Source organism: Phodopus roborovskii, unplaced genomic scaffold, assembly GCF_943737965.1.
Source record: "Phodopus roborovskii unplaced genomic scaffold, PHOROB, whole genome shotgun sequence".
Taxonomy (NCBI): domain Eukaryota; kingdom Metazoa; phylum Chordata; class Mammalia; order Rodentia; family Cricetidae; genus Phodopus; species Phodopus roborovskii.
Window position 1 is genome coordinate 9,870,440 of NW_026126563.1, and position 102,368 is coordinate 9,972,807.

General features: G+C 45.1%; 2 protein-coding genes and 1 non-coding gene across 4 annotated transcripts; 2 read left to right on the forward strand and 1 right to left on the reverse strand.

Moving 5' to 3' along the window:
• The first annotated feature begins 13,469 nt into the window (after nt 1-13,469).
• Nucleotides 13,470-64,997, forward strand: Katnal2 (katanin catalytic subunit A1 like 2). Its single transcript, XM_051202098.1, has 16 exons — nt 13,470-13,552; nt 25,196-25,266; nt 26,214-26,380; nt 27,744-27,786; nt 32,822-32,936; nt 34,103-34,201; nt 36,838-36,936; nt 37,080-37,157; nt 39,810-39,908; nt 41,534-41,597; nt 41,698-41,816; nt 46,360-46,451; nt 51,185-51,295; nt 62,686-62,848; nt 64,003-64,105; nt 64,825-64,997. The coding sequence occupies exons 1-16, from the start codon at nt 13,502-13,504 to the stop codon at nt 64,962-64,964; spliced, it is 1,614 nt and encodes a 537-aa protein (XP_051058055.1). The 5' UTR covers nt 13,470-13,501; the 3' UTR covers nt 64,965-64,997.
• A 5,698-nt stretch (nt 64,998-70,695) lies between these two features.
• On the reverse strand, nt 70,696-98,500 carry Hdhd2 (haloacid dehalogenase like hydrolase domain containing 2). 2 transcript variants are annotated; one of them, XM_051202219.1, is made up of 7 exons: nt 98,454-98,500; nt 92,891-93,001; nt 88,882-89,090; nt 85,091-85,175; nt 76,988-77,204; nt 74,661-74,724; nt 70,696-71,494 (listed from the first exon to the last, which is right to left on the reverse strand). In XM_051202219.1, the coding sequence occupies exons 2-7, from the start codon at nt 92,989-92,991 to the stop codon at nt 71,391-71,393; spliced, it is 780 nt and encodes a 259-aa protein (XP_051058176.1). In that variant the 5' UTR covers nt 92,992-93,001; nt 98,454-98,500; the 3' UTR covers nt 70,696-71,390. The 2 variants fall into 2 exon arrangements, with proteins under 2 accessions (XP_051058176.1, XP_051058177.1); XM_051202220.1 differs by lacking the exon at nt 98,454-98,500 and adding an exon at nt 95,399-95,432.
• LOC127235090 (small nucleolar RNA SNORA40) lies at nt 90,614-90,740 on the forward strand. The gene has a single exon (XR_007835678.1). It is a non-coding gene; the product is annotated as a small nucleolar RNA SNORA40 (small nucleolar RNA).
• Nucleotides 98,501-102,368: the final 3,868 nt, after the last annotated feature.

Genomic DNA, 102,368 nt, shown 5'->3' on the forward strand with positions numbered 1-102,368 from the left:
CGCTGTGCTCTTCCCAAGGTGGCCCAGAACGCAGGAAGCAGCCTCAACGCCAGCCATCCCCTGAGTAGCTGTAGTGGGATAATCCGAGTATGGGTCGTGGGAGGTGACGGGCATTGTTCCAAGCTACTGGTGCTCACAAACCCAAGGTGGGGGTGGGGGTGGGGGTGGGGGGTTGCTTGCTTGTTTGAGACTGGGTGTCACTCTGCAGCCCCAGGTTGGCGCTCCTGTTCACCACGCTGGTGTCTAGGGAGAAACACTTGCCTGAGCTTCTGGAGTGCTGGGGTTAAAGGTGTGTGCCGCCACACCCAGCTGGCCGCACAACAGCTTTTTGTTTATGACCTTAAAGTGTTCACCTTCACGGATTCTAACTGACCTTGAAGGGAATGCCAGTGCCCTGGACAAGAGAGTTGAACTGATTGTGGGGTGAGGTTAGGACAGAACGGGAGTAAGGGTGCCCCCAGAGAAGCCTGATGAAGTTGAAAGGTCCGGAAAAATCATGATAGCTGGGGGACAAATGAGGACGCGTGACATGGAAGGAAGATGGCTGGTGCTCCGGAACATGGTGGAAGGATGGGGGTGGGGGGCAGGAAGGAAGAAAAAAGACTGGGTATCTGTGCACTTGGGAGGCTGAAGCCGGAAGATCAGAAATTGTTATGTAGCCAGGTGGAGGCCAGCCCAGAGTAAATATAAGACTGAAAAAAAGAAAGAAACGATGAGTGACAACACAGAGTCAACTGGCTAAAGTGTTGGATCCATGGGCAAAGAATTCCTACTCTGTACATCTTGAGTCTCAGGTGTTAGCTCAGTGATAAGCTCCTGTCTCCAGCACAGGAAAACAAAACAAAAAAACTAAGCCCTAGGATGCCCCTTAAGTCCTTAGCCAGGAGCCAACTAAACTAAGTAAGGTGTTTGTGTGTAATAACTGAGCTTCAGTGAGTGGAATGGGTAGAGGCTCAAAAACAAAAGCTCCACCTTAGTCACTGCCCTGTTTCTAATTCACAGCACTTTTATTGCTGTGAGAAGACACCATGACCAAGGCAACACTTACAAAGGAAAGCGTGTAACTGGGAGCTTGCTTACAGCTTCAGAGGTTTAATCCATTATAGTTGCAGAGGTTTAGTCCATTATCATCATGGTGGGGAGCATGGACCATGTAGGCAGATGCTAGAGCAGTAGCCAAGAGCAATGTCCTGATCCACAGACACACACTCCAGGCTTACAATGGGCTTTTGAAAATCCAAAGCCCACTCCCATTGACACACTTCCTCCAATAAGGCCACATCTCTCAATCCTTCTAATCCTTTCAAATAGTGTCACTCCTAGTGACTAAACATTCAAATATATGAGCTGGGGTTTGAGGGGGGGTGTTATTCAAACCACCACATTGAACTCACTGGTCCCCATGGGCTTGTAGCCGTTTCATAATGAAAAATTCATTTAGTCCAACTTAAGAAGTGAGGAAATACTGGACCAAAGCAAACTCCAAATTCTGCATCTCCATGTCTGATGTCAAAGTCCTCTTCAGATCTCCAACTCCTTTCAGCCTTGTTGACTACAACGTACTTCCGCATCCTGTTAGCAGCTCTCCCATGACTGGTATCTCCAACCCCTTGGGGTTTGAAGACAATCCAGGCTTCATCTTCGCAGCTTCACACAATATCCTTTCTGGGCCTCCATGTAGGGACTCCCCAACATGTCTGTCTCAACAGCCTTCCTTGGCTCTCTCTAAAGCCAGAACCACATGCTAGAAGCTGCCCAGTCCTGCTGTTTGCTGGAACTGGAACTTGGCCCCCTACTACTTCAATTAAATTTTCACCAGCTTCCTGTTGCTGATGGTTTCCTTCGCTACTTAAGCTTTTCTTTCATTTCTTTCCATGAGTTGGAAGCTTATATGGGTGAGGTCACTACTTCCTTTATTTCATTTAGCACCAGGCTTTTCTTTAAACTTTGTCTCCTTGAGCACTGGACTTTGCTCCAGTATGCTTCCTGGTGCTTCTTTTCTCCCCAAACTATATTTGTATCTCTTTGTCCAGCTTCAGCAATTTCATCATTACAGACCTGCATAAGAATAATTAATAACCACAGGACAGAGTCAATATTAGGCTCTCTTGCAAGCTCCTCTGCCAAAGGCATTAATCCAAACTTTGATTTAGCTTCAGGCAGATTTTTAGGACAGGAAAAAAGAATTTAAATTCTTTGTTTAAAAGAAAAAGCCGATATTTTTTCCCTCTGAAACCTTTTGAGCTGGGCCATCAACCATAATCTATATTGTTCTCAGCGCCACTACCTTCCAGCCTCCTCCTAGGATGGCCTATAAGCCCCACCTAAAGCATTCAACTGCTTTCCTAATCCAAAGCCCGTTTTCTCACTATGAGCAGCATGGTGAGGACTAGCACAGCAATACCCCACTCCTGGTACAAATGTCTGTCTTTGTCAGGCACTTGCTGTGAAGAGACACTATGGTGAAGACAACTCTGATAATGGAAAGCGTTTGATTGGGAGCTTGCTTACATTTCCCGAAGGTTAGTCCATGATCATGTGGCATGGAGCATGGCAGCGTCCGGGCACTGCTGGAGCAGTAGCTGAGAGCGACATCCCGAGCCATAGGCCAGAGACAGACTTGAACCTGAAGCCCACCCCCAGTGACACACTTCTTCCAACAAGACCACACCTCCTAATCCTGGTCCTTTCAAATCGTGCGCTGCCTGGTGACTAAGCATTCAAATATGGGAGCCATTCAAACCACCAAGCTGTATCAGCTAAGATGCCTCCATAGTTCACTTCTGTTTGCTGCACCTGACTTCCAAATTCTGATAATTATGAAGCAAAGCCCTTACGATGTGGGCCTGGCCCATGTCTGTAATGCCACATGGCCTGGGAGGCAGAAAGACTCTCCAGCCTTCCTCATCTGTGCTTCCTAGCTAGCAAGGCCCTTGGCTCTATTTGGGTTTATTTTCTTTGGTTTGTTTGTTTGGGGCTGGGGAGTGTTGTTGACTTAAAGTTCTAGTCAATGATTAGACATGTGATCCCAGCTGCCTTTGGGCATTTCCAGGCTTGGCCTTTTAAATCAAGAATACCTTATGATTGGCAGGCCAGGGAAGTTGGGAGCATTCAGTGATTAGAAATGAGAGAACTCTTAGGCTAAGGTTAAGAAGTCAACCTTAATACTAGGCCTCATGATCAGAAATGACCAAAAAAAAAAAAAAAACCAGATTTGCCTTTGCCAGTACCTTCCTTCTGGTGTGTAAATGTTTTGAATTTCTTGTTAATTGCCACTAAAAATCCCAGAATGGGGAATTATCTCCCTGAAGCAGATTATTGGATGCCTTTCTGAAACCACACTTAATAGTCATGTGATAATCCACTTAAAGGGAAGGCTTCAGTGGTGAGCAATATAAAGGACACTTGTTACTTTTCTTCACGACTGTGAGTTGTTCAACTCTGAAACAGATGTGTACGTCGTACTTATCCAAAAGGGCCAGGGCAGGGCCATGATGGTGCAAGTCTTTAGTTCTAGCGCTTAAGAGGCAGAAGCAGGCAGCTCTCTGAGTTCCAGGACAGACAGGGCTACAGAGAAACCCTGTCTCAAAAAACAAACAAAACCACAAACCAAATTTAGTTTCCTCAAGTTGTAACATATCCTTGGAAGAGATTAGGCACTCAGGAATTTGTAAAAATCACTCTTCCCAAGGTAGGTCACATATCTCCAGTCATTTACAAGATGTCTCCACCAAAAGAATTCCATCGCACACTATCGTATCTTTCTGTTAGAACATGGGCATATACTTTTTAAACCCAGGTGCCATATCCTAAATCAGGCCATAACCCCTTACCATTCTTGCTAAAACAGGGTTTAAAAAACAATTTATGTTTTAGCACGGACACACACTCCTTTAACCCAGCACTCAGGAGGCAGAGGCAAATGGATCTCTCTAAGTACAAGGGCATCCTTGTCTACATAGTGAAGTTCAGGCTAACTAAGGCTACACGGTGAAACCCCAGCTCGGAAAGAAGGAAGACCCTGTGCTTGGCCGCTCTCCATTTGTGGTGCCTGGTTCATCCATGCTCTCTGCTATATTGCCGGAAACTTCTCGTCACCCATAAGAAGTTAATAAAATTCACATCTTTCCTTTGTTCAGTGCATTTCTCCAAGATTCCTCATGGGGGGGGGACTGCTTGGGAGATTGTGTTGGGAAAGAGTATTCTCAGAATCATACAAAGACACACACACAAAGCAAAGTAACCTGCCCAAGCAATTTCTTTTGGTAAAAAGCTATACCAAACTATGCAAGGAAGCATACTGGAACAGGAAGTTCCCTTAGTTTTCATTCTAGTACAAATCAGCAGAGGAGGAAAAGGCTTTACAGTCTAGAGGCTGGGAAAACAGGCATGCCACAAGGCGGGGGCTTCAAGACTGCTGACCATTGGTGAGCTTTTAACAATAGGGAAGAAAACACTTCCTGGAGCCGAAAAGATGGTTCTGGTGTTAAGAGCACCGTAGCTTTTGCAGAGGACCTGAATTTAGTTTCCAGCACCTAGGTCACAACAGCCTGTGGCTCCAGCTCCAGGAGATCCAGTACCCTCTTCTGGTGTCCATGGGCACCTCACACATATAGTATACACGCAGGCAGACTCATACACACAAAACTTTCAGAGTTAAAAAAAGGCTCCTCACCGGGTGTTGGTGGCACACGCCTTTAGTCCCAGCACTTGGGAGCAGGGGCAGGCAGATCTTTGTGAGTTCAAGGCCAACCTGCTCTACAGAGTTCCAGGACAGCCTCCAAAGCTACAGAGAAACCTTGTCTCAAAACACTACCACCAACAAAACAATGCTTTCTCACCGCCTCTCTGAAGGCTGTTCTCTAGAACTCCTCTAGCCCTCGCACGCCCTCCCTCTCATGTCTGTCCCTCTCTCTTCTCCCTGTGCCTCTTATTTTCATTAAAAAATAAATAAAATTATTTACTGTCTGTGGAGCGGTGGTGGAACACACCTTTAATCCCAGCACCCGGGAGGCAGAGGCAGGAGGACCTCTGTTTGAGGTAGCTTGGTCTACACAGTGAGTTCCAGGACAGCCTGTGATACACAGAGAAACCCTGCTTGAAAACAGCAGCAACAAAAGTTATTTACTTCCATACAGCACATGTGTGCACATCCCAGGGATGCCCAGGGACTGACGTTACGGCAGTCGTTAGCCGCTACGTGGGTATTGGAAGTCCTCTGAAAGAGCAGCCCTTTCTCTAATTTCCACTAATAAAGCTCCTGTCCTAGCTTTGAAGGAAAGTCTTTCTTTCTCTTTAAGGTCCTGTCATGTTTACATCTCCATATATTTCTACAGTCTGCCTGATGCTTTCCCTCACACCTCAAGCCTCTCATCCAGGGCCCTTTCGTTCTAATAAACTTCATTGAAGGGAATTTGTATGTGCTTTCTTTCTGTTCTTTATTTGGCACTTTATAATGGTAACTTTCCACATTATTTGTGAATAGAGTCTCTATTAGTGGTTCTCAACTTTCCTAATTATGGGACCTTTTAATGCAGTTCTTCATGCTGTGGTGACCCACAACCATAAAATTTTGTTACTACTTCATGACTGTAGTTTTGCTACTGTTGTGAATCATCACATAAATACCTCTTATGCATGATATCTGATGATGTAACCCCAAAGGGGGTCGTGACTCACAGGTTGAGAACCACTGGTCTAGAGGAATATCACAAGAGATCACTGCCTTAAAATTAGTCCACTTAGAAAACCCATTGCAAACTCTAAAATTAAAATCTGAAAGTATGAAGTTAAATAAGCACAGAAACTTTAATATTTACTGCATAGTTTGAACAAAGTTTTACCCTATATTCTTTAATCTGTAGGACATTATAACCTGCTTCTAGGGCATTAGAGGATTAAGGGAAATAAAGTACATGAGTAGAGGTTATGAACGTACAAACTGAAAAATAAATTCTTCCACTCTAAACAGTTGAAGTTTCATTCAACATTTCATACTGACATTAGCCTAGCTTATTCTTCATGTTGGTTTGTTGCTTTTTATTTGCTTAGTAGTGTTAAATGTATGATTAGACACCAGTCTATCCATCCCTGTGTTGATGGACATCTAAATTGTTTCCAGGTTTTGATGATTATAAAGTAGCTTTATAAACAATACATTTTAGACATGTGCTTTTATTCTCAAGTTATCTAAAGAACAGAGGAAATCAATGCTTAACTTTTTTTGTTGTTTTTTGTTGCTTGTGTTTTTTTTGTTTTTTTTTTTTTTTTTTTTTTTTTTTTTTTTTTTTTTTTTTTTTTTTTTTGAGACAGGGTTTCTCTATATTGCTTTGGAACTCTTCCCCTCAAAATTTACTTTGACTAGTATATAATATGGCAGAAATCATGCCATGTGAGTCCCAAGTGAAGATGACAGGAAGTAGTTATGCTGTTGAATGCCTTTAACAACAGCACTTGGGAGACAGAGGAGAGGGATCAGTAGTTATGGTCATTCTCCAATATGTGAGTCAGCTAGCTTTGGCTGCATAAGACTCTGCCTGGAAAAAAAATAGATATAAACAAAACAAATTTGTGTTTCTTGTTTCCTTAATACTTTTGTATTTTATGCTTCTTTTTATGATTTTAAGAAAATGTAATCATCTATTCCACCAAACCTCAGACTGATGTTCTCTCTAGTTTACAAATGGGTACAAAGATTTTGTCAATTCTATTTGGGCTCTGACCTGAATAAAGGAAGCATTAGCCTACAGAAACTCACCCATATACAAACACTCTAGGTAGCATACAGCATACACCACTATTGATAATAATGAAAACAAACTCATGTGTCAGGTGAATGGTTGTGTAATATTGCAATAGATTGCCGAAAGAGAACACTATTTGTAGAATAAGAAAAATAAGTCAGAAATACATATAAAAATGGGCAAATCTCAAAAACATTGCCAGATTAGGCTGGGTATAGTGAGTGATGGGTGCTTCTAATTCCAGGGCTTGGGAGGCTAAGGCAAGAGGATAACTGCAGATTCAAAGCCAGCTTGGTCTATATAGTGAGGCTGTTGGAACAGTTGCTGACTATTAGTGCAAAATTAAAAAAAAAATACTGCACATCTATGGCGATCACCTTTGTGATAGCAACTTAGATTGTGAAAGATAATTATCAAAACTAGGAGAGTGAGTAACTGAAGAGAAGGTCATAAGATTTGTAAGGCTTGTGTGGAGCTTATACAATATATAACATTGTGGAATAATATATAATTTGTGTTGTGGAGTGTGTGCACCGCCAAGTCTGCGGTGTTGATTTGTTTGTTTAGATTTATTTATATTTAGCGTGTGAGTTCCAGGTGCTTGTGAACCACCACATGGGAGCTGTCCCAGGATCCTCTGCAAGAGCAGTAAGCACTCTTAACTGCTGAGCCATCTCTCCAGCCTCTCCTACCACCCTCCCTCTTGTTCTTTGGAGTTTCATTGTGTAGCCTAAGCTGGCCAAAAGACTGACAGTTCCCCTACTTTTGTCTCTCAAATTCTGGATTTACAAACATAGGCCACCACGCCCACTCTCTCCTTGTTCTCTACGATGGTCCACGAAAATCATTCTCAATAGCCAGGATAATAACCTATCGATTAATCACTTCCAACATACCTTTACTACATCAGCTGCTGGGCGTCTGGAGGCAAAGGCAGGCAGTTATCTGTGAGGTCAAAGCCAGTCTGGTCTGCAGAGTGAGTTCCAGTTCAGTCAGGGATACACAAAGAAACCCTGTCTCAAAAAAAAATAATAATAATAATAAACAAAAATAAACAGTAAAAATAAAAGTATGCTAATCTAAAAGGGGGAATCTAATTACCTACCACAGTTCTTTATTTCAAAGTTTCATTGTCCTTTTCACTCCGTGATCATAATCTTCTCACACTACTTCATTTTCTTTATGAAATGAACCACTACCTTAAGTCATATTGATTCATGGATTATGGGTACAATAGTCCTAAAATCTGGTCCGTACTAAAAAAATGAGTTTCATGAAGCAGCCCTTAGTTTCTTTGCCAAGAACATTGACTCACGCATAACAAGTATGAAACAGATCTTTTATAAATGAGTGGATAAATGGACACTTTCATTTTCACCTAAAGAATGGACAGCACAAGCAAGGCATGGGTTCCATCTGGAGCTCAAAACAGATTTAAGGAGGGAGGTAGGGAGACGTTGGGAAAGCAAGGTTATTTCAGAGTAGACATGGTCTAATGAAACATGAAGGCTGAAAACAAGGGACTCTACAAACACTAGTGTTAATGCCTAAGATCCACTGAGAACTATGTACTGAACATTTCCAAATGTTAGTGCCAGATGCTTTCAGGTTTGGGGCTGGTTGAACACATCAGGGCTACTCTTCCTCCTATAGGCTCTTGCAGACCTATTTCTATTATGAGATAATACACTATAGGCAGGGCTGATCCATCTGTCAGCCAGGAGAGAAACATTCCATGTCTTCTAAGTTTGGGCTGAGTCTTACATGGCTCAAGAGACTTTAAAGTGAGTCATGCTAATGGCAGGACACTTCTGAGTGACAGGAACAGCTGTTGAAGCTGCTCTGGTCACAACCCTTTTTGAATTGTGTTGTTCAATACTTTCTGGCATAATGATCCAAATAACCACACAATCTTTCCTTCCAGTGACATAAACTCGCTTTTTCTCCCTCCCTCCCTTTCTTCCTTCTTTCTCTCTTTTTAAGCTTGAAGACACTTTCATTAGCGTTTAAATGAAAAGCTGGGAGGCAGAGGCAGACAGACTCTATGAGTTTGAGGCTAGCCAGATCTACAGAGTGAGTTTAAGGACAGCCAGAGCTGTTCTGAATAAATAAAATAGTAAACAGAAAGAGAATACAATACAGCAAGTGAATGTCACATCATGGGTCTGATTCAGACAGACACTGCATGCACTCTTGTGTATCAACTCCTACTAGCAGAGAAACATCGATGCAGGACGTCCAAAGGATTCAGATGTTCTTTCCTCCCAGTGACAAACAGTTGGCGGGTTTGAAAGTGGTTTAGCATAAAAAAGACACATTTTTCACATTTTGCTCAGAGATGGCTTGCAGTTGACTGTCACAAGGTTTCCGGATAGATGGGTCTATTTCCTATCCAGCCCTCTCCTTGATTTTGGGAGGCTCTGCTGAAGGCAGTTTGACCTAATCAAACACGGTCAGCACAAACTCCCAAGTGGCCCTGTAGGAAGGGAGTCAGAGCAAAGGATTTAGAAATGGGTAGATTGTAATGAATTTTTCTAGAGATGTATTTTATTTTATATATGTTAAGTGTTTTGGCTGACTGTGTGTTCATCATGAGCCTATTTTACCTGATGAGACCAGAAGAGGGGTCAGATCCCCCAGGAACTGAAGTTACAGACAGTTGTAAGCCACCCATGTGACTACATATATGCATTTGGTTCACATGCATAAAATAAAAATGAAATCCTTTCTTAAAATGACATTTCTATAATGAAAAGAACAAGCCTTTCTTTTTTTTTTCTCTATTTTTTCTTTTGAGATGGGGTCTCTCTGTAGCCCTGATGTTGCCAAGCTCACTGTGTAAATCAGTTTGTCTCTATCTCTACAGAATTCAAACAAAACTTCCGCCAGGAAAGGAAGCGGCTCACCCTTCTGCTTCTTTCTAGCATGGTCCCTGTATAAGTACACTTCTGTATAGAGTGAGCTGAGCCTGGGGTGCTGTCCCCTCCATGAGGGCCCTCGGCGCTCTGGGCACCACAGAAAGGTCATCCTCACGAGAGGCCAGGGCCTGCCTCATCCTCAGTCGCTTTCCTTCCTGTTCGGTTTTCTTTACTGCGTGTGTAGTCTGGAAAGGCCACAGAGGCTGGCCTCAATCTCAGTGTTCTTCCTCAAGTACTCAGCACTGCCGGGATTAGTACTGCAGCCACGTGCAAGGACGACCTGGGTCCCTGTACTGCAGCCATGTGCAGCCACGACCTGGGTCCGGACTCTTCTTTTGCTTCTCACCCCCCTCCCCCACCCCTGCCTGCCTCATCTTGCACCATAGTCTGGGCTGGATTCTAAGTCAAGGAAATCCTTGTGCTTCAGCCTCCTCAGTGATAGGACTGCAAGCGCGGACCACCACAGCCCAGATCATGGGAGCCATTGATGGTTTCCGGGATGGCGAATCCCAGGGTGTTTCATTTTACTTGGCCCAGATCCTTCGGAACAGGTACTTTGGAGTCGCTGTCTCTGCCACGAGAGTTTCCTGCACTTCCTGAATACAACTTGAAAGTTAAATTGCTGTTTAACCCATGGGCTGAAGAGGAGGTGTATTTCTCAAAGACATGAAAATAGCATCAGTCTTGTAGGTCTCCATTGGAGCGCTTGGGTAACCACAGCTATTGCCGGTGAGCAATATTATTTTGAGTTGGTTTTCTTCTGATCAGTTGTTCTGGAAAGTGTTTGAAATATGGAGTAGACCATGTTGTAACCAGAAGTACAGATATCCAAGCTTTGTTAATTCCGTTTATAGAACACGGAGATTTAAGAACATGATGAAGAGGCTTTGAATGGGAAGTGAACATTGCTTTCTTCATCAGTCACCAGTCCCATTGGATCCCAAGGGGAAAGGCAGCCTGTTCTTTGAAGCGTTAGTCTAGACATGGACTTCTTTCTACATGCTAACATCCTAGATAGTATCCTTTCCCGGCAAAAATCTGTTTTGTCTACACTGTCCATCGCTTTGCTGCTTAACACAGGGTCTACATAGCCTGCCTCTATGTAAGCAGAAGTGATCTATAACTTGTCTCAGCCTCCTGAGTGCCAGGAATATGAGCATTCACTACCACTCCTGCTTTATTTAGCTCTGAGTTTGTGCTTCCCTTTGCATAAAACGAAACAAAACAAAACAAAAAAAAAATGCATGCAGTGCCTGTGGAGACCACAAGAGGGCCTATAACCTCTAGAAATGGAGTTACAAGCAGTTGTGAGCCACTGTGTGTGCTGGGAACTGAATCCAGCTGGGTCCTCTGCAAGAACGAGTGCTCTCAATCCTTGAGCTCTCTTTGTATTTTATACTACAAAGCCAGCTGATTCCTTAATCCTCATGAACCAGCCTTTGAATGTGAAAGTTCTCCTCTGCTGCTTGCTTAGCTGTCATGGTTTTCACACACAGGAAGGGAGTGCCTTGCTCAGGATGAGATGTTGGCTTGCTGTTCTGTTCTGTGTCCTCAGCAGGAGAGCTGTCTTCCTTCCCTGTCATGTGTGCTCACTCAAGTAGCACTCTGTTTCCTACAGAACTTTCCCTTTGCATTTACGACTTAGCTAACTGGTGTAAGAGCTCTAGCTTCCCGCCTATCTTGTCCTCCTTGGCCAATTCATTCGTTTAGTAACACTGGGAATTGGATTCAGGGCTTTCATAGAAGCTGGGCGAGTGTTTTATTACTGAGCTACACACCCAGCCCATGTTGGCTTTTGACACATCTTCTTCACTTAATCTGAGAGACATAGGTCTGATTTAAACTGAGACAGAGGTCTCTTTTTTTCAGTTGGACACTTAGAGGCCATTGTAGATTGTTAATTGGTTTGATTTCAATATTGTTGTGTGTCTAGGAAGCCATAGACCAATTAGTAGAGGACAATATGAATGCATATACCATATACTACTTTAGTTCATTATCTTATAGGGGTACAGTCTGAGATACCCCTCCCCCCAAGAGTTGTAATAGCAACATCAGAGACCATTAGTCACAGGTCATCACAGCAGATGTAATAATAAAATTATAAGCACCATGGTAATTATGAGATGTGCGTAAGTGCAGCAATTAAACAGACTCTGAGAGAATGGGACCAATATTTCCTTCCTGTAGGGCTGTCCTGTACCTTCAATTTTTAAAAATGCAGGGCTAAAGAGATGGTTTAGTGGTTAAGAGCACATCCTGCTCTTGCTAGGGACCCGAGTTTAGTTCCAGCACCCATAGCACCAGCTCACAATCACCTATAACTCTGACTTCAGGGGATCTGACATCTCTGGCCTCTGCAGGTACCCACACTCACTCAGACAGACACACATACATTCTCATATTAAAAAATACAGTTGCTTCATAGGGCAACAAAGCATAGCACAACAGATTGAGGCAGGCCTCTAAACCACATAGTATTTGGGTGCTATAGGTGTTTAATAAAGATATTAGTACTAACATAGTTTTGAACAATGACACATTTGAATAAGAACCTTCGTATAGTTGCTCATGCCCGTAGTACCAGCACTCGGGAGGGCGACACAGAAGGACTGCCACACATGAAACCCCGTTTCCCGCTCCACCTCCCCTAAAAAGACAGAGTAAAATAATTTGTTATTGAATTTTGAAAATAGGAAAAAATTCAACAGCACTGGAGTAGAGTGGGTTGAGAAATGAATGGGAGGTGGAGAAATGAAGAAAAAGACTAATTAGTTCTTCCAGAATTTTCATAGTGACTAAGAGGCAACTCAATTCAACAGTTAAGAAGGCAAAACTTTTTTTTTTTTTTTTTTTTTTTTTTTTTTTTTAAAGATTGAGGACATTTGAGGAAAGGTTTGAACAAGAAAGAAGGGAAAAGATACAGCATAGTGGCTCAGGTCTGTAAATCCCATGGATGGCACCGCAGGAGGATCGCAGCAATAGAGGTCAGCCTAGTGACAATAGCAAGTGGCCGGCCAGCCAACGCTGCACGATGAGACCCTGTTGAAAGCAAGAAGCGGGGGGGGGGGGGGGGGGGGGAGCTGGAAAGATGACAGTTGTGAAGAGCACTTCTTGACAGTGAGACCAGGTGCCCTCTTCTGGCATGCATGGACATCCCCACACCCCATGAATAAAATAATCTTAAAATAAAATGTTCTACTTTAGCTTCTTAAAAAAAAAAAAAAGCGAGGAAGGGAAGGGGGGAAGAAAACAAAGGGAAGACAACGAAGTCATGAACGAGTCAATATATTAAGAAAATGGAGGGCAGAAATCCTAGAGCCCACGCGTGTCCACTCCTGACGGACACCGGGCTGTTGCAAAGGCAGAAGGGAAAGCCAGGTGTGCGGCTGTGCCCCTGCAATGCCCTGACAGCGTGTTGGTAGCGGTCCAGCCCGATTTCTAAGAAAAGCTGGGGGAACTCCCTAATCTTTGCCCTTTGATGCGTAGGCCGGGTGTCAAAGGCCGGCCATTGGGCCACAACCGCCCCCACAACTGCCCAGGCCAAGGGCAAGCACGAATCAGGAGGACCCTGACAACCGCGAAGCCCGCCCCCAACGGCTCTGCCAATCACACCCTCTCAACCTCTTGATTGACTGGGATCGCGCAACCGCTCAGGATCAAACGTTTAGCTAAACCTTGATTGACTCGTTGAAGAATCCGTCTGAGGCCGGTGATTGGCTGGCCAATCCCGAAGGGGGCGGGCTGGTTGAGCGTCGGATGTCCCGCAGCTGTCCTTAGACACCGGTCCGCGGGTGGCGGGCTCCTCTTCTCTCCTCGCGGGCCCTGGCTCAGTGTCTAATGGAGCTTTCTTACCAGACTCTCAAACTCACGCACCAGGCGCGGGAAGCGGTAAGGAAAGCCATCCCAAACAAGCGAGACCCAGCTTCGAGCCAGGAACCCTGGTTGCAACAGGCAGATTCGCGAGTCCCCGGTTGCTATGGCGACAGAGGCGGATGCTCAAGTGGCGCAAGCGCAGTGGCCCTAGGTTCCCCTGGTTGAAGGAGGCTGGTTTTGAAGTGGTGATCCTCGCAGGATAAATCTGGGTTCGAACCGCGGAGGGCTTGGGGATGACATTGAGCCTTTTGAAACAGAGCTGCACGTTCGGATTGTGGTTAAGGAAACTGGATTTTGAGGGTCAGGTTATGCTGCTTTTGGATATAAGTTTGGAAGTGCTCAAAATGAGACTGCTGGACTGGACGTGCTAAGGCGCGCCTTTAACGTCAACGTCCTGGAGGCAGTAACAGGCTGGTCTACGTAGCAAGTTCCAGTCCAGCCAGGGAGGAGACATAGTGAGACCCCGTCTCAAACACAAAACAAACAACAAACAAACAAAAATGAGATCATTGAAAGCAACCCCCCCCCTCCAAAGCAAACAAATAACCCCCTCCTACTAACCTGAAGGTAGAATTCTAGGTTTGTCATTATCAAGGCTAGAGCTCATAGGCATTAAATCACTCCTCCCAACCCCCTTCAGGGTCTCCTGTGACCCTTTCACACGAGGGGTTCGTGGATTTACAATACATCCCATGACATCCTGTGGTCTGGGTCATCTGCTGCTGCAAGCAGTATTTCCACAACAATGAACATGAATTGAAAGCTTACCCTATTGCAGACACCGGGCATGAGAACAATACTGTGGATATGGGGGTGGGGTAGGGGCAGTGCTTCGGGTGCTGGGGAAAGATGAGTAAAATTCAAGCTAGGAAAACACGGACATCTGGCGCCTATTCAGGGGATGGATATATATATATGTATGTATGTATGTATGTATGTATGTATGTATATATATATATATCCCATGCAAGTGACCCATGCATTGTGCAGCTAAGTTATGAATCATTGCTCTAATGTCTTCTACCTTAAACGGTATTTATTTTCTGTGTGAGTATTTTGACTGCGTTTGTCTGTGGGCCACCAGTGTTTCTGCCTGCAGAGGGCAGAAGAGGGCCTTGAGCCCCAGGCACTGCCGGTACAGACTCTTGTTAGCTGCCTGCCGTGTAAGTGATGGAAACTGAACCCAGATCCTCCGAAACAGCAGGGCCAGTGATGCTCTCCTCCTCCTCCTCTTCTTCTCCCTGTCTTTCCCTCCCACCTCCCCTCTGCTCCCTCCCCCATCCACTCCTCCTCCATTTCTATTGTGGAAAGGGCAGGCCTCCCATGGACATGGATATTAACCAAATACGGTATATCACGTTGCAGTAAGACTAGGCACCTCCCCTCGAATTAAGGCCGGGGAAGGCAACAGTATGAGGAGTAGGGTCCCAGGAGCCAGCAAAAGAGTCAGAGACAGCCCCTGTTCCCACTGTTAGGAGTCCCAGTAGAAGACCAAGCTACACAACTGTCACATATGTGCAGAGGGCCTACTTCAGTTCCATGCAGGCTCCCTGGTTGCCCGTTCCCTCTCTGTGAGCCCCTGCAAACCCAGGTTAGTTGGTTCTGTGGGTTTCCTTGTGTTGTCTTGACCCCTCGGGCAGCCAGTGTTCTTAACAAACACTGACCACCTCTCCAGCTCTTCTACTTTTTGAAGTGCCAAGAATACCACACACAAAAAGCTCACACCTTCTGTTAGGCAAGTCCTAGAGAGTCGGCTGCCCTTGGCTACTTGCTCACTCAGGCGTTGTGTTTGAGCCCGTTCTACTGTGCCTGCACTACCTGTCTCATAATTGGAGGCACTGCTTCTTAATAAAGCCGACTTGCTGAAACAAACTGGGACAGGTCTTGTGAAACTGGCATCATAAACACACCAATTCTTTTTTAAAGCAGAGCCCTAAATTGGTCTCATGAGCCCAAACGACTTCTAAACCACTCTGCTCAGTGGGCCCATGTCTTAGAAAGCTGCTGTGTGGAGGCTGCGATTGTCGACGGCTTGACGCAGTCAGTGGGATGTCTTAGGTATCGCTGTCTTCACTTGTTCATTACCTAAATTTTCATCCTTCCTTATCAACACCTATACCTTTTCCATCTTCTGACTCTGAGATCATTCAACAATATAAACCCAGTTTTTTCGAATCAGAGTTCCCAGTCACCCACAGTTTCACCCATAGAAGGCAACATCAACAGATCTTCATTCTGTAGCTTACCTTTTATCTTTAATAGTCCATGTTACCACCCGCATCCTGAAACCCAGTGAGCCCTCACCTTCCCTGTTTCGGTAGGGTTCAATCTATTCTCTGTTGGGTTTACGTCTCTCTAGTCTTCATGGAATGTTTCCCTTTGGCTGGGATGCTTTCAGTGGCTTTCCGTTACACTTGGAAAGGCGGAACTTTGATGGAAGCCGTGGAACTCTAGAGTGAGGCAGAGGCGGCTGTCACAGCGCTCTTGCCAGAGCTCCCTGCTTCGTCTTCCTCAGTAGCGGCAGATACACCCTTTCTGGTCAGACATACGTCCAGACTCCATAGAGCTTGCACTAAAAGCTAGTATCTAACGGTCATTAATTTATTTCCTGTTGTCTGTAGGTAACATACTCTCAAAAATGAATTTTCTGAAGCTTAAAGACAAAGATCCAAGTCTTTTTTGTTTGTTTGTTTGTTTATTTCCTTGTTTTGTTTTAGGCCCTAGATGGCGCCAAAGCAATGTTTAGATGTGCTCAGGATTAGGTGTACCAGGATTGTTTGGTGTCCTAAGGAGGGGTAAAGGTGGACATAGTGACAGGTGAATTCATTATAAAGAGAATTGGCTGTCCCAGGAATTTCCATCACTGAATTCAGAAACAGTATTTGGATTTCCAGAATGTTTCCTTTAAGAGCAGTGTCTTGTGTGGCCCAGGATGTTCTCAGATTTGCCATGTTGTTTACATCAAAAGAATTCATGCCCTCAGTTCTGAAAAATAATGTAGCATGTCTTAATATGCTTTCCCTCCTCTACTCACTCCTTTTCTGGCTCTCCCCTCTTTTAGGAATTTATAATGGATGTAATCTAGAGATGACTTTAGGTCTATGGGGGATGTGTATGGGTTATATGCAAATACAGTTACATTTTACATAAGACATTGGAGATGCTCAGGTTCTGCATCTGAAGTGAGTTGTAGAACCAGATCACCTTAGGACACCAAGATGCCTTACCCTTTACCCCAAAGTGTGTGTGTGTGTGTGTGTGTGTGTGTGTGTGTGTGTGTGTGTGTTGTATGCATTCAGGCATGTATGGTATATCTTGCAGGTTTTGTCTCTTTGGAGAACACTGATAAATTCAAGTTTGTATCACAAGATTATATGAAATACTGAGGCTGTTGGTGTCTTTGGGTGGCAGATTTATCTTACAGTATTTTAAATTTATTGTTTAATTAAAATTAGACTATAACCAGGGGCTAGGAATCTAGCTCAGTTGGTAGAGAAGCCCTAAGTTTCATGTCCAGTATCAAAGGTTTGTAATCTTAGGTAGGTTCAGGGTCATCTTTAGCTACAAGGTGAAGTTGATGCCAGCCTGAGACACCTGAATGGCACCTTGTCTCAAAAAAGAAAGAAAAAAACAAAATAAGATTGTATCCAATTTGTATACCTTTGCCAGTTGTGTTTTTAACCCCTAAAGTGCTCTGAGCCCAGGTAGGTTGTGAGGAGCAATAGGGTCAGTGTTTTAAGTGTACCCACACAATTAGAAACAAGTAATGACTGGGTTAGTGCCCAGGGATGGTCTTTGGAAAGCCTGGGCCACACTTTCCTGTGTACACTCCCAATGACTGGGACAGCAAACCAGCCTTCCCTTTTCTCACCCAATCTGCAGCTTGGAAGAGGCCCTCACCAAGGGCCATCCACTTCTTTGTCATGTACTTTTTAAGAGGTTTCAGCTTTGCCTAGAGTGAGCCTTTTGCATTAAAAATTATTTAGTATATGTTTAGCTAATTGATGAAGCAGTTGACTAACTCTTAAAATGAGTGTTAAATGCCTTAGCTTTTATTAATTGCATGGATCAAAAAAAAAAAAAACTCAAGTAATTGAAAATCTAATTACCTCTGTGTTTCCCTTCAAAGAACTGAGGCTTATTAAACTTTAAATGTTCAAAACATTTAAGCATCTATTGAAATACCAATAGCTATAAACAATGTTCAGTTCTAAATACTAATTAAACAAGTTCTAAATCACCATAAAGCTAGGCTGAATTGTAAGTAACTCATGCTTTATGTTCTGCTCTGTTCTTATACAATGAAGATTAACTACTGCGGTGGCTTTAAAAGCTGCACGTTTTGACACCCAGCTGTAATCCCAGCACACTAGAGGCAGAGACAGGAGGACTGCTAAGAGTTCAAGGGCAGCCTAGGCTACGTAGTGAGTTCCAGGCCAGCGTGGGCTGACTGGCTTGGCCATATTTTAAAACAAAACAAAACAGAAACTCAGAACATAAATAAATGAAATGCTATTGTCAAACTGCATTCTTCTTGCAAACCTGGACCAGGAGAGGGGTACTTATCAGAGAAGTGGTAACACTTTGCCAGCATCTTGCTGTACCCATGGAGACGTATTACCATCACCATGAATATCCGGGTTTTGTATTTAAAATATCCTTACAGGCTTTCTTTTGTACAAATAACTTATTTAGTGGGAGGTTTGAGATAGGATTTTTTGATAGGCAAACTCATTCTATAGATGACGGGTTCTGTAGATGATCCTCCTACCTCTGCCGGTGTACTGGAATTACTATCATGAGCCACCATACCTGGTTGGTTTTACCTTTAACCACCAAGAAATAGAAATATCATCACCCAGTATATCCTCTTTTTTTTTTGGATTTTATTTTATTATTATTATTATTATTATTATTTTGTTTTTTCCAGGCAGGGTTTCTCTGTATTGCTTTGGAGCCTGTCCTGGAGCTCACTCTGTAGACCAGGTTGGCCTTGAACTCACAGAGATCTGCTTGGCTCTGCCTGCTGAGTGCTGGGATCAAAGGCGTGCGCCACCAATGCCCGGCTTTAAAAGGACTTTTAAAACCTAGATTATGGCTGGGTATAGTGGCATACACCTGTAATTCTAGCATCTGGGAATGCAGGCAGATGTAGGCAGATATCTGTGAATTCAAGGCTAACCTGGTCTACATAGAAAGTTCCAGGTCAGCCAGGGCTACAAAGTAAAACCTTATTTCAAAAAGTTGGTGTAACCTTCTATTGTCAACTGTGATAGCTGGTTCCAGAATTAGCTGTAAGGACCCAAGTTTGATCCCCAGTACCCACATAAAGAGAAGGATATGGTGGTGGGCAGGCAGAGACAGGGGGTCCCCTAAACTTTGTTGGTTGGCTAGTCTAGGCAAAATGACAAGCTCCAGATTCAGTGAGAGACCCCGTCTTAAAAACAACAATGGAGCTGGGTGTTGGTGGTGCACGCCTTTAGTCCCAGCACTCTGGAGGCAGAGGCAGAAGGATCTCTGTGAGTTTGAGGCCAGCCTAGTCTACAGAGTGAGTTCCAGGACAGGCTCCAAAGCCACACAGAGAAACCCTGCCTCGAAAAAACAAAACAAGAACAAAACAAGAACAATGGTGCTGAGAGGCGGCTCAGCAGCTGAGAACGCTGATGGCTCTTCCACAAGACCCAGGTTCAATGCCCAGCACCCGCGTGGCAATTCACAATGCCTGTAACTCCAAGATCTGACACTCTCATACAGACATACAATAGGCAAACATCAATGCACATAAAATAAAAAATAAAAACCAAGACAACAACAAAAAAACTAAATTCAGAAATAATTGAGAAAGATACATGAATGGATCTCTAGCATGCACGTGAGTGTACGCGTGTGCACGCGCACACACACACACATACTCACACACACGCAAAGGAAACTGAACTAAATATGAACCACTGACTTTCAACAATGTGCTGAGAAATAATTTTCTATTTGGGAGCAGTGCCTGGCTAAAGGCACAGGACAGAGCCCCCGAGAGCATGGCAGCTTGACTGTCAGATTGGAGTCTGGGCCACTTACCATGGATTTGGGGATTGAAGAGTCTTGGAGAAGAGATCTGTGCTGATTAGCATCCCCATAATTCCTCAGTTTGGGCTGAATATTAAGTCACGTGGCAGACTCAGTGTGAGGCTGAGAAGACCAGTTACCCGGGAACTGTGGACGGGACACTCCTCAGTGCTCTGTCTTTGGGAGATGTCTGAGTTCTGACCAAATCCGTGTGAAGAAACCTTAATGTACGACAAGCAAAATCAGCCCAAGCAAAACCTACTTCTGGCACTCTCCCCTACAAACCTCAATAAGATAGCTACTCTGTCTGCCAAATAAAACTGTTTCAAACAGTGCCATGAAACGCTCACCTTCTGCTCTAATCGAAGCACATGGTAAACTGGCCAGCCTGGACTGCCTGGAAGATTTGGTTCAGTCTAGACCTTATGTTAAAAGACAGCAGAGGCTGGAGAGGTAGCTGGATGGGTAAAGGCACCTGCCACTGAGCTTGACAGCCTGAGTTCAGTCCCCAGGACCTTCATGGTTACGGAGGAATGGCCCAGCAATTAGAAGCACTTGCTCCTCTTACAGAGGCCTGCGTTCATTTCCCAGGATGCTCATGGTAACCATAGTTCTGGAGGATCTGATGCCCTCTTCTGGCTTCTGAAGGCACCAGAAACACACATAGTCACACAAGCAGGAAAGAACTCCACATAAATAGTATCCTGCCACAATATATTTAAGGATCAGAAGGGAAACATGACCACAAAAAAGGAGAAAAGCACAAGGTATAAGAAGAATAAAATGGAAAGTTGGTTGTAGTGGCGCATACCTTTTATTTTTTGACACACAGTTTCTCTGTGTAGCCCTAACTGTCCTGGAACACACTTTGTAGACCAGGCTGGTCTCAAACTCAGAGAAACACCTACCTCTGTCTCCTGAGTGCTGGGATCAAGACATGCACCACCACTGCCTGGCTAATCCCAACATTCAGATGACAGAGACAGGTGGATTTCTCTGAGTTCAAGGCCAGCCTTGTCTACATAGTGAGACCCTGTCTTTAAAAAAGCAAAACAAAGAATAAAATGGAACTTTAAGAGTTGAAACATACAGTACTGCACCTGAATGGCAAATTCACTAGATGATGTAAGTAGATTAGTGAACAGAAGAACTCACCCCAGAAATGTTCTAGACTGAATCACACAGAGAAAGGACTAGAGAAGAAAATGAAGGACATGGCCCATAGAAATGCAATTCATACCCAAGTGTGAACTTGGGGAGAAGAAAAGAATATGAAGATATTATGGCAGAACATATTCCTATAGATCACCCCCCCCCAAGCCAATGATGTGTGGTGCAGGCCTTTAATTCCGGAGCATTAAACTGCTCAGCCTGCTCTCCAGTCCTCTGTGTTCTTCACTGGGTACAACTTGTTGTGAATGAATGTTAAGATTATTGTAGAGTGCACTTAAGATTTATTTTTATTTGTGTGTGTGTGTGTGTGTGAGAGAGAGAGAGAGAGGGAGAGAGAGAGAGAGAGAGAGAGAGGGAGAGAGAGAGAGAGAGAGAGAGAGAGAGACTACCATGTGTATGCACCAGGCAGTTGAGACAGGACTACTGTGGATGCTGGGAACTGAACCCTGGTCCTTTGGAAGAGCAGCATGGATTCTTAATCCCTAAATTGTCTGTCCAGCTTCAATCCAGTTTGATTTTCAGAAAGGCTCAGTGCAATAGCACACTTTTTAAATCCCAGGGCTTGGTAGACCAAGGTAGAAGGATCTACCTTTGAGAGTTCAAAGCTAGCAGGGCTGCAAACAATAGCTTGTTTGTAGAATGGGTTGGCACACATCTACATGTGTGTAATACTGTCTGTCACTCGGGACAGAAGCAAGAGAGTCATTGCAAGTTTGAGGGCAGCCTGGTCTACATCGCAAGTTTCAAGTCACCCAGGGTTCCACAGTAAGAGACTTATCTCAAAAACGAACAGAAAAGTCTACAATAAAAAGTCAATGCCATATTCTCCTATAATTAACCCTTTCCCAGTTTATTTCTTATGTAGGTTGTATAACACTTTTCACAGAGAGACACAATGCCACCCCCACACACTCACATACACACTTCCTCCAGAAAGGGAACCCATGCAGAAAAACGTAATGAGTGCACCGCCGAAGTCCAGGTCGGTGAACCTAAGTTTTACTGGGTTACTGCAGGAGTATGGGTGAGGGGTAACGTAAAGGAGCAGAGATGAGCCAAAGCTCATCCGCAGAGCCCACCCCAACGTAGGACTCCGGCAAGTTGCAACCCGGAGCTCTCCGCACAGCTTGCAGGCAGTTCCGAGCGGATCAGAGAAAGAATACGGTACTGTTTTTGCGGTTCTGGCTTACCTTTGTTTAACGTGAAGATCTCCAGCTCCATCGGTCCCGCAGATGGCAGGTCCGAGGCTCACTGTCCTGACCCAGCAACTGTCACTCTGGAAAGGGGCCCTGGTGGCTCTTGCAAGTCTCAGCTTGTGAAGTTTGTTGACTTCCTGAGTCACAACCCTGCTCCTGGAGAGAATGTTCCCTCATGGAGGAACATTGCTGTAGAAGAAACAGTCGCCAGCAATGCCTTATCCCTTTGCACATCATAATCACATGTATTTTTATACTTCTTTATACAGAAGGGGAATTCTCCATTCTCTCTTATTTTGTTGCCTACCTTGAAAGTCTTTTTCTTTCACATACCTCATTATGGAAGACAGCGAGCTTCACTGTGACATTTCCACCCACGAATGGAATGAACTTTAAGTATATACCCACCCTTATAATGTTGTCAGGGGTTTTCGCCCTTTGGGCTTTTTTCAAGAGGCCAGCCACCCAGCTCCCAAATAAATACACACCAGACTTATTATTACTTATGAATGCCCGGCCTTAGCTTGGCTTGTTTCTATTCAGTTTTTCTTATTGTAAATTAATCCATCTGCCTCCCCTTCTATCTCTGTGCCCGCCCGCCCGCCCGCCCTTGGCCTCCTCCTCTCCTGATTTTCTCCTTCCTCTTCCTCTTTCTTCCTCCTTTCCCCTTCCATTTATTCTCCCTGCCTGCCAGCCCCACCTGTCCTTGCTCCTGCCTCGCTATGGGCCGTTCAGCTCTTTATTAGGACCATCAGGTGTTCTAGACAGAATGACAGCCTCACGGAGTTAAACAAATGCAGCATAGACAAATGGTACTCACCTGAAATATTGTTCCCCAGCATTATAACCCTCTGTCTCAGCAGCTGCCTCCCTCCTGCTAGGTCCCTTGCTCGCCCTACATTGTCTCTTATTTACTTATTGAGTCAGGGTCTTGCTGTATAGGCCGGGTCTTGCTAGGTAGCTCCGGATGGACTGACCTTTCCACAGCCCTCCCGCTTCAGTATTCTGAGTGCTGGAATTACAGGCATGCACTACCTTATCCTGCTTAAAAACAAAAAACAAAAACTAGATTCTTTGGAGAGAATATGTGACATTTGGCTTTCTGATTCCGACTTACTTTGTTTAGCATGATAATTTCCTGCAAACTATAATTTGTTCTTAAATTTATTCATAAAAATTAACATATAGAAAAATTTATTCTCCTTGGTATTTGGCTCCAAGAGTTCTGACAAATGCATACAGCCATATAACAACCCCAACAGACAGATATGCAATGGATCCGTCATCGCAAGAGGGTCCCTCAGGCCTTGCCTTATGCCTTAATTACAGTGTGCCGGATCCCACACCACACACTGTCCGCTACCCCACTGACTCCACGACTTGCCTGTGGTGAATAGTGTCTCAGTGGACATGGATGTGCAAGCATCTTATTGTATTCTGACTTTGATTCTTTCAAGTCTATACACAGCACTGGTGTAGCAGGTCATGTACAGCTTTATGTTTAGTTGGTTTTTGTTTCCGGTGCTTAACGAGTACAGAAAATTTCAGTTGAGGGAGATGAAGGCATTCTGAAGATGGCAGGTGGACGTGCAAATGTGTTCAGTGTCTCTTACCTAAACAGGTGCATATATTTTACTACATAGACAGTAACTCAAAGGGGGGAAAAGTGGATGAGTGTGGTGCCTGTTGCCTGTAATTCTAGCACTTGGGAATTGGAGGCAGGAGGATCAGAGTTCAAGGTCATTCTGAACTACATAGTGAGTTTGAAGCCAACCTGGGCTATATGCCCAAAAAAGAAAAAGGAAAAAGAACTACTGCCTTTTGAATCATTAATTATAGGCATGCTTTTATTTCATAACAACATTAGTTTTCAGAAAGCTATGAAGGTCATGTGTGTCATGAGAGTTTGTATGTAGATTTAATTTTCGAAACAGGGTTTCCTGCAGCCCAGACTAGTCTCAAACTCCCCATGTAGCTGAGGAGGACCTTGAGTTATGTTCTCCTGTGTCCATCTTTCAATCATAGGATTACAAGCATGTACTGGCTCATCCAGTTTTGGGTTTAAGGCAGTGCTGGGACCAGCTCTCTGTTTATGCTAAGCAAGGGCCCTACTAACTGATTGCATCGCCAGCCCACGTACATAGAATTTACGGCCTAAGTTGGTCTACACAGAGGCTATTTACACACACACACACACACACTCACACACACACTTCTTACCTGTGGTCTCTTTAGATAAGGATAGTTATTTCCTATTAGGAGAAGTGCTATTGGATATAGATATGTAGAGAATACATCAGGAGAATTTGAAATCCCAGAATATTAAATGTGCACATTAGCACTGCAAACAAAGGCAAATTCATCCAGTGGATGATGACCTTCTTATGCTGGAATTTCCCTTTAGTGGTCCTGCTTCTCTCTGTGGCCAGTCTGGGTGCTTGATGTATGGCCATGGCTTTCAGGAATCCATAACTGAGTTGGTTCAGGAACTGGGTTGGTCTCTGAATGAATTAAAGATATATTACCATGTGCATGCTGATTTCCTTTTTATTCATTTATTTTTTGTTTTTGTTTTTCGAGACAGCCTCGAACTCACAGAGATCCGCCTGCCTCTGCTGGGATTAAAGGAATGAGCCACCAACGCCCAACTGTCAAGCTTATTTCTAGAACACAAGCGTATTTTATTTTAAAGATTTATCTTACTGTTTTGTTTGTATGGGCATTTTGCCTGCTTGTCTGTGTACCATATGCATGCAGTACCCCTGCCTGCCAGAAGAGGGCATTGGCTCTCCTGGCATTAGACTTTGTGAGCCCACAGGTTGGGCTAGAGCTCAAACACCTGCCCCCTGGAAAGCCATTTCTCCAGCCCCCACAAGTTTATTTTGTAACCATGTTTTTTTTTAACCTGGTCTAAACAGCAGGAGAATGTGTATTTATTTCCTTCTGGTTTTAGGCAATAAAAGACTGGCTAGCTCAGCAGTTAAGTTCAACTAGTCACATGCCATCGTAATTCAAGTCAGTGTCTCTTAGATTTACTGATGAGACGCTGGACTGAAGAAAGCACAGGCAGTGGAGAAACAACTTTATGCAGCCTCTGAGACCGTAGAGGCTGGCCAGCCTTTAAGACAGGCTGCTCGGTTTTGACAGCTTGACTCTACCGCTAAGCCGTTCTACAAAGCGCTGCTGTGTTCTGTTGTCCCATCTAAATTTTCCTCTTTGTTCACAGTATGAGATGAGAACAGAAGCTCGGCGAAAAAATCTCCTCATCTTGATTTTGCATTATTTAACACAAGAAGGGTATGTTGGCACGTGTTCATGATGATGTCTCTCTTCTCTGACCCTGCAGAAGCTGAGACTAAACATTAGTTTTAGAACAGTTTCATGTTTACAGAAAATGAGCAGAAAGTATAGTGAATCCCTATATGCTCCCTCCGCACCTGTTTCCTAGCCTACTATTACTAACAATACTATTGTTGTAATAATAGTGTAATTTTCAATATTGGCAGCAGACCCCAGGAAAGCACTCTATAACTGAACTTTATCCCAGATCCTCATTGTTAACATCTCTAATTAATGTGGTTAATTTGTGATAATTGGCAAGCCTGTGCTAATACAATGACATTCTCCAAGTCCATACTTAACTGCATGTCATTTTACCACAGCAACAAAATGTAACCAAATGCAGCAGCTACACCCACATTTGGCTGAAAACTAGGGAAGGCAATCTAAAGATAGTTCCCTAATTGACTTACTTACTTGACTGTAAGCACTTTCAAACTTGTTTTGGACAACGGTAACATCACTAGATGTCTCTCGAAGCAGGTAACATCCAGACAGAACCATTGGGTGGGATAGTATTTGGATATATTTAACATGTGGCTCAGTTACACATCTGTAATCTCCTGACACAGGAGGATCATGAGTTTTAAGACACCTTGGGCTATGTAGTGAAACCTTGTCCTTGAAACAACCAACTAAAACCAAAACCACCGGCAATCAAAGAACCCCTATACAACAGCATTAAAAACCAAAAACCAAAACAAAACCAAGAAGACAGAACCCAAAATGAACAAACAAATGCTATGTAAGGTTCCTTCCTCTAGAAAAGTCTCCCTGCAGAAGCTCTTATGCCGATGCTGCTTCCTGTCTGCTTGCTCTTTGTATTGACTCTTTGCATCTGCAGCCCTGGTTCGCCTTTACTCCTTCCACCCAGACTTAATCTTCTCTCTCCTGTAAACTGCCAGCTACATCGATGCTGCGAATGCTTTGGAGGAAGAGACTAAGCTGGGATTACGGCGCTTTGAAGTCTGTGACAATGTTGACCTGGAAACAATTTTGATGGAATATGAGAGCTATTATTTTGTAAAGTTCCAGAAGTACCCCAAAATGGTTAAAAAGGCGCCAGACACAGGTACATAGCTTTGTGCTTCATCCCATTGTTAAGAATGGTGTTTCTGGTGGCCCATGTCTGTACCCCCAGTATCAGGGAGGTGGGGGGGGGTCTGAAGATTAAAAGTTAGTTACCAGCTTGGCCTATCCCTCTCCCAACAAAAGGTGTTCCCAGGAACATGGCTAGATGGTACCCTCCCGTGCCAGGTAGATCAGAAAGATGTGGAGCTGATCTCAGACCCAGAATTGGCCATTCAAACATGAGAGCCTGGGTTCTGATTTCCTTTAGTCTTGCTGGTGTTTGTCTGAGGACTATGTTTTAGGGTAATGAGAGCAAAGCCCCAGTGTATTGCAGGTGCTCTTTAGAAGAAAGACCAGCATTGACTTCTGGAGTGATGGAGAGAGCTGTTGGAAGACGTTAAATGACAGAAGACATCTTCTTGTTAGGAAGACCTATTATCTACCTTGAAAATAACATGGAAATGAGTATTGGTGAAGCTAATAGCTCATGTATAGATAATGAAATGCTTTTGAAAGCCATCAATCCAGATGCTGATCAATAGAATGCAGAGACGCAGGATAGGTCAGCAGTCAGAGTGAGGCTCCGAAGCTGAGGTCCTAGGTTTCTGGTGTCATTGACTTAGAAGTCTGTAAGCAGGGGAAGTAATTACAAACCAAGGGAGATCGTTGTCCTGTTTACAAGGCACTTGTTAAGCCACAGATGTTAACATTTCATGTAGGGACCAGGAAACCGAGAGGAACATCAATTAAAAATAGCCAGGGCAAATCTAGACTTGGAAGAGGTCGGCGATTTTAATTTTATCTTTTTATTTTCTCTGAGCTGTCTTCCAGTGAAGAGCTGGGAGCTCAGTGGCTTGGCTGGTTGTTTGAGCTGGGCACTGGCTCCTACCGAGAGACAAGCCCAGCCCGGTCTCAGGAAACTGGTCGCTGTCCTAGCTTAGCACTCACTTTCCCCAGTGACACTGAACACAGTGGCTTAACTCTAAAGGTCACTTGGCAGATGTGACTCAGTAAATGTTCCTGTCAGACTCATGCAGTTCTGGAGTGCTATGTGACCCAGAAAAACAGTGGCAAATTCAGGAAAACTCAGTGGAGTGGAAAGCCATAAAGCCAGCCTCCCACAACGTGGGGCCTGAGACACATTTACTTACTGAGGCCAGGGTGTCTACATCTTTGTGGCTCTAAGTGCCCGAGAAACTGTGACTCCCTCCTGTTGTCTGCTTGTCAAAACGGCTGTCTGTGGTCCAGAGAGCTGTAGCACACATCGTAAGGACATATAAGAACACTGTGAAAGAAAAATGTACTTGAAAGTTTGTTTGCTCTCTAAGACTATATTCACCCCTCCCCCGTTTGTTTTTCCACAGTAGAAAATAATTTACTGACAAGAAATGGAGGGAAGAGCAAAAGGTAAGGTGATTCATCTTGGTCAGCTTAACTTTCTCTCTCCTCTCTCTCTCTCTCTCTCTCTCTCTCTCTCTCTCTCTCTCTCTCTCTCTCTCATTTTGATACAGTGTCTCTCTATACAGCCCTGGATTTCCTGGCACTTCCTCTACAGACCAGGCTGGTCTTGAACTCACAGAGATCCACTTGCCTGAACCTCCTGAATGACAGGATTAAAGGTGTGCACCACCATGCCAAGCCTGATCAACTTCACTCTTAAGAGTCTGTTTCCTAAAGAGTCTCCAGTACAGCCCCATGACTGTCTGCCAGCAACACCAGACTGAGGCCATGTGACCTCAGAGTCCCCTCTTGAGTCCACTGCCTGGACTTAAGAGTCTCCCAGGTCACTGAAAATTATACTCAGTGATATCCAGTCTTTCTCAGCCATGTGGCTTGGAAAGTCTGGATCCCTAAGGTTAAAAGATTGACCCCCCAGTTCTCATCACTGCTTTTTATAAAGAAGGAGTAGCTTCTGGAATATTCCCCAGGGTTGGCTGGCTTGGGGCAGTAGGTTTTTGCTAATGTAAAAAAGCCAAAAGCTTAGGGTAAAATGTAAGTGGGATTCTGGAAAGAACTGCACTCCATGCTCATTTAGGCAATGAAAAGCATTATTTTCTAAATCTTAGAATGTGCTGGAGAAAGGAAACTTAGATTGAGATAGTAAGCGCTTAAGTCTTGAGAGGTGGCCATTCTGTAGGCCTCATCCAGTGTCTCAGTTTGTGAATTCAGTTCCTTGTATCCAGCCAGAGAAGGAAGAACCCAGAGACCTCACCAGGACTGCTAGGTGTCATCCCGATATCCCTGCTAGACATCATCTTCCTTAGACATCATCTTCCTTAGGCATCATCTCCAGTAGACATCATCCCCACTAGACATCATCTCCAGTAGACATCATCTCCAGTAGGCATCATCTCCAGTAGGCATCATCTCCAGTAGGCATCATCTCCAGTAGACATCATCTCCAGTAGACATCATCTCCAGTAGACATCATCTCCAGTAGACATCATCCCCACTAGGCATCATCCCCACTAGACATCATCTCCAGTAGGCATCATCTCCAGTAGGCATCATCTCCAGTAGGCATCATCTCTTCTGTACGTCATCTGTAACAGTGCTGGACAGAGCCATACATTCTTCAGGACAGTCCTGCCTGAGGCCACCACTGCTTTGCTGAAAGGACAGTGTCGCTGCACTGTCTTGATGGAGGTGCTATTGCCTTATTTGTAGTTCCCACAAAGCTGGTCAGTCTCTGGTGACAAACGATAATGACTTGTGAGTAGCAACAGTGAGCGCATTTTAAGAGGCCAGGCTTGGGATGTACTCGGGCTCTGATTGCTTTTCAGTAATGCATGCCTGCTGTGTGCTTAGGGCACTTCACCTGGTAGATACTTGGTGAGCGAAGGAAAGGGAGGGAGGGACTGACACCTGTGCCCCTTGGGGTTTCCTCGGCTCTTCTGGGTTGATGTCTGTATACAGCAAGCACAAAGCTTGAACACCAAATGGCTAGTCAGGGAGGAGAATCAGGAAAGCAGTGGACATTGTTTCTTGCCACTGTGGAATTTTCTTTTAAAAAAGACTTTTATTTATGTGTGAGAGTGTTTTAACCACATGTGAGTGTGCGTGTGTGCACCATGTATGTGCACCACATGTGTGCAGTGCCCACAGAGTCCAGAAGAGGGCACTCGATCCTCTGGAACTGGATTACAGGCAGTAGTGCTCTCCGCAGCACAAACCAGCAAGTGCTCCTGGCCACGGGGCCATCTCTGCAGCTGCTCTGGGCATAGTTTTATTTGAAATACTCGCTCAGTAACAGGGTGTGCCATCAGGTTGGCTATCAGTCATCCAAGTGTCCTTTCCTACTTTTGTGCCTCACACCAGAGATTTCTCCCAGTTACGGATCTGGTGATAAGCCAAGGGAGAGACGTTATCTAATGAGACAGGTGACAGGATTGGGGTCCCAGAAGGCTCGAGAATTTGTGGGATGGGCCTAAGATCATGGACTCTAACAAGTAGCTTCTCCACTGCCAAATCCAAGGCTAGAATTGAAGTTAACAGTAGGGCAGCTCCTCTTGAGTGAGGTGTGATGTGGTCTCAGGAGGCAGGTTTAGTCTGCTCTAAAGACAGTGAGCAGCGAGCAGCTAACCAAGGCAAGGAGGGATCTGGAGCCAGGCGGCTTTAGCAGCCCGCGACAGGAACATCTAGGAGTGTGTGGCCAGCACACTGGACATCCCCTCGGCCCTGCTAAGAGTTGTGTTAGCTGCTTTCTCACCACTGCAGAGGGCGGCTTGGCGGAGGAGGGATGTACTCTGTCATGCTGGAGAAAGCATGGTGGCCAGGGAGCAGAAAAAGGACAGTTGGCTTTCTCCTTTTTTTCTTTTTTTAATTCTAGAACCCCAACCCAACCCATGGGATGCTGTTTAATAAATATTTTTTTTTTGTCTCACTAGCGAGCTCCCAAATAATGACTCAGAGACTTATTATTAATTATGAAAGTTGGCCTTAGCTTAGACTTCTTCCTAACTAGCTCTTATAACTTAAATCATCCCATCCATATCCATCTAAACTCTGTTATGTGGCATCACCTGTCTTGCATTTTGCAACCGCCTGTTTTCCTCTCCATGTCTCCTGGCCAGAAGTCCCGCCTACACCTCCTGCCACGCTATTGGCCATTCAGCCCTTTATTAAACCAACCACAGCAGCATATCCCCACATAGTACAACACTGCTGCTGCCCACATTTAGGCTAGGTCTTCTCTTCCCAGTTTAACTTCTCTGAAAACAGCCTCACTGGCATCTGGCATGTCCCAGGTGTGGCCCATTAATGCCGTAGACGTTTTTATTTTTAAATGAGTGTTTTTGCCTGCATGCGTATCTGTAGAAAAGAGAAGAAGGCATGGAATCCTCTGGAAATGGAGTCACAGACAGCTGAGAGCTGCCACATGAGTACTGGTGAAAGTCCCTGAGCCACCTCTCCAGTCAGGTTGCCAACCCTAGCAAGAGGCTGGACCTTCTCCGTAGAATTCTCCTGAGCTAGGACTGATAGGTAAGGTTAGGGCAGGAGAAGTCGGGTTCTGTATTCAGAAACATTTTATAATCGTTGGGGCTTTTGTCTGGAGTCAGTAAAGCAAACTTTGTAGCTCATTTTGCTGTTAGTGGGAAGTCAGAATGGAAAGACAGGAGCTCTGGTTCTTGGAAAGACACAAATGGATGTTGAGATGTGTCTGTGTGTCTGTGTGTCTGTGTTATCTATAACTTCATTTAAACCAACCTGTTAGTAGAGTTTGCATGTATAAAACGCTTGATATTCATTTCATGATTATTTCATTTTGTGCCAGCAGAAGGCCTGACAGACAGATTATCTTATCTCTAAGTTAGAGATGAAAAAAGATGCCCTAGGAATGGTCTGTGTCCACTTCTCATGAGTTGAACATGAGAGTGTGGACACCGGTAGTATTGCTGACATGGTGGTTATACAAGAGATGATCAACTTTTCTCTTCCATAATGAACCGGAACTGAGACAGAGCTGTCTGAGATCCTGTACAACATGAGAGCCATCCCTGCAGTAAACACCCTGCAAAGAGCTGAGAGAAGAGAGCACTTATGCTGGCCTCCTAAGAAGGCCCTGCATGCCTCTGACCTTGTCTTCCATTACCAAATGCAAACATCTGATAACCTTTTTTATCCTCCTTCCTTCCTTCCTTCCTTCCTTCCTTCCATCCTTCCTTCCTTCCTTTTTCTCCTTCTCCTCCTCTTCTTCTTCCTTGTCTACTGATGAGGAGGTGCAGAACAAAGGGTTCTGCCCTTGTGGTGTGTGACACACATTCAGATGTGTGTGCTATGACTATAATGACACCCTTCGCCGTAGACTCCCTTTGTCCCTTCCCTTCTTTATCGGAGTTAGCCACTTTTCTGGTTCCCAGCCCTGTTAGTGTGCTTTTCTGGAAATGAATATACTGATGAGAAATAGTTTTGCAAAGATGAATGGCATGTGACAGTAGACATGGGCTAAGTTTTGCTGTCCTTTCATAGCCCTCTTTGCAAAACGTTTTATTACATATTTATGGGTATTTGTGTATATCTGGGTGTAGTCGCCTGTAAAGGCCAGAGGAGGGTGTCTGGTCCCCTGGAGATGGAGTCAGGCAGTTCTGAACTGCCTGTTTCAGGTTCTGAGAACCAAACTCAGGTCCTCTGGAAGAGCAGCCAGCGCTCTTAACCAGTGAGCCATCTCTCCAGCCTGTAGGCCCTTTGATGTTTCTGACGCTAAGAGATGTCTTACACAGAGGAAGTATATTCAGCATACAGGGTTACAACCCAGACAGAGCCCTGGGTCTTCTGACATTTCATAACTTGAATGGAAGGGCCGCTTCCTCTCTCCACCCACACATCTCCCTGGTCCAAATGAGGTGCTAACAATGGGAGTGTTCTTCTAAAGCAGGGCTCCTCAACTTTCGTAATGCTGCGACCCTTTAATACAGCTACTCATGTTGTGGTGACCCCCAACCACAAAATTATTTTCATTGCTGCTTCATAATTGTGATCTTGCTACTGTTAAGAACCCTAATGTAAATGTCTGGTAAGTTGGATAGCTGATATGTAACCCCTGTGAAAGGGTCCTTTGACTCCCAAAAGGGTTGAGACCCACAGACTGAGAACGGCTAGTCTAAAGCAATGTTTATCGTTGTTTTGTTTTTTTAAGATTAAAAAAAAATATTATTCATATGGTGGGTTTTTGAAAACTAAAGCAACCTGTGAAAGTAGGGAAACCCTGTGTTGTGAGAGAGAATGGAAGAGGGTTGGGTTGGGCCTCTGGGAGGGTCGGGTTGGGCCCTCTAGCTTAGTTGGGAGGATCCCAGTGAGTAGACAGGAGCGAGTTGGAGCCTGGTGAGATAAAACAAGTAAATGGTCAGATGGAACTTTCTTTAAATGTGTTAAACTAGTTATTTACTTACCTTGAATTAAATGGTAAGAATACTTCCCTGAAGGTTTTCGTTTCCTTCCTTAGGGTGATGAATGACAATTGTCAAAATCTTCCTAAGATATATCAGCAGAAGCCTCGACCCAAAACTTCAGCAGTGAAGACAGGGGACACCAGATCTGTCAAGGAACATTCTAAACAGGTCGAGGTGACTGCTTGATGTCGGTAATACCACACTTGGCTGACACGTGGCCTCAAGAAAAATAGCTTATTTACTTGTTTTTTGAAGTTCTCTTTTTAAAAATTGCTATATGAGTTAATTAAACTGTAGAGGTCCCTGAATACTAAAGATTTAGTTTTAGTATTCTGGAGCAAAAGAAAGAAAAGAAAAAAATGGATAAGTTCCTAGATTTTCTAGCTCCTTCCCTAGCTTCAGCTGGGGCGAGGGTATTGGATGGTGTTGGGCTGGCTGGTAAGATTCTTGTGGTTGAGGTAAGTGCAGAAAGCATGTCTCCCCATCCAGGCATGTCCTCCAACTCCCCAGTGTTGTCCAGGAACAGTCTGAGGCACAGCTGGGCCTCGGCATCTCCTGTTGGGTTTCTGCAGAGTGTGTAGGGTTAGTCCTCATCCCATACCCCAACACTAGACTTTGTAGCAAGAGAGGTGGGCCCAGCAGATGGGAGAAATCAGTGTTCCTGCCTCTGGAGCTCTACATCCAGATCTTCTTATCTAGGCAGAACATCCCAGAGAAGGACCAGTGGGAACAGACAAAGTTACTGCTGAGGGCTAGTGGGATGGGAAGAGCTGGTCATGGGATTCAGTTGGCTGGCAGAGGGTCTGTGGCTGTGCCCGAGGTAGAAGGGAGGTGATGTGGACAGGTGAGTTCCACAGGAAGCTGGGTGACTGTGCTGAATGGCCAGCCCTGGCCAGAGGAGAAAAGACAAGCCAGAAAAGATACTTGGGAGAGGCTGAGGACGGGCTTGGGAGAGGCTGAGGACGGGCTTGGGAGAGGCTGAGGACGGGCTTGGGAGAGGCTGAGGACGGGCTTGGGAGAGGCTGAGGACGGGCTTGGGAGAGGCTGAGGATGGGCTTGGGAGAGGCTGAGGACGGGCTTGGGAGAGGCTGAGGACGGGTGTCTCCCACAGGCACAGAGCCCATGGCCTGTAGTCTTCTCAGCCTCTGGGATTAGCCCCTTCCCCGTGGCTCAGGGACATGGTTAATTGGTCCTGGCAACCTGAGAAAAGCTGACCAGATCGCCATTTTACAGAAGCTGGTACCCAGCATTAGGTTTTGCGTGGGGGATGGACAGGCAGAGCCAGGGTCACAGCTGCTCTTGTCCAGCTTCTCACAGTCTTCCTATTTCTCCAGGAGGGTGTCAGTAACACTCAAATTGACAGTGCTAACTTTGGCCTGAACATATCAAAAATCCACAAAGACAGCACAGAGGAGAAGGCCCACCCACGAAGAGTAAGTGGGACTTGGGGTTCTAGGATGGAAAGGGCTGTTTGTTTCTCTCTGGGAAAAGGAAAAGAAAGCACATGATTCTTGCCAAACAACAGAAGTATTAAAGGTTTGCTGTGAGGGAAGGTGAGGTGAAGATCAGACCCCCCAATGCAGTTCTGATCTGCCCTCTCCTTCCTGGAAGGATGACCTAGTGTGGGCCTTCTCTAGGGACCACTGTCTCCTCATCTGCACATGGAGTTCAGGAGACAGAGGGTCCTATGTTCCTTTCTGCTTAAGTGAGTAGCTGGGGTGCAATCTGGTGGTAGAGTGTTTGTGTGCCGTCCACAAAACCTGGCATTTGCTCCCAGCATCAGAAATGGGTACAGAGAAGGCCTTGATGACCGTGACAAACATTGGTGTGCTACGTTACAGTGAGCCAGCGAAGGGCAGCCCCAAGGGTCCCATGAACATTTGTTTTGGGCCCTACCGAGGGTGGTTGTTTGATGCCCGCTTGGAAACACAGCTCCACAGCTCCAGACTTGTGTGATGATTTGTGAAGCATGAAGATGAGTTGGTTTAGAGCTGGTACTGTGCTCAACAGACATTTCTGCTCTCCTCCTTTCCTTCCTCCTCCTTCTTTGTGTTTTTTTTTTTTTTTTTTTTTTTTTTTTTTTTTTTTTTGAAACAAGGGTCTCACTAGCTGGCATAGAGCTCCCAATATAGGCTCCGGTGGCCTCAGACTCCCAGAGATCCCCCCACCTCTGGCTCCCGAGTGCTAGGATTAAAGGTGTGCACCATTAGCCCTTTCTCCATCTTTCTGGTGAAACCCAGGCCTGACTCTGTAAACAATAGTTTCTCCAAGAGGAAAGTCCCTGCATGGTGTGGATGTAACAGGTAGGGGTTGTGGACCTTTGACAAGGAGAAGCACCTCAAGGTCCCGAGGGATCCTCCAGGCTGTCCTTCTTTAACTCTTCTCCTCCAGTCAAGTTGTTGAACTTGACTGCTGGGTTGGCTGCGGCTTGCACTGTAGATGAACTAATCACTGTGGTGTGTGATGGAAGGGTTATCAGGCCCACTGACCGGCCAAGCTTGGGGCCTGCTTTATGGGCCTGCGTGGGCTCCCTGGCAGGCCTCAGGGAGCTGACTGCTGCAGGAGGTGATGCTGCCTCCCACCAGGAATTGGTCCTCCCCTCCTCTGTCAAATCCTTAGCCCCCAGCAGTTTTGTGGCTTTAGTCTCTTGTGAACACCTCACACTGAGTGAGTGGCAAGGAAGGGACTGTGTAAACCAGCACTAACCCTTTGAAATAGTCTGGCCATAAATCCTGTTTCTAGTAGAAATGGCTAGGGTAAAAGGTAGACACCCCCCCACCGCCTTTGGTTTTCAGATGTTCACGGGTTGAGTGATAGTGCCTGGGACCTCCCCCTAAGAGGGTTTCTCATCACTACATTAGGAGCTCTAGCTTCAGATCCCGGCGCCTTGCTGAAACTTTTTGAAGTGTGTTGTCCTTTGGAGCACAGGCTTGGGAGTCTGCTTGTCCAGCGCCACAGTGGTCAGGCTGTGGTCAAGCCTTATGGGGTTTGATTTTATTAATCTGTAAAATGGGAACAATACTACCTGCTTTAAATGTGAGGGTGAAGGGAGCTCCTCATGTCTCCGCGGCCACATAATAAGCATGCAGCTAACACTGGTGATTGTAAGCATTGCAGGTGTGTCTTACCTGCTCTGTTGATGCCCTGTCCTGACTCCGAGGGAAACAACACCAGGAGCATGGAAGATTATGGTAGTTACTCTTCGTATCATGGCCAAATGATGGACAGAAGCAACCTGAGGAGGGAGGCCATGGCTCCCTACTTCGGGGGCTGTCCATCACGGCCAGCATGGCATGGCGGGGCGGCTTCTGTCTGTAGCAGTGAGAGCTTGTGGTTGGATCCCTTCCATAGTGTCCAGCCAGGACGCAGAAGCTAGACTAGAATCAGAGTTAAGTGTGACTTTGAAAGGGCTGCTGGTAGTGGCCAACATCCGCTAGGCAGTCCCAAGGGTTCAACAACCTCTGTAAGAGCGCCAGCAGTTACTTAGGGCCAGAAATTCAAATTCATGACACTACAGAAGACATTTCCGAATCAAATATCTGGGTTTGAGTCCTGGCCTCAGCCCATTGTTAGTCTTATGGCCCTGGGCAAATTGCTTAACTTCCCCCGCTTGCCTCCACAGAAATTAAAATGTCACTCACCACTAGCAGGGGTAATAGTGGCCTGAGAACCTTGCATACCCTTTTGTTCCCAGGCTGTCCTCTGCGGGACCTATCTTTATCCCTGTCCCAGTGGGTTCTTCCTGTGTGTGCGATGTTTTAAAGGGATGTGGTCAGACAGGGCACGTAACCACACGAGGAAGCAGACGGTGGGTGTCAGGGATGCAAAAGTCCATGAATTTACTCATCTAACACCATCCTGAAGAATTATTTGGGTATTATTTTTGTTTGTTTGTCTTTTGGGTTTTTTTTTTAATACAGTCCTGACTTAACACATTTGGTTATTCAGCAATAGTTCAGCTTTCCCTTCAGACAAGCTTTGCCTCGCATACACGGATATAGATCCATGGCTACTAAGGCTATTGTGGTCCTCTGTTTTTATGGCTTAAGAAACCTTTGCTCCCTTTTAGGGCCAAATCATTGACTTCCGGGGGCTGCTCACAGATGCTATCAAAGGGGCCACCAGTGAACTTGCCTTGAACACTTTCGAAAGTAACCCAGACCCTTCCGTAAGTGACCAAGATCTATGTTCCTCCACCTTCAAACTGCCCAAACCTCGTGTAGTCCCTGTTTGTTTCTAAGACCCCGCACACTCTCCCTCCTGAATGATGAAGCAGTTTCATAGCGCCAGCCACTCTGTCCCTCTCACCAGGAACGCTTGCTGAAACCTCTGAGTGCATTTATTGGCATGAACAGTGAGATGCGAGAATTGGCAGCGGTGGTGAGCCGGGTAAGATCTGCTATTCAATTCACAAATTTATGGAGGCAGACCAGGGCTCCTGGAGCATTGTGGGCCGCTTCTTTTATTAATAACAATAAATATGATCATTTATTTATAAAGCGCCCCCACTTGCAGAGGCACAATAATGCATGATAAATAAATTATAGAATCATAAAATTACAATAGAAAAAGCCCACCATCCTACTATAGGGGCCAGGAAAACAGGCAGCCAAAAAGATGCAGAAAGGGAGGGACAGGTGAAAGGCTTTCCTGTGGGCCCCAGAGCTGGCGAAAGAAGGTTCTAGAAATGCAAGGGGCGCAGATGCGTTTTATTTAAAACACAGCGGCCTGGAAACACAGGACCTAGGGGTGTGAGGAGCTGATACCCCTTGTTGTGAACACAACAAGACTTGTAAGAAAGATTTTACCACAGGGTACCAATACTTCAAGCGTGTGCCCTGGAACCTAAAGGCAGTGAAAATTAGCGGTCATTGATGCAGCCCCGAAATCAACTGACCCGCATGTGATTTCTAGAGCCCTTGCTTTCTGGCTATATGGTTTTAGGCAAGCTCCTTGGGATAAGAATAGGTTATTGATTACAGAAGACTTTTCTGATTTCCACTGATCTCAATTTAATTGGAGCCTGAAACTGAGGTAGAGCCAGGAAGATGCTGAAAATCCTCTAAAAAGTGCCCAGTTGCTGAGCTGCAAGGTTGTCTATGCTGCTCTGTTCAGTCAGCAGAAGTCCCCTACACAGCCAGAGGGCCTGCAGACAGACAGAGGGTCTGCAGACAGAGAGGAGCCACCCCGCCCAGGCTTACCTCAGGAGACTCAGCTTACATGGATGAGTGCATCTGGAGAGCAAAAGGAAAAGGATGGAGGAGAGGGAGCTAGCTGGACGGCAGTCGGAGCAAAGTTGGGGTGGAGAGAGGGGCGGGTTCTAGAAGAAGGGTCTCCAGGTGGAGAATTGGGTAGAGAGAGGAGAACCTTGGCAACCCGGTCCTGGGCAGGGCAGCCTGTATGTTAAGAGGTAGTTTCAGTGAAGTGGATGGGTGATAAAGCAATGGAGAAGACCGGGCGGCCATAAGGTTTTCATCAGTGAAGCAGGATAAAGCGCAAGCCAGGTCAGGACGCACAAGGAAGCAGAGGCTAGCACTTCTCATACCCACAAAAACCTGCCATCTCCTTCCTGTTTTTGCAAAAGGCCAGCATGACTGAAGTTCAGCGTAGAGAGTGGGGATGACCTGAGAGGACCCCACACTATGGGAGGAAGTGGGCACGGCTCCTTCTTGTATGCTTCCGGTGACGGGAAGATCACTACCGCACTGGGCAAACTTGCTGAGTTGTGACAGATAACTCTGGATGTACATGAGGAAGGACTTTGGGTTGGGAAACTAAGCACCATCTTGTTAAACTCATGTCACCTCTGGACTGTGGAGAGGAATGCACTTATCCATGGATGGTTCTAATACTAAAGGAGATGGACCCTCCTTGTGACCCTCATTGCCAAGACTTCCTAAGAAAGGCCTTCGTCAGAAATGTGTGCTCTCCCCAAGTTTTGAAAGCCCGAGTCAGGTGTGATGCAGCCTCCGTCATCCCGCACTCAGCTGGCTACACAGTGAATTCCAGGCCAGGGGTATAGAGTGAGACCCTCTCTAAAAACACACAACATGGAGGACTGAGTCCTTTGTCACCACCCTGTCCAACAATGACCCGTCATTTCGGATAAATACTTTCTCTCAGTTAAGTGGAACTCTTGGTGGAGAATGCCGGGGAGAGGGGAGATGGACATAGGGGCCATAACATCATATGCCGTTTCCAAAACATACTTTTATGTTTTTGAAACATGTGCACATCTCGCTTATTTAAAAAAAAAAAAAAACACACCAAACAAACACATAGAGAAACAGTCTTCAGACTTGTTCTTTAGTCAGAATGACATATAGGAGAGGACCTTAAAAAAAAATAAGTAATACTCCAGACATTGTTTGCCTGAGTCGCTGTTCAGAGGCATCTTATGACATTGAAATTGGGAAACTGTAAATTAGTTATCAGTAAAAGCTACTTATTGATCGCCCTAGGGCGGTTGCTACAAGGCTGTCCGGCAGGAGGGGAAAGGGCAGTACTTGGTTGTTGGCCCCCTTGGGAGTTGCAGAAGCAATGGTCCCAGCTGGAAGCAGGAGATGCTCACTAGGGAAAAAGGGAATTGGTTCCAGGGGAGTGTGGGAGCAGTCTCTCTTTGCAATAGATCGAGAACGCGTTTGCCAGATCAAACAGCTAGACAGATGCCCGGCATTGGCAAGGATATATTTTCACTAAAAATTAGGGTAATTTGGGGGCAGTTCTCAACTATGGTCATAAGTCAGCACAGGTTGCTATTGACTGGTGGCTCACATTAGACAACCCCCCCCCAAAGTACAGTATTATGCTATCAATATCTTCTTCAGGGAAAATTGCCGAATACTTCACCTTCTCTTTGGTAAACTTACCCCACATTATAATGTATGTGTGAGTATGCATTACAATACTCATGAAACATTTTTTATCACCAACACCTTATTATAGCCTATTAAGTCATGTTCTGTGCTGCCATGTTTATTCCAGAAATGGTAGAAAACAGGGCAGCACAGATTAAAAACAAAAATCAAATGCACATTGCAGGACATTTATCTGCACAACCCCAACATAAAGTGGAATGACATCATTGGACTGGACGCGGCCAAGCAGTTAGTCAAAGAAGCCGTTGTGTACCCAATAAGGGTAAGTTTGGGGAACTGTGTTTCTGATCACTGTCAACTGGACAAGCTGTGTCAAGAAGGGAAGGCTTGTTGCCATCTGCCTGTAAGTTGGCCTTTTGTCTGGGCCACACTGTGTCGGTGCAGGAGCATGGAGCCCAGTGGGCACTACTCCAGTGCGGGTCCTAGCCCAGCTGCAGCTCTTGCAGAGGTCCTGAGCAGGTTTTATATATTTTAGCATCCCTTTGGGCAAGGTCAGGCAAGGTCAGAGGGCCAGGAACCAGATGCAGGTGGTGGAGAACTCTGCCTTCTTCTGTTGGAAGCCACTATCCAGAATTTGGGGCTAACAACTATAATTTCCTAAGGCCAGCCAGGATTACTCATTAAAACAACAACTGTATATTGCTACCTCTGATTCCATGAAGCTCTTGATTTGAGGGGGGTATTTTATTCTTTTTTAATGTTTATTTATTTACTATGTATATAATGTTCTGTCTCCATGTATGCCTGCATGCCAGAAGACAGCATCAGATCTCCTTACAGATGGTTGTGAGCCACTGTGTGGTTGCTGGGACTTGAACTCAGGACCTCTGGAAGAGCAGCCAGTGCTCTTTCTCTCTGAACCATCTCTCCAGCCCCAGGATACTTCTATTTTAAGGGAATAAAAAACATTAAATTCAGATTACCTTCCCCCCATCCCCTTCTTCTGCTGTTAATATGGGAGTAGGACTTATGTTTATTCAGAACTGAGAGAGAGACCATAGCACAGAAATTTTAGGGAGGACAGAGAATGTCACAGGCACCTTGGGTGTGTTATCTTCTCATTATTCTGGGGAACAAATCCACGGCCCTTACCATGGTAGGAAGGAGATCTACCTCAGAGCTGCAGCCCCTCCCCCTTTTCCGGATGTGTTAGTTCTGTGATAGTGAGTTTGTTGTCAGTGTGACTGAGACTCGAAGGATGCAGTAATTTTACCATTTCCTTTCCCCTGTCCTTGATACCAGTCCTGCCCAGCTCCTGGACGGTTTGAACTTGAACTAATGGAACAGACTCAGCTGAAATCTGCGAGCTTCCTCTGACTCTGTCTGTCCCGGCCCCTGCTGCAGGCTTCACATAGAGCTCCACACGGGCACACGCCTTTATGGGTTGGCTGTAGGATTCATCTTGAATTTGTGCCTTCTTTACAATTTTAAAAAGGCGCTAAACACTCCACATAGAGAACTCAGAGGGAAAGGAAACCACAAGCCTAAGAAATAACTGTTGTCACAGAGAAGATAGCTGCATATACCTTTCTTTCCCCTATTTATTTATTGTTTTTAAGAAGCCGTAAAAATTAAGTCTGTGGATCTCTGTGAGTTCGAGACCAGCCTGGCCCCAAGAGCTAGTTCCAGGACAGGCTCCAAAGCCACAGAGAAACCCTATCTTAAAAACAAACAAACAAAGTTAAATCTGACATTTTTACCCAGAGTGAAAATGCCATTGTGACAAGCAAGGTACACACAACGGAACAGACCTTAAAAAGTGGCCTGAGCTGTAGAGTGGCCGTCGGCATGGCCCCCTGCCCGCCTGCTAAGGCATGGCCCCCTGCCCGCCTGCTAAGGCTGCGCGGTTGATTGTTTCCATGCTCACCTTGTTCTTTGTTCTCCAAGTACCCACAGCTTTTTACAGGGATCCTCTCCCCTTGGAAAGGACTGCTGCTTTATGGCCCTCCAGGTAAACGCATCTTTCTGTTCTGCCTGAGAACCAGGCAGAGGATGCCGGTGGGAGGCGAGGAGCAGAAACACCTGCTCATGTTTATCCTCGTGTGTCCTAGGTACAGGGAAGACTTTGCTGGCCAAAGCTGTGGCCACTGAATGCAAAACCACCTTCTTCAACATTTCTGCATCCACTATTGTCAGCAAATGGAGAGGGGATTCAGAAAAACTTGTCCGGGTAGGAATTCTTAGTATTTTTTTAAAAATCATTTTCCTAGAATACGGAAATACAAACTTATGCTTATTTGTTTCAAGGTGATATATACGCTAGATTCCACTTGGATCGTGACTACCAAACGCCTAGGAAGTGGATTAGTTGTCACAGGTGGATAATAATCAGATTGCCATCAGCAAAACATGGACTCCCTTCTTCTGAAGTTGCCAACAGCCCTTTTTTGAGTCACACAATTTAGTGATAAAAGCTAGAATAAATGTCTCTAAAGTGGCCTGCTGTTTTCTCCACGCAAGGACCATTCATTATTAAATGTGTACAGTATATCCAGTTAACGTTTAGTGAGAGGCCGCTGCTGGGTGCCAGACCCTACACTAAGTACTCGGTGGAGGAATCGAGAGACTTAAAGCTTAATTGTTCTTTTGGATGTTCTGAGCAACGTTTCTCCCTCTGCTCATTGCCTGCACACCATCCTCTTTCCTTGAAGGCCCGTTCCATCTTTCACAATATCTCATTCTTGGTCCACAGCATCTCTTCCACTATGACATTTTGCTGCATCTCCTGTCACCCTAAGAGAACAGCTGCTTATGATGTATACCTCACCATGAAGGGGGATCCTTGCCAGAAACCCTGTTAGACTGTTGCCCCCTGTAGAAGGACTGATAAGTAATCAATACTAAGTGAATGTAAAATTTACTTTCTGAAGAGAAAGTATCCTAAAATATTATGCTGGAATTACGCTCCTCGTAAGGCTGATTTCCAAATGATTATAGATGCTTGGGAGACATAATGGAATATTTTAGAAGGCTTGCTTAAAAAATGAAGCTGTACCTATTATTTATTACTTTGACTATTTATTCAGTCAGTCATCTTCTGGGGATTAAATGCAGGCCTTTTGCCTTCCAGGCAAGTGCCACAACACTAGATTGGCCCTTAGTCCCTTGATATTGTTCTCAAGTTGTTTCAAATGTTTACATTTTTATGAATTTTTATCACCCCATCAGCACTGTATTTCTTTCCCGTTGTTGTTCGTTTATTGTAGTGGCACTGTTTTGAGACAAGGTCTTTTTGTAGATGAAGCCCAGGCTGGCCCTAAACTTATGATCTGTCTTCTGGGATCACCTCATTCTCCTAGGTACTGGGATTATAGACGTATACCACCATGCCTGGACCAAGAAGAAATCTGTGAAAATATTTACCTACATTTTCTGCTTTGATCTTTATCTTGAGACTATTTCAGGTCCCCAAGGACTCTTGTTCATCTGCTCTTAGGTGTGTGGATGGATTTCCAGGGTTCTGATTGGCTCCGTTTCAAAGGGCTGACATTCAGTTAACTACAATCATTATCAGCCTACAACTCTGGGGTGTGTGTGTTTAATTTCTGTGTGTTGAGTAACAGTAATACAACTCACAAAAGATGCCCTCCCATGGATGGTACAGATTCATGTCCTGTCACAAAACGTGTTTTGAACCACGAGCACAAAACATTGCAAAGTGCTTACAGAAAGATCCCAGACCCCCTGGACGAGTCTTAGGTGGGCAGGCATGTATATTTGGGTATTCCGTGAATATCCTCAACAGAGATGGAAAGGAAACGGTTCCTTGTTCGGTGTTGAATGGCTAGAAATCACAAAATTTCTCCCTTCCCTATGAGTATTTTATTCAGTTCAGGTTTTTTCTTCTTTCTGCTGTAGTTTTATTCTAGGAGTGAGGCAGAGCCTCCTCTCCCCGATCCCCCTCTCCTTCACCACACATGTAAGAGAAATGAGTGGAAGCACACATGTTTTTGATTTGGAATATATGAACTCATCCGCCATGTTCACATGGCAGGCACCTCACTGAACAAGCCATCTCCCAGGCCCCTAATGTGAGCATTTTACAAGTTACGGTAGAAGACGCACATTTCTTTTTTCTTATGAAAATATATTTTGATTTAAATATTTGAAAAATACTCAGGATGAAACTGGAAAGCCCTGCCAATCTTGAAGGCTCTCATCTTATTTCCTTGCGGAAGTTATTTGTTCCTTGTCCTTTGAGATTTGGGAAGATCCTCACCTGGAGGGTTCTCATCATTCTGTCAACTTCTTCCTGTAAAGGTTTTTAGAGAAAGCAAGCCCTTTAGGCCCTTCCCCTAAATGAGAAAAGTGTTTTCTCCCATTTGTTTCTCTTTCTATTCCAATTAAGGAGTTATTTATAGGGAACCTTTGGGCTGTGAACCCCTCCTCTCCTAATGCTATTGCCTCTTAGGAGTTGAGCACTATTGAGTAGCCGAGTGATCTCTTTAGCAAATGCATACACCTGTTGATGATCACGTCTCCCTCCCCCTCTCATGATTTAACTTCCTCTGAGCACCTCTGGACATTTTAGACTAATGCTTCTAGAAGCACTTACCAGGGTTCTATTTATTCTCCGGGAAAGGAAACTCAGTAATTTGAGCAATCTGGAGACCTAAGCCCTAAGTGCAGTTAGTTCTTCTCACTTATTGTTTAGGAGGCTCTTGGTCTCCTACACCGAGTAAGCTCCTTCAAATTGTGTGTGGGTCTGACACAGGGCTCGAACATCCTCTTTCTCACTGGGTAGATTGCAGCTAACGTAATCACATCTAAAATCAGGCATAATTGGGCTGCTCTTTCTGTGACAGGAAGAATAGTTACTTGCTCCTAATTGGCTGGTTCCCAGTGTATGAGAGAGGTGTTAGTGATAAGTTTCCCAGAACTGTCCTTTGCTTCGTGATGTTTGCTGGGGAGGTGTGAACAAATGTGTATCCACTCAGATAGGGCACTGGTAACGTACCAAATAAATCATTCTACCTAAGTGTCAACCAGTGAGTTTTTGGAACATAGATGAGTGGTCATAGAAGTAAAGCCATCTGCGTCATGGAAAATCCCACCTAGCTTAGGTGATTGTTCATGGAGGCTGTATACCTGCTGATCCCTGAACGAACAACTTTCTGGGAGTTCCACTAGTCACAGAATCTCCTTTCTGTACCAACCAATTGTTCATGCTCCATGGAATCGGCCTTATAAATCTTGTATTTCAGGAGCTCCCTGAGTCTGTAAGTTCCCTTGACTCCCTGAGCCTTGTACATTCCTTTTACTCCCCTAAGCCTGCAAATTCTCTTATTCTCAGAACCTTGTAAATTCCTTTATTCCCTGAGTCTTGTAAATTCCCTTTACTTCCTGAGTCTTGTAAGTTCCCTTTAGTTTCTGGTACTTTGAGGTTCCCTTTATTTCTTGAGTCTCATTAGTTTCAGTTAAAGGAAATATCTACACACAGTCCTCTTAGTTTATGAGAAGGAGCCAGGTCCTTTGAAGCAGGATCCCGTGACAGGGAGGTGCTGGCATATCACCTTGGGCTCATCAGACCCCGAGTCATGGGGAAGGTGAGGGATTTCCTCCCTGGTGGCAGGAAGGTCTCCAAGGGTTATTCTGCCCCTGCTCCTAAAAGCCACACTGGAGCTTTCCCCCTCCTGTTTATCCTGTGATGCTTTCCTTGTGCTGAGTGACAAGGAGGATAAATCCCCATGGCAACCAAAGACTCTGTGCTCTTTCCTAAGTCACTGCTGCACTCTCCAGTCAGCCAGTGAAGAACTGTGTATGGGGCTCAAGAGATGAGTTGCAGGATTTGAAAAGGAGGAAAGATTTAGCTCTGCACACTGTTCACCATCACTATATCTCCCTGTCGGGCTCTTTATTTTGTTTTTATGTCTGTTCCTTTGCTGGCTGCTTTCTTGCTCTTGTTTGGCCTATAATATTTTACTCTGGAACAGAACATCTTATTCAATGAGGAATTGCTTTTGAGGATCTGCTCCTCTAGCATTTGGGAGGCAGGGCAGGGGGATCACCCCTGAGTTCACCGGCCAAATTGAGCTATATTGTAAGTTCCAGTATGGCTTAAGCTGTCTCTAAACGACAGCAAAACCCAGCAACAATGCCAGACAAACAAGTGAAAATAGAGGTGTGTGACGAACGCGACGAACCCAATCCTAGCAGGCAGTGTTGAGGTGGGGTGAGGACCTGGGGGATCAACTGGGGAGCAGGAAAGGACAGTTTCAGTTTGTTATCCATGGCTGGCCGTTTCGGAATTCCTCCTTCTGCGAACCATCCTCTTGTCCCCAAAGGTGGGAGGGGGAACGTTACACATGGTCCTATGTACTCTAAGGATGTTTGTGTCCACCTGGAACAATGGTGTCCCTGGGGCAGGTGTCCCTGGGGGTTAACAAGGCAATAAGAAGCTTGGGAACTGAATTTTATCCTCAGCTCTGGTATTTATCATTACTGACCTTGAACTAGCCACTCATTCTCTCTGGCTCTAATTTATGCAAATGATAAACTGAAATAATTGGACCATCTAACCCCCTAGGGTAGAACTAGGGAGAAAGGATAGTGATGGTTATAAAGTTGCCTCAGAGTACGGGTGTAGAACAAATGTGTATTATTACAGTAACGGTAAACTTTTAGTTGGGAACGTCTGAGGACCAGAGTTTAAGTGTATGACAAGGACTATGGTAAGAACACACATTTGAACCTCCCTTGCTTTTCACCCTTAGGTGCTGTTTGAACTTGCCCGCTATCACGCCCCCTCCACCATCTTCCTGGACGAGCTGGAATCTGTGATGAGTCAGAGAGGCATGACTCCTGGGTAACAGACAGGGTTGTGTGTGTGTGTGTTTTTTTTTTTTTTTGGTCATTATTTTTCCCCTTTGTAAGTGTGTGTGATGGTCGGAAGCCTATCGATATTTACCAGCAGAATGAGCCTATTAATGAGCCCACAGATTTTCTGCAGACACATGGGAAGGTCTTTAAATTAGATCCTGTTAACTGAGTAGCTGATTTAAATAGTTTTTATAACCGGAGGAAATATCATCCTCCTTCCCCACAGAGTGGCTTTCAGGCCTGAAGATGGTCCAGCCGCAGGACCCTCGGCTGCCATGATGGCCTGGCTGCCTCAAAATAACCTCCTCTGGAGCCAGAGGGCTGCCAGTGGGGACTGGGGCTCGCCCATGCAGCCACAGGATGGGCCGCTTCTGCATCGCATTCTCTGGAGGAGGCCCTCGATGGTGTGTGAGCCAAGGAAACCAGGGATTCTTTGATATGTGTCACATACACTATTTACAAAGATGCAGTGTCTGGAAATGTCCCCAGAAGGAAGAAGGCGCACCTCTCAGTTACACAGGCTTTCTGGCTATGCTTTCAAAGGGGCATACGGGGTGGTTTGTCTGCCTGCTTGATTTTGTGAGTGTGTGTGGCATGTGTTGTGTGTGTGCGCATGTGTGCTGTTGCATGTAGTATGTGTGTGCACGTGTGCTGGTGCATGTAACGTGTATGTAGTGTGTGTGTGCTTGTGTGTGTACTCACACATGTTTGTGCTTGTGCATGTAATGAGTATTTGTATGTGTGCTGGTGCATACAACTCTGTATGTGTTATGTGTTGTGTGTATGCACATGTGTGCTGGTACATATAACTGTATTATGTTATGTGTTGTATGTGTGCACATGTGTGCTGGTGCGTGTATCCTGTGTACCTCTGTGGGGGGGGCAGGGGTCTCTTTCCAAATTGTTTTTGTTTGTGTGTTTTGAGAAAATGTGTCACTGTGTCTAGCTTTTCATGGGGATGCTGGGAATGAAAACTTTGGTCCTTAGGGTTTACACAGCAGCACTTTGCCAACTGAGCTATCATCTTATTCCCCATTTTTAAGTTTTTAAAATTAAAAATATGTTTTATTAATTCTTTGAGAATTTCATACAGTATATTTTGAGCACATTTGCTCCCAGTTAATTTGCTCCCTTTAATTTCTCCGGTTCCTCCCTACCCCTCAGTCCTTCCCCAGTGTACGCCCAGAAACGGTTTCTCTGTGTAGCCCTGGCTGTGCTGGAACTTGCCTTATAGACCAGGCTGGCCTCCAGCTCAGAGGCCCGCCTATCTTTGCCCCTTGAGTGCTGGGATTAAAGGTGTGAGCCACCGATGCCTGGCTCATGTCTTCATTTTTTAAAAAATTATTTATTAAACATTCATTGACTCTGGTTTGTGCTGACTATATACTTCTGAGTGTAGGGCCATCGGCTGCAGCATGATCAGCTACCAGGAGCCACACCCTTAAAGAGAACCGACCCCCTCCCCCAGAGCCATCAGTGTCCACAGCTCCTGAGTTGGAGTGAGGGTTCATGAGCCCTTCCCACTGCATGCTAGGATGCCAACTGGCTTGCTCTTGTGCAGGTCTGGTGCCAGCATTCACAGCTGCTGCGAGGTCATGGGTGTAGCTGTTTGCTTCGGTTGTCCCTGCCCTCTGGCTCTCACAGTCGTTCTGCCCCGTTTCTGGAATGGTGCCTGAGCCTTAGGGAAGGGAGGGCATTCTCTAGGATGTTCTGTGTGTGGCTGCACACTCTCTAGTCACTTATTCTGTGCACTTTGACACTTCTTTGATAAAGTATGAGAATGCCATTAGTCTATGAGTAGAGAGTTATGAATTTAGAGTGTGGGTTTATATTCTTTATATGATAAAGAATAATGTCCAGTTAACAAAATAATAGTAGTAAGTTCACTCCTGAGACCTGTGAACTCCCCAACCTTGGGTTATTGGCTAGATTTCCAGTACCAGGCATGCACTTTGTCCAGTGAACGGGACTTGACTCCAATCAGAAAGCAGTTGGTTACCCCCAGAGCATTCATGTGACTGTTGCCATACCAGTCATTATTGTAGTTTACAGGGGTCACAGCTGGATAAGACTGTTGACTCCCATGGCAGGCATAATGGTGCACGTCCTTAATCCCAGCACCCGGAGGCAGCAGGCAGATCTCTCTGAGTTCGAGGCCAGGCTGGATAATATGGTGAATTCCAGGATAGCCAGAGGTACTTAGTGAGACCCTGTGTTGAAAAATAGTAACAACAAAAGACCACTGACCTCCCCGCCCCCACCATCCTGCATGGGAAGAAGCTTCCTGGTCAATACTAACATGATTTCTCAATGTCCTATGACCCATGTGTATGCTGTCTTCAGCAATAGGATCTTACAACTAAGCTCTGATGGGAAATCAAGAGCAGTAACAATAGCTTATATTGTTTTGGGGTTCTCTAGAATACCCTTGACCAACAATAGAGGAGAGGAGAGTTTGAGGCTTTTTATTTGACAACCTATGGATGGGTTCTAGGATGAATATAATTCCCTGTGAAGGACAACTCCAATTAAATTCTTATATGAATATGCATGAGCATGTGTGTACACATATACATGTACATACACATACACGTGCACATACACACATGTTGTATGATATTTTGATCAAATTCTAACAATAGTTTGCTTTGAAGCAGAGGGTGGAGCTAGCCATTAGCTGACCACAATTAACCATAGAGGTTTTGGAGGACTCAGGATAGATAGGAGACAGGAAGTAGTAAGGCGGTGCTTAGAGAGGATCTCAGCCCTTTTGGTGGAGGAACAGGAAGAGGGAGGAGGTCACTGGTAGCTCCTCCGCCCCTTCTCTGACAATTTAGGTTCTTACCCTGATATCTGACTCCCATTTTTTATTGATCAAGAATAATTAGATAAATCATTACACACACATATGAAACCTAAAATAGTAGGTTTCCATATAGCTTTCCCAAACACCCTCAGAGTTCTCATGTATCCTAGGCTGGTGTTGAACTCACTTATAGCTGAGGGTGACCCTGAACTGTGACTCCCCAGCTCCCACGTCCCAAGTGTGGTATTACATGTGTGAGTACACATGCTGGGGATTGAACCCAGGGCTTTGTGTTTGCTAGGAAAACACTCTTTCAACTTGATTGATGATCAGAGATACTTTCTGAAACTTTTTATTAAATTTGGCACCTCTGTCTGGAAAAAATAAAAACAGGTGTCTGGAAAAATCTCTGTGCGGTTGTATTTATTAGTGACCTGCAATAGTCTGCTATCAAGACAAAGCCCATGGCAATAACAGGCAAAGAGTTTGCTTGTTGGAAACATAAAAGTCGAATTAGCAAATAATCTGTGAACGTTTACTCAGTGGGAACCATTTTCCCAGCAGGGAGACAGAAAAACAAGGCCGTGGGCAGACGTGTGGGGGTTATAGCTGACTGACACGGGACACGGACCTGCCCTTACTGAGCCTTGTCAGACCCCACTGCAGTCCTCTGCCTTGCTACACCAGCCTGACATGATCACCCAGCTGCACCCAAGCCACAGGCCCCTGGGTGCTCGAGTTGTCTCCCTCCTCCAAAGACAGGCCTCTCTGGCCTGCCTCGGGTGGCCTTTGCCTCCTGCCATGTAGACCACCCTTCCTAGAGTTCCCTGTGGTCTAGATTTCACTAATCTCCTTCTTCCTCTACCATCCCTGATGGCAAGTGCTTCATCCGGGTTCTCCCCGAGTTTCGGTGTCCCTGCATAGGACTTGAAGATCCCAGTTTCAAAAATAAGGGCAGTGTGTTTCATATGTGGAATATAAAATATCATATAAATCACCTTCAGGCTATATGAAAAGGACGAGGTGCCCAACTCTTTATGTAAACACAAACACCCCAACATTCAGAAAGTCTGAAGCGCCACTGGCCGTCAGCATCTGGGATAAGGAATACTCAGTGTGTGCTTACTGCGACTCACTCCACACATGCACAGGAGGTCGACAGTGCATTGTGCTCTCTTTTGACTAAATCAGTGAAAATAAATGGACCCTCCAGTGTAATCTGGGCTTAACTCCAACCGGAGTGTTCAGATCTTCGTGGCATGCTACTGGGTGGAAGGGACTTAGGCAACAGTAATGGAGGCTGAGAGGGCAAATTTGCACAGAAAACAGATTCTAATCTGTGTCATTATCAAGCATTTCATTATGAGAGAATGAAGCCAATTCAGTGTAGGGATTTTGTAACACAGAAATGTAACACATACACAAGTAATAAGAAACAAAAACTATGTGACGCCCGCCCTATAAGTGAAGGAGTTATTCTATTATGCCATTTCAATTGATTAACTAAATTGATTGTTTTGAGTCCAAGCTGGCCTGAAACTATGTAGCCCAGGCTATCCTCAAACTCATGGCAAGTTTCCTGCCTCAGCCACACCAGTCTGAAGCCTCTACCACACCTGGCAATTATGGCAGATTAGAAGGGTTAAATAACGGAGCAGGTAGACACAGCTGGCTTACGGTGAATCTAACCGTTCTTCAGTTATTTTTTAGTTCTCAGTCAACCTTTGCTTTTCTTTTAAATATCATCATTGTGTCATTTACCTCTTTACTACTTTTCATGTAAAAATAAAATACCTGAGATGCTAGTTTTCTTTAATGTGCTTGCTATCAGAATAGAGCCTGTTTTAGTCACAGGGCCATTGCTGTGAGAGCCACTCTTGTCATGAGGGACTCATAGCTCTCTGTCTCTGTAGGGGAGAGCATGAAGGAAGTCTTCGGATGAAGACTGAGTTACTGGTGCAGATGGACGGCTTGGCCCGCTCAGAGGACCTTGTGTTTGTCTTAGCAGCGTCTAACCTGCCATGGTAAGGTGTCAAGAGAACACGTCGCACACATTTTCACGATCCACTAAGTACAGATAAAGATTTCAGTGAGAGCTGTAGGAGGAGGTACTAAAGTTATACACAGATTGAATCCATAGTGGATGTGGGTGTCACAAGGAACCCACCTCCTTTGGATATAAAGACCAGCAGCAGTGGGCAGCACCTTTCCCGGGGGTGGGGGTCTAAGCTACTTAAGAGTGGAGTAGAGCCAATCAAGAGGAAGGTGTACTTGCATTTCCCTTGGCTCTTGACTGGGGGTGGGGGAGTGGGGGGTGGAGGGGGGTAGGGGGGTGTCTTGCCTCCTGACTGCCCTTCTATGATGGATAGTAACCTGAAACTGTGAGCCAAAATAAACCCTCCCTCCCTGAAGTTGACTTTGTCAGTTTTTAAATATATTATTATTATAGTAACAGAAGTTAGACATAAGGAGGGACTGTGCTTTCTTTTTTGAATCAAGCAGAGGTTTTGCATAGATCTATAAATGCTTAATATCTCTAGTTCTCAAAGAACATTCCAGAAATAATGTTTTGATTTTATTGGCATTAAAATTAAAGTTTTTTAAGTTAGGAGGAAAACCCTTTCTGTAATGCCATATAGTAAATAAAAAAGCTAAATAATCCTAATTGAAAATATCATCTACTTTCAGAGCTTCTTATTCAAATCTGTATTCCAGAGTGGTTTAAGAACAATTCCAGAAAAAGAATTGGGAAATAAGAGAAGTTGATTAGGGAAAAACAATATCTACTCAGAGAATATATTTTTTAAAATGTTATAATCGTCTTACAGTTCTCCGCGCATTGCTGTTTATATGTCCTAGATAGGGGAGGGGGTGCATTCTTAGAGGGCGGCCACGGTCATGAAGGGTGAATCAGCCGGCCGGTCGGTGGTGGGCAGCAGCGAGCAGAGCGGGGCTCTCATCCCAACCCATCTCCTTTCCCACATGTGGGGACAAACAGAAAGCTCCTCTGTCTGCTCATTGCCCTGGCCCCAAACCAGAAGACGCCGAGACCAATTTCAGGCAATTCATGTGTGATCTGTCCCTTTAGACACAGTTGTAACCAAAGCCCGGCCCCGCCTCCCTGCACATTTACAGTACTTGTTCTGTTATGCTCAGATGACCAGCATTTGACATGTGAAGATCTGTTGATACACAGTGTCAAAGCGGAGTCCAATAGAGATGCTATTTAAATGTTTAAATAGACACCAATGACTGCGGCTGGGCTAAGCTTCGGCTGCAATGGCTAACGTCACGATGGGGTCACCCATGTTAAAGTTCCACTCAGCCAAACGGGGACAGTTGTTACTTCTAAGAAAGCAAGTGGGTAATAGGCCTGGTTCCTAACCAGGCCAGTTTCACCTAAATGCCTCAAGGCTCTGTGTTCTACCCCCTGCACTGCTGCAGCCAGACACAGCAACTCCGTAACGGACGTTGGCCGGTCAGTTACTATTATTTTTCTGTTGTTTTATGTCCTCGTCCCCACTTTCCAAGGATTGTTACTTTAAATGAACCAAACTGCTTTTGATTCGGGGGCCTCTGCTCTGCTGCCTGGTGGCCGTGGGTGTTCACCGGAGTGGATGTGAAGCTGTAAGGCTCCTGACGTGAGTGTGCCAGGTCTGTACCTTGAGAGACTTAGACACACATTTTCGGAAAGAGTGGAGAGCCCTCCCCTCGACGTGAATTCAGTAGCCCCTGCATTGCTCTGTGCTGTGTTGATTGACAGGGGTCGGCTGTGGTCTTGGTGGTATCTTCTTCCTGTTCCAAGTAGTCTAGGCTAAAAATGAGGCTGATTCAATTCAACAGATTTTCTTAAAACTTTACCTCAGGAGCATCACATCCTGAGGTGGGCAACACCTTGTTTTCTCACTTTTGGTGAGCCAAGCTTGCTCTGTGGGGTCAGGGGCATTGGTCTGGTTCCTCTGCTCTACATCTTTCTGAGTTTAGCATCCCCTGATCAGGGTTAAGAGCACTTGTTGCTCTTGTGAAGGACCCAATTGGATTCCCAGCGCCTGTGTGATGGCTCACAACCATCTGTACTCCAGTCCTGGGGAAACCAATGTCCTCTTCTGACGTTGTCCTCCCACACCAGGCAACATGTGGTTCACAAACATAGATGCAGGCAAAGCACTAGTACACATAAACAAACCAACCAAGAGAGGTGTTTACTAGAACGTCTTCCAAGGGATAGTGGCTGGGTACTCAAACCATGACCACATGCAGTGCCAGTCTGTGCTGAAGGCTTGAAAGAGTCCAGGAATCACCGGCTCTCAGTCCACTCTGGAAGATCAAACAAGCTGGATTCTGCTGTCAGGGATGGCCCAGCAGCATTAGCAACGTGGCTAGCCATGCAGGCAGCAAGCGGCTCTGACTTCTTCTCAGACCTTTTTATACTGACGCCATTTGACCTTGAAGAGGGTCATCTCCTCTCAACTAATCTTCCCTACACATGCCTTCACAGACCAGTTCAGAGGCTTGTCCCTCAGTCCTGTCAAGTGGACTGTCAAGATTTTCATCATCCAGGGAGGACAACTCATTCAATGCAGCCTCTCGATGCAATCAAGAAACGCAGTAAAGGCCTGTCATGGTGGGTAGCATAGGCGGATCTTAGAGCTCTTGGGAGATGGAGGTAGGACAATCAAGGGTTCAAGGCCATTGTTGGCTGCACAGTCATTTTAAAGTCAGCCTTGGCTACACCAGGGGTTTGTTTGGGGTAGAGAGAATGTCTGCTCTAAAATTGCTTGTGGTAGCAGTTGCATAGTCCTGAGAATGTGCGGAAGCCATGCACCACGTGATGGTGACTCGGGCAATGGTGGGCCGCACACACAGTGGTCCTACATGACAGTGATGGAGCCACAGAGGTTCCATACCACTCAGTGTGGACACTTAGCTCCCACGTGTGTTGATGCTGGTGGCAATAAATGCACTCAAGTGTTAACTGTGTCAAAGTATAGCGCACACAGTGCAGCGCATAATAATGAGAATAAAGGACCGTTACCAATTCATATGTTGTTAGTAAACATGTTTACTACTCTAGCTTTCTGTTATTTTAAAATCTAGCTGTTTCAAAGCATTTTACTGTAACTAGCACTCCATGTTTTATAGGCAGCAGCCTCACATATCCTGTATCCATCTCTCACACAAAAGGCTACATACCACATGAATTGGCCTATATTTTGGCTTTTTTTTTTTTTTCTTAACAAAACATTAGACCCTCTTGGAGATCTTTCCAAATAAGGCCACAAATTCTTCCTTACTCTATAGTTACATAGTACTCCACTGTGAGTCTCTGAAAATCCAGCTGGTCTGTCTCTAGTGATGACAGCAGGGCTGTCCCTGCTCCTGCTGTTACAAATAGCAAGGCAGCCAGCAGTGGCCATGGCTCTCACAGTGCAGCTTTGGGAAAGGCTCCTAGAAGGAAAGCCACCAGGTCAAAGGGCAACGTGCGTGCCTTACGGTACCGCCTGCCAAATTTCCCTCCATAGAGGTTGTGCCGCTCTGCAGTCCCGCTACTGTCTTGCTTTCATTACTTAACATTATAGTGGGAATATTTCCGATGCCATTAAATAATGCTTGGAAACTGGATTTTGTAACGGCTTCCCAGAATTCCCACATGTGGACTAGGAGAGAACTCAGCCAGTAAAGCCTTTGCAATCCCAGCCCCTGAGAAGTGGAGGCAGCTGGGTCCCTGAGGCACACCGGCCAGCCAGCTAAGACTTCTTAATGAGCTCCAGGCCAGTGACAGACTCTCTAAACAGGTGTGTGTGTGTGTGGGGGGGTGACACCTGAAGAATGATCCGATTGTCCCTCGCCTCCACATGTATATGTACCACACACACACGAGTGAGCATACATAAACTAGTGCACGCTCACACACACACACACACACACACACACACACACACACACACACACACAAACAACACCTCTGGGTACAGTTCTGGTTGTTAGGAAAGATATCCGGAGGTAGAATTACTGAATGAAAGGGCTCTGTATTTTAACACCCTTGAGACATACTGCCAACCCCTTTCATGAGGAAGGATTCTAGAAAGGAATATTCTTAATGAATAAGGTGTTCCTGGCTTCGGGATCTTACTTCAGGAAAGGGGATCATTTGATCCAAGCAGTCTAACCTGGGGAAGTAACTAATTCAGAACAACCATGTGAAGCCTCGGTCCTAAAATGCCCAGTTCCTTACAGTTGGGTCTGTTCTCATCAAGTGCATCATTCAGGCACTGGGCAAGCAATCCTTTATCCACGTCTCAGCAGCGGAGCTGGCTTACAGTTTTTACTCACCTGCTTTGACTAGTCTATAGCATGGGAGAGGGCCGGAGGAAGCAAGAAGGGACCACTTCTCCATGTTGTCTGATGTGTAAGTGAGCAAAGAGGCATAAAAAATGTTCCACATTTAATATTACCACTTAATGTAATAGCGATGTTAAAGAAACGTAGGGAGCATAATTAGAGCTAATTTGACCTGCCTTGATTGTTGCATATTCACAAGCTCAGGCCTATTGGTCCAGAGGGAATGACGTGCTGAACAGGGCCATTAAGGCGAATTCCAGCTAGAGATGTCTATTTAACTCTATGGTCGTTTGGACAAATAAGGTGTGGGGGCTGTGAGTGGCATGCTGACACTCCTGCCTTCCTTGGCTGCTTTCCAAATGGCTAGAAATTCCAGAAACCTTCTAGGAAGGCAGATACTGGCCCACCGAAGCAGGTTAAAAAAAAACTAGAAGACAACTTTCTTCTAATATTCAGAAATAGGCATAAAAGCAGGGAGCCTCCTGCTCTGCAAATGAAGCTTGTTTGGAGGACACCAACAGTGACTCACATGAGCCATTCCCTTGTGACTGTACTTCCTTTTTCTAGAAGATGTAAAATGTTCCTAGGACAGCTGCTAGGCTGGCTGCCTTTCTATACCACCAGTGGAAACGGATTTCTTCCAGTAGGGTTGCTCCTGCCTGGTGTGGTGTTCCTATAGAAGTGCACGTTTGTGATGGAAAAGACACACATTAAACACAACACCACTTCTTTTCACAACAGCCACCAGCATTCTGACCCTGGGGGAGAAGTGCTCTCTGATCCGAGGTTCTGTCTTCCGTCTTGGGGCTTTGTCCAGGCCTACATTTTCCTAAAGTGGTCTACCACAGGTCAGTGGTAGTGCCTAGCTGGGTGCTCACCTAGAATGTGTGAGTGAGGCCTTGGCTTCCACTCAGCACAGCAGACAAACAAACCAAACTGAAAACAGGATCTAGTGGCCTAACACACTCCAGAGATGCCATTACCACATGTTCTAACCACGCATGGAGAGCACATACTCAACAGAATGGAGTCGCCCTGTAGGCGGAACCATACTGTGCTACGGCCTGCTGGTATTCCTGGCTTGATGTACTGTGGTCACCTTTGCAGACAATTCCATGACGTCAGTGTCCCATTATTTGACCTTTCTTTGGGGGAGGGGTTACATCCCACTGGTGCGTCCGCTTCCTCCGTGCCACCCCTCCATCTTCCGGTGGGAAGGGCATCCCCAGCAGCAAAGGGCATCCCCAGCAGCACCAAGCAGGTTCTGTCTTATGAATCCCCTCTCTCGATCTTGTAGCTGGAGAGATTCTTGGCGCTTTGTCTGTGCAGTTTTGAGTTACGGGCTTCTCCAGTGAACCATCAGGACCGATGAGAGGCAAAGCCCAGGGCACTGGTTGCCATGGCAGCTCTTAAGTCCTGAGGTTCCCCAGCCAGTCTGCCTCCTCTCCCAGCCTTTCGGAGTCTCCCTTCTGGGTATTTATTGTAAAAAAGCCACGGGTTTCAGCCATCAGGGGGTGACAAGTGCAGGTCTCTTGATTTTGAGTGGCCCATTGCTTTCTCTACACATTTTAAACATTATTTTATTCTCCAGTCAGTGCAGTGGAGTATATTTCTGTTAGTTTTCCTCCTTCTCCTTCTAAATTCATTCATGTATGATGGTTGTTACATGTAATTTTATTAATGGTTTATTAAGGGTAATTTATGAATGGTTGTTTTGTAATGTTTTTGATGATAAATGCTAACTATGAGAGTCATGCAGTGTGACCCTGTAGAGAAAATTTGACTGGTTTTGAACCACTTTGACTTATTTTTTCTTCTCGGCTTAAGACATCTGGGACTATGACAATGAGGCCAGTAGTTTTAAACTATCCATGAAGAATTTCTCCCCAAAGTGCAAGGTGGAGACTTGTTTTCCTGATGACTTCCGTTGCCAATGGGGAAATATTCTAACCTACGCTATCACACTGGGGATCTGTGTTCAGCCATATAGAGCATTTGCTTTATATTGCAAGCCTTGGCTCTACCACCGAGGACCCCAGGCTTTCCTGGTTGCTCCACATGAAGCCTTTAAAACCTAAACCTTTTGCAACCAAGAGGCAAATAGCCCAAGTCTTCCATGGTTTCAACTTTATCTATCCAGTCTTGATTTTGAGCTTCTTTATTTTGGGCCTCTGCCTCCAGGGGGTTCCACTGGACATTCAAAACGTGCTTTTTATAATTACTCAAGTTTTTAAAGGGGGCTCAAGACAAGATTTCTGATCTACCCCATCCTTTTGCTGTGGTCAGAGCCATCAGATCTTTTCCCTCAGTTACTGGTATTGTATTTTGGGGTTGGAGTAATCAATGGGTAATGTGAGTAAGTGTCACTCCTATAAGGGACATCTCTAGCTCACACATGAGCACAGCAAATCCCTTGCTGGATTCTCAGGCCTCTCAAATAAGAGGAGAAGCTCTGGACATGGCATCTCTCAGGCCTCTTCGGAAGCACTGCCACGAGAGCCCTGCACATCAGTCCCGGGACTCACAGTGCCCACCATTGTCACTAAGAACGGAAGTCCAGTGCTTTGTTCCCATTGCCCAAGTCGATGCAGCGTCTCCCTATGAACCTAAACTAATTATGGCAATAATGCACTAATTTTCAACAAAGCACTCCCCCTTTATAAAGAACTCAAGGAGGTTAAGAAAGCAGGCATTTTACACAGTCCGCTCGCCCGCCCACCTGAGTGGGGTTTCTTGGAATTTTCAGGACTCTGCGTGATGGAAGAAGCAGGAGTCCAAGACACACTGTCCATACTTGGAGACTAGGGAGAGCTGCCTTCCACACACACACAAGTAGCCGTGAGCTAGCGATGCCGTCAGCACCATGTGAGCTGTGCAGACAGAAAAGAGTGGTCTTGCTATGAGTTCAGGCTGGCTTTGAACTCACTGCATGGCTCAGGCTGTCTCCAACTCATGTTCCTCCTTCCTCACCGCACAGATGTTGGAATTACAGGTGTGCACCACTGAGCCTGGTGTAATAAATAATTTTTATGATAGACACTAAGGCAAATCAAAAGCCTCTACTGCTTATGGAGCACTTGCTGTGGATTTTAACAATGACTCCCCTTTTGACAGACAAAGTGAAAAGTAAGTCCCCATACGGAAAATGACATGAACATGCTAGCAGCACTGGTTACTACTGCCATGATTGGCAGTTACTACATGCCTTGTAGTGTACCCAGTAAATCACACACACACACAGACACACACAGACACACAGACACACACACACAGATACACACACACATACACAGACAGACACACATACACACAGACAGACACACATACACAGACAGACACACATACACAGACAGACAGACAGTCTCTCACACATACACACACAGACACACACACACAGACATACACACATACAGACAGACACACAAGACAGCCACACATACACAGACAGACAGACAGTCACACACACACACACAGAGACACACACGAGCACACACGCGTGTCACAGCTAGGATTGAAAGTGGACTCAAGGATAGAGGGTGGATCCATCTGGGGAAATGTGTAAGTAGGCAGCCTTCAGTGTGGGGCTTACTGTAGGAGACAGCACTTGACCCTCTGGCCCCCTGTGAGCTATCAAGGGTAGCTCTGCAGCCTGCTCTGCCAGGCTTGCCATGATCATCCGTTTCAAGTGGGTGCCACGCCGCCCACTACCGAGATGGCTTGAACTTGAAGTACTGTGACTGTCAAAGGAACAAACCTCAGTTGAGCTTGATTTCTCATGCTGTGAATTTTGGAATGATCTCAGTTCCAGGGCAGTGCAGTATGGCAAGGACAATGTCCAAGGCCTGAGGAGTACCCAACGGTCTCATTCGGTTACAAGGCATTGTGGGCCTTGGTAGCAGTCAGTGTGGCCAGGGCTGTGTAGCGCTTTGTGTTTAGAGTAGGCAGAGGCCTGAGCCTTGCTGCGCTTCACATGCCTTAAGTGCCTCATGCTTACTGGCTGATTTGACCACCGATGGGATAGAAGTCTTGAATGACTGGGAGGAAGGAGTCATGAGAACAAAAATAACTAGTGTAAAGTTTAAGTGCAAGAGCCAGGAGGAGTCTTTTCTGGTGGCCACAAGTTACATTTCTTATATAAATATATTGGCATAAAGAATGATTTCTGGGTACACTCCATTTGTCCTTTGTTTCCTTTCTCATCTGATTCTATGATTATTGATGTCATTAAGAGTGCATTCATCAGGCCTAGCTGTCAGAGAGTTGCACTTATTCTATACCCACAAGCAGTTTTGAGGTAAATCTCTCACTTTAGGGCATTAGTTGATCAATACAGACATGTATATTGAATAATTGCCTTCCCACCCCCTCCGTGCGATTCTGCTGTCTTGGTCTTCCTATAAAGAAGTCACTCAGGATGAGATGGGGACAAGAATTAGGTACTGTCCAAATCAACACTTGCTTCATACCCCCAGATGTGCCAATCTTATCAAATCCTTCTCCCTGCTGATTGTCTTCTAGAACCTTCATGCCAGGTCCAAACCGAATTGCTCTTCTTGTGCACCTTTTTGTGCATAGGGGACCCTGAGCTCCTCCTCTTCTGTGTCGGGTCCTCTGGGGCTTGGATCCTGTCCAGCTCCAGCTTTGGTTTGTTTTATCATTTAGGCTTTGCATATTGGAACTATCTGTATTGCCGATCCATAGCTTGATCAAGCTACAGGTTTGTTTTTGTTTTGTTTTGGTTTGGTTTTTTACTAGAAATTATTTTTTTTTCTTCAGAATTTTAAAGGCATTGGTCTCTTTTAATATCTCATGCTGCTGTGGATAAAGTTTGTTGTTGTTTTTAATTAGACATGGCCTTGCTCTGCTGGAGTCTTGCTGTTGTAGCCCAGGCTAATCTTGAACACTTGACCCTCCTCCTTCAGCTTCCCATGTTCTAGAATTATAGGTGTGCACTGCGTGTGTGCCTTGAGAAGTGATATGTTATGCATGTAACTTGTTTTTTGTCTCTGGAAACGTCTGTCATCCTTTCTTTGTCCGTTGTGTTCTGAAATTCACCATGAGGCAGTGTGGGAGTTGTGGGCAGAGAACTGCTAGTCCGTTTTCCAAATCATAGTGTCACTCCTGAGCTACTTACCCCTTCTCAGCCTTTGTCTCCTCATCTTCAACAGCGACAGCACCGCCTCATGGTGTTGTAAGTGAATTAGCATCTATAAAGAGCTTGACAGAGTCATTTATAAATGCTGTTTAAATGTTCGGTCTCACTAACATTTCAAACACAGAAAACCTTTTACTAGGAATTGGAACATTCCCTTGAGAAGGTCTGTTGGCCTTCTAGGCAAATATTCTCAGTGAAAAAGAATCTTTCCCTGGGCTTGAGAGATGGCCACTGCGCACTGGCTGCTTTCAATTCCCAGCAACCACATGGTGGCTCACAACCATCCACAATGAAATCTGGTGCCCTCTTCTGGCCTGCAGGTGTACATGCAGGCAGTGCAGTGTATACATAATAAATAAATCTTAAAAAAAAAAAAAAAGAACTGGTATGAAAACAGTATTAAATCACTATATGAAAGCTTATGTGAACAATGGTTCCCTCAAATTAGGGTCAGTAACAGATTCTAAAACTACTAATTGAGAGAGGATGGGTGGTCATGTGGTGTCAAGGCTTGTACACAGAATGCTTATTACTTATTAGAGGATGTGTCCTTTATAATGGAGAGTTCAGTCATCATCAGATGATCTCCAATTGACATCATGTCACTGATGGTGAGACATACATACATACATACATACATACATACATACATACATACCCTGACGAGCTGTAATACGAAACATACCCTCCATAATGAGCACCTTGGCCCTAAGCAAGCTTTTAGTCCCAGCTTCCATCTGGAGCTGGGTGACAGAAGGACTTGTCACACAGCACCACAAGAAAAACACCTGATGAATTTAGGATGAGAGGCATTTTATAGCGAGCCCCTGGCCTTTTCTCTGGGACAGAGAGGCTGGATTTGAGCAACAGATTTAGGAGACAATGACTGTATACAATACATGTTCATCGGATATGGTTGGGAAATCCTGGAGAGAGATTTTTGGCACGATGGAGTGGAGTTTAGAGATTGGGTCAGTGGTGCAAGTTGTCTAAAAGCTTAGTAAGCCTATATAGTAAGCTACATGAGGCGGATGTGGCCAAGTGTTTTATGCTATTGAGTCAAGATGGTAGGAGTATAGATGGATTGCATTCTTTTATTCTACTTTTCTGTTGACTCAGATTTTTCACATGAAGAGGTTTGGGGAAACTACCTAGCACTGTGAAATTGTATAAACCTGGCCTGATGGGGGATGAGTGTTTCATTGAGGTACATTGGCACTGGGCACCTAGGAAGGAGGGTGTTGGTGCTGAGTTCACCAGAGCAGTGGAATGGGGTGGTTATTCATAGAAAAAGTTCCTATACTTCCAGAATGCTCAAGTGATGCTATAGAATAGTTGGCTCGCTGGCAAGATCAGGTCCAGCAACCCATATTAAAGTCTCAATGGGACACCATCTGCTCAGTTGTTGTGAGTCATCCTCTGCCCATTGTCACTAACGTGCGTCTCACATGACAAGTCTTGAAGGTGCCTGGTCTTCTTTCACTCCCTTCTTTCCTTTTCACCCATTTTCATATCTTTACAATTTTTTCTTTCTCTCTTTAAACAACATGAAGCAACTGCCCTAACTACTCAGTTATAGTGACAATCAAGATTGTTACAGAATTGCTTCTTGTAAAGCCAAATTGCATTTAGAATCTAGTTCCTGGGGCCAGTGAGATGGCTCTGTGAGTAAAGTCAGCTGCCTCCAAGACCGATGACCTGAGTGTGACCTGGGACCCACAAGGTGGAATGAGAGGACCAACTTCCATAATCTGTCCTCTGACCTCCACGTGTGCCGTGTGTGCAATGCACACACACGCGCGCGCGCACGCGCGCGCACACACACACACTAAAGAGATAGATGTAAGAAATCTACCTGTCTGTCCTTCTGAAGCACCGGTGGCTGCTCCATCCATTTCCTGTCTTCTTGTGACTCAGGGAGCTGGACTGTGCCATGTTACGGCGTCTGGAGAAGAGGATTCTGGTTGATCTCCCCAGCCAAGAGGCCCGGCAGGCCATGATCCACCACTGGCTGCCCCCTGTGAGCAAGAACCATGCCCTGGAGCTGCATACGGAGCTGGAGTACAGAGTGCTGAGCGAGGTGGGCAGCCTAGCAGGGCGGTGGACCCCTCCCCATGAAAGTGTGGGCTCCAAAGGGAGACGGGGCTACAGTGAAGCAGAACGTGGGAGCTGCAGGAGGTAGCATGGGGTTCAGGGTTAGACAGCCCACAGTCAGACCCTGGCCCTGCAGCATAACAGCTGTGAGACCCTAGGGACCTCACCCGCTCCACAGAAGGTTATTGCGATGAATGAATTGACTGAATCCTCTGCAAAGAAAAGCTCAAGGTATGTATCTTGTTACTCCTCCTTGGCTATTGTACTGATCAGGGTCCTCAGGAGGAACAGAACTTAGAGAATGAATGTCTGCATATTCAGTACATACATGTATGTATGTATGTACATATGAAGGGAATTATTAGAATGGCTTTCATGCTGCGGTCCGGCTACTTCAACAATGGCTGTCTACCAAAGTAAGGCCCAAGACTTCAGTCCACAAAGCTGATGTCTCCGTTGGTCTTCAGGATAGCCCAGAGTTCCAAAGAGGCCGTCAAATGGCTCTCTGGTGCCAGTAAAGGGATGGAGTTGCCAGCAAGAGTGAGGACAAACCAACAGAGGGAGCTTCCTTCTTCCATGTGGTTGATAGGCCGCCAGCAGAAGGTGTGGCCCAGATGGAAGGTGGATCTTTCCACCTCGAACGATCTGAATGAAAAGCGGTTCTTGGCACGTCAAAAATTCCCTCACAGATATACCCAGCTGCTTGGGTTTTAGTTAATTCCAGATGTAGTCGAGGTTCTAGCCAAGAACAGCTATCACAGGCATCCAATCCCAGGATTTCTCCTTTGGGTAGATATTTAAACCTAATGCTTCCTGAAGTCCCTCAAATGCAATAGTGGCTTTATTTAACACATGAAGAAGACATGCACTCTAGCCATCGTGGACTTAGGATAAGGGCCCCCTAGGCCCAGTCCTCCAGGGCCATCTCACAAAGATTTTGAAGGAGTGAGGAAGCTATTGTCCCAATGGCCAATTAGCTGGGCTTCTTAGCACCTTCTCCTCCTCCAGCATTGCTTATCCAGGGATGCTGGCATAGTGAACAGGGATGACAAAATTCTAAGCCAGTGGTCTGATACTGGATCCTGCCGGCAAGAATGAAGAGGACACCAGCTGACTGTCCTGGCTTTGCTATTATTTCAGGAGACACAGGGCTACTCAGGCTCTGACATCAAGCTGGTGTGCAGGGAAGCAGCCATGCGGCCAGTGAGAAAGATCTTCAGTGTGCTTGAAAATCACCAGCCAGGTATGGTTGGGGTCCCGCGGCGGTGGTGGCTCGGGAGAGAAATTTCTCTTGGTGGGGTGCATGCTTGTACACCCAGCCACTTGGGACTGAAGGCAGGATCAAGTTTAAGGCCAACCTAGGTTACATAGTGGGTTCAAGGCTAGCCTGGGCAACTTTACAAGGCACTGTCTTAAAACACATATACTAAAACCAGCTCACTTTAGCAGCTTGCTTTGCGTGCAAAAGTCCCACCCGCTCTGACCAGCAGGTGGAGCCTGGCGCCTGGATTTCCAGGCTCTGTGGTTTTTACAATTGTTTGCTCTCTGGTCAAATCCTCATCCTGCGTGCACTCAGCTGCTTCCTCTGCTACAAGATTCCCGTTGTTGGGTTTTTACTTTTCTGACACACGCTGGTGTGGGGCTGGGTCCATATGAGGTACTACACAAGTAGCAAATAGTTCTTTGGTAACAAGATATTGACATCCATTTTGGAGGTGGGGGGGTGGAGATAGGTGGCGTCAGGGCTGAAAACTTCAGTGGCACTTTAGGAAGCCCCATCCCCCCCCCCCAGCCCTCCTCAGAGGCGCTTTTGAGCGGCTTTAGCCGCCAGGAACTGGATGTCAGGCACCACTCCAGACCTGCCCCACAGACCTGCCCCACAGACCTGCCCCACGAGCCTTTCAAGAACTCCTGTCACCGTGAGGTGCTGTGCTGAGTCCTGACTGTCGCCTTTTTGTCTAGAGAACAGCATTTTACCCGGGATCCAACTGGATACCGTGACTACGCAGGACTTTCTGGATGTGTTGGCTCACACCAAGCCTTCAGCAAAGAATCTGACTGAGAGATACTTGGCCTGGCAAGAGGAGTTTGAGTCTGTGTAAAGCTGCCCTCAGCCTGACCTGGCCAGAGGCAGCGGGAACCTCCAGTGTTCTCGGGTGGGAGGGAGGGCATTATCCTGGGATGCTGTGAATTTGGACAGCTGTGATATTTTGGAAGCATGAGATCTTGTGGCGTGGATGTCAGCAAAGCGAAGATTTTGGTTAGGGGGTGTGTGCTGTTGGGTCAGGCAATGGAGTTTTCCTCACAATTTACTATAAATTTTTGAAATTTCTTGTGGTATTTTGTTTGTGAACTGAGGTCTTGATTTTGAAGAAAAGCATTTTCTTGGTCTCTGTTCATAATTTCATTCTTGTAACACATTCTCAAGCCTGCCAGATACGGTCATATGCCCCTCCCTTGTGTAGTGCTGACTGGCCTTGAACTCACAGAGATCCATCTGCCTCTGCTTCCCGAGTGCGCCTTTCTAAACACGAACCTCCCATGGGACTGTTCTCCCAGTCCCTCTGCTCCAGGGGGAGGAGGGGAGGGGAGCGCCGTAGAACCCTGTGTGCACCCACCCTCTCTTTCCAGCCCTCTTGCTCTAGCTGACCACCATGACCACTGCCCCTGCCACTCACTTACTGTCCCCAAGCCCGTGACTTCTGTTTTCCCGGAGAATAAAGGGAAATCTCCATTGTCCTGCCCTAGCTTTCAGGGCTTCTGGATCTCAATTAGTTTGTTAGCTAGCTTCCAACCACTTGGCTTTGCAGCTCTGCCTCATAACCCTCTCCTGGTGCCTGGAAGATTCCAGTCTTTGAGGGTGTTCTGAAGGATAGACTGTGTGTGGGGGATTGTGTGTGGGGGGGTTGTTTGTGTATGGGGGGGTTGTTTGTGTGTGGGATTGTGTGTGGGGTTGTGTGTATGCTTGTGTTTTGTGTGTGTTGCTCAGTTTGGCTAGCACTCCATTTACTTTACATCATCCAGTGTTACATCTTCTCAACTGTGTTTTCTCACTGGCTGATCTTGTGGGTTTATAAATTCTCTGTTCTCTTCCTTTCTTTATTGGGGGGGGGGTGAGAAAGGAGACCAACTAATTGATGGATTTACTCTACAGTGTCTATGGCTATTTGGTCCTTACATTTCTGTGGGTGTTTGTCACGTTGTACAGATGCCATGGAGACCAGAGGAAAGTGTCAGCTTCCCTGTGTTACCTGTAGCTGGAGTCACAGGCAGTTGTGAGCTGCCCAACATTGAGTGCTGTGTACCATACTAGCGTCCTCTATAAGACGTCAGTGCTCTAACCACTGAACCACCTATCTCTTCAGCCCCCATTTATTAAAGCTGACAGGACAGTGCCATACGCGTGTTTGTAATGTATTCTAGTCTCTCTCGCCCTACTCTCCCTTCCCTTCCATTCCCATCACCTCCCTCCCTTTCCCTCCATAATGTGTTGTTTTATTACTCATTGAGTTTAATCAGGCCATGGCCATGGGTATGGAACTGGTGGGCTCATCTGTGGGCACACAATTAATATGACTCGCCCTCCCCCCAGCACTCACCAATAAACAATAGTTACCCAGGGAAGGGTAGAGACCCATGAGCCCCTCTGCAGTCCAGGACTGTTGATAGACCGTCTTTGTTTGTTTGTTCATTTTCAAGACACGGTTTCTCTGTGTAGCCCTGGCTGTCCTGGAACTCGCTCTGTAGACCAAGCTGGCCTCGAACTCACAGAGGTCGGCTGCCTCTGCCTCCCTTGCTGAGGTTAAAGGCGTGCACCACCACTGCCTCGCAATAGGCCTAGTCTTTTTGCAGCTCAGTACAGGCAACTGCAGCTGCTGTGAGTTCATGACTTTTATAGAACTATGTCATTCTTGGTAGAGAGTGTTTGGCAGCCCATCTTCCTACCATCTAGCTTTTACCTCCTCTGAGATGTTCTCTGATCCATTGAGGGGCCTATAGCTTTGTTTTTTTAGTAGGTTAAAAAGGATTAGGAAGATAGTTCATTTGGCTTGCCTTACAAAAATGAAGACATGAGTTTAATTCCTAACATTCACATAAACACGCCAGGCCCAGAGGAACATGCTTAAAACTCCAGTGTTGGGGAGGTAACAGAGACTCCAGTGTTGGGGAGGTAACAGAGACTCCAGTGTTGGGGAGGTAACAGAGACAGGGCACCCTGGCTCACTGGCCAGGTAGGCTAGCCTACCTGGTGAGCTCTAGGCCAATGAAATTCTGTCTCAAAGGAGGTAAATGGTATTTCTGAGGGTGACACTTGAAGTTGTCCTCTGGGCTCTAGAACACACATACCCATGCACACACATACATTTAAAAAGGATTATATACATACACATTACATACACACATATGAAGTTGTATGAGGTGTTGGCCTCACAGTTGGAATAAATAAAATTTAACTTAGTCCAATGTGGGTATTTTGTTATTTGTTATAAATCAGAGTTTACAACTTAAATGTCTAAGGAAGCAAGGAGATTGCTAGCACGTAAGTAAGGTGTGCTAGGTATAATACAATGCAGAGGTGGGGAGGGGGTGAACTTATAAGGGCCAGGGACTCTCTGACGGGCACAGTAGTGGCCCAGCCCAGGTCACCATGGAAATGTCGGCCATGGTCACCACGGAAACGTTGGCAGACTGTCAGTGACTGCCTTCATCACTTACCAGTTGTTCCCACTGTACTTGGCAGCTGTTGTGTTTGAGTCCGTTGGTTGTCCTCAGACATAAGCTCCATGGTTTGAGGTCCTTTTCTCATTCCTACTGATTTAATGAAGTGTTCTTTAAAACGGTGTAGGCCGACAGCTACCCGAGCCCCAGAAGTTATGGAAACTTCCCAACGCTCAGTCTCTGCACTCCATATAGGAAGTCTGCCATTGCTTCCTTTGTATTGCTAGGCTCATTTTTATAACCTCAGGGCCCTGACTAGAAGATATTGTGCCTGCTATCTTCCTTGTGCTTTAGCCACAGTAAACATTTAATAAACACACATTTCTCAGGCACATCAGTCACGGAAACGGTTCCAAAGCATATAACATGAAAGTAAACACTAGAAGATACTCAAAGTTGTTAGTGGCCTATGCAGTTTCCATGATGCTTGATCTGGTGCCTCACTGCGGCCTCTTAAAGACAGAAATGTGCTTCCAGCTAGTAGGCCCTGATGGCTGGCTCATGAATTTATGTGGAAAACATCTTTGTGATTTATGACAAATAAACATGATAATGTAAACGTGGTTCCACGCAAATGACTGTAATATGAAAAAGGGATTCATTCTGCCACTCAGGGAGGAGTGTTTTGGTCAAATAGATTAATGCAGTTTAGTGCAGGAGCCTAAGGACTTTAATTTCATGTTACTGGAACCACTGATCCAAACCTAACTGAACATAATAAATACAGGGGTGTTTCCACCTTCCCACCCTACAGGGTATTGGAGTGTTAACGTGTGGGATTAAGGGTGGAGTGGCAGGCTACCATTCCAGGTAGTATAGTATCTGACGTCACACCTGGAAACATTTGTGGAGCCATCACAATGGAGTGGCCTCTGTTCCGTGTCTTGTCATTACGGTAGGCTCTGATAGATGTGGTGTGGTAGACAAGCAGAGCTACACCCAACCAACAAACAGCTGTGTGGTGTCAGAGGAGTGATGGAAACCTGGTCACTGCGGGATTGGCTCACATTCCACCAGTGTTGCACGCTCATGATACCCATCGTTTCCTGCCATGCCCTTCCTACTCTCATAGTATCTCTTAGTCTATTTTCTGGATAATAGTGGAACCAGTGTGGTTTCAGTCTTTTGTATCAATACAACACTAGCCTTTGATTGTGACATGGCCTATGTGGTGGCCCATGCTGTCCCAGCAGAATACAGAATCGCTCTGGGCTGCCGATGGAGTTACAGTCTCCTGATTTTGAGGAGGTGATAACTGTGCTCTGGGTGGCACCATTTCCTGGTTGAGGTCCTGGACCGTATAGTGGGTTATGGCCCCTGAGTAGTATGGTGCATTCTTCTGAGCGGGGAATGTGCTTGTGGTCAGCTGCTTCAAGCCCCTGCTGCCTTGGATTCCCCACCACGCATGGGGCTGCTGCCTTGGATTCCCCACCACGCATGGGGCTGTGAACTGTAGGCTAAAACCTCCCTCCCTCCCTCAAGTTTCTCTCATTTTGTCAGGGCAATAGGAAAACTAGGACAGCTGTTTCCTGGAGTACTTCTAGCAAGTGTAAAGCAAGCATGTAAGCTGTCCTCCTGGACCTCTGGAAAGGCCCGTTAACAAGCCATGATGGGTGTTAAATGTTAACTGAAATTCCCATGGTCCTGGGGGCCCTGGAAGCTGTTTCTCTAGGCTGGGTGCCTGGCTGCGGTCTCCTATCCTGTGACCATGATACACCTGCTCTATCACGAGCTGCCTTTGCTCTCCAGAGCATCCACTCCACTGTTTGCTTCCTCTCCATCCACAACACTGCTCCTAGCATGAAATTCCTGTGGCATTTAGCTCGTTTCTACTGGTTAATTTGCCTGCGTGGTGGCAGACATAAAAAGAATGAGCCACTCTTGTGCAGTGAAAGGATGTGGGATCGCTTGAGAGCGCTGTTGCAGGTACCACCTGGGCAGGATGCTGTGACACCTCATTGCATCTTGCAGGTGTGGAACTTGTCAGTGCATGGAGTCCCACCTTCCTAGTGATCTTCAGCATCTCCGTAGGTTCTCAAGTAGAAACCCCTTAGGGTGAAAGCCCTTTCTTCTACACTTGACATTTCCCACAATAACCGGGGCCAGCACAGTGGTTTGTGCACACCAGCTACAAAATATCTGAGAATTCCTGAACAGGGAACAATTGCTCTTGGCATGCAACTCAGACTACAGATGGCAGGGAAGGTGGCCCCTTCCCCAGGGCCAGGGCAGCACAGTTTCCCTGCTGGCTGAGCTTCCATCCACATGCAGCTCTTCCCCAGGTCTATGCAGCACAGCATTTGACCCTCAGGCCCAGTCTCGTCAAGACAGCCCTTCTGAGTGTTCTGCGCTAAGTACTGAGTATGGGTTCCCATGCTGGTGCTCGCGGCAGAGCTGTGCAGTGAGGAATGAGGGGAGGGGTGACTTGGTCCTGCTCAGAGTTCAAGGGCTCGAGCTCCAGGCACCAGGAGCTGTACCCCAGCCACGTCTCACGTCTTCCCGACTGGGCGTGGCGATCACACTGTCACCTGCACTTGACGGTGTGTGAGCACTAAGCTGGGGCATTTGCAAAGCCAGGAAAGCAGCACCCACTGAAGGACATTTATTTAGCTTTGTTCCCTTCCCTCCCAGACGGAGCTGATCTCTAAACAAGCATCAAAGCCTGGAGCTCATTAACATTAGTGTGCGCCTCCATAAGGTGAGTACTGCAATGATGCACAATTACATTCTAATAATTCAGTGCCCAAGAGCCCTGTAAAGCGATTGCCACGGCCTCGGATTAGCTCAGCATGCAAATGCACCAGGAAAATCATTACCTACTTAGTCTCCTTCATTTGGGTGGGTTTAACATGAGAAGAATAATCCAGGCGCCGGGACAAGATCTCATTTTACAACTGTAGTGAGAAGTACATAAAAGCTTGAATCTGTCCCAATAGTTCCGAAAAGATTTCTCCCTTAGTGTCAGAGGCAAAAATAATGAAATCTTGCAAATGTACAGTTAATAGGTCCCCAGTGGACACTAACTTCAAAAATGCACGGTCTATAAGACATTAAAGGCTTGATTTTAGTTTCTGCACTGTTCCTGTTAATAACAATGTCTAATTAAAACATCTGTAAAATACTGATAGTTTTAATTTTACATAAAATTTCCAAAACAACTGTTACACAGTATAATAGGTATCTGCAATGAATAGGTTATTAATGGAAATATTATTTTAAATTAAATTCGGGTTCTAAATTTAAATTAGTCATCTCTGGCTAATGAAGAGAAAAGGAAGTCATCTGTGCTGGGAATACGGTGGAAGTTTGGCTTTCCACATCTGTTATAGCAGCTTCGCTGGATCTCAACAGAAGGGCTTGCTGTGCTGCTTCTGTCTTGCACCCTACTTGGCTCTGGTGCTGGGTTTCACAGTTGACTCTGCAACTGGACGACAGCCGGATGCGCCTTGCAGTGCACCCCTGCAGGAGGTGGCTGTCCTCTCCCTCCTGGCGAAGATGGGTGAGGACCGAGGCTGCTGCACTCCTGCAGGAGCCCCTCCTCCCAGCCCAGTGAACCGGATGAATATTTTAACAGGAATGGCACAGAAATCTCTGCTCTCCCTTTCTTCAGGTCTCATCTTCTTTTACAAAACAAAAGAGATTAGCCAGCTTAGGGCTGGCTGCAATTCAATGCCCCTCTTTCTAATTAATGCACAATAGAAGAAGGTTCATTGGGATTGGCACTGGATGGGGCTGTCTGCTGAGGGATCCATCCATCCCGTCTAGACAATGGAAGCTGTGGATCAAGTTGCCTCACGCCACACATGGGTTCACAGGAGATGCTGCAGAATGTGGTCCACAGCATGAGGGAAGCTCTCGCAAGTTAAGTATGGAGGTGGATTAATTTTTTCTTCATCTGCAGTTCGGTATTTCCCTGAAATGAAGGCAAATCCGGTGAACAAAAGTTAGAGCTAGAATGCCAAGTTCAACACACCCGGAGCACCCTGCAATTACCAGGGAATCAAGGGGCCCACATCCCCTAAAGCACCTTCCCCCGAGGCTTTAGGAGGCAAGGGGCAATTCAAAGAACTGTCACATTGATTACTTTCCCAGGTCCTCTGATCTCTCTCAATGGAGAGTTCTAGCTGCTGGGGCCCCTCACAGTTAAGGTTTCCTTCAAATCACAGAATCATTTTCTCCCTAACCTTCAGTCCTAAAGATGGGCTGGTGATTTAAATGCTTTTTAAAATAGCAGACTAGATATGAATCAGATGCCAAATGCAGGCCTGCTGCCTAACTTGTGACTCTGGAATTCATGGGCCTGGCACAACACATTAGTTTCACATATGTAAGGGAGGCAGCAGGGTCGCCGCAGTCATCTCTCCAACTCAGCCCACCTGATGGCTTTCCAAATCTCCTCTCCCTCCTAGCAACCAGTTGTCTCTGCAATGTTTGTAATTTGTAGCTACCCACGTGTTTGGTGACTCACCGCTACGGAGACTGTAGTCTTTCTGGGAGCAGGGATTATGTCTGCTCTGCACCCTAACGGCTCCCTAGCACCTAACCTCATGATGGCCACAGGGCAAGCATTCCCTAAAGGTGTCTTTAAAAAATGGACAGGAGAGAAGAGAGGGAGGGAGGAGGGGTGAGGAGACACTTGCCTAAGGCCTGCAGGCTATCATGCATGTTACTTCCTTTTCCTGTCTCCTTTTCTATGCCCTCTATTTATTCTGTAGCTTTATCGCGGTTTCTCTGCCTGAATTTAGCTTCTCTCACAAAACAGACCCCTTGAGTGCTGCAGCTCCCTCTTTCAAAAGGTGGTTCTTGTTCTGTCCTACCGGGGTTCTTCACTATCACCTTCACTGGTGGTCTAAAGGTGATTTAACACATACCTCACTGGCCCACCCGCGCCCGCACTTCTCAAAGTGCTCGCTGCACACACAAACTCTACTGCTTAACTCTTAAGCTAAATCCTGCTAAGAGCAGACTTCCGGGCAGTTTCTGCTTGGCATGTGTCTGACTGACTACTGCTCTACCACCTACTTTCCAGATCCAGTGGTCTACCGGACAGATAAGAGTCTAAGCCATGGGATTCTGGAATGCTTCTGCTAGACTAGTTAGTAAGTGGGTTCCTACAAGACTCAAATGTCCCCACCATGGTGTCTGGCACAAAGCAGGTGCTCAACCACGTGGCTGAATGAATGAAGCAGGGTGCACATCTGCCCAGTTCACGGCAGCAGCCAGTGCCTTCCTGGGTCAATAAAGGGATGAAAGAGACAGTAAAGAAGCTGTGTGGATGCTGTAAGGTAGAGGCACGGTGTTCTCTAGATCACCATGTCACATGCTAAGCAGAAATAGATTCCAGTTAGGACAAACCAGAAGTCTTTAACCAACAGCTGAACATACAAAACTGACCACTGACCATGTGCTTCTACTAAGAAGCAAAATCGCCCAAGACAGTCCATGAGAAGTACTCTTCCTGAATACGGATTTAGATGCTCAGAGTAATCTTAGATCCCTGGACAGCTCATGCTTGTCCATTGTACTGAGCTGGAAGTCACCAGCTCCGGCTGCTTTCGTGGTTTAGAACCATGGGCTTCCTGTAAGTTTTTCTAAGATCAAAGCACAAACGGCCCGCTCTCTCCAAGGCCAGTTGCTTTCCTGAGTACGTGTTTCAGATGTTGGCTTCTTCAGGACTAAAGATGCAGCTGAGACAGACTGCTGAGAATCAGCAACTATACAGGAAGAAAGCAGAGCAGGTGAAGGTCAGCCTGGGCAGATGGCCCATTCACAGCACTGCACAGACCCAGTGGCTGGTATAAAAATTCTTAGTTCCACGAGCTTAAAAAAGGAAACATTCATGAACTAGTAGCCAAAAGCAAAAATAGTCATCCTAGGGTCGGTTCCTTCAATGGTAGAAAAGTAAAAGGAAACAAAGGGGGGATGGATGGTGCCATTTTTCTCGGCTTCTCCCGTTTCCTTGTTGCTGACATCATAGGGTTGTAATGCTCCTGGGTAGGAGATGATGGAGAAATTTGAAGAGATGTTGGGCTAATTCTGAAGTGATGGCATTTGCTGTTTGCAAGGCCCCGAATGTTCCACACATGTGCTCAAACATTTTCTCACTTCACACAGCGCCTTGAACCGCCTGACATCTTCCAACCATCTACATTTTTGTTTTTGTTGCTAATCTCAAAACAGCTCTTGAGAGATCTCACTTTCATGGTCACTGTAATTAATAACTCTTCTGTGACTTCATGTTTCCATCCTTTCTTGATCATCTCACATAGCTAGTCAGCACAGAACTGAGCCCAAGACACAGGACAATTAACCCCTCTATTGCTGTTAAAAGACTGAATTAGCTGAACCTGCCAAAGGCATTTCCTGTTTTCTAAACTTGAGAGACTGTATGAAGAAAACTAACTTTAGTGGAAATAATTTGTAAACTCTTCTTTTTCTATAGTGCTAAAGTTCAAACTCAGGGCCTTATGCAGGCAAGCTGTATTCCCAGGCCTCTAAACTTTTGAACACCAAAACAGAACAGGTTAAGAGACAAGAAAAATGTTTTCTGCATATAGTTTAAAAAATGCGCAATGAACAGGTAGGATAAAAGCATCCAGCAGGCTGGTTCCTAGAGATCTCCGTCCTCACTGTCCAGTCATACAATATAGGAGTTACTTTCAAAGCACAGTGACCCCGGCCTTCTGCTTCCTCTGATGAGAATCACATTTCTAGGAACTTCTACACAACTGTGTGTGCTTCTCTGTGTAACTATTCCAATGCCTCTAGCCTGCTCTGGCTTGCGGCCTTTTTTCTGGAGTCTGAAACTCATTCCCTTTTAGCTTCGAGGTAGAAGGACAGCTAAAGCACAGAAGAGCTCTGCCACCTGCCGAGGCTGTCCTAGCAACGGTCACCTCTGACACCCTGGTTTCAGGGAGACCGGGTTCCCTGACTGGCCTGGAACTTTCTACCTAGGCCAGACTGGCCCCAAACTCACGGCAATCCTTCACTCTCAGCCTCCCAAGTGTTGGGGTTAAAGGTGTGCCACCAGGCCCCACTCCATCCTTATCTCTAAAATGCCATATGTAGGAGATACATACCAGTTTTGACTAAGATGCCCAGCATGCCAGTGTTCTGAGCCCCACCAACATCATCCCTGCAATCCTGGAAAAACATAAAGACATTTAGTCCAGTCTTCACTCAGCTTGCCAGCAACCTCCACCAATGACTGTTTGGGCTGCACTGGCCACCTAAAATTCCCCAAGTCTTAGTTAGGGTTTCTGTTGCTGTGAAGAGACACCATGACCATGGCAACTCTTAGGAAGAAAAACATTTAATTGGGGTTGGCTTGCAGTTTCTGTGGTTTAGTCCATTATCTTCATGGCACTGCGTAGGCAGACGTGGTGCTGGAGAAGGAGCTGAGAGTTCTACATCTTGTTTTGCAGGCAGCAGAAGCAACTGTCCCACTGGGGGTGGCTTGAGCATATGAGACTCAAAGCCCGCCTCCACAGTGACACACTTCCTTCAACAAGGCCACACCCACTCCAACAAGGCCACACCTCCTAACAGTACCAAATGGCACCTTCTAATAGTGCCACTCCTCACAATGGTCAAACATTCAAACACATGAGTCTATTGGGGGGGGGGCATACCTGTTCAAGCCACCAAACCCTGCTTTTCTCTTCTTTCTTAAAATGCAATAAAAGGACATGTGCATAAAGGGTTAGGGAGCTGTGTGTGAACACTCCTGGGAAGGCAGCCATGCTGGAGAACGCCACCAGGGCAGAAGGTGTACACTAGGGGTGCCAGTAACTGAACACAGAACACACACAGGGACACGTCTCCATGCTTTTTACACGTGTGCCTGTGCTCTTAAGGGAGATCTTGAGAAACAACATCCTTGAGAGGTGAATTAATTACCAAGCTTCAGACAGTCAATGAACCAGAATCACAAAATAACTTTTCTATGGCCAAATGCCTTTAAGTCCATCTGACCAGTAGGACCAAGTGGAGAAGTATGTGTGAGCAGACTGTCTGCGTTCACGTCACACTTGGCAATCAGAACCACCTGGAGGGAGCTCTGAGAACCGATTCTTACTCAAGACAGAGATGAATGAATACCCCTGGTGCAGCTGGGTGTGGTAGCACATACCCATGGGCCCCAGCACTCAGGAAACTGAGGCAGAAAAATTGATTGAGCACGTAAGTTTGAGGCTCACTGGACAGGACAGGACATTTTTAATCTTTAAAATTCCCCCAAACTAGAAACCTAGACAACATATACTTGGTTGATTTGACAATGGACATGGAGTAACTAAAAATTCAAAGCCTAGGAGGAGCATCAAGACAACCAACCTTGCCAATTCATATTTGGAAGCACACTCACTTAGGTCATGCCTGAAGACAACTCCTGTCTAAAAAATGATTGCTATTATTCAACCACGGTTCATGGAAACCATCTTCCTTTTAAGTCTACAAAGATGTTTGCATTAACACGGCTAAATTTTCGCTGTTGAAGAAATGAGGATGGGTAGAGGGAGGAGGGGCTGCCTCCCTCCTGGATAATGGCAACCACATGCAGCTGAGCACACCGCTGCATGCTTCCTCTCCCGTCCTCAACTCTAGTGGATGACCTGGGAAGTAGGAGGTGACACCAGGAGGACTGTGACACTTTCGCCACCAGGAACTAAGAAGCTGGGAGGGAGTCCAAGCCTTGAGGTCACACCCGGCTGTGCGGCAGGAGACCCACCTCTCTAGGCTTCAGTTCCCTACTGGTAAAATAAGGGTTAGATCAGACAGTCTTAGTGGTTGCTTCCAGCCTGGCACGCTGTCATTTAGATCTAAATTAATCCACTCACATCAACTTGGCACACACAGTACACATGGTAAATAATACCGGCTCAGCTCGTGAGGACAACAGCCAGATGCACATCACCACAGGTGACCAACTTCCACTCATTCCAGGCTCTACCTAGCTACTCAAAGAGCTAAGGTGGTCAGCATCCCTCGTTAAGGGATACAACAATTGGGTAATTCCATAAGTTTATGCTAAAAAGACAGTTCTTTTGGTATAGGATTTCTGTACAAGCTACATTAAAAAAATTTCTGAGCTCTTAATTGGGATTTTCTTTAGCAGGATACATAAAGCATTTAGCTGACTGGAGTATAAGTGGCTTTTCATATACATATACATATATGTGTATGTGTGTATATATATGTATGTATATATATATATGTGTGTGTATGTATAAATATATACACAAACATATATATATTCAGTTGCTATGGAGACATGTTAGACACAACACTATTTTTACAAGAATACCATGAACATCTACAGGACAGCTGCCACAAGAGGCAGGGATTTGAAGCTGTATCTGCTAACATGACAGACAACTCAGGACATCTCTATGGCTCTTCCACTTACATCTCCTATCATGACGGCCTCCTCTGGTGCACAGCCAGTGTCCCTCAATGCTTCCAGAAAGAACGTCTTCTCTGGTTTCCCCACGACTATGGCTTTCGAGTCTGTGGCATACTCTAAGGCGGTCACAAATGGTCCTGGTCCCAGGGCTAAGCCATCTTTTCTCTTGTAATACCTGGCCTTGTGGATAGCTATCAGAGGGGCTCCATCCAGGAGTAACCTAGAGAGATGGAGAAAATAGAGACAGGCTAAAAGCAAGTCGTTCACGAGTGGGAAAAAATGTCAGGCTTACAAAGTGGTTTTATTCACAATCACAAAAACAAATAGTTCCTTATTAACTTGTAATGACTTGCTGTCTTCTAATGACTTCACCAAGAACTGCTGGCAATCACACACACAGATACACTAAAGAAAGGCGATAGATTATTAAATTTGGGATTGCGTCAACCTCTTACCTTTAGTGATTTTACACACTTTAGCAAATCACCAGGGAAAGAGAATTAAGAGAACTAATGCTAAATAAGGCACTGGAGGGAAGAAGCTTAACTTAATGAGACGAGTTGTTTCCCTTCCCTAATGGGAAGCAGGAGGTTGGAGAGCCTCTGAAGACAACACAGGGTTGTTGCTGCCGTGATGGAGGAGCACGTGCATCGAGTGCTTGCAATTCTGTCTTCTCTACTTCAAAATGTAAGTCTCTTTTTACTTCAGAAGTGTAGTAGAGAATTTTCTAGTTTCTCCTTGTAATTCCATCCCTTCTCTGACTGCTCTCCACACCACACATCAGGCCATCCTCTCAGAGTACCACTAACAAGGTCTATAGGGCAGCTTACCACCACCGTCTACACAGGACAGGCCTACCACCACCGTCTACACAGGACAAAGTGCATCCAGCCTTCCAGCAGTGGGAGAAACAAGCTCTACGTGTAGGGTCTCTCACAAACTTAACCCTATCCCAGCAGAGTAGCTGTAGTCAAACAGAGGTAGCCACGTTTGGATTGCTGTCTAGTGGAATTGGAGATACGACCTTATTACTCTCTGATTTTAACCGTGAAATAAATGACCTCACTAGCTTAATTTACTTTAAGTCATCTACTTAGTTAAAATATTTAGTATGTCCATGGAGGAAGAATTCATCACATCTTATCCCTCACAATTATGAGTAATTAAGCGCTCGGCTATGAAACTGCTAAATTATTCTTGTCAGTGGGCACAGAAATAACTTCCTGTGGGAGATGCAGAATTCAGACATTTATGATTAAATATTTTATTAAGTAAAAACCAATGCTGGACTATTACAGGTTTACTGTTAGTTACTACAAATTGCTCACAGCACAGGACAGAGTGCAAAGCCCTCTGCTTGTCTTAAAGAACCACAGTGTTATACTCAATGCCTCAGGCACAGCCCAGGGACTCACCTAGCCCTGCCTCCCAACCACATGTATTTGCTCCTGCACCATGGAACTGAAACTCTTCATGCAATAGACCTCAAGATCGCTTTCCACTTACACAGCAAAACTAAACTCATTTGGCTTAGCTTGATTAATATTTTATTATATATTAACCAGGGTTGAGAATTACCATCTTGACTGATGTGTATACTTAATTTTGAGTGTCTTCCTTGGGAGGGCTGATCCTGTGGGCTCCTCTCCATTCTCTAAGCTGGCTCTGTAGCGGCTGGGAAGGGGGCTCTAGACCTACTGTTCTCTGCTCTGCCTCACTGGGTCTTGGAAGGGTTGAAGAACATTTAAGTAAATGTTTCCTAGGCACAGATTTAAAGGTCTTTTGTGTTTAAATATGAAAATAGAGCCAGGCATGGTAGCACACACCTGTATTCTCAGAATTCCCTCTCTGGAGTCTGGGGCTGGACAATCTCAAGTTTAAGGCCAGCCTGGACACACAGTGAAATGCTGTGTCAAGAAAAATAACAAGTGTATTTAAAAGCAACCTCTATATCTACTAAGCAGGGAACAACGGGTGGCTGGTGGCTTTCTATTTCTGTTACTAGAAATAACATGTTAGCAGGAAATGTAAAATTGTCTAGCTATACGCCTATGGTGGAATAAGAAACTTAGGGTGGTGGTGCATGCCTTTAATCCCAGCATTCAGGAGGCAGAAGCAGGTGGATCTCTGTGGGTCTGAGGCCAGCATGGTCTACAGAGCAGATTCCAGGACAGGCTCCAAAGCTACAAAGAAACCCTGTCTTGAAAAACCAGAAAAAAAAGAATAGAAAAGAAATTCAAGCTGCCCGAAGGCAAACAGATGGGGGCTATGGCTCAAAGCGGCAGAGTATGTCAGAGGGATCTTCTCACACTTCAAGTCCCATGCGCCTTGTTTCAGAGAACCAGAACCAGAGTCAGAGCGGAGAACACTCTGAGCCACACCACACCATCTTTTCAAGTGACTTCCTTCTGAGGCCAGGGTCAGTCTGTCAGCACTGCAGTGACGATGGGCTGCAGTCTGAGACTGCTGGGCGCCTCCACACAGCTAACAAGATAGCCAGGGACAGTAGAAAGTGTGGAAAGTTCACGTCACATGCTACATTACACAATGCGAGAAGGGGCAGAGCCCACGTGGGCAAATCTCAGAACAACAACAGTGACCTGTGCGTACTTCATTCACGTGGAGACCATGGACTGGCCTTAGTGACAGCAGGGGCTTCCTGGGAGGAGCTGTGCTGCCAGCATCGGGGGAGCGAGCACACTTCAGGGCACACTGGTGTCTTTGACTTCTTATTGTTTGAACTTGTGGGAGTAGGTTCTCTCCTTCCGCTATGTGGGTTCCAGAGAAGGTCCTCAGGGCACTGGGTAGCAAGCACCTTTATACCCTCAGCCATCTCGCTGACCCTTTGGGGGCTATGATTAGGACTATATAGCAGACAACCATTTCAAAAATAGAAAAGTTCCACAAAAATTTTCTAATTGACCTTGGTACCACACTACTCTGAAATTAGCCCTATCCAGGGTTCCAATACGGAGATTCCAGAGTGGCATGCAAACAATACTCACAGAGGTCATAACTGTTCATCCTCCCCCATCCCCTTTGTTGTCTTCTTCTGAGTCATAATTACATGGACTGGAACACTTAACCCTAACTTTGGATGCTATTAAAGAAGACACAGTCCCAAATTCCCAAACACTCTTCTATCCAACAATGTGAGAGTCCCCTCTCCACCTTGTTGGGAGGAAGGAAGGGTTTGGTGGGAGAGAGAGGAAGATGAGGAAGTGGAATGAGAGGTAAAAATGACCAAATTTATTTATATAAATAAGTTTATTTATTTATTATATAAATATAAATATTTATATAAATAAATTATATAAATATATGGAACTATTAAAAATAATTATAATTATCTGTGTGTGTGAATGTTTGGCCTATGTGCCTGTGAGGGGCTCGTGCATTTGGATTGTCCTCTGGAAGGTTCTTAATGGCTGAACCATCTCCCCAGTCCACCCCAACTGTTTAATTAAAAAAAGAAAAGAAATCCACCCCCCCCAATTCAAAAGATAGCAAAATCTGCACAGCTCTGACCCTGGGAGAGGCTCAAACAGGAGAGTCATCAGCAGAGCTGCCTCTCAGAAAGGAGTCCCTTATGTGCCTGAATGTGGAGTTGTGATGCCCTGTGTGTTTGTGTACTGTGACGTTCTAGTATACGTAAGTATGAGCACAGAGAACAATAAACTAGCTATGTCTAAAACACTGAATCACTATTATGAACCTCTTTTTTTTTTTTTTTTTTTTTTTTTGAGACAGGGTTTCCTCTGTGTGCCAGACCTGACTGTCCAGGATTTTGTTCTATAGACAAGGCTGGCCTTGAACTCACAAAGATCCACCTGCCTCTGCCTCCCAAGTGCTGGGACTAAAGGTGTGTACCACTACCACCCAGAATGATTCTTTTAAGGTGGCAAAAGCAGGTAACTTTCAGTTTACTTTTTTTTTTTTTTTTTTTTTTTTAGCATTTATAATTTTCTACAATGAAAACATGCTATTTTCATGATTAGTTATCTTTTAGTCTTATTAATACTAGGATCAAGCTAGATTATTAAATTATCTATTTACCTATGTAGTGTTCCTTCCAATTGGTCCATTATGTTAAAGGCTCAAACATGGAGCTCCTAGTTATGATCATAAGATAAACAGACTTTTCTATAATGCTGTGAAATTAAAAATATAACTATGTTCATATTAACGAATCATAAAATATTTCTAGGAAAGAAAACAATCTGGTGAAGAATTAGTGATAAAAAAAGCAATACTTCCTATCAGTTAGGGATAACTACTACGTATGTGACACAGATAAAGAAATGAATAAAAACGAGAGTAGCACATTCATGGTCCTAATAGTACAATTACCAAGGCCGTGCATGCGTGCGTGCGTGTGCGTATGAGTGTGTTTGCATGTCTTGTGTATGAGTGTGTGTGTGTATGTGTGTGAGTGCATGAGTGTGTGCGCGTGTGCATATCTGTGTATGTATATGTGTGTGTGTATGTATCATTTGTAGGAACTATCAAATGTACTGATAATTTCTACTTCTTAAAATAGCTGATAGGCACAGGAACATTAATTATTCCTGTAGTGTGTCTTAAGGAAAGAGGAAAGAAGTTGCCACAGGGCCTTGGGATTTGAATGTCTTAGACAAAACAAATCCAGATTATACCTTTTTGTTTTTTTTTTACAGCTGGTTTATATCATTTCCCCAAATCAATTCTTTAAAATCATTTGCAATTCCACTCAGGCAGGTAAGACAGATGTATGTATGTGCCATGCATTTTAGAGAGGGCAGTTCATTAAAAATATAATATGGATGAAGCAGTGCAATATGAAATTTGATGCATAATGCCTGTGGAGGCAGTTATGCAATGGGCTTTAACATCCAGCGTTTATTCTCATTATCGACGTGAATAGTAATTTAATCGGTGGTTCATTTGAGATGCCTATATTTGCCACATATAACCCAAACAGCTGCAGTCACTGGTTGGAAGGCACAGTCTCCCTGGGAACATCAATATGCAAACAAGGCCAAGACCTAGAATCTTTGTTAACTCTCCATCCAGCTGTTAAGTGCATTTGTGAAATTAGAGTTGACCTATAAGTACACTGTAATGCTTTAAAATGTGGTGTTTGAAAAAAATCAATATGGTTCGGAAAGTGTGCTAATTAGACAGCATCCGAGCAATTACAGAGCCAGTATTATGTCAACATACATTTTATTACCCTGAGTCTAGAATTCATTTAAAAGAGACCTCCCAACTTCCTATTAAATATGTCCTTCCCAAATTACCAGCTAAAATCAATCAATAGTTTCTTCTTGAAATCTGTGGCTAGAGGATGCATAAAAGCCTAACAGGAGTAAGGAACAATGCAGGGTTTCTATTTTAAATAAACACCAACCCTGATATGGTTGGAGGTCTTACAAAAGGAGGGCAGACAATTCCATAAGAAACTAAAGCAGGACAATTAAAAGTATGTGAAGCATAAGACATTTTAATGCCATATACTGTGAAATACATTTTCAAGTCATTCAGCAATTACTAGATAAATTTTAAATAAAGGCTTGAGCATCACAATACCTAAAAGGGCTGCAAACAATGGTGGTTCCCTGTACTGGCTGGTTTTCTGTGTGTGAACTTGACACAGCTAGAGTCATCAGAGGAAGCAGCCTCAGCTGAGGAAAGGCCTCCATGAGATTGAGCTGTAAGACCACAATTAGTGATCAATGGAGGAGGGCCCAGCCCATGGTGGGTGGCGGCGCCACCCCTAGGCTGTTGTTCCTCATTTCTAAAAAGGTGGGTTGAAGGAGCCATAGGAACAAGCCAGTAAGCAGCACCCCTTCATGGCCTCTGCATCAGCTCCTGTGTCCAGGTTCCTGCCCTGTGTGAGCTCCTGTCCTGACTTCCTTCAGTGATAACCAGCAATGCTGAAGTGTAAGCCTAATAAACCCTTGCCTCCACAGCTTGATTTTTTTTTTTTTTTTTTTTTTTTTTTTTTTGTCATGGTGTTTCGATGCAGCTACAGAAACCATACTAAGACATTCCCATTGACCAAGGGTTCACAATGACCATGTACAGAGGAAAAAAACAAAAAAACAAAAACAAAAAACACCTGCCCTCAAACTGCAATTGCTGCCCATTCAGATTTTATGTGAGGATGGCCATTTTCTAAAACTAACAGCAAACAAATGTGGCCAGTTATGTAACCCTGCTACTGTGTTTAATTAACATTTCTCATAGGGCATGCACATCAATAAATGAATTCTACATCAAAGATATGTTAGGGTGATCTTGTTATGTCCTTATACTGGGAGGAAAAATACAATACAGTGTTTTGCAGTTACAATACTAGACGGCTACCAGGCCATTGTTTGTTTTTCCTTCTTTTGTTTGTTTGGTTATTTTGGGTTGTTGTTTTGGGATAGAGTGTCTTGTTTTCCAGGCTAACCTTGAACTCTATAGAGCTGAGGATGACTGACCTTCTGGTCCTTCTGCCTCTGTCTCTGAGTGCTGGGATTACACATGCATGCCACACCATTCCCAGTTTATGTGGTGCTGGGGATCAAACTAGGGACTTTGTGCATGGTAGACAAGACAATTACTCCGCATTTCTAGTCCTCTGTCAAACCATTGACTTTTTTTTTAAATTAGTTCAGATATCTCTCTGTAATATTCCAAACTATTCACCTACCATAAATACAAAGACAAATTACACTGTTGTTAGACAAAAATTAAAAAGCACAATGAGAAAATAAAAACTTTACAGAAAAAAAATCTCTTTCCAGATCAGACTTATAAGTAAATTATGTTCAACTCATTTTGAAACTAAAAGAACAAGTCCACCATCTGGTCTTCCTCTTGGAAGAAACTGTATGAGCTGGTGTAAGCTAAACACACACACACACACACACACACACACACACACACACACACACACCATCTGGTCTTCCTCTTGGAAGAAACTGTATGAGCTGGTGTAAGCTACACACACACACACACACACACACACACACACACACACACACACACACACACCGGATTTATAACATCAGCATGCATGAGTCTGGAGTGTCCCCACCGGGCTGTCTCACAAGTCCAGTGTCTCCACCCACCCCTCACCACTAAAGCTGAGCAGAGCTTCCATAAACTCAGTCAAGTCAACTCACAGAGGCTGGAATCTGACATTCTTCTGGATATGCTCTTTCTTCTTCAGCCCCTGATCCACCCAACCTAGTGATTTAGCAAGTCACATGGACACGACCTGAATCACTGTGCCAGGGCTGTCCCTCATATCTGCCTTGAAAATGCATAGCCTGGCTTTTCTCAGTGAGAGGACTCATCCTCATTGTATTCAGTTGAGTAGCTGCATGCTACTTTCTCTTAGCAACCAGCGCTGTCCGTGGGAAAAGCCAACAGTAATGTGATAATAATAAAACCACACCAAAAACCCTACTCCCTTCCCAGCTGCAATTTTATTATGAATTCCTACTCTAGAACATTGGTTCTATAAATATGAGGAAAAAAATGATCACCACATATTAACATTCTGATGACTAGAAAAACAAAATCAAAACGAGAAGATGCAGGTAAAGGTGCTTGCATCGAGCCTAATGCCTTAAATTTGATCCTCAGGGCACACGCAGTGAAAGCAAACAGCCAACTCCTGAAGCTGTCCTCTCCTCCATGCAGTAGTGACAGGTGTGTGAGAATGTATGCAAGTGTACACACACACACACACACACACACACACACACACACACACACAGAGAAATACATGTAATTCAAAAAATTCAAAACAAAGCTGGGCATAGTGACACAAGCCTTTAATCCCAGCATTTGGGAGGCAGAGGCAGGTAGATCTTGTGAGTTCAAGGCCAGCCTGGTCTACATAGAGAGTTGTTCCAGGACAGCCAGAGCTATAGAGAGAGACCTTGTCCCAAACAAACAAACAAAACCCAAGATAGTATTATTTAATGTTGATATTGAAGTAACTTCGAAGATATTTGTCCTCATGCGCAATCTAGGTAGTCAGAAATTAAAATACAGAATCTTATGTGCTAAAATCTAAAGAAGAAATGAAGGGAGAGCATATGGTTAGAAAAAAAGTAGCTAGCTTACCGGAATGCCTGATTCAGAAGCTGGTAATGAAAATGTTCTGGTGCCAGGCCGATGACCACAGCATTGGGGTCACCTGTTTGTACTCCTGGCAATGGGAAAAATGAAAGTTTAGAGCTGTCACACTGTGTAACACAATCTCCAGTTATGTGCACATTTTGCTATCACCAACTAAGAGGAGAGAGAAAGAAAAATAGAAGGTTTGGGTAAGGAGAGGAGGGAGAAGAGACATTAATGTTTTTCCATAGTCTTCATACATGGTTTTATAGCTATTGAGTATGTAGAATATCTGAATTGAAAATGGTAATCCGGTATTTGCTAGTGATCCCTGATTTCAAAATGTTTTACTGATTACAACCAGGAGAACATGAGTGACTGATGAGGGAACGGAATTCTAAGAGGCAAGGGAATTAGACTTACACCTGGCACATGAACGACAAATACTTAAAGCACCATCATGTGGAATTTTATATTTTCTCATATATTAAAGCATGTTTTAGGGTCTTAGTAGCTAACAATAGGACTTCAGATATGACAAACACATTTACCTTTAAGGTGATAATCTATGCCTTCATACGAATAATTTTGCATATGCTAATTCACCTTTGCCCATCATTGTGTTCAGACACCCACTTTCAATTTTTTGTTACTAATTGCCATGAGCATTAAATAACTTGTTAAAGTTTGTTAAGGGAACAAACTAAAATAATTGTCTTTAGTGAGAACTGAGTATTTTTAGTATTAATTCTTTGCATTATATCTACCACTGAAACAAGAGATAATGTTGGCAAAGATGATACAATGTTTTTGAAATATTCCCCCACATTGGTTATTTTCATGTATATAAATATGTTCCAGGTCACTGAATGACAAGATTTCTTTCAGCCCTGACTCAAGATTCTGCTTTTATGTCTCAATTCTAGCTTACTGCTCCTGCATCAGAATCCCACTTTTCTTTTTTAATATCTAGAATTTAAATATTTCTACAGTCAGCAAGGAAAAGGCAGACACAAAGCTCACTCTGCTCTCCTTAGGCTTCTTCAGGAACAACTGTGTTGACTACGAGACTTGTCTTGATTTTCAGTTACTCATCACACTGGAACTGAAGAGCTTGTTGGCTCGCATGTCATCACAGGGACAGAGGCAGAGAATGCCAGAATAATGGGCTCCCTTGAGGCTGAGGAGGGCGGCCTAAGACTACAGCTCTGCAGTCACAAGCTCCAGGCAGGGCTTTGAACTGGGAGTTTGAAACACAGAGGTGCAGGAAGTTCCTCCTCCAAGGAAGTGGCTACCAGGCTTACCAGGTCCCCGCTGCAGTGCCTGCAGGGGCCACTCAGCAGGGACAACAGTTACACCTCATAACTTCTGCACACTGCTTCTGCCTTCAAAGCCCTGAACACTAACTCTTCAGCTTCCTTGACAGTTCTGTGGGCTACTCCATGGCCTTGTAAAATTTACTTTGTGTGCGTGCTATGGTGCAAGTGTGAAGGTCAGAGGACAACTTGCAGGAGTTAGTTGTCCCCTTGCATAGTATTGGTCCCCTTGAAGCAAACCCAGATTTTCAGGCTGTGGCAAGTGCTTTCATTCACTGGGCCATCCTGCTGCCCCACAAACTTTCTTGTTACCATGAAAATATCCATAAACACCCAAAAAACACACCAAAAAAAAAAAAAAAAAAAAAAAAAAGGCAAGAAAGCCTGGTATTATGAGCCTAGATAGATCTGTCATCTAGCTTTTTTCAACCATCGACATTTGGCAATCAGCTCTTGTATTTTTGAAAGTCTTTCTAGAGCAAACCCAGGTTATTGTGTCATCTTACTTTCATATTTATTTTTAATTAATGATGAAAATATCAAAAACCTTAATATAAATATACCAAAAAGTTAATAGCTCCTAATATCATCCAATAGTTGAATTTCCCCAAACATCTTTAACTGTTTCTTAACACAGGGAATGTCAAACTGGCAATCCACAAGGCCCACATTGCCTTTGACTGTTATCTTTTATTTCTCATTCTGTAAGTTTACTTCCTATCCTTCTTGGTATAATTAGACTCTAACTCTGAAGAAGGCTAAACATTCTGCATTTGGCTGATTGTAGTAGTGTGTAAGCTGTTTCTTTACCCCTGTCTTTCCTGTGCACAGGGCATTAGATTGAGAGGCTGTGTAGCTTGTTTCATAGACAGTACTGTGAATTTCTTACCGTATTACACCACAAAGCAAGATTCTGGTTCTCCCACTTGTAGTGGTGTTGATCAGTGGAATCGAGGTGCTGTTAACCACGCCCCTGCACTTTGAAGGTCATCTCTGCAGCTAAGGCTTTAAGGTCTTCTGATAGTCCTGCCTGTCTCTGAGGACTTACCAAGTGGTGATGTTTAATTCTGTCATTTCTAGCTGGGATTCTTCTATAAAGAACTTAATTTTATCAAATATTTGGTTATCTTAAAATACAGTTTAATTGAAAAAGTAAGATAAAATGCTGTTCTCGTCTTTTCAGAATTAAGGATCTAGAGGCCTCCCAATCTTCAGTGGTGGCCTACGGTGGACTGAGCATCACTAGGCTTGTCTGTCTGGTGTGTTATAAAAACCACATCATTCTTTTTGATACTCAAATATTCCCCTCTAGTGTTCCTTGGACATGCCCTCTTCATAGGTCCTCACTAGTTTCCCTACTAACACAATGCACCAAGCAGGTCTCATCTACTGCCTGTCTAGGCAGGGAGTCAGCCACTTTTCCAGGAGCGACAGTAGGGCAATGTCAGCGGACACCATACTCTAAGCACCTGCTTGTCACTGCTCAAAGACACACTCAGTGGAAGACCGACACAACCTGCAAAATTCTAGGGAAGGTAATATGTCTGTTTTCCAGCTGAGTACAGTCAAAGTTGTTTCTACTTCTTACAAGTGATAACTCTGATTGCTACACAGGTATATTTCCTATTAGTACAGGTTTGGAGGTCCTGACCAACTAGTGAAGCTACCGCATGGCATTATAATTAAAGTGTTCACATCTATTTGCATATGTCACAAAGTATCTTTTATGACAACAAAACAATGCAGCAAAGCTTCATATCAGCTACGACATTTTCTACAGTTACTTCTTCTCATGTGAGAACAATCTTCTTTTCATAGAAAAATATGTCATATCCATTGTGAAGTACTTGTACTGTCTAGAATGGCATCTGTTTTTAAGAAGACCCTGATTTATCTCATTTAACCAAGGTAAGAGAGCATAGCCTGGATTAGCAGTTATAATACTCAAAATAATTCTTTTCAAACCATGGCTCACAATTCACTAACAGATTATGAAATTAATTTGCAATACTCTAAATAGCATTAAAAATCAAACAACACAAACAGATAATATAGTATTTCTCACAAAGAGTACCATTTAACACACAGAAACACACACACACACACACACACACACACACACACACACACTATACAGTGAATCTCTCTTATTGTGGATGGTCGTTAAGAAGATCTGAGCAACATCAATTCAGACTCAAACTCTATTACTCCAGCAGATGACCTGGAAAAGTCGCACTCCAGCGTGCTGAGGTGCTTCCTTTACCCCTAGTTTATAGCGGCTCCTAATGTGTAATGTGTGTGGTAGAGCTGGCCGGCCAAGCCTTAGCGGGGTAACTCACTGTAAGGATGCAGACAAGGCTGTTTCTGTTCTGTCTGTTTTGTGGACTCTTCAGTAGTAACAGGGGCATCTAAGGAGATGCCTCTTGCACATGATTTCAGGCATGAAGAGCTTGTTTGTTACTCCTCCAGAGCCTCTCTCACCTGAGAAATCAGGCAGTGCACGGTCATCAACCAACAGCATGGGCCTGACTTGTTTCTGCTCTACTAAGTTTCGGGCTGCTGTCAGAGAAGTGAAGATTTCATCTTCGGAGATGTCAAACTCCAGCTTCTTCAACCTTTCCAGGAGGTCTTGCTTGCTCTCTTTGGTTGTGTTGGTCACAAACCTAACCTTCACAGAAGTAGCCCGTAACCTGAAAAGTAAAACTCAAAAGTGAAGAGGTGGCTTTCACCTCCTAGTCCAGAAAGCCTAGGACAAGCGTTGGGACACAAGGGTCAGTCACTGTGCTGTTGTGGACAAAGCTGTTGTTGGTATTTTTAATCTCCCAATGCTTACAAACTATCTACACCCTCCCTATGGGCAGTGCTTTGCCTCCAAAAGCCGGAATGTTAAACTTTGAACGCTCCATCCACTTTTGTAGGGCCTTCTGGACTTTAGCTACCTTCTGCTGTGGAGTTTAGTAAAGAAATGAAACATCACTCACTGTCCTCACGGTTCTGAGGGGTAAGTTATCCTAAAGATTATCCACTAATGTAACACAACAAAACTAAGGCGGATGGAGGCATAAACGCCCCAGCTTTATTCAGCTCCGTAGCAGTGGAGCCATGACAATGGTTCCTATGTCCAACAGTGTTTTATAACCCTTCCCAAGAGAACCAGGGACGCCATAGTTACTCCATAGTTACTCGAGAATCGTGAAAGTAATCTGGAAGCAAGCAACAACAAAACACAAACAAGTGGAATAGATAATCCAGTACATCTCACAGAGTGAGAGGTGTTAGTCTCCACGCTCCAGGGAGTCACCGAGCTTACAAACAGAAGCCACTCGGACAGCTCAGACAGATGCTCAAAACTGGGTTTCTTGTCAGACTCAGAAGCTAGCAGAAGAATGGAAAGTTTGAGCCATACAGTGAATTCAAGGCCAGCCCAGACTAGGCAGCAAGGCCCCGTCTCTCTTAAACTGCTTACACACAGGACTAGATGATTCCGCCATATGCTGCTGAATAATTGGCATGGTTTCAGAGAAAGAATTTGTGAACCTAGCTAGCCTTCTTTAAAAATATTCTTTTCTTGGTTCAACAGTGTTTTAACATAAAATCTAAAAGTAATGATAATTTAGCTGTAATTTAGAATTTGTAATAGACTGTTGCTTTTTATGTCTTCCCCAAAAGGTCACAAGGAATAAAAGTACTAGACACAATTTAAAGCAAGCAAACAAATAAAATATAGTTTTAAGAATGCACCCAAAGAACATTAAATAAAGTTACTTGATTAATTCACTGTAACCCTGATCCCCTCTATAATGCCGTGTGATAGCTTTTCAGCACATACTCAATGTGGTGGTTTATCTCAGAAAAGAAAATGACTGCTTCAACGTGGCTTTCATCCTAGAGATGGGGGGGGGGGATCACTGTGCAATAACCACACCAGTTTCACCCAGTTTGTTTAAAAGCAAACAACTAACTTTTTGTGTAACTAGTTCTCCAACTTCCTTTGTCTATTTGTTTCCATAGAAAACATAGTGGTCGGGCCAGTGCAGAGATTTCCCTGGTAGGAAAAGCAGCCATTGATGCCGACAGAACAGTGGACAGCCTCCTGCCTGGCAGAGGGCAGCCTCCGGGATCACAGAGATCACAGAGGTGTTTCTGTTCAGCAGAGACAGAAGGATTTTTCTCTTCCCTAGTGCAGAAAGCCCGTTTTCAAAGCAGCGAGACCAGTACTCATGTGTGGTTTTGCTGAGCTTGTGGACAAAGATTTAAAGACAGGTGGGGACATAAGTCCTCATTTTCAACCCAGAACTCTTTGTTCAGTGTGGCTTTGGATATATACATGGAGGAATACGATACTCAAGGCAATTAAAAGCAACGGGGGGGGGGGGCCCGCTGACAGCAGGTTCCCACCTTGACCATGAGGTCTGGGGTGGAAGGTTCATGTCCTACTGTGTAAAAAGCTGTCAAACCCCACAGGTCTGCAGGGCTCCTCAGCATGACTGACAGCTGTGGGAACTTTAGCTGAGCTCATCGTGTTAAGAGAAGTGGCACAGCATCCATTCCAAAATAGATTCTGAAGTGAACTGCTTCTAGAAATTAATGTTAATTTCATCAATTGCTGTCAGCGTTTCCATAGTTCAAGTATAGCTAAGGAAATCAAATGAGAGAACTGTGGCCTGGGAGGGCAGCTGCAGTAAATAAACACCAGGCTCTAGCTGGGAGGCGATCTGGGAGAGAAATCTCAAGCTCTGGCTCATCAGAGACTTAGCAATGGAATCATAAAGGAAATCCCTTAGATAAAAAATGAAGAGTTTAAATAGTTCTGCCAAATTTTACTTATTTTTATAAAGCCCTTTCACAGTTTGTAGCAAGGCAGCATGAGTTTTTAGTTCAGCTTCTCTAGTGCTTCTATGGAGGAAATAAGAATTAAATTTAGCTGTTAAAAATAAATAGGTCTGGGGCTGTAACTCAGCCTGCCCAGCCTGCATAAAACCCTAGGTTCTGTTCCCCAGTGCTCTACAGGCCAGGGCAGTGGCCCACACCTGCAATTCCAGTCCCTGAGAGATCAAAGTGGGAGGACCTGAAGGCAAGGTCACCTTCAGCTTTGAGTTCAAGGCCAGCCTGAGAGACTTGAAAAGGCAAGAAAGCAAGCATGAGAAGTCTGTTCGACAAGCTCACTGGTAAGCAGTCACCCATCCTGGCCCTAGAAGGCTGACTCAGACAGAGATGATGTTAAGGGATGCAGTCTAGCTGAGAACCCAGTTGTCTTTTGGTTTTAAACGCTCACTGCCCATCATCCCTCCAGTCACGAAGTCAGCATCATGACTGTAGATGAAAGGGACAGCTCCACCTAATGAGCACCAGCTACACTGGCATTCTTATGTTTGATTCTCTGCATGGAGAGTAAGGACTAGAGGAAGGATGACACCTGTGTTGGCTGTTACCCTCCAGCAGTGGTGACACTTGTCACCGGATTTTCAGATTAAGAGCACACAGTGAATATTCTAGGGTTTGAAAATGACAAGTACCAAATTTTATATTGTTGATTTTGAAAATCTCTAATGTCAGTTTACGTTGTGTATATATGTGCACATGTGTGTGGGTGTGCACATGTGTACATACGTAAGGTCAGAGGGCAATCTCAGTTGCTTTTTCTTTGGTGCTTTCTGCCTCTTCTGGGATAAGTCTCCTAGCCTGAAGCTGGCAGATCTGGCAAGGTTGGCCTGCCAGAGAGTATTGGATCCATCACACCTGGCTTTAAGTGGGTGCTGGGGACTGAACTCGGGTCCTTATGCTTGCAGGGCAAGCACTGTCTTTAATGAGCCACCTTTCTAGCTCCTCAGTTCTCTTTACCCGTATTCTCTGCTTGTTTCTAGACTTGTACTTGCTTAGTACTATATTGGTGAGTCAGAAATATAAGACAGTCCTTAATCTTTGGAAGTATTAAATGTAGTTGATGGACATATTTCAAAAATTCCAAGTCTTTCAAGAAAGCATTATTTTGAACAGTTGCAAATTCAATGTTAGATAATATGTAATGAGGAAGCTGAACATACCTGCGTGTGTATGTGTTCCACACACATACATATATATATGTGTATATATGTGTATGAAAATATATATATATATATATATATATATATCAACTGGATTTCAGGATTCATGTGATCCCCCCTAGTGCTATTTATTCTATTAAATTCTTATTTTAGTTTCTTGAGTCTCCATCCCCAATTTACATTATCGATTTAAAAAACCAGATGGGGGAGGGAGGAGAGAGAACAAAGACTAGAGCAAAAGGCCAAACCTAATAAAGATAAAGGCAGGGAGAACAATGTTCGAGGATATTGCAATGCATACATCTTCAAGCTGAACCAAGGCAGTTCCGCCATGTATGGTGAGCTGGTAAAATGCAATCTCAAGGCCATCCATTTAGCTAATGATCTGCCTTGGTAAAGCGGCACTTAAAAACGTATTTGTCATCTGAACCTGGAGGATAGCTTGCCTTTTAAGAGCTTCCTGTGCGCCTGGCACAGCTGCATCTTCAATGTGAAGTGTGCCATTGAGATCTACCAAAACAGCCTTTAACGCACGGCGTGCTGCCATCCTTCATTCCCTAGGAGAGAGCAAATGAAATTAAAAATACAGCTTAACAAACAATGGACAATTAAAAACTGGTAAGCAATCAAAAATACCATTCACATCCAGGAAGATATTGCCTGGTGTTACGCTGCTCCTTTTTTGGAAAAAAAAAATAGCATTTAAAAAAAACAATCAAAACTCCAACATTTAATGCATGAAACTTTTAATAATGCTTAATGTTTTTATATACTTCTTTTTAGTCTTGAGTTAAAACTTGGAAGGGAAATGCTAAAATGAGATGCTGCTACCTACTTTCAGGTTTCTTAGAATAACTGGTGAATAATTTGTTTTAAATGTGAGAATAATAAATACATAGACAGGAACACTGTATTAACAAGGTCTTTTCATTTTTGGTTATGGACAATTAAAACATTCTAATTGCCACTGCTATGTTCTGAATTGGTGTGTGTGGCCAAGGAGCTGCCAGTATTTACAGGTACTGAGGGGGAAAGTTACATAGTAACAAAAAATAAATGTTTACACACACACACACACACACACACACACACACACACACACACGCACGCACGCACGCACGCACGCACGCACGTATTTAAACTGCGGTCTCATATAGTCCAGGCTGACGCCCTGAGCAGCTGAAGGTCACCGTGAGACCCCTGCCTCCACCTCCCCGCCATGCACCACCATAGCTGGTTCTTACAATGTTGGGGATTGAACCCTGGGCCTGGGCTTCATGCATGCAAGGACAGCATGCTGTCAGCTAATGCAGCAGAATTTAAAGACGGCTTCCTCACTTTGCACACTTCCCCCTCAAATGCTTGTTAACTACTTAGTTCATTTGACCAGGCCTTGTTATAGCCCAGGCTTGAATTCACAAACCTTCTGCTCCTAAGGACTGGAGTCCAGCCCTGCGCTACCCCTTTGCTCTCTATTGTGAGTTCTAGCACCTAATGATAAATATGGCTTATAGATCATTAGGGGACAGGTCTTAAAATGTAAAGGCTCAAGGGAAGGAATGCCATTGAGACTTAGAGTTTGTTTTGAGACAAGGTCTCACTATAGCCCTACCTGGCCTGGACCCTCTCTGTAGTGATATCAGGTTTGCCTCCAATTCACAACAACACTCCTGCGTTTGTCTCCCAGAGGCAGCACTATAGGCATTTGCCACCAAGCCTGTCATTTACAGGGGGCTTTTTTTTTTTTTAATTTGCTAATTTACTTACGAGACACTTTTTTTCTATTCGTTTCTTGTCTTTATAAGCTGTCTTAATTAGGGTTACTATTGCTGTGATGAAACACCACGACCAAAGCAACTTGGGGAGGAAAGGGTTTATTTGGCCTAAACTTCCACAGCACTGTTCATCTGTGAAGGAAAATGAGAACTCAAGCAGAGCAGGATCCATGGAGGGTGCTGCTTACTGACTTGCTTCCATAGCTTTGCTCAGCCTGCATTCTTATAAAACCTAGGACCACCAGCCCAGGGATGGCATCATCCACAATGGGCTGGGCCCTCCTCCATCAATCACTAATTAAGAAAATTCTTTATAGCAGGATTTTATGGAGTCATTTTCTCAATTGAGGTTCCCTCCTTTCAGATGACTCTAGCTTGTGTCAAGTTGACATCAAACTAGCCAGGATACAAAGAATACTGTCAGGTATACAACAGAGGCATTAAGGACAATAAAACCACCCCTTTTATCCATCCTTCAACTTCAGAAGACAAAGATATATAGTCAGAGCTTCCTGTTTACCTTCTTACCCAAGTCCTCCTCTTATATAATCAATGCTTTATATTAATGATAATATAGTGCATACACTTAGCAATTTGCCATATCATTCCCAATCATGTTACATGTGTGTAGGTTACTATAGGTAGCTTTGGACTTGTCATTTTCACTACTGTTTTCTACTACATAAATGCACTATAATATGTTCTCCTGATGAACAGTCATAGTTTTACTATTTTATACCACAAAGCACATCTATTAACAAGTTTGCATGTCTCCTTGTAGATACTTCTGAGTATTTCTCTGGGATCTTCCAGGGTCTGAAGGTGTACACACATCCTCCCTTTATAGAATACTGTTAAGTTGTAATCATGGTGTTATTTTATGAACTCAGCATAAAACTCCATAGAATTTGTTAATTTTAAGAAAAAGACTGGGTGTGGTGGTACAGGCCTGTGATGCTAGCTCCAGGGTTCAACAGCACCCTCTGGTTATATAGTTGAGTTTGAGGCCAGCCTGGGTTATCTGACACCCCAACCCACCCCAAAAGAGGAAAACAAAATGAATTCTGCTTGATTTTGTCAAATATCTACTGAAAGAATGCAAAGACCAAAATATAAAAGAGGTATTAATAACAGAACAGTCAGGGTTGGAGAGATGGCTCAGTGGTTAAGAGCACTAACTGCTCCTGCACAGGGCCAGGTTCAGTTCCCAGCAAACACATGGCAGCTCATAACTGCCTGTGCCAAGTAACCCAGTTCCAAGGACATAAGGCATTCTCTTCTGACTCCCCTGGGCTCCTGCCTGCAGAGAGAGCATGCAGGCCCGTGTGCAGACACACAATTAAAAACGAAAGAAAGAAGCTGAGGTCAACCAAGGCCAAGTACAAATACACCCTTTTGTGAGTCTTCACAACATTCCATCCCGGGCTTTACTGTGACCTTAAAATGAAGATATGGGTGTGTGCACCGGTGAGCCTAGCATTTGAAAGGCCCGACCGCAGCAGGATCACAGCAAGAGACCAGTCTGACTGCACAGCAAGTTCATGCTCTAATTAGCTAATTAGCAAGGCTGTGTCTCATAACTAAAAGGTAACTGAAGGTTATTAAAGGACAGAGCACTAGAAGAACACCACAAAGAACTATACTTAACAACTGTCCAACTAGTGCCAGAGAATCATAAAAAGCTATTGATGGTTTTAATTCCTCCAGAAGCACCCAGAGGCATGATGTTTTAAAAGCCTACATCGTGTTTATGTGTGTGTGTGTATATATACATATATACATACACACACATATATACACACTCCTATATTCCATAGAACATACCTTGTTCTTTTGGAGCTTCAAACGCGTGAGGAAGGGAAAACACATGCTTCAGTCACATTTCAGAATACACCTACTTCTTCAGCCCTCTCTTCTGAACCCTTACAATCCCTGTTAACTGAACCACAAGCTACTATTTGACAAAAGAAACTCGGCTTGGTCCCTGGGCCCCCGAGAGATACCAAAGACCTCAAGTCCCTTTTCTAATGTGGTACACACTTGCTCACAGCTATCCTTCTACCAGATAACTGGAGTCACCCTTCGATACAGCACTTAAAGCGGTGTCAATAATGCTGTGCAGAATTAGTCTATGGAACCCTTCAGGGAAAGATGACAAGAACTTCATACTATTTAGCATAAATAAAATTTTATTTCTCCTTTACAATATTTCTTGCCCTCCCTCCCCTGTTTCCTTCCTTTTTGGTATTTCTAGAACAAAGTCAGCCCAAGCTGGCCTTGTACTCATTAGTCTGGCTCCTGAGTGATGGAATTACAGGTGCCCACCACTGTATCTGCCTCTTTTGCAGTAGCTCTGGTTGACGGCTGATTGAATGTGCAGATGCAGACCCTGCAGATATGGAGGGCCACCTGCAGTGATGGGTGAGCATCAACCTGGAGAGAAATATGAGGGCTTCAAAGGGAGCCTACAGTCTTGTTCCAATCTGGGAGCAACGCTGCCCATTACCACAAATTATGACTCTCTCTTCAAGAGCTGGACCACCGAGGGAGGAGAAACAAAACCAAACTCCAAACTGTTCAGTGTGAAGTAGAAAAGCATATTTACTTTTATGCCAAGCAGAACTGATCCGAATACTGCAAAGTACAATTGTCCTAAAAAATATCACTGGGCCAGTTGAGTCTTTACCTGAAGTTGCTCTTTTCTCTATCAGCCACGGGCAGTACCAGCCACCCAGATGCTAAATCCAGTCAGTCCTACTACCTTTGCTTTTCAGCCTGACTTTGTAACTACCTTAGGGGGTTTTGTTGTTTGTTTTTCTTTTCTTTTCTTTTCTTGCTTTTCTGAGACAGGGTTTCTCTAGCTTTGGAGCCTGTCCTGGCACTCAATGGCCTCAAACTCACAGTGATCCTCCTGCCTCTGCCTCCTGAGTGCTGGGATTAAAGGCGTGTGCCATCAATGCCTGGCCTTAAAACTACCTTAATTTTAAGATCACCTCTGAACTATTTTGAGAAAATCCCAAACCTCCTCTCTGATGTCTCTTAGTGCCAACCTGGTACGCAGGAGTGGCAGCTGAGCACAAAACAAAGGAGGTGAACTCATCTGGGTATGAACCCTGCCTGCATGAAGTCGGCCATTGTAGCTGCTTAGCCTGTTTCTTCACTGCTGAGAGTATTAATACCCTGAATAGTGCTCCACACTTGAAAAGGTGGGGTTCTGTATCTGAGGTTGGGGGGAAGGGAGAGTACATAATGATGCGATAAGGATTACTTAAAAAAAAAAAAAAAACAAAAAACAAAACAAAACAAAAAAACAAAATCGCCAAGACAAAAACGATGCAAGCGTTGGGAAACTGAGAACCCTATCAAAGCAATGGTATTTGTTGCATATAATTTTAAAAACCTGTGTAAATAAGGTAAGACATAAGATTCCAAAGAAATCATCCTCATCGAGTTTCTCTAATAATGCCACCTGGACGCTCGGGGTTAAAACGCTTCCCTTTTTTTTTTTAAACAGTTACCGACATTTTGGGGACCACTGTGAGCATCAATAAGTGATGCTATTATTCATCCAGCCATTCTATTAGGTCTTCTGCAGGATCCCCATACCCCGAGGCCGTTCTTGGCAGCGTGCTCGGCGGAAGGCTTCTGCTTCCCTCGTCGGTGGCTGTCTAAAACTGCTCCTGACTTCACCGACCTCCTCCCCTCTGGCCACCTCCTCTAGTGCTCAGCCTCAGACATCATTTCCCGGGACTCTGTGTGACCACAGTATGAAGCCTACCAGCCTCGGCCCACCCTGCTTGCACCTCCCACCGAACTCTAGAGCTCTGTGAGTGGACGGATCTCAGTCATCTCTCCCTGAGCTGGCAAGGCGGAAGATCAAAGGTCTCTTTTTGCGAGCCCAAATGCAATGGCCTCCACCTCCCGGGGGCGAGGCTGCCCTGGCCCCGCACCGCCGCACTCACTCCCAGCGCAGAGGGCGGTGGATGCTGCCCACCCGCCTTGGGAAACCGAGCCCAGACAAGGCCAGGGCAGGCCCGGGAGACCAGTCCTGCGCATGCGCAGGCGGCGGAGGGCCGGAAGCCACCGGGCCGCGGGCGGGCGGGCCCGGGCCGCGCCGCTTTCTAGGGTGGCGCTGGCGCTTCCCCATCCCGCTCCCAGGAGACGCGGCCTCCGGCAGGGGCGCGGCCGCTACTCCCCAGCCCGCCGCCTCTTGGCTGCGCGCGCGCCTCCTCACCCTCGCTGCCCGCCGTCCTCTCGAAAGGCCGGAGCGCCGCAGTGCACAGCGCCGGGCCCGGAAGGAGTCCCGACGCGCCGGAAGTCCCGCCCCGCGTGCAAGCGCAGCCTCCGGAGGGGAAGGGGCCGCAGTTGGCGGGCGAGCAGCCAGCGGAGCCCGGGTGACGGTGCTCAGGATAGAGCCCCGCACCGCACAGCATTGCACAAACATTGCCTCCTCCCGTCTTCGCGGCCCTGTCTCTTGGCGTCTTTTAGAGGACTCAGACATTTCCACGATCCTTCAACGCCCCATACCCCGAGTCTCCTTTTCGGTACTTAAAATAGCATTGGCGTTTATCTGTGTACTAGTAACTTCAGGTCTCTGCGTCTTCCCACCACGCCACCCAGAATTGTGCCTTCAGCGTTCCTGGCCTGCTTTTCCTTCCATGAGAGCGCCTTACCTGTTTTTAGAGAAGGAAGGTCCTGGTCCACTTGCCTCGGTCTTCCTTCCATCAGGGGTCACTGATTGCCTCCTTTTGATCCAAATAAATTGAGTGCGGGCATAGGCAACCTTATATGGCCACTGTGTGTGAGGATTAATTTTGTCAGCGTGACTAGGTTTGAAATCACTCAGTGACACCCCTTTGGGCATGTCTATGAAGTTGCTTGCACAGCTTATCCAAGGGAAGGACCCATCTTTAATGTAGGCCGTTACCACCCTCACTTCATAGACGGAGGTCCCAGGCTAATTACTAAGGGGTTGGAGAGAAGCCCCCTGACCATCAACATTTATCTCTGCTTCTTGTGGAAGGATGTGGCCAGCAGCCTCGTCTTTTTGTTGCCATGCATTTCTCCACAATGATGGGCCATATCCTTAGACCCAAATAAATCCATGGTGAGTTGTTTTGTGTTGTGCCTACCGGTTTCCTCAACCTTCAAGGAAGTGACTCCAGACTGTAAAAGCAAAAGGTTTTTATTGCTAAGAACCAAACCGGCTGGGACCTCACTCTATAGGAAGAGTAAGGCGCCTGCTTACAATTGGGAAGCGTTTTTAAAGGGAAAGGGAGGCTTGAGACTGCTAATCTCAGCCCATAAGGTTTCCAAGGTTATAGAGATTTCATAGAGCACAGTTTTTTACAAGGCGGGATTGTTTAGCGCACCTGCAAGGTTAGGGGGTTTTCTTTCTCTAGGACCAGCGGGCTCAGTGGCCTTGTCCTTAAGATAATGGGGGGGGGGGGAGGCAGGGACAATGTCCTCTCCAGTCAGGGAGTTATCTATATCTATTGGCAGAAGCACTTGTTCTTTCTAGTTTTCCCTTCTTGCCATGAGTCACGTATCTTTTAGTTATTAATTTTCCCTCACATTTTGGTCAGGTGTTTCGTCACAGTGAGAAAAGCGATTAATACACCATGAAAATGAAGTAGCTTTCGGGAAGTGTGATGTGACAGTTTACACATAGGGAGCCTCTTGTCCAGACTGATGCTCTGAAGCTGACCCAGAACCCATATGCTATTAGAGCACCACTGAGCACTCTCTAGAGATGGACTGGGGAGACCCGCCTCTCCTTGGGGAATGGGGTGGAGAAGTCTGTTGAGTTCACTGTGTATTAAACCGTTCTTACTGCACGCATCCACTTTGTAACAAGCAAAGTCCCTGGCGAACAGGCAGCTGTGAGCAAAAATACTGAAACAGCCATCTTGATTTACCCTCTGCCAGCACCAGACATCTGCAACACTCCACAGACACCGCTAGTTTGAATGAGAATCCCCAGCCCCCATGTTTGCACCCTTAGCTGATGAACTCTTTGGAAGGGATTAGGATGTATGTCCTTGTTGGCGGAAGTCTGTCAGTGGTGGATGGGTTTTGAGGTCTCAAAAGCCTGCTAGGCCCTGATTGTCTCTTTCTGCCTGCAGCTTTTGCATCAGGATGTAAAGCTCTCAGCTACAGTGCCAACACCACGGTTATAACAGGCTGACCCTCTGAAACTGTAAGCAAACCAATTAAATGCTTTCTTTTTTATAAGAGTTGCCTTGGTCAAGGTGTCTCCTCACAGAGACAGAACGGTGACTAAGACAAGTCTTGAGATGACAACTGTGATGGCTATTATTGGTTATTATCTTGACTACATCTGGAATGAACTAACTCAAACTGGGGACACTTGTATGTAATTTTTTCTTTTCAGTTTTTCAAGACAGGGTTTCTCTGTGTAACCCTTACTGTCCTGGAACTCTTGGCATAGACCATATTGGAGGGATTTTTTTTTTCTTAATTAAATCATTTGAAGTGGAAAGACCCACCTTTAATCCTATCTTTTGAGGTGGGAGGATCCACCTTTAATCTGGGCCACACCCTCTGCTGTCATCCTATATAGACACAGAAGGAAGTTTTTTTTTTTTTTTTTTTTTTTTTTTTTTTTTTTCTGCCTGCTTGTTTTGCTGGAGTTTTTTTTTTTTTTTTTTTTTCTCTTGCCTGCTTGTTCTTGCTGGCAAGTCCATTCCTTCATTGACATTACAGTCAATTTCTCTGGGAATCTGGCAAGTACTGAAGGCCAGCTGAGACATCTAGCTTGGTGGAGTGAACAAAGCCTGGATTCTTGGGACTGTCCATTGGTAGATGGTCATTGTTGAATTAGCTGGACACAGCCTCACCACTAGGTTGTAAGCCACTCTAGAGAACCTTGAAGAACACACCACCACCTTGTCATGCCTGAGTACCCTACTTTCTGAAGGTGCAATCTGAGGCTGGTCTAGATTAAACAGTTTGTACCGGCATTTTATTAACAAGTCTGGTGTAAGGAGTAAGGTTTTTCCTGCCGGCCTGGACCCGCCGCTGCGCCAGCCCCAAATAACACAGAGACTCTGTATTTGATATAACGCTGTTGGCCAGGTACTAGTTTCTTATTGGCTAGCTCTGTCTTAATTATTAACCCATTTCTGTTAATCTAAGTATTTCCACGTGGTCTCATCTTACTGGAGAGCTGGGGCTGGTGGTTCTGCTCTCTCCCGTCTCTCCATGCTGACTCCTCCTTACTACTTCCTTGAGAATCCTCCTTGTCTCCTAGTCCCACCTACCTTGCTTTCCAATTGGCCCACACAGTGCTTTATTCATTAACCAGTATGAGAAACATATTTATAGACTCACATCTCCCATCAGTCTGGTGTAAAAGTTGTGAGACTGTGATTGGTCCCAAACACAAGCCACAATGGCTGTAGTAGCTGGTAATAAGGGACAAAGCTGTGATTGGTCCCAACATCCCTTCTTGGCTCTGGAAGTAGGCTGTCTAGGTTCACCCAGTCAACAGGCACTTTCCTATGCTACCTGTCCTAGTACTGCAACATCAGGTGTCATAAAAGGCTTTTCTTGAACGGTCTTCCTTCCTTCTGTTGTGTAGGGTGAGGTGGTAATGCCCAGGAGGAAGCAGGAGAGTTACTATGGCATTTATATAGCTCAGCAGGCTGCGGGGCTGATTAAAGAGACACAGCCAACTGTAGCTAAACAGCTAGAGTGGCCAGAGCAAGAAGAAAATGGGGAGGGCGGCTCAAAAGAGCAAAAGGGCAGAATGCCAAGACAGATCAGAAAATAATAAATAATAAAAGTCCGTAAAGAGCCAGAGAAGATAAACTGTAGGCTTGGTCACCAGGATCGTTCATAAGAACATCTGAATCTTTAAAGCTAAGAAACCCCAAGTGCCTAGGCTATATACAAGAACACTGGCTGCTGCCAAGGGCTGAGACCTAGCACTGCCTAGATGCTGTGAAGCCAAACACAGTCAGCAATCATTGAATCTTGACTTTCTAGGTCTGCACCAGAGTTGTAAGGCTAGGGGTGCTGAGGCTTGCACCAAATCTGCACTGGCCGGCCACCTGCCCACCTGCCCCCTCTCACCCAGTCCCAGCTGCCTAACACCTACAGAAACAATGACTGCCAAAGACCAGCC

What these genes read in the sequence shown, in the direction of transcription:
- Hdhd2 (XM_051202219.1), bottom strand. Translation starts at nt 92,991, where the DNA reads ATGGCAGCACGCCGTGCGTTAAAGGCTGTTTTGGTAGATCTCAATGGC. An exon ending in CTTCTGAATCAGGCATTCCG is followed by an intron (nt 77,205 to 85,090) that starts GTAAGCTAGCTA and finishes CCATCTCTCTAG; the next exon opens with GTTACTCCTGGATGGAGCCC. An exon ending in AGGCCGTCATGATAGGAGAT is followed by an intron (nt 74,725 to 76,987) that starts GTAAGTGGAAGA and finishes ATGTTTTTCCAG; the next exon opens with GATTGCAGGGATGATGTTGG.
- Katnal2 (XM_051202098.1), top strand. Translation starts at nt 13,502, where the DNA reads ATGGAGCTTTCTTACCAGACTCTCAAACTCACGCACCAGGCGCGGGAA. An exon ending in AATGGAGGGAAGAGCAAAAG is followed by an intron (nt 27,787 to 32,821) that starts GTAAGGTGATTC and finishes TTCCTTCCTTAG; the next exon opens with GGTGATGAATGACAATTGTC. An exon ending in GCTGCTTTATGGCCCTCCAG is followed by an intron (nt 41,598 to 41,697) that starts GTAAACGCATCT and finishes CGTGTGTCCTAG; the next exon opens with GTACAGGGAAGACTTTGCTG.